Source organism: Balaenoptera musculus, chromosome 19 (genome assembly GCF_009873245.2).
Source record: "Balaenoptera musculus isolate JJ_BM4_2016_0621 chromosome 19, mBalMus1.pri.v3, whole genome shotgun sequence".
NCBI lineage: Eukaryota > Metazoa > Chordata > Mammalia > Artiodactyla > Balaenopteridae > Balaenoptera > Balaenoptera musculus.
Genome location: NC_045803.1, coordinates 11643887 through 11766147, shown reverse-complemented (window position 1 = coordinate 11766147; position 122261 = coordinate 11643887). Strand labels below are relative to the sequence as shown.

General features: G+C 51.3%; 10 protein-coding genes and 1 pseudogene across 26 annotated transcripts; 4 read left to right on the top strand and 7 right to left on the bottom strand.

Moving 5' to 3' along the window:
* Nucleotides 1-651: 651 nt before the first annotated feature.
* Nucleotides 652-17629, bottom strand: LOC118885487 (persulfide dioxygenase ETHE1, mitochondrial-like). 2 transcript variants are annotated; one of them, XM_036834129.1, is made up of 4 exons: nt 17495-17629; nt 10914-11058; nt 10602-10750; nt 652-1075 (listed from the first exon to the last, which is right to left on the bottom strand). In XM_036834129.1, exons 1-4 carry the CDS (start codon nt 17537-17539, stop codon nt 884-886), a joined length of 531 nt encoding a protein of 176 aa, XP_036690024.1. In that variant the 5' UTR covers nt 17540-17629; the 3' UTR covers nt 652-883. The 2 variants fall into 2 exon arrangements, with proteins under 2 accessions (XP_036690024.1, XP_036690023.1); XM_036834128.1 differs by lacking the exon at nt 17495-17629 and adding an exon at nt 12518-12656 and having other exon boundaries at nt 658-1075.
* Nucleotides 11750-12042, bottom strand: LOC118885488 (annotated as a pseudogene).
* A 75-nt stretch (nt 17630-17704) lies between the features above and the next one.
* On the top strand, nt 17705-20760 carry LOC118885486 (zinc finger protein 575). 2 transcript variants are annotated; one of them, XM_036834127.1, is made up of 4 exons: nt 17705-18025; nt 18303-18412; nt 18854-18965; nt 19435-20760. In XM_036834127.1, exons 3-4 carry the CDS (start codon nt 18884-18886, stop codon nt 20091-20093), a joined length of 741 nt encoding a protein of 246 aa, XP_036690022.1. In that variant the 5' UTR covers nt 17705-18025; nt 18303-18412; nt 18854-18883; the 3' UTR covers nt 20094-20760. The 2 variants fall into 2 exon arrangements, with proteins under 2 accessions (XP_036690022.1, XP_036690021.1); XM_036834126.1 differs by having other exon boundaries at nt 18854-18968; nt 19435-20491.
* Nucleotides 20761-25433: 4673 nt separating this feature from the next.
* Nucleotides 25434-47171, bottom strand: XRCC1 (X-ray repair cross complementing 1). Of its 3 annotated transcripts, none has more exons than XM_036834123.1 (17): nt 47036-47169; nt 46087-46179; nt 38932-39042; nt 32237-32395; nt 31248-31322; nt 31046-31151; nt 30738-30847; nt 30551-30656; nt 29887-30145; nt 29471-29587; nt 28480-28573; nt 28189-28321; nt 27702-27753; nt 27473-27609; nt 26152-26242; nt 25675-25750; nt 25434-25569 (listed from the first exon to the last, which is right to left on the bottom strand). In XM_036834123.1, exons 1-17 carry the CDS (start codon nt 47084-47086, stop codon nt 25456-25458), a joined length of 1884 nt encoding a protein of 627 aa, XP_036690018.1. In that variant the 5' UTR covers nt 47087-47169; the 3' UTR covers nt 25434-25455. The 3 variants fall into 3 exon arrangements, with proteins under 3 accessions (XP_036690018.1, XP_036690020.1, XP_036690017.1); XM_036834125.1 differs by having other exon boundaries at nt 47014-47141; XM_036834122.1 differs by having other exon boundaries at nt 30551-30847; nt 47036-47171.
* Nucleotides 47172-48668: 1497 nt separating this feature from the next.
* On the top strand, nt 48669-52516 carry LOC118884514 (phospholipase A2 inhibitor and Ly6/PLAUR domain-containing protein-like). Its single transcript, XM_036832112.1, has 5 exons — nt 48669-48761; nt 49888-50004; nt 51645-51797; nt 52034-52177; nt 52371-52516. The coding sequence occupies exons 1-5, from the start codon at nt 48692-48694 to the stop codon at nt 52514-52516; spliced, it is 630 nt and encodes a 209-aa protein (XP_036688007.1). The 5' UTR covers nt 48669-48691.
* A 6479-nt stretch (nt 52517-58995) lies between these two features.
* IRGQ (immunity related GTPase Q) lies at nt 58996-71475 on the bottom strand. Of its 4 annotated transcripts, none has more exons than XM_036833630.1 (3): nt 69815-71475; nt 61742-62273; nt 58996-60490 (listed from the first exon to the last, which is right to left on the bottom strand). In XM_036833630.1, exons 2-3 carry the CDS (start codon nt 62269-62271, stop codon nt 59167-59169), a joined length of 1854 nt encoding a protein of 617 aa, XP_036689525.1. In that variant the 5' UTR covers nt 62272-62273; nt 69815-71475; the 3' UTR covers nt 58996-59166. The 4 variants fall into 4 exon arrangements, with proteins under 4 accessions (XP_036689525.1, XP_036689521.1, XP_036689523.1 ...); XM_036833626.1 differs by lacking the exon at nt 69815-71475 and adding an exon at nt 62730-63010; XM_036833628.1 differs by lacking the exon at nt 69815-71475 and adding an exon at nt 62553-62723.
* On the top strand, nt 62283-69804 carry ZNF576 (zinc finger protein 576). 7 transcript variants are annotated; one of them, XM_036833637.1, is made up of 3 exons: nt 62283-62300; nt 63738-63838; nt 65494-69804. In XM_036833637.1, exons 2-3 carry the CDS (start codon nt 63754-63756, stop codon nt 65919-65921), a joined length of 513 nt encoding a protein of 170 aa, XP_036689532.1. In that variant the 5' UTR covers nt 62283-62300; nt 63738-63753; the 3' UTR covers nt 65922-69804. The 7 variants fall into 7 exon arrangements, 6 of the variants coding, with proteins under 6 accessions (XP_036689532.1, XP_036689530.1, XP_036689527.1 ...); XR_005017459.1 differs by lacking the exon at nt 62283-62300 and adding an exon at nt 65136-65355 and having other exon boundaries at nt 62978-63838; XM_036833635.1 differs by lacking the exon at nt 62283-62300 and adding an exon at nt 63006-63235.
* An 86-nt stretch (nt 71476-71561) lies between the features above and the next one.
* ZNF428 (zinc finger protein 428) lies at nt 71562-79710 on the bottom strand. The gene is made up of 3 exons (XM_036833631.1): nt 79453-79710; nt 76420-76624; nt 71562-72093 (listed from the first exon to the last, which is right to left on the bottom strand). Exons 2-3 carry the CDS (start codon nt 76493-76495, stop codon nt 71585-71587), a joined length of 585 nt encoding a protein of 194 aa, XP_036689526.1. The 5' UTR covers nt 76496-76624; nt 79453-79710; the 3' UTR covers nt 71562-71584.
* Nucleotides 74578-76384, top strand: SRRM5 (serine/arginine repetitive matrix 5). Its single transcript, XM_036833951.1, is given in 3 exon segments — nt 74578-75633; nt 75635-75770; nt 76377-76384. Coding segments are annotated over 3 exon segments (1200 nt in total).
* Nucleotides 79711-81793: 2083 nt separating the features above from the next.
* On the bottom strand, nt 81794-95483 carry CADM4 (cell adhesion molecule 4). The gene is made up of 9 exons (XM_036832180.1): nt 95369-95483; nt 86506-86652; nt 86048-86200; nt 85644-85778; nt 85064-85228; nt 84847-84937; nt 84281-84453; nt 83336-83464; nt 81794-82841 (listed from the first exon to the last, which is right to left on the bottom strand). Exons 1-9 carry the CDS (start codon nt 95430-95432, stop codon nt 82732-82734), a joined length of 1167 nt encoding a protein of 388 aa, XP_036688075.1. The 5' UTR covers nt 95433-95483; the 3' UTR covers nt 81794-82731.
* Nucleotides 95484-103534: 8051 nt separating this feature from the next.
* Nucleotides 103535-117446, bottom strand: PLAUR (plasminogen activator, urokinase receptor). Of its 4 annotated transcripts, none has more exons than XM_036834876.1 (7): nt 117256-117440; nt 115549-115659; nt 114136-114279; nt 107822-107974; nt 107113-107247; nt 104980-105126; nt 103535-104099 (listed from the first exon to the last, which is right to left on the bottom strand). In XM_036834876.1, the coding sequence occupies exons 1-7, from the start codon at nt 117305-117307 to the stop codon at nt 103846-103848; spliced, it is 996 nt and encodes a 331-aa protein (XP_036690771.1). In that variant the 5' UTR covers nt 117308-117440; the 3' UTR covers nt 103535-103845. The 4 variants fall into 4 exon arrangements, with proteins under 4 accessions (XP_036690771.1, XP_036690774.1, XP_036690773.1 ...); XM_036834878.1 differs by having other exon boundaries at nt 103564-104099; nt 107822-107914; nt 117256-117445; XM_036834877.1 differs by having other exon boundaries at nt 103565-104099; nt 114136-114276; nt 117256-117444.
* Nucleotides 117447-122261: the final 4815 nt, after the last annotated feature.

Genomic DNA, 122261 nt, shown 5'->3' with positions numbered 1-122261 from the left:
ACTTCCCGCAGCGAAACCCCTTAATCTAATGGCCGCCCCCAGCAGCTAAACCCCAAATGTAACACCACCTCCTAGCAATTAAACCACTGAATCTAGCAACCTTCTAGCAGCTAAATTGCCAAATCTAACTGCCCCCAGCAGCTAACCCCTGAATCAAACTCCACACCCCTCCCCGCACCAGCTAAACCCCTTATGGGAGGTTAAATATATGCCCATGAACACTTTGAAACTCTTCTCTTGAAAATGTGACACATAATTCCCCTTGCCTTGACTTAGTGGTCTGGACTAAGTGACTTGCATCTAATAAATAGGATATGGCAGAAATAACAGAGTTTAACTTCCAAGACAAGCTCATTAAAAAAAAAAAAAAATTAGGCCTTCTGTCTGTCTGTCTCTCTGATTGTTCCCTCTGGGAGAATCTAGCTGCCATGTTGTGAAGACACTCAAGCAGCCCTATGGAGAAGTCTGCATTGTGAGGAACTGAGGCCTCCTGCCAACAACCAGCAAGAGCTCACTGGCCACGTCAGTGAGCCACCTTGGAAGTGGATCCTCCAGCCCCAGTCAAGCCTTCAGTCAGCCCTGGCCAGCAGCTTGGTTGCAACCTCCGCAAGACCCTGAGCAAGAACCATCCAGTTAAGCTTCTCCCAGAGTCCTAACTCTCCAAACCTGTGTGAGATGATGTTAATCATTGTTTTAAGCCACTAAGTTCTGGGGTGATTTGCTTTATGGCAATAAATAACTAACACACAGTCTTGACTCTTAACTGTCCACCAACCACTAACCTCTGAACCCAACTCTCCTCCACTCCAGCACTAAACTCCTTGAATCTAATCCTGACCCCCTAAAAGTCTAACATTCATTCATTCATTATTGCAACTGACACTTAAAACCCTGGCACCCATATAACCATACTAAGATCTCGGGCTGGGGAAAGGGGCCTGTGACCTTGCTGGAAGTCTGTCCGCCCACACCCTCGGATAAGCAGGGTATCTCCAGTGAAGGCCATGCTGTGGTCATCCAAGACGAAGGTGACACAGCCTGCGGTGTGGCCCGGGCTGGCCCGGGTCTCCAAGGCCTGGCAGAGAAGGAGAGTACAAAGAGTCACCAATAAGGCTGTGGCTTTACTCTCATGGTGAAACTGGCCTCAGAAGCCCCCACCCCATCCCATCCCAGGGTCACATCTAGATAACCTCTTTTCGATTAAAAAAATCTGAAGTTAGATCCCGGACTCAACGTCACTCCAGAGTAAACTCCCAAAGAATTAAAAACTTCAAGCAAGAAAATAAAATCATAAAACAGTGACAACAACAAAAATACAAATAAATATATGATCTCTGGTTAGAAAAGAACATCCATCCCAAAAGTCATAAATCATTAAGGGAAAGATCAGTGGTTTGAATATAAATAAATTTGGTGTTTCTGAATGGCAACATCATAAACAAAATTTAAAGGGAATCAACATGGTGGCAAAATATATTTGTAACACAAATACACCCACATAGTAGCATACTTTATGTACAAACAGATCTTATAAATCAGTAAGAAAAAATAAGCACACTAATATAAATGGAATACTAAACAGTCATTTAAAATTGTCATTGAAATAAAATTCAGTGATGCTATACACAAACATTTAATGGCATGAAAAGATATTTACTATCCAGTAAGTGCAAAAAACAGGTTACAAAGCAACTTGTACAATGTCATCTCTTAAAAAAAATTTACTCTTAACTCAAAATATTTTTTCTTTAGCCTTTTCCTATATTCTTTTTTTTTACAGTAAACATGTCATTTTATTTATTTATGTATGTTTAAACCCGTCATTTTATAATCAAACAATAAACACAAAATTCACGATAAATGAAAGATCTAACATAGAAAACCCAAAAATTCTAGAAGGAAATATAGAAGATATATATATTTATAAATACATATATATTTATATATATAAAATCCTTGAGGTAGAAAAGGTTTTTTCTAAGCATGATAGGAAATTCAGAGGCCATAAGGAAAAACAGAACAAGATGTGACCACATAGTTTAACTTCACTTACAGAAAAAGACAAAATAGGAGTGACAAGACAAAAAACTCAGAGACAACATTAGCAGCATGTATAAGAAAGTATTAAAAAGTGTGAATAGTCATAATATATAAAAGCCCCTAAGCATCAAATAAGAACCCCCAAAGAAAAATGGGCAAAAGAAAAAACCAGGCAATTCATGGTTAGAGGGAACAAATAGTCAAAAAACATCTAAGATGTTTGATCTTCCTTAAAAGAAAGGAAGGAAGGAGAGATCTAAAACCCCTATTTTTCACCTAACAGATTGGCAGTTGTCAGAGTTGCTTAGGGTGCTTGAGGCAAACCCTTTCATCTCCTGGGATGTAGTACAACTCAGTATAGCCATTTTAGAGGGCAGCTTAGCAGCGTCTAGCAACATCGCAGATGCACATACTTCTGACCCCTCAAAGTCACTTCTAAGACTCTGTGGTTGGGTTCTTCCCTGGTGATGCAGAGGTTAAGAATTCCGCCTGTCAATGCAGGGGACACGGGTCGAGCCCTGGTCCGGGAAGATCTCACATGCCACGGAGCAACTACGGCCTGTGTGCCACAACTACTGAGCCTGCGCTCTGGACCCGCGAGCCACAACTACTGAAGCCATGCATAGAGCCTGTGCTCCACAATAAGAGAAGCCACCACAGTGAGAAGCCCGTGCTCCACAACGAAGAGCAGCCCCCGCTGGCTGCAACTAGAGAAAGCCCCGGGCGGGCAGCAACAGAGACCCAATGCAGCCATAAATAAATAAATAATAAATAAATTTATTAAAAAAAAAAAGACTCTGCGGTTAAGAACCCCTGACACATGAGCACAAAAACACCATCCAGGGAGCCCTGATTATCTAATTCCCACGCTCAGTTTCAGGAAGCAACTGTCAGAAAATATTTTTATCCCAATGATCTAACAATCACTTAAAAGGTTAGTTCCTCACTCACATATCACTCCTCTTTCTCTTAATAGAGGCCCCTCCCGCCAATTAGCATCCTCATCCAGGTCAGTCATCTGCTAATTGTTGAAGGACACAATGTGCAGACTCTGTTTCCACACCCATATCCATTCTAACCTTCCCCACTCACAGATCTCCAATTTGGTCTGGGGCATCAGTGTGCCCCGCCAAGCACTTTCTCAGCCTCCCTGACAGCTTGGGTGGCCTCTGGCACAGTTTCTCTGGACAATGAGATCTCGATAAGTCTCCTGAGGATTTCTGGGAAAGCTTTTCCCTTCCTGATAAAGGGACTGGCACCTGCCCTTTCCACTTCATCTGGCTCTGGACACAAGGTGTGATGGCTGGAGCTGCAGCAGCCATCTTGCAACCATGAAGGAAAAAAGCCAAGAGAATCCCACAAATGATGGTGCTGCCAAATCGAAGAGATAACTACCTTCTTCCAAATTTCCTGTTATAGAAAAAAATTAAACTATTTATTTAAGCCACTGTATGGGTTTTTCGTTACTTTCTGCCAAACACCTTCCTAGCTCATCTACAATAGAAATATATGGGCAATGCAAAACAAGTGCAAAGCAAAATCACAAATCTTGCAAAATCTTGTGGGAAAAAATCACATCCCCTGGCCCCCAAAATTAACATTACCTTTGGTAGTAGAGGGATGATCTGTCACTTTTTATTTTGTATGTTTCCATACTCTCTGAATTTTTTTTTTTTAAACAAAAGCAATGGGAGTCTTTTGAACTAAAAAGGGGGATGGATATTCAGGAGTAATGTTCAAAATATTTTACCATCGTTTATGGCCATGGGTATTGGCCAATCAGAAGGATGTCAGTTGTAAACAAGCAGTAGCTAGAGTATATACAGTTGACCTTTGAGTAACACGGGTTTGAACTGTGCAAGTCCACATATAGAACGGATTTTTTTCAGTAGTAAATACTACAGTACTACACGATCTGGTTTGGTGAATCTGTGGATGCAGAGGAACTGCAGATAGAAGGACTGCAGATAGAAGGACCAACTGGAAGATATACCCCCAATTTTTGATTGTGGGGAGGGTCAGTGCCCCTAACATTCTTAGGTTGTTCAAGGGTCAATGGTATATGGTATATATAATTGTCTTATGTGTATACACTGACAAAATTTTTAATATCAATTGAACACAATCCAGCTTGCCACATAGATCAAGATCCCCTAGGCCCTTAGTGACTGAGTCTGTGTCTCAAGTGGGCTTTGCTGATGATCAGCCTCCCTGTTTATCTTCCTCTTCTCTGGAATATCTAGAATTTATCCTCTATCAACCCCATAATCCTGCCCATCTCAGGCCTCTCCTGCTTGGGCCAACTGACAGCCTCCTCCCTGGCCTCAACCAGCCTCCAATCCACCTCCTACATGACCCTGAGGGGGGTTTTTCTATCACCCAGATCCAATTTTGTCCCTCTCTGCTCAAAACCTTCCCCAGCTCCCACTGCCCCTAGGGCAGAGTACCAGCTCCTCAGCCCTGCTCTGGTGCCTGCTCACTTTTCCAGCCCCATGTCCTATAACATCCTCCTTTCCCCAGCTACTCTGAACCCGAGTCATTTCCAGAAAATAGCACACTTCTCCACACCTCTTTGCCCCTGCAATTTCCTCTTCTCCCATCAGTCTGATTTACCTACTCTTTAGAAGCCTGGCATTGATTACCCTTTTCCTGTACCAGGCTCTCTTCTAAGCACTTTACATGACTGAACTCATTCAGGCCACAACATCCTTATGAGGTAAGTACCACTCCTGTTCCCATTCTACAGATGAGGAAACTGAGGCACAGGATGAGAATGAACAAACTATAACTATACGCGACAATATGGATGACTCTCACAGACATAACCATTAGCAAAAAAAAAAAGTGGGCTAGACATAAAGAGTGGAGTAGGGAGGAATGGGATAAAGTGGGAAGTCTCAGTGTGCCTTGTACACAGGAAGGGTAAGTGGTATTTCATGAAGCTGAGGTTTCAGTGCTGAATCCAGATGTAAAATATTTCTCTCTTGGTGAGGGCACATGGATTAGTGGTTAGGAGTAGTCTCTGGAGCCAGGTGACACGGATTCTAATTTTGGCTCTGCTATTACTAGTTGTGTGACTTTGGGCAAGTTACTTCACCTCTCTGGGCTTCTCTGCTCATTTGTAAAATGGGCATAATAATTGTCCCCACTTCATAGGGCTATTATAAGATTAAATTATTTCATGTATGTAAAGCATTTTAAAAATGCCCAGGGAATTCCCTGGCGGTCCAGTGGTTAGGCTCCAAGCTCTCACTGCCATAGGCCCAGGTTCAATCCCTGGTCAGGGAACTAAGATCCCATGAGCTGCGTGATGAAGGCAAAAAAAAAAATGCCCACACAATAATTGCTATATTATAAAAATAATAATGTTTAAATTCTAAAAACACTGATCTAGTGGAACCACCAGGCCTCCTGGGTTCAATTCCTCGCTCAGCTACTTTCTCAGTATAACTTTTGGGCAAGTCACTTTCCCTCCCTGCACTCCCTTCTCTGTAAAATGGGAAAATGTTTCTGATCTCACTATGTGGTTAGGAAGGTTTAATGAGATCTATTTGTCAGAAAAGACACAGTGGAGGCTCAAGAACCAGGTTCAGCCATAGCATGTTTTGTTTGGACTGCTCAGTAGTTATTAAAAGTCTGAATTTGTTGTTTACCCTTAACATTTGGAAGATTTTTCAAAAATGTATATTTGCAGCTTCTAATTAAAAAAAAAAAAAAAAAAGCTTTACAGTAGACAGACTACATTCCCAAGCATGAATAATCAACTTGAATTATGTAGTGGGTGTCCTCCATAAATGGGGCACACACCCCAACACTAGCCACGGGTCCCACCTCTCCCTGCTGCCAGGAAGTGATATTTGATTCTGAAAATTTTGTGAGATACATGCTGAGAAAATGCACTTTCTCACAATTCTAAGTGAAAAACAAAACACTCAGTATTTGTTAACTATTATTAAGTTATTTATTATTATTATCATCCAATACAGAAATATCTGCAATCTACTTCAGTTAACAGCAAAGAGAAGTTTTCAAAGAACAAGTTAAATAACACCAGGAGGAACAACCAGATGCATCCAGAAAGTGGGATATTCTGCAAGACAACAGGCTGGGAGCTTCAAAAGTCAATGTCACGGGGCAGAAAGGGTATGAAACTGTTCTAGATTAAAAGAGACTCAATAGACCTAACAGCCAAATGCCATGTGTGAACCTCGATCGGGTCCTGGTTCATAAAAACAGCTGTAAAAATGATTCCTAAGCACTTGGAGAAATTTGAACATGGGCTGGATTTCAGAACTATTTAAGAATTATTGTCTATGTCGTTAGATGTGACAAAGATTTTGTAAAAAGAATGGTTCTCCAAGGGGTGTAGTCGAGGGAACCCTGAGGGTCTGCAAGATCAAAACTATTTTCATAATAGTGTGAAGAGGTCTTTTGCCCTTTCTCACTCTCATTCTCCCCTGAGAGTTCAGTGCAGGTTTCCCAGAAGCTCCATGACGTGTGATGATGTCATCGCTCTGACAGCTGATGGAATGTGTGCTTGTGGATTCTTGTGTTTTAAAAAAAGTCTCAGTTTCAACTTCTGATACAGTAAATATGTTTTGCATATCTAAATACTTATTTTTTATTTCTTTTTTTTTTTAGCCTCACCGTGCAGCTTGTGGGATCTTAGTTCCCTGACCAGGGACTGAACCCAGGCCCTCCACAGTGAAAGCACAGAGTCCTAACCACTGGATCACCAGGGAATTTCCCATTTCTTTTTTAAAATTGAGATATAATTGACATGTAACTAATACAGTAATATTGCTTGATAGAACCCAGGTAAACAAAAGCTTTTCAGGGCCCTCCATAATTTTTAAGAGGGTTAAGGAATCCTGGGGACCTGGGATTAGTATCTTGAGCAGCACCCCCTCTATATCGCTATATTTAACAGGCAACACTAACTTTCAGAATCCGCCAACCCTCATGGGAGCTAGAATGTTCAAATCTCAATCATTGCTTATTAAAACAGAAAATCCATTCTACAGTGAAACCATACAAATTTGGCCCACTGCGAATATAAAATGTACAACCAATTCAAAAAGCTGTTTGGGGCTTCCTTGGTGGCGCAGGTGGTTAAGAATCCGCCTGCCATGCAGGGGACACGGGTTCGAGCCCTGGTCCGGGAAGATCCCACATGCCGCGGAGCAACTAAGCCCGTGCGCCACAACTACTGAGCCGGCGCTCTAGAGCCCGCGAGCCACAACTACTGAGCCCACGTGCCACAACTACTGAAGCCCACGTGCCTAGAGCCCGTGCTCCGCAACAAGAGAAGCCACTGCAATGAGAAGCCCATGCACCGCAATGGAGAGTAGCCCCCGCTCGCTGCAACTAGAGAAAGCCCGTGCGCAGCAACAGACCCAACACAGCCAAAAATAAATAAATAAAATAAATAAATTTATTAAAAAAAAAAAAAAAGCTGTTTGGCAGTTTCTGCTAAAGTTAAATATGTGTCAGTTCTAAGACTCAGCAAGCCCACTCCCCGGAATTGAGAGTAATGTCCAACAAGAGATTTGTACAAGAATCTTCAGAGTAGCATTATTCATAATAGCCCCAAACTAGAATCAACCATCAAAGGAGAATGGATATAAATTGTCATCAATTCACACAGTGAAATGCTCTACGTCAGGGGTTGGCAAACTATGGTCGGTGCACCAAATTTGGCCTGCCATCTGCTTTTATAAGAATGACATTTCATGCCACATGAAAATTATTGAAATTAAATTTTCAGTGGCCATAAATACAGTTTTACTGGAGCCCAGCCGTGCTTATTCATGCATGCACTGTCTGTAGCTGCTTTCACACCAATACGAAAATTAAGTAGTTAAAACAGGGACCATATGGCCTGCAAAACTGAAAATATTTACCATCTAGTCCTTTACAGAAAAAGTTGGCCAACCACTGCTATACAGCAAAAAAGGAAAGAACTACAATGATATACAATAGTAGGTAGAGTGAAAGAAGCAGACATAAGAGTACACACTGGTTCCTGTTTATAAGGTCCAGAACAGGCAGAACTAATCTATGATTAAATAAGTCAGAGGAACGGTCCCTTGGTGGGGCTGTCAATGGCCAGGAAGAGGGACAAGGAAGACTTCTGGGGCGACGGGCATGTTCTGGATCTGGGCGGTGGATACCCAAGTACAGACATATGTTAAAATTTACCAAGCTGTACATGTGCAATATGTGCCCCTTTTACTGTATAATATGCATGTTACAATTCAAATTTTTTAAGTGGGAGGAGGAAAATGAGAGGGAAAAAAAGTGCCCATCTCCAAAGGTTTATAAAGAACTCAGACGAAAACCAAACAAAATGCTGAACAATCATAAAGACAGATAATAACAAGTGCTAACAAGGATGTAGAGGAACTGGAACCCTCACACAACTGGTTATGGGAACATAAAATGGTATAGACGCTTCGGATAACAGTTTTTGATAGCAGTTTGGCAGTTCCTCAAATTGTTAAACAGAGTTATCATATGATCCTGTAATTCCATCCTAAGTATATACCCAAGAGAGATGAAAACATACATCCACACAAAAACTTGCACATGAATATTCATAGTGGCATAATTCATAATAGCCAAAAGTGGAAGCAATTCAAATGTCCATCGACTGATGAATGAAAAAATAAAATGTGATATATCCATACAACGGAATATTATTCAGCAATAAAAAGAAATGAAACACTGATACATGTTACAACATGGATGAACTTTGAAAACATTATGGTCAGTGACAAAAGCCAGTCACAAAGACCACACATAGTATGATACCATATTTCTATGCAATGTACAGAATAGGCAGATCTATAGAGACAGAAAATAGGTTAGTGGTTAGTAGAGTGAAAGAGGGGCACACTGGGGTGAGAGCTAAGGGGTGTGGGGTTTCTTTCTGGAGTGATGAAAATATTCTAAAATGAATTGTGATGATGGATGTACAACTCTGAATATACTAAGTCACTGAATAGTAAGTACACTTTAAATGGGTGAGCTGGATGGTTTGTGAATTATACCAATAAAGCTGTTTAAAAAAACCAAGCAGGGACTTCTCTGGTGGCGCAGTGGTTAAGAATCAGCCTGCCAATGCAGGGGACACGGGTTCAAGCCCTGGTCCAGGAAGATCCCACATGCTGCAGAGCAGCTAAGCCCGTGCGCCACAACTACTGAGCCTGTGCTCTAGAGCCCGCGAGCCACAACTACTGAGCTCACGTGCTGCAGCTACTGAAGCCCACGCACCTAGAGCCTGTGCTCCGCAACAAGAGAAGCCCCCGCTCGACGCAACAAGAGAAAGCCCACACACAGCAACGAAGACCCAACGACCCAATGCAGCCAAAAATAAATAAATAAATTTTTAAAATAAATAAATAAATAAATAACCCAAGCACTAAAGCTAAATCTTCCACAGCTAAGCCCTTCCATGTTGATTCATTGAAAACATCACTCATCCAGTTTAACAAAGGGCTCTTCTTGACACAAAACTCCAACCATTTCTAACACCTCTAAGGCTTCTCAACCCAAGAAATGCTTGTTAGCACCTGCTTATTATGTACAGTGTACCTAAATGTACAATGCATTTTCTTTTTTACCTGCTTCCAGAAAAAGGCTTGAAATAAAGAGGCTGTAACCAGTGGAGCCAAACCCTCTGGATCCCACACACAGCCTTTATTTCCACAAAACAATCTGACTCAGTTTAATTGGTCTCGTTTAGCAAAACCCTCTAACTTGGAGGCCAAGTCCAAGTGACATTCTGGCCCCAAAGCCAGCCAAACTCTCTAAGTCTTTAGCAACTTTGATCAGAAAAAAGTCCTGCCAGCTGTTTCCCCTCCCTCTGAGGGCAACCTAGCACCCTCCTCACCCATCGTATTGCCCTGGGTTGAAATTCTGGCCGGAAACCTGCTGATTCTGCTCGTGGCAAAGAAAGGAGAGGAGGTAGGAACCTTCAGACCATTCCTGTGTGAGGCAATAGCAGGGCTGGGGTTAGGGTGAGGCAAGCAGGCTCCTATAGGGAGCAACGTTTAAGGAGGCGCCCACTCGAAGGTACCAGCCCTGCCTTTGCACCACCTTGAGAATGAGCGCCTCCTTAAATGTTGCGTCCTGGATTCCTCTCTTGCCTCACTCTAGTCCCGGCTCTGGGCAACTGCATGCGCCTTCCTCCAACAGTGGCTCTGGGAAGACAGAGCTGGGTCTCTCCCTCAGCCAGCAGTGACCTTGTAATTCCAGCTCCCAGTCAAATTTTATGAGACTCCAGGACAAAGGAGTTGCCCCAAGGTTATAGGAAACGCCATAAATGTTGTTGACTTAGGGGATGGGCCAGAGACACACCTGCCCAGAGCCTCTTGGCTCAGTTTTTCACCTGGGTTTATGGCGCCCTTCTCCCCTGAGACAGAAACTCAGGAATCAGGAACCCAGGCCTGGGGCCCCTCCTACCCCAGGACTCAGGAGTCCAGGCCCCCAACCCACTCTTCCCTTTAGTCCAAAAACTCCAGGTCACCACCCTCTCAGGGACCCAGCATCCAACTCACGAAGCGCCCGAAGTGGATGGGGTCTCCATCCTCAATGTGAATGTCAGCCTGGGCCCCACTAAGGCGGGAGATGACAGACTGGCAGCCGGGGAGGAGGGACCGGAGCAGCCCGGAGCCGGTAATGTGGTCCGCATGGCAGTGGGTATTCACTGGGAGAGAGAGGAGAGCCAGGTCCAGGAGGGCACTGAGAGGACGCAGGATTCCCAGCCCCCAGCCCCCTCCTCCCTCAGACCCAGGAGTCCCGGTCCTAGCTTCCCACTCCACTCTACGATCCCGCCCCCTCAGGCCCAGGAGCCCGGCCCCCAAACGGACCAGCATACAGCAGCCGTAGCCCCAGCTCCTTGACCAACTGGGCATCCCGATGCGCTGTCTCCAGAACCGGGTCGATCAGAATGGCCTCTCGGGACTCTCTGTCACCCAGGAGGTAAGTGTAGGTGCAGCTCTTGGGCTCAAACATCTGGAAAGGGGGTGGGGACAGGTGAGAGCACAGATTCAGATCCCCCCTTACTGTGGACCCAGGAGTCCAGGCCTCAACTCGATTCTCTTCCTAAGATCCAGAAGCAGAAGTCCCTGCCCCCCCCCTTTTTTTTACTTAATGGGTTTATATTTAATATAGTACTTCTCACCATGGAGATGTTACCCGTTAATATAAATTTTTTTTTGTTTTTGTTAAACATTAAATCTCTTCTCCATTTCAATGTCAATATAAAATATTTTTTTCCATTAAATCTTTTCTCCATTTCAACGTTAGATACAACAAATACATTTTCTAAACTTTTTCCCCCACCAAGAGATAAGTTTTAATTTTTGACCAACTGTATTTAATATCTAGGTACAATATTAACTTGGGAGATAACAAAACAAAAATCCATTAAAAATATGGAGAAAAGACTCCTCAGTGATGCAGAAGGCAGTGATACAGTGGCAATTTCCTAGGATTCTGGGCAAGAGTTTTCTTCTTCCTATTGAGAATTCTTAAACTGTGAAATATTACTTTTGCAAAGTTCAGCCTTCTCACTTCTTTGACCTTCTTTCTAACTAGCAAATGCAAATTACAGACGGCATTTTTCAGTGCATTATTTGTTGTGAAGAAACGTTTTGTTTTCCATTTCATATAGTATATGAATTTGTTCCTATTTATAGGGAAGCCAAGACTATGAAACTACCCTATTTACTGTTTCTTGGGAACTTTCAGACACCAAAACTCAGTTCTGAACCTCAACAGCACAAAGGTTTTCAGGGCAAGGTTTGATTCAGGAGGTCCTTCAAAGTCACACCTGTCCATTTCTCCTTCGTGCATAGACCCCCCCAAACAAGCACAAATGCCTGTAATACTGAGAACGAGAGCGATTGCATCTCCGGCTTCTACTGCTTCAACAACAGGCAGCACCAAAAGCAATGAAAAGAGGACTAGGAACAATTGTATTGAAACTAAGATCATGATGTTGAGATCTTGAGGTGACTGGTCCTTAAAAGCTGAAGGTTTCAAAGAAAGCGGTATTTGTTTAATTCTATCAGTTCAGGATGCTGAGGCTAAGAGGTTCCACGTGACAGCACCTCCAAGTCAGCAGCCATTACAGGAATCCCCCTGCCCGGAGTCAGGAGTCTGGGACCCCAGCACCTTACTCCGTCGGAACCAATGAGTCCCAACTTTCATCCATCCCCAAACCTGGGTCCCCATCATCCTCTTCTGTAATGGAAGCAAGAGTCCAGCCCGAAGCCCAGATCGGGGTCCCAGATCTGGGACCCAGATCACTCCCCTTTAAAGGACGCAAGAGTCTAGCCCTACACCCCTTCCCGCAAAGATCCAGGCATCAGGGCCCGGGTATCTCTCCGGATTTAAAGGACCCAGGAGTTCCGCCCCTGCCGCCACCCAGGATCCAGTAATCTCGCTCCCCGGTCCAGCCACCGCGAACCTGCCGTAGGAGGATGGGGGCTCCAGACTCGCTGTATTGACTGAGCTGCCGCCCAGCGACCCTCAGTGCAGAGCCCGCCATTGCGCCCGAGGCTGGAGACTGAGTGGTGCCAGCGGAAGCCGAACGCACCCAAGGCTGAACCCCGCAGGGGTAGAGAGGGGCGGGGCGGGGGCAGGGGCGGGGCCCGCCTTAAAGGGGCCACAAGTGCCTGGGGCCGAGGGCGGGACGGAGCGGAACAAGGCTGGGGACCGATAGGGAGACTTTAGAGACGGAGAAGACAGGAAGACCCAGAGGAACAAAGAACAATCACCTCACACCAGTCAGAATGGCCATCATCCAAAAGTCTACAAACAAAGCTGGAGAGAGTGTGGAGAAAAGGGAACCCTCCTAGAGGCTGGTGGGAATGTAAACTGGTACAGTCACTATGGAGAACAGCATGGAGGTTCCTTAAAAAACTAAAAATAGAGCTACCATATGATCCAGCAATCCCACTCCTGGGCATATATCCGGACAAAACTATAATTTGAAAAGATACCTGCACCCCAATGTTCATAGCAGCACTGTTTACAATAGCCAAGACATGGAAGCAACCTAAATGTCCATCCACAGATGAATGGATAAAGAAGATGTGGTACATGTATACAATGGAATATTACTCAGCCATAAAAAAGAATGAAATAATGCCATTTGCAGCAACATGGATGGACCTAGAGATTATCATACTAAGTGAAGGAAGTCAGACAGAGAAAGACAAATATCATATGACATCACTTATATGTGGACTGTTAAAAAATGATACAAAAAAAAAAGATACAAATGAACTTATTTACAAAACAGAAACAGACTTACAGACTTCAAAAACAAATTTATGGTTACCAAAGGGGAAAGGTGGGGGTGGGGGTGGGGTGGGATAAATTAGGAGTTTGGGATTAACATACACACACTACTGTATATAAAATAGATAAACAACAAGGTCCTACTGTATAGCACAGGGAATTCTACTCAATATTTTGTAAAAACCTATATGGGAAAAGAATCTGAAAAAGAATGGATGTGTGCATATGTATAACTGAATCCCTTTGCTGTGCACCTGAAACTAATAATACATTGTAAATCAACTATATTCCAATATAAAATAAAAATTAATATTTTTAAAAACCAGAGAAACAAAGAACAGGGGGACACTCAAAGGGCGAGGGAGACACACTGGGAGAAGCACAGACTTCTCTCCCTGGAGAAGTAGAAACCCAACAAGAGACCCCAATACACTCATAGCCCCAGGGCCATTTTATAGGAAAAGCAAATGGTTGGACCTTCATTGTTAGAAAGAAAAAAAGTTTGGTTCAATGTCATTAGTGTTTTGAGGGGCTGTTGGTTGAGTGCCTGGTCCCAGAACAACAGATTATCCCATTAAACTTTATTTTAAAATCACTTAAGGGGCTTCCCTGGTGGCGCAGTGGTTGAGCATCTGCCTGCCAATCAGTGCAGGGGACACGGGTTCGAGCCCTGGTCTGGGAAGATCCCACATGCCGTGGAGCAATTAGGCCCGTGAGCCACAACTACTGAGCCTGTGCGTCTGGAGCCTGTGCTCCGCAACAAGAGAGGCCGCGATAGTGAGAGGCCCGCGCACCGCAATGAAGAGTGGCCCCCGCTCGCCGCAACTAGAGAAAGCCCTCGCACAGAAACGAAGACCCAACACAGCCAAAAATAAATAAATAAATAAATAAATTTAAAAAAATCACTTAAGTATTTTATCAGGAATGTTTATGTCTTCCCAGGAAGAAATCATTAAAAAAAATTTTTTTTTCCACGATGTCTTGTAAAATCAGGTTGGGGATCATTTGACTTCTCTTGGAATGTGAACCTCTAAAAACGGCTTTTGTTCATTTATCCCAAGGACCTAGAGTTGAGACAATGTCTAGTCATGGGCTGTCTGAAACTTGCTCTTTGGAATCATACCAGTAGTGAGAATAGGGCATCCCGCTCTTGTCTGGAGGATCTAAGTCACTTTGTCACAGATACAGAAGGCCAACTGTACCACACCATTTGATATAAGGGACTTGCGCATTTGTCAATTTTGGTGTCCATGGGGGTCCCGGAACTAACCCCCTGTGGATACCAAGGGAAGACTGTAACTCTCCCTGTGTTTGGGGAGACAGCCAGTACTCCCTCTGCAGTCCTCTACCCTTACCTACAGCAAATCAATAAAACCCAACTTTGCCAGACTTCTAGTATATTCCTGGTGGGCTTTATCAGGGGAGAGACTCAGGGAGCCACTCAGAAACAAGGAAGATGCTGAGACTCAGTGATATCAGAGAGAGAGAGAGAGAGAGATCTGGAGAGACTTTCAGAGATACATTGGGAAATACAGAATTGAAATGGGGTGTCTGTCAAAGAAATATGGTCACTTAGATACACTCGAAGATTCTAGAAGATCGTGGAGGTGGGAAGAGAATGTGGGGAGCAGGGAGCATTAGAGAGGGGAGAAATGTACAGGGAGAAGGAGAGAATCTCTCAGAACAGGGAAACACCAAGAGAGGGGAGAAACAGGCAGAAAGAAGAGCTCAGACTCAAGGAGAGAACTTTGTTCAGTTATTCCTCACATTGAGGTCTCCTGAATGTCTGGCTCAAGCTGAGCGAAACTGGAGACCTAGAGTTGAGTCCTCAGTCTGGTTGGTGGGGGAAAGAGGTGCAGACATCAGGGCTAAAACAAGGAGAGGTACAGGGATTGCCAGGAGCTCAGGGGAGAGAGAAGCCAGGAAAACAGAGACTCTGAGGCACACTTTACTGTGAGGGTCCCGCAAACAAGACCTCTCCATCCTGGGGCCCATTCCTAATTGTTTCTGCAGGATTGGTAGATGCTTACCTGTCCCTTGAAGGCGTGCACACCCTCTGGGGATTTTGTAGAGTCAGCTGCGAGATATCCTAAGAGTTAGAAACTGGCATCACCCTTCCCAAATGTGTGACCTCAGGCTCAAAACTAAACCCTTCTGGGCTTCTCTTTTCTCATCTGTAAACTGTGGTTGAAAATAGTTCCTCCCTCACTGTGAAGATCTAAGAAAAGATACATGTGGTGACTTCCCTGGCGGTCCAGTGTACCGCCAGTGTACTTAAGACTCTGAGCTTCCACTGAAGGGGACACGGGTTCAATCCCTGGTCGGGGAACTAAGATCCTACATGCTGCACAGCCAAAAAAGAAAAAAAAAAAAAAAAAAAGATACACACACCCCAATGTTCATAGCAGCATTATTTACAATTGCCAAAATACGGAAGCAACCTAAGTGTCCATCACAAGAATGGGTAAAGAAGAGGTGGTATATATATACAGTGGAATACTACTCAGCCATAAAAAAGAATGAAATTTTGCCACTTGTAGCAACATGGATGGACTTGGAGGGCATTATGCTAAGTGAAATAAGTCAGACAAAGAAAGACAAATACTGTAGGATATCACCTATATGTGGAATCTGAAAAATACAACAAACGAGTGAATATAACAAAAAAGAGGGAGACTCACAGATATAGAGAACAAACTAGTGGGTCCAGTGCGGGGAGGGAGGGCAAGATAGGGGTAAGAGATTAAGAGGTACAAACTATTAGGTATAAAATAAGCTACAAGGATATATTGTACAACAGGGGAACATAGCCAACATTTTATAATAGCTATAAAGGAGTATAACCTTTATAAATTGTGAGTCGCTAGATTGTACACATGTGATTTATATAGTATTGTCAGCAACTATACTTCGATTAAAAAAATAAAGATCCAATGAGTTCACACATGCAAAGAGTTTGGGAGATCACCTGGCACAGAACAATTTCTCAGGTGTTGTGCTCTCAGGGAGGTGGCTATCATTATTTCATCGTCATCCGTGACTCCCTCCTCTTGCTACTTCCTCCCAATTCATTACTAAGCCCTGATGAATTAACCTCTCCAACCAGACCACTTTTCCCTCATCACACCCTCTGCCCCAGTCAAAGAGGCAGCAAAGCATAGATGCAAATTACATGGATTCCAGGGTCAGGCTGCAAGTGTTCAAATCCTGGCCCTGCTATTTCCTGGCTGAGTGACCTTGGATAAGTCTTAGTGCCTCATTTTTATCTCTGTACAATGGAGATAATAGTAGCGCCTCTTCTTGAAAAACTGCTGTCAGCATTAAATGAATGAACATATATAAAACACTCAAGACAGATTCTGACCTATATCAGATGCTGTAATTAATAATATAATTATATAATTATCGATATCATATAATAATATAATTATCATATAATTATAATAGTAATTTTTAATAATTACTAATATAATTAACATATAACAGCCACCTCACTGGCTTCTGTCTTCCACTCTACCTCCCTGTAATCCGTTTTCCACGCAGCAACCAGTGAACCTTTTAAAATGTCAATGAAGACACTGAAGAGTCAAAGCAAACAAATTCAACTTGTGGATCTTGTTTAAGTACTGACTGAAACAAACCAAGTGTAATAAAAAGATTTTTATGGAATATGAGGTCTGGCATAGCTTCAAAATCATCTGGGAGGAGTGAGTGGGGAAATGAGTCCAAATAATCCTTCCGTATAACTCCCACGGCTCCCAGGGTTCGCCAGACCTTGTGGATTATCAGACTGAAGATCCACCCATGCGGGCGGGGGTGGTTTATGGGCACTTCACGGTCATTCCTGTACGGGGCGGGAAGGTGCACCGTCACTTCCCGGGGGAAGGATGCCAAGCAAGCCACCCCGGGCCTGGCACCAGGAGCTCCAGCGGGGAACAAGGGGTCCCGGGCACCTGGAGACCGCCGCCCTCCCGGCCCCAGGGCCGTAGCATTGGGGTGGGAGGGGCGGAGAATCCTGAATCACCCAGCGGCGAAGAGTGCCGGGCGCTGTGCAAATAACGTGACTTTTACTGGGCATCAGCTCGCTCTGAACCCGTCCCGCTCCCTCCCGCTCTCGAGGAAATAGCTAGCCTTTACTTGCCAGTGCCTTGAGGGGTAGAATAGGCAGCGGGCTCTTGAAACTCATTCGGGAGACGGAACTCAAGCCCCGAGCGGAATTCTCGAAAAGAACGGGGACATACAAAAGGGAAGTTGTCTCAGAGATCTCTTGAGTTAGGTTTCCCCGTGTTAATTCCTGCACGTGCTTGACTCCAGTCAGCCACCGTAGGCCCTGCAAGCCTCGGCACACTTTCCTCCGGTCCCTCGGCCTGTAGCTCTGCGCTTGCTCACCAATTGGCTTGCCTTGCGCACCCACCTCCTCATTCCATCCCGTCTCCCCCGCTGCAGCCTCCGCGGGCCGCGACTGCGCATGCGAACTAACGCCCCACCGGCCCGGCGGAGGAGGAGGGAATGGAAATGAGGCTGGGCCCAGCAGCTAACGCGCGCTCCCTCGCCTGCCCTCCCGTCGCAGGGCGCGCGCCGGGCGGTGCAGAGTCCGAAGGCAGCGCCTCAGTGGCCGCGGCCCCCGAGGGAGGGGCCCGGAGCCCCGCCCCCAGGGAGGGGCCGCCCGCAGGTGAGAGGGCAGCGGTCCGGGCACAGACGCCAGGGTCTTCGGGAAGTAGATTGGGGGGGCTGATCGCCAGAACTCCCGGAACGAGGGAGGGTCCTGATGCATAGGTTCCGGAGGGGCGCATGGGCGCCTGAGCCTTGGGAGGGTGCATTGGTGCCCGAATGCCATGATCCCAAGGGGGTGCGTGGAGGCTCAGACGCTTGGGACCTCGAGGGAGAAGTCCATTAGGGTTCTCTGAATCGCAACACACGAGCCACGCTCTTTCTGTGTTTTCCTCCAGGTCTCCCCTCTACCCTCCACGGCTCCAACTCCACGCAGGGGTTGAAATTTAGTGACAAGAAGAAGGCAGTTCACGCGGCGTCAATGGACTGAGACTAAGCCAAGAGCCAGGTAAAGCTACCTCTTCGATGTGAATCCCGCCCACTGAGCTCGTAGGCCCCTCCCCTGGGACAGAGTTGCTGAGCAACCGACTTTGGGTCTTATTAGTATAGCTCCACCCATCCCCGTCTTAGGTTCCTCGGCCGGTTCCGCCCACTTTGGACATAGGCCCCGCCTGCTCCGCGCTCTGGGGCGGCTGGGAGTTAGTTATAGAGGCCCCGCCCACTCCGCTCGAAGGCTCAAACGCTGAGACTAAGTTCCAAATAGACTGCTTCTGGGTCGGGTTTGCATAACCCCGCCCATTGTGCCCTTAGGCTCCGCCCACCCTCGCCTTATAGGACCCCAGACTTAAATAGACCCTGCTCCTAAACATACTGACCCCTGATTATTAGGCTCTCAGCACTTTCCCCAACAGCCTGATAAACACCGGCGTCGCCCCCTCTCCCACCCTAGGCCCTCCCTCTAGGTTTCTGGGCCGGCAAGATGCTGGAGCGAGATGCTGAGTCTGCATCGGCCCGGGGCACCGATCCTAGTCCCACTGGCAAGGAGCCTGTGAGCAAAGGAGAAGGTGAGGGCGGCTCCACCTGTGAGTAGGGGGCATTCTCCAGGAACTGGGGTCAAGAGAATCATATGTTGAGGGAATCTCAGGGTGAAGTTTTGAAGGCCCAGGGTGATAACCATTTCGGATCCCCAAGAACGCCAAGTTCTGGGGAATCCTCCAGGTTGTCTTGGGGGGACCCCTCATTTCTAGGGGAGATGACATGCAGGATTTCAGGGTGATCACTTGGGAAGATACTAGAAACGGACACTTTAGTAGCTTTGGGGAAGCCGTAGCTCTGGGGTTCCAGCGAGGTAACCCTTTGGAGCCCCTTAGGATGATGCATGGCAGGGAGTGAGAAGGAGGAACATGCCATGTGGGGAATCTCAGTATGACCCTTGAGGTGTCCAGATACGCTAGAATATCAAGGTCGAGGGGGAGCCTGGTGTAGACTCAGGGCTGCTTCCTGGAGCCCACCAACCCTCCTGTCCCCCAGCTCCCTACCAGGGCTCGCCGCAGAAGCCCAGCCAGTCGGTTCCAGGGCCCACCACGTCCGCGGGGGCGCCTTCCCGACCCCGCCGGCGGCCCCCGCCCCAGCGCCCGCACCGCTGCCCCGACTGTGACAAGGCCTTCTCGTACCCGTCCAAGCTGGCCACGCACCGGTTGGCACACGGCGGCGCCCGCCCCCACCCGTGCCCCGACTGCCCCAAGGCCTTCTCCTACCCCTCCAAGCTGGCAGCCCACCGCCTCACGCACAGCGGCGCCCGTCCGCACCCGTGCCCGCACTGCCCAAAGGCCTTCGGCCACCGCTCCAAGCTGGCAGCCCACCTCTGGACCCACGCGCCCGCCCGCCCCTACCCGTGCCCCGACTGCCCCAAGTCCTTCTGCTACCCTTCCAAGCTGGCGGCCCACCGCCATACGCACCATGCCACCGACGCCCGCCCCTATCCTTGCCCGCACTGCCCCAAGGCTTTTTCATTCCCCTCCAAACTGGCCGCCCATCGCCTATGTCACGACCCCCCGACGGCGCCGGGCAGCCAGGGCACCGCCCGGCATCGCTGCTCCAGCTGCGGCCAGGCGTTTGGCCAGAGACGCCTCCTACTCCTTCACCAACGCAGCCACCACCAGGCCGAGAGCCCGGGGGAGCGGGAGTGAACCCTCCCCTTGGCTCACTGGCTCCCTATGCTGCCAGCCCCGGTCAATAAAGAGGTGGCATCTCTAAGCCAGGCTGTATGGACTTGCCTCTTCCAGGTAGCCGGAAGGGAGGTTGGCCCCCGCACTGGGCTCAGACTTAGCAGGAGGAACTCGTTTCTGGGAGGGGAAAACATCACCCGCAGAGTTAGCACTGGGCCCCAAACCATGGACCTGGAGGTGTGGTTTGAAAGCCCTGGCTCTGGTTTTTCGCACCTCTTCATATGGCAAAGGTTAAATGTCTGCTAGCATCCTGTGCTGCTGAGGAGTGTGGCGAGACAGGCTCTCCTTATTGTCGTGAGTTTAAATTAGTGCCTCCACTTTGGCCATTGAGTGTATGTATAAAAAATTTTAAATGCACACATGCTCATGTCAACTATTCCACTTCTAGGAATTTATCCTATAGATAAGCACATGAAAAAAAGGTATAAGAGTAAGGTGTTCACTGCAGTGCGATGGCAGCGGCCAAAGATGGGAAACAACCCGAGTGCCCATCAATAGGGGACCAGCTAAGGAATTTACAGTACAGCCAGAGAATGGAAGATGTAGCTGTAGGGGAAAAAAGTCAGCTCTACATGTACTGACATGGAAGTATTCCCAAGATAAGCTAAATCATAAAAGCAAGAACAAGGGGTGTATACCAGTAGCGTAAAAAAAAATTTTAAGGCCAAGCTTTGAAGCCAGCCCTGACCCACTAAAGAGCCGCAGGGCCTTGGACAAACTTGTCACTTCTCTGAACTCAGATGCCTTATCTATAAAATGGGAGGGTTTTTTGTTTGTTTGTGTTTTAATTTGGCCACGCTGCAGGTTTTTAAATTTGGCTGTGGCTTGCGGGATCTTAGTTCCCTGACCAGGGATCGAACCAGGGCCTCGGGAGTGAAAGCACCAAGTCCTAACCACTGGAGCGCCAGGGAATTCCCAAATGGGAGTATTATAAGGCCTTTACAAGCATCTTCTCAGGCAAAGATGGTTCCCCTCTTGGAGCCTGTTCCTCCGGCTATAAAACAAGGATGACTGAGCTAACATTGTACTGCTCTTCGTTCTACAGATATGAATTAAGCAGGTACCGTGTGCCGGGCCCTGCACAGGGTGTTAGGAACACAGCAGTGAACCAGACAGACCTGGTCTAGTGAGGGAGGTGCACACCAACCAAGTAGTGGCAAACACAAAGTAAAGAAGCCAAGTCCACTTTGAACAAGCAGGGGAGCCTCGCCTCCCTTCATACCAAGAATTATTACAAAGCTGTAGTAATAGGCCGGTGGTGCTGGCTTGGCAGTAGGCTAGTGGGAGGGCACTGAGAGCTCAGGAACAGACACGCGCGCTTACGAGGTGCTAATAGGAGGCGGTCCCCACCTGTAGATCAGAGGTTGGCAAGTTTTTCCTGTAAAGGGCCAGACAGTAGATCTGTTTAGGTTTTGCAGGCCATACTGCGTCTGCCACAACCACCCGGCACTGCTGTTGTAGCGCAAAGGCAGACACATGCATTGTGATATGTGGACGAGCATGGCCGTGTTCCGATAAAACTTTATTTACAAAAACAGTAGGTGGGCTGGATTCTGCCTAAGGAGTGTAGTTTGCCGGCCCCTGCTGTAGATGAGTGGGGAAAGGATAGCTAATCTGTGTATGAGCTGAGAGATAGGGAAGAAAATTAAATGAGACCCTGTGGTAGGCAGAATAATGGTCCCCCAAAGATGTCCACATCCTAATCCCCAGAACCTGTGAGTGTGTTGGCTTCCACACAGCAGAAGGGACTTTGCTTATGTGATGAAGGATCAGCTCTTAAGATGGGAGATTATCCTGATTATTCCAGTGGGCCCAGTGTAATCACAAGGGTCCTTACATGGGAAAGAGGGAAGCAGAGGAGTCAGAGGAGATGTTGCCAATGGAAGCAGAGACTGGAGTGATGTGGGACCACGGGTCAAGGAATGCAGGCAGCTTCTAGAGGCTAAAAAAGGCAAGGAAATGGGTTCTCCCCTAGGGCTTCCAGAAGGAACACAGCAAAATAAAAATTTAAATAAGTAGATAAATAAAATAAAAAATAACATTAAAATAATTTTAAAAGACAGAAGGAACACAGCCTGGCCAGCACCATGATTTTAGCCCACTCAGACTGATTTTGGACTACTGACCTCCAGGACTATAAAATAAATTTGTGTTGTTTAAAGCCTATGATTTTGGTAATGTGTTACAGCAACACAGAAACTAATGAGGCTCTCTACCTCACAGCATACACAAAAATTAGTTTCTAGTGATTTTAAGATCTAAGTCTGAAACACAAAACTCTAGAGCATTTAGATGGAAATAAAGGAGAATCCCTTAGTAACCTCAGAGGCAGAGAAAGTATCTTTAAGACACAAAAAGTACAGATCGTAGAGGAAAAGACTGGTAAATTTGATCATAAGCAAACCAAGTTACAACGATGATAGAGAGACAGTATTATGAGGGTAGACCTGGCAAATACGCTTAGATATAGAGGGTGAGGAAAGGCCTTCTTGAGGAGCTATTGTTCAGAGCTCAGATCTGAAAGGTGTGGAGGATGGAATGAGAGGTGGTTTGTGCAATCTCCAGCATGAGGCTGGAACCAAGCAGACAAATGGGAATCAGGGGGCCTCAGGACTGCAGGCTGCTCAGCAAGGCCCTTGGGGGAGGGGGGAGGGGCAGCGGAGGGGCAGGCTCCCTCCCCCAAAGGCAGCAGTACGGCTTGTGTCCATATTTACCGTGGAGCTGCCCCGGAAGATTTCCTCCAAAGCGACCCCACCCCACCGCCATCAACGTTTCAAGGACACAAACTCATCTGGGGGGGTGTCCATCTGGTCCAACCTTACTTTGTCCAGATGGGAAAGCTGGGTGCAGGAGGGATGGGATTTGCCCGCAACCAAGCAAGGGACAGTGCTGGGTCAGGGTGGGTCCTGGGTTTTCCTGATACCCCGACACCCTGCTACTCCTTGCACTTGTCCTGCCTGAAGACCTCTGCACTTGCTTTTCCTCTGCCTGGAATGGTTCCCCCAGAACCTCCCTTACTTCTCCCAAGTCCCTGCAGACAGGTGAGTCCTCTGAGACACGTTCCCTGATGACCCGATCACTCTCATCACTGTATAACAACACTGCCTGGCTTTTTCTGCTCACACAGCATTTATCGCCGCCCCACACTGCAGGACACTTGCCGTCTCTCTCCCCCGGCACAGTGTCAGCCCCGTAAGAGCAGGGGACTCGTGTCTGTTTTTTCACTCTGCAGCCCCACTGTCTCACACGTGGTGGGTGTGGTGGGCAGAATAATGGCCTCCCAAAGATGTCCACATCCTAATCCCTGGAACCTACGGATGTGTTATGTGGCAAAGGTTGAATTAAGGCAGCATAAGGAATGAAGGTTGCTAAGTGGCTGGCTTTAAAACAGGGAGATTACCCCAGGTTATCTGGCTGGGCTCAGTGTAATCACAGGAAGAGTCAGTGTCAGTGACACAGCATAAGTAAGACTCGACTGGCCCTTGCTGGCTTTGAAGATAAAAGGGGCGTGGGTTGTGGGCAGCTGCTAGAAGCTGGAAAAGACAAGAACGCGGGTTCTCTCCCGGAGCCTCCAAAAGGAGCGCAGCCCTGCCTACACCTTTTTTAAAAAAATTTAATTTATTTATTTTTAGCTGCATTGGGTCTTCGTTGCCGCGTGCGGGCTTTCTCTAGTTGTGGAGAGTGAAGGCTACTCTTTGTCGTGGTGTGCGGGCTTCTCACTGCAGTGGCTTCTCTTGTTGCGGAGCACGGGCTCTAGGCACACGGGCTTCAGTAGTTGTGACTCGCAGGCTCTAGAGCGCAGGCTCAGTAGTTGTGGCTCGTGGGCTCTAGAGCGCAGGCTCAGTAGTTGTGGCTCGTGGGCTCTAGAGCGCAGGTTCAGTAATTGTGACGCACAGGCTTAGTTGCTCTGCGGCACGTGGGATCTTCCTGGACCAGGGATCGAACCCGTGTCCCCTGCATTGGCAGGCAGATTCTTAACCACTGTGCCACCAGGGAAGTCCCCCTGCCTACATGATGTTTAGCCCAGCGAGACCCATTTTGGACTTTAGACCTCCAGACCTAGAAGGTTATACCTTTCTTTTGTTTTAAGGCACTAAGTTTGTGGTCATTTGCTACCCAGCTCTGACCCTGCCCTTTGCCCTTCGACCCCTTCCTGACCTCCCCAGGATGAAGTCCGAGCTTCTCAGCCTGCCGTTCACAGTGCTTCTGGACTGCCCTGTCCTGCTTTCTATAGCGAGGGAAAGGCTCTCCATCCGTGCTGTCCAGCCCAGGAGCCAGTGAGCACTTGAACTGCGGCCAGTGTAACTGAGGAAGTGAATTTTTCTTTTTGTTTCACTGTCCTTAAGTTTTATTCATTCATTCATTCATTCATTCATTTATTTATTTATTTATGGCCGCGCTGCGAGGCATGTGGGATCTCAGTTCCCCAACCGGGGATCGAACCCGGGCCCCCTGCAGTGGAAGCGTGGAGTCCTAACCACTGGGCCACCAGGGAAGTCCCTGTCGTTAAGGTTAAGTAGCCACGTGTGTCCAGCGGCTGCTGCACTGGACGGCACAGCTGCCAGGCCTGTGCCCACCTTTCCAGCTCGGTCTGCCCCTGAAGCCTCGTCACCAGAGGGGTGTGCTCCTTCACCTGTCCCCCGGGCACCAGGCTGGCTCCCACTGCCCGGCCTTCGCCCACACCATGGCCCCATCCCACCTTCTACCCTGATTCTCCAACGCCCAGTTCCCACCTTAAATGTGGTGGAGCCTTGAGGGGGGTTCAGGATTTGGTGGGGGGTGATTACAATGCCCCTTCCCCCAATTCTACCTCCCGAATGAGGTGATATCAAACCAGGCTGGTGACGGTTTCACAGCTACTTCTGAGAGCCCTGGAGAAAGGGAGATGTCCCTGGCCCAGAGAGCTGAGACTTAGAGAGAGAGAGGCCCATCCCATGAATATGCCAGCCCCTAGTCCAGGACCCCCAGAGGGACAACCGAGACGCAGGAATGGGCTCCAGGGGGGTCAGACCAGCTGAGGGTGGTGCTGAGTGTCAGATTCCTAATTCCCTGCCACCTGCCACCAAAGGGGGGAGGGGCCCCGAAGAAGCGACAACGAGCTCCTTCCCTACCAGACCCCAGACAGAGAGCCCTTCGTTCTTTCCGGGACCCCAGCACAGGAGTCGTTAGGCAGCCCAAAGACCCGGCCTTCAGAGGGGAAGCAAAACCAAACATACGACAGAGAGCGGGGAACCTGCTGTGGGTTCCGGGAGACGCGGGTGAGAGGGGCAGCCGCTCCAAACCAAGTCACCTTTATTAAGCCTCGTGCGTATGAGCACATACTTCACGCCTGGGGCACCACCCCGTACAGCTGGTGGGGAAGTAGCCTCTGCTTCTCGTTGCAACTGTAGATCCACCGGGGACGGACGAACACCAAGGAGGGGTTGTCCATCAAGGCCTGCAGGGTGGGGTGGGGTGCACGCAGGAACATGTGAGCCAGGAGGGGGTCGGGGGGATGCTAGGGCAGGTTTGGTCTCCCTCTCCCTGCCCCTTCAGGACTCACCTCCTCAAAGCTGGGGTCCCACTCCTGTGCCGTGATCACAAACTGTACCCGGTCGCTCATATAGTCCTCAAGCTCCCTGGCAGGAGAAGAAAAGAGGCAGAGAGTCGGTGTCCCCTCTCTTGACACCCTGCTCCCCAACCACCCTCAGAGGCCATTCTCCATCCCCACCCACGTCCCCTATAGGCCGCCTGCGGGTCGCCCACTCTCCCACGTGCCAGGCTCCCCACAGCCCCGAAACCGACAGCTCCCGCAGGCGCCAATCCTTTCAGAAGGGCAGTGTGGAGCCTCGCTTTAGAGAAGAGGAACCCGAGGGGAAGCTATGCATCCAGGGCTGCCCAGCAGAGTGAGCAGGACCGGCACGGAACTCCACAGCCTGTGCCCAGCCTGGGGCTCCGCCCTTCTCCATCCTCCCGATGGCCCTTCTCCCCACGACCTACCGCACCTCCTCCCCTGCCTCCCCTGTCCCCGGAGACTGACCCGTTGAAGGCTGTGACATAACGGCTGAGCGTCCGCCGCTCGTCCCCCGGAAACTCCCCGTACAGGAAGAAGTGTTTGCCCTGGAAAAAGTCTGCAGGGGAGATGGCGGGAGAGCCAAGCGTGAGGCCCCTGGAGTCCCAGGGCACCAGCCAGGAGCCACAGAACACGCTGAAGCAGAACAGCAAGGCCGGCGCAGCAGCCGGAGGGGGAAAGGGGTGTCCGTGTACAGCCTGGCACGGGAATAATCCATGACAAGCAGTCGTTCCCGGCCAGACCCATCTGAGCCTCTGGGGAGTTTTGCTTCGTTTTGTTGCAAGAATGATAAAAGACGCAATTACTATTATTGCAACATGTTTCTTACACCAGGTCAATCACTTCATTAGCTTGGCCTGGCTTGGAAATTTCACATCCTGCCACTTCCTCGCCATGGCTGTCCCACTACTTTTTAATCAGCGCCTTCTCTGGCTCTGACCCTCAGGGTGGTTCTTCGTTCCAGTTTGACACGATTTTCCATCAATTTGCCAATGCCATGTTTGGGGCTTTGGAGGATCAAAGTACTTTCCTGCCCATCACCCATGAGGAACCAAGCAGAAACGGATTCTTCCAGTGGCCACTGACCCTCACCTCTGCTCAGACCCTCTGACTGCCCGGCTCTCCCTTCATTCTCTCTCTCTTTTTTTTTTGGCCTCACCGCGCAGCATGTGGGATCTTAGTTCCCCGACCAGGGATCGAACCCGCGCCCCCTGCAATGGGAGCACAGACTCCAGAGTCTTAACCACTGGGCCGCCAGGGCAGTTCCCCTCTCCTTTCATTCTTGACCTGGCCCTGCCCCACGCCCCCCCTGATCATGTCTGGGGTGACGAATAACAATGCTGGCATCACGTAGGTCCCAACAGAGATCAGCGCCCACAGCACCTGTGTTCCCCAGGCCCCGCCACACACTGACAAAGCTGAACCCGGTGGGGTGGAGCCTGGGCACCTGAAGATTTTAAAAGCCCCTGGGTGATCCTGAAGCCTAGGGAGTGGGAGGCCCCCCCCGTGAGGGAGTGGAAAGCCAAAGGGGGTCTCGCCTGGGGCTGGGCTGTGATGGCAGTGGTCACAGCAGAAGTCAGGACAGGGACAGAGAGGGAAGTCAGGAGAGGATGCTGAAGGGAAGGGAACAGGCCTAAGAGGACAAGGAGGTGGCAAAGGCCAGGGACTGGGGGTGAGGAGCCTGGAAGACAAGTCACAGGGGGCAGCAGCCATCCCAGGACGGGCTGGGGCAAGTCATGGCAGAGAAGAAACAGGGCCAAATCCCACATCAGGAGGGAGGATTTCCCACCTGGGAGCTCGGGAATCGGCAGACTGGGAGACTCCGGGGGACCTTCATCGTCCGTGTTCTCATCCGTGGACCCTGCGTACGGGTCCTTGCCATTCTCCTCGCCGGAGGGCAGCCTTTGTTCCTTCTGCTCAGCCACCCTGGAGAGGCCAAGAGGGGTCGGGCAGGAGCATGCAGACCAGACGCCCCTCCCCCACGGCCAGGGCCACCCTGACCCCAGCCCAAACCCTACCTCCTCAGCTCATCCTCGGTGTCCCCAGAATCTTCTGCCCCATTGTCCTGTCCTGCGAATGGAAGCTTAGTCAATGCGAGGCCCCTGCCTTCTCTTCTGGGAAGACTGGTAACCTTCCCTCCCAGTCTCACGCCTGAGCACAGACGCAGGCATCCCAACCCCCAGCCTCAGTGGCCCTCCAAATCGGCTTAGATCCATTGCCTGGAATCCAGCCCCTCCCCCCTCAGACCCAGGATCCAGACCCCCAGCCCCTCCCCCCTCAGACCCAGGATCCAGGCCCCCGGCCCCTCCCACCTCAGACCCAGGATCCAGGCCCCCGGCCCCTCCCCCCTCAGAGCCAGGATCCAGGCCCCCGGCCCCTCCTCCCTCAGACCCAGGATCCAGACCCCCGGCCCCTCCCCCCTCAGACCCAGGATCCAGGCCCCCGGCCCCTCCCTCCTCAGACCCAGGATCCAGGCCCCCGGCCCCTCCCCCCTCAGGCTCTGACCTGACTGCTCCCCCTTGGTGTCAGCATCTTCCTGGGGCCCTGGTGAGGGTGGTTTGGTCTCTTCTGGGGTTGGGGGTCTCTGGGGTGAGCTAGGTCCTGCTGCCTGAGAGGGCTTGGCTTTGGTCTGGGGGCGCTGAGGAGGGAGGGTGGGTCAGCAAGGACGGAAGGGGCAGCGTGGGTGTGAGCGTGGGGGGCGCCTGCAGGAGGCGGGAGTGGAGAGTTTGGGTACCATGACACACCCATGTCCCCCCCCCACTCCACCCTCCCCCGCCCAGGCCGGGGGCATCAGACCTTTCGGGGAGGCTTGGGGGCTTCATCCCCACTGCTGCCGCCGTGAGAGCCCCCCTCGTCCTCGCTGCTCGAGTCTGGCCCAGCCATGAGGTACCTGGGGGAGGAATCAGGCCTCAGACAAACAGCAGATGTGTCCTCTGGGGGAGGTGGGGAGGGGGCTTAGGAAGCAACAGGCACTGGCTATTTATTCAGTATTTACTAAATACTCAGGGTGGCAATCGTGGCCCCTCCTCCCAGCTCCAGGGAGGGCCCCAGAGACCCCCAGGCACCCACACCGGAGACCAGAGCACTTCCTGGCTTCCCTTCCCTCTTCGGGAAGAAATGACTCATTTCAGAAAGGGAACGACAAAAAAAACCAGAAATAATTCTCCCCTTTGAGAATCAAAGTCAGTTTCTCATTAGGCGCTAAGTGCCCCTGCAGCTCCTCCGGGCACACACCAGGCTGACCCAACCCTGGCTCCTCCGCCCAGGCATGCTCTCGGCCTCTGTTCAGCCTGGCGAACCCGTTCTTCCGTGAAGACCCCTAGCTCACTACGGTCCTCCCCTTGGGCCTGCCTCCAAACTGTTTTAGAGCTAAGTCCGGCCCCTCGTCGAAGTCAGAGGCCTTCGAGGGCAGGACCCGACGTCCGGGGCCAGCATTGCACAGCCCAGCCTGGCGCCGAGCAGGGGCTTCGGGTGAAGGAATGTGAACGGGTCCCAACACTCCGCTCTCTGCCCTGAGGCTTTGGGAATGCTGTGTCTCCAGCCTGCAGTGTCCTCTTCCTTCGCTAAGCAGACTTCCCAGAGCCCTGCACGGACCGCCCCCCGTGACTCCCCCCCAACCCCCCGGTGTCTCCCCGCCCGGCCCCTCCTCCTGTGGGAAGTCTGCTGACTCTGGGCCAGCAGGGCCCGGCCTGATTTCTCTCCAGATCCCTGACACTGCCCAGCATGGGGACAAGGGGCAGGGTCGGGGTGTGCGTGTGTAAACCACATGCGCGCGGTGAGGCCTCACCTCCGAGAGGGCAGCCGCCGCCGCATGCGGTGACAGTCCAGCACCCACTCTTTCCGCACGATTCGGCCTCCGAGGCCTAGGACCTGGCTGTACTTGGGGGTGTTGGCAAAGGCGCAGCTGGCAGGGAGCGGAATGGAGGGTGTCAGCCTGGTGTGATCTGAGAGGTGAAGAGCAAAGAGAGACAAGGGGCACAGAGAGACAGAGAGAGACAGGGAGAGACACGGGGCAGATGTGGGAGAAGCAGAAAAGACACAGGGAGGCCGAGGGAAAGACTTAAGAATCAGAGGGAAGAAAAGAAAGAGAACAAGAGGCACAGGATACAGAGAGGTGAAGTAACAGAGAGAAGGCAACACGGAGGAGACGAAGGGAGGCAGAGGAGGGGCAGCGGGGAGCGTGGGGAGGGGGCGCAGGCCTACATGAGGTGGGTGCTGTCTGGAGTCCAGTCTGGCCGATACTTGGCCCCCAGCTCCAGGGCCTTGTCCCGGAGCTCCGAGCGGAAGGGGTTCTGGAAGCCACTCAGCACCACCACCACACCCTGGAGGATCTTCCCCAGCTCCTGCGGGCCGGCGCGGGGGGCCCTGGGCTCAGCGCCTTCTCCACGGGGCTTCCCTGGCGCTGCCCCCCGTGCTGCGCCAGGGACAGGGGCAGTGGCTGGGGTATGGGTGGGAGCTGGCACTGGGGAGGCCAAGGAGTGGATTCAGTTAGTAGGTGTAGGGCTACACCCCCAGCCCTTCTCCCCTCAGACCCAGGATCCAGGCCCCCGGCCCCTCCTCCCTCAGACCCAGGAGTCCAGGCCCCTGGCCCCTCCTCCCCCAGACCCAGGATCCAGGCCCCCGGCCCCTCCCCCCTCAGACCCAGGATCCAGGCCCCCGGCCCCTCCTCCCTCAGACCCAGGAGTCCAGGCCCCTGGCCCCTCCTCCCCCAGACCCAGGATCCAGGCCCCCGGCCCCTCCCCCCTCAGACCCAGGATCCAGGCCCCCGGCCCCTCCCCCCCCAGACCCAGGATCCAGGCCCCCGGCCCCTCCTCCCCCAGACCCAGGACCCAGACCCCTGTGGGAACAAGGAATCCAGTTTGCTCACATTTGGGTCTCTTGAGGGCGGGTGGTGAGGGCTGGGCGGACGGTTTGCTGGGGGTCTTCTTTTCTTCGTGGCTCAAATCCAGCTTCCTCTTGCCTCTGGGGGACTCCTGAGGATGAGGGGGTGGGATGGGCTGAGGCCTCCAGCTCACCTCCTCCCTCTCCACCCCACCAGGGTCCGATGATCTCACCTTGGAGGTGCTGCCTACTGTCTTGGAGGCCGGAGAGGCCGAGGAGGCGGCACTGGAGGCCTGCAGTGTAGCAGCTGCATAGCTGGGTCCTGCTGGGTCACTGGCTGCGACTGCAGAGGGAGAAAGTGGAGCCAGGTTGAGAGGGCTGGACCCTCAGACCCTTCGGCTCCTATCCATGGGACACAGAGTGTTGTTCCCAAGACCCGGGAGTGACCCAGGAGTCCAGGCCCCCGGCCCCTCCTCCCTCAGACCCAGGAGTCCAGGCCCCCGGCCTTTACTCATTCAGGACCCAGGTTTCCCGCACTCACCTGGGGGGGTCTTGTTGATCCGGCTGAAGAAGAGAGCCCCGGGTCTCAGGGAGCTGGCGCTCTCATCCTCCTCCTTCACGCGGAACTGGCCGAGCTTGGTCACTTTCTAAGGTCCCACAAGGTCAGCGCAGTGGGAGGGCTGTCAGCAGGTGGGGGTGAAGAGGTGGGGAGAAGGCTCTGGGCGGTAGCAGGTAGAGCTTACCTGGGATGAGACCTCGGCCTCCTCTTTGTCTGGGGGGCTGTGAAACCTTACAAAACTCAGGCCATAGGGGGCATCCTGGGAGAGGAGGGGTGGGAATCAGGGAGTCGGGCCAAGGACTAAGGCTTGGCCCCAATCCCTTTTATTTACAGAAACCCCTTTCTGGCTCTTTCCCTCCTATGGACACACACATCTGGGGAAGTGCCCCCATGATAATGACAAGGATAATAACAGCAAGCTGTCATTGAGCCCTAACTTGGGGTCAGGCTCGGTGCAAAGCCCTTTACATGCACCAGCTCCTTGAGCCTCAGAGCAATTGGCAAAGGCTACTGGGTGTCTAAGCGAATCCACTCTGCGTGCCAAATTCCTGCCTGTGGAATGGGAGGGAGGGCTGGGTATCACTTCTGGAAGTCAGAAATGCTCCAGACTCTTTCCCCCTCTGCTGGGTGGATGCAGACCCATGAGATGGAAGGAGACTGGGTCCGGGATGACTGGCCAAGCACGTCCCGGGACAGATCCAGAGGTATAAGAAGTATACCTTTACTGCGTGCTGTCATTACATACTCGGGTCTCGTCATCACAGCTTAGCATCCCTAACTTACAGCAACCCCATAAGGATCAGGAAACTGAAGCCAGAGGTCACACAGCTAAGGAGTGGAGAAGCCAGGTTTTAAACCAGCGTTCCGACTCCAGAGCTCGTGATATTAACTCTGAGGCCCAATTCTACAAGGCCCCATCTCCAACAAGTCAGCAGCTCCCCCTCCCAATTCCCCTGAGGTCTTGCAGGTCATCCTTCCTAATCTTCCTCCAGGAAGCGAAGATTCCTATACGGGGAGGACCTCAAACCAATTTCAGAGAATGCAGGGACCCAGCCTCCTTGAAGTCCCACGGGGAGACCAACTGTCCGGTCCTCCCAGCCCTCTGGGACTCAACATCGGCCTCTCGCCTCTCTCGTGGCTCAGGACCAAGGACCCCACTCCCACCCTGGGTACCTTGCTGTAGGGCTGGCTGCAGACAATTTTGACGCGGTCCCAGCGCTTCTCTGCTGCTGCCCGGACCAACTTGTCGGGCCCAAAAATGCGAACGCGGTTGGAATTTGAGCCACTGCGACTCTCGGAAGGGGACATGAAAGACGAGGTGACCAGAAGGACCTGGGAAAAGGCACAGAGGATGAGAACCAGGCCTGGCTGGTTTCAGTGACACCTCCTAGGGGCTGGAAGAGGGCAGGGGCCTGAGCAGGGACCAGGGAGTCGCCAGATCCAGCTGTACCTCAACCTGCCTCAAGGCCTCTAGACCCTTCTCATTTCTGGGCCTCCAGTCAGTCCTTCCCTGACACAGGCCCCAGAGGGATCCTTCTATTCCACTTCTCTAAACTCTTCCAGAGTCTTCCACATCTGGCCACATGGCGGGAACCCTCAGGATAGGGAGCTTCAGGAGCCCTCCCAGCACAGGATATTCACAATGACTGGCACAATATTCAAACACCTTATTATATTCTGTTTTTTTTGGCTGCACCACACAGCTTGTGGGATCTTAGTTTCCTGACCGGGGACTGAACCTGTGCCCTTGGCAGTGAAAGCGTGGAGTCCTAACCACTGGACCACCAGGGAATTCCCTCAAACACCTTTTTGAAATGCACAGCTGAGTCAGCAGAAGGGAAATATTTGAGGCCAGAAATTACAGTGCAGAATCCAAAGAGGCAGGGGAGCTGCACCCATTACTAAGTGACTGTCTCTCAGTTCAAACCCGCCCTCAAAAAACAAACAAACAAAATAAATAAATAATAAAATAAAATAGAAAAAATAAAAAAGAAGAAAAACCAAAAAATATTTTTAAAAGAAAAACAAAACAAAACAAAACAAAACACCCCACCCTTGGTGGCTCAGCTCTGGGATGCTGGGGACATTTCTAATCTCCAGCCGCTCTTTGTCAGGCTCTGCCAGCAGGGGGAGCTAGAGAGACAGGCTGCAAGGCTGGAGGAGGGAGGCGGGATCTGAGCCTTCCTGCAGATCCCCCGAGCAGTGCCCAGGTGTGCTTCCCTCCTTCGTCTGCAGCTGTTCTTCCCCCGGGGCGGCAGATGAATCCAGTTTGCAGCTTCCCAACACCTGCAGAACTGGCCTCACTGCACCCTCTCAGGGACATACCAGAACCAGCCAGGGAGCTCCCCTTCCTCAGGGTCTGAGTTTCAGCTCCAAGGGCCCCACCTCCAAGCTTCGAAACGTCTACCCTTCAGTCATGCCAACCTCTTCCTTTTGTTCCTCCAACCCTAAGGGTGGTGACTGCTCCCTGCAGTTGCTTCCGCGTCCTACCTTAGTCTTCTGGCCTCTTCAGTTCAATACCTCGTTACTAATTCTTTACGTTAATTCTCTCTGTTAAACTAACTGGTGTGGTTTCAGTCTCCTGGTGGGACCCTGACTGATACAGTGGGTGGCACCGATGTTGGTGTTTGCCCCGTTGCTGACTCCAGGTGGCAGAGAGCTTGACTTTAAAGGGCTCTAGGTGGTGGGAGCAGGAGGGACCAGGAAAGAAAGCCTGTGCTCCAAGTCAAGAAGAAAGGCATCTTAGGGACCACGCCACCGAGCAGAGAGCTGGGCCTCTCCAACGGGCAGCACCTTCTGTGGGTAAATTAGGGAGAAGTGTGCCTTGTGGGGAGAGTCAGTGGGAGGCTTTAGCTCTGGGGGGACAGCAGAGAAAAGCTGAAAAATTCTCTCTGGAGACTCCTAACCGCAGGTCTGTACTCTCAAGGATTTGGAGTAAAAATCCACACTAGTTATCTGCGTGGAAAAACCCAAGGTGAAAATTTTAAGTGGTCCCACGTATGTAGTATCACCTGATGCCGGGGCAAATCCTCTTTGGAGGAACGTACTTCAAACCAGGCCCTCAAAGAATTCCCACAGATACGTTCCCCAAAAGAAGAATTAACAATCACACACACACACACACACACCCATGAGGCATGAGGAAACAGGCTGCCATGATTTAGGGTCAGGAGAAACCACAAACTGCAGACTCAGACCCACAAAGACTGCACATATTGACATTATCAAACACACAATATAAAAGTAATTGTGTTTAATAGTCTAAAGAAATAAACGGAGCTATTAACAGTATGATGCAGGAACAAAAACTGACCAGGCAGTTTTGAAAAGCAGTGGAAGAGCTGCATGCCCAACACTAAGGGATGAACCATGATTGGTCCAAGTGGTCTGATTTCCTCTGCCAGTGGCTGGTCCAAGGATGGGCAATTCGATGTTAAGAGGAAGGCTGCTGGAGCCTTTTGGGAAAGATTTTCCTTCTTCATTAAAGAGAAACAGAGGATGGAAGAAAACCACTGCTTTTCTGCCATTCCACTCCTCCACTTTCTGCTATGGATGCTACTAGGTGATGGATGGAGCAATGGCAACCATCTTGTAACCATGTGGGCAAGACCAAAAGAATCAAGAGGTGCCCAACCAAGCACCCTGACTTTGTTCAGTTGCCCAATCAACTCTGGGTCTGCCTAATGCTGGACTTCCCTCCTAAGGAAACAATAAATATTCTTAGGCAGTAAGCCATCTTTAGTTGGGTATAATCTGTTACTTAGTCTCTTTTCTAACTGACATGCTGTGAAATTAGAAAACAAAAGCTTTTTTCTGAGAAAAACATAGACTGTAACTAGGTATCTCTGTGCTCAGCTCTTGATTATGAACAGGAAACAGCAAAGATGACAAAAATTATACAGAAGGGAAGCCAGCTCCCTGGCCTTGACTACACTTGTTTATAAAAGGGCTGATTTTGAGCCGATGGGAGAGCTGAATTACCATCTAGTGACTAAATGAAGGGGCAACACAAGCTGTGGCTGGCAGCTGCCACCCACCCTAAGGGGGAGCCTCCCTCTGAATATACTCTCCTCCCATTCATTGTGAAGAGAAAACAACTCCAGTTGCTTTATTATCCAATACTGTCTTTAAGGTTCTAGGATTAAACCTTTATTCTCTAGACTGTGTTAACCTTGCAAGCTTAGATATCCCCTTTGCAGAACGTGGAGGGGTTAAAAAAAAAAATGTTGGGACTTCCCGGGCGATCCAGTGGTTAAGACTCCATGCTCCCAAGGCAGGGGGCCCAGGTTTGATCCCTGGTCAGGGAACTAGATCCCACATGTCGCAACTAAGAAGTCCGCATGCCGCAACCAAGACCCAGCGCGGCCAAATAAACAAATAAATAAATAAATATTTTTTTTAATGTTGATGATTTTGTAGAAAATGTCACTAGTTATTAAAATATGTGCCTTTGGCTTGGTTTGTATGGGTGACATCAACGTGGACCAGCCCTGCTCGGCCCTTTTTCCTTTTCTTTCTTGGCTCTTCCAACCGTATCTAGTCTCTGGGCAGAAGCCAGACCTTATAAGGCCCAGAGTCTTTAATTCAGTCTTGGCTAGGAGTTATAACAAAACTTCCAGCAGAAGTTTAATTAAAAATCTTGAGAGAATGGGAGACTATCGACATAGGGGTTTTCAGACTCTGAAAAGATCAAGCCCTAAGCTAACCATTCCACCTTTCTAGGTAGATAAGATAAGAATAATAAAGATTCACACGCCCGATTAGATAAAGTTTTAGCTAAAAATGCACTTACTCTGTTCCCATAATCATAAAGTAGAATTTTGATCTAAATCTGTTTGCCAAGAAGAACAGAAAACTTTTTTTTTATAGTTCCAAAGACCGTTGATTTTATTTAAAATTTTAAACAGGGAGGCCATTAGACTCAGTGACTCTAGTGCCTTAGGTAGCCTAAGTAAACCAACCAAAATCTAAGCCAGAGTTGGTGAACTCGAATCTAAGAAAATGAAATCAACTAATCGTGAAGAGCCAAGTCAAGTCACTAGATTTTCCCAAGTAAGGGAACCATTTAAGCTCTAGCCAATTAAATAATTGCTTTGCTTTGCTTCCCTGTTTTCTCTCTAAAAATCTCTGTCCTAGCCCATCCACACAGCACCCCTAATCATTTTTCAGTTTTGGCTGTCTGATTTGAATTGTTAGCTCAAATAAACTCTTCAAAACATAATGTGCCTTAGTTTGTCTTCTTACAACTTATAGAACTTTTATTTTATTATTATTATCTTTTTGGCCACACCACGCAGCTTGTGGGATTTTAGTTCCCCGACCAGGGATGGAATCTGGACCCTCGGCAGTGAGAGCGTGGCATCCTAACCACTGGATCGCCAGGGAATTCCCTAGAACCTTTAGAATAAGAATGTGTGTTCAAGGAAAACCTCACTGGTTAAAATGTACCTTGTAAGGTGGAAAAAGCACTTGATAAAATTCAACACGCATGCATTTAAAAGACTGGCAATATCAAGCAGAAGTAAGGATGGGAAGCAAAGAGAACTCGTACACTGCTGAAGGGAATATAAACTGGTGCAACCATTTTGGAAAACTGTCCATTTCTAATAAGGTTAAAACATATATCTACCTGAAGACCCTGCAATTCGACTCTTAGGTATTTACCTAAAAGAGATCCCTATACAGAGGCTTGTACAAGAATGTTCGCAGCAGCTTTTTTCATAATAGTCAAAAAGTGGTGGACTTCCCTGGTGGTGCAGTGGTTAAGAATCCGCCTGCCAATGCAGGGGACACGGGTTCGAGCCCTGGTCTGGGAAGATCCCACATGCCATGGAGCAACTAAGCCTGTGCGCCACAACTACTGAGACTGCGCTCTAGAGCCCAGGAGCCACAACTACGGAGCCTGTGTGCTACAACTACTAAAGCCTGCGCGCCTAGAGCCCGTGCTCCGCAACAAGGGAAGCCACCGCAATGAGAAGCCCGCGCAACGCAACAAACAGTAGCCCCCGCTCGCCGCAACTAGAGAAAGCCCGCACACAGCAACAGAGACCCAATGCAGCCAAAAATAAATAAATAAAATAAATTTATTAAAAAAAAAATGGTGGGGAGTTCCCTGGCGGTCCAGTGATTAGGACTCAGCACTTTCACTGCTGGGGCCTGGGTTCAATCCCTGGTTGGGGAACTAAGATCCTGTAGGCTGCACAGCATGGCCAAAAAAAAAGCGGCAACAGCCCAGATGCCCGTCAACAAGAGAATGGATGAACAAATTGAGATCTACACTTACAGTGAGACTGCTCAACAATAAGGTGGAACAGACCACTGACATATATATGATATGTTAGAACATCAAAAAAACAGTATGTTGAGTAAAGCCAGCCACAAAAAAAGAACACATGCTATAAAATTCCACTTATGTGAAATTCTAGGACAGGCAAGAAAAGAGATCAGTGGTGATCTGAGCTGAGGGTGGCAGGAGTGACTGCAAAGGGACACGAGGGAACTTTCAGGAAGGCCGGCGATGCTCTACGTCTTGATCTGGGGGACGGTTACGCAGGTGTGTACATCTATCAAAACGCTGACCTGTGCGTTTTATTATATGAGAAATATACCTCAATTGAAAACAATTTCTCACTGCAAGAAAAAAAACCGTATCTTGTAGAAAACTGATTTGTTCACTTAAAATTGTAACCTCTCTTTTTCACAGTAGGTTTATTTTTACCCAAAATCAATTCGCTGATTGACCAGCTGGCTCATTATGATCTCACCACTCCGGCTCGAATTCATTCAACCGGTTAAAAAAAGGATTGGGCCAATTTTTTTTTTTTTTTAAACTTTTTTGGGTTTATTTATTTATTTATTTATGGCTGTGTTGGGTCTTCGTTTCTGTGCGAGGGCTTTCTCTAGTTGCGGCAAGCGGGGGCCCCTCTTCATCGCGGTGCGCGGGCCTCTCACTGTCGTGGCCCCTCTTGTTGCGGAGCACGGGCTCCAGACGCGCAGGCTCAGTAGTTGTGGCTCACGGGCCTAGTTGCTCCGCGGCATGTGGGATCTTCCCAGACCAGGGCTCGAACCCGTGTCCCCTGCATTGGCAGGCAGATTCTCAACCACTGCGCCACCAGGGAAGCAGATTGGGCCAATTTTTAAAATTCAGTAAGTCCCCTAGATACAAACTTTCAAGTTGTGAACTTTCAAAGATGCGACTGTGTCCCTGTATGACAGCTGTTGTACTGTACTACTGTACTTTTCAAGGTACTCTACTGTAAGATTAAAAATGTTTTATTTTGTGTGTTTGTTTTTTATGTATTATTTGTGTGAAAAGTATTATAAACCTATTACAGTACAGTACTATACTATTGTGTTAGTTGGGTACCTAGGCTAACTTTGTTGGACTTATGAACAAACTGGACTTACGAACGGGCTCTCGGAACGGAACTCATTCATATGTAAGGGACTTACCGTATTTGTAATAGGGCAAAAGGCTTGTAAACATTTGTCACAAATAAAGTAACTAAGAGAGGCACCCCAAGCAATTCGGAATCTCAATTGGCTGCGACATCTCTGAGAAGTTCTGGGACCAGAAAAAAAGGAGTTTTGCTCTCAAGCAGCAGACTGAATGGTAGAACAAACAGGTGCCTCTGGTTGTTTCTGCAACCATGTTGCAATTTCAGCCCCCTCCCTGCGCCCCCGGTCCCTGCCCCACACAGCTCATCACCTGGGTCTGCTCTTTGTCTCCTGGAACCCTGGGCTCCTCCAGAGGGCCACGGTCACAGTGACTCGCCTCCACCCTGGCCTGGCGCCGGGGAGGCCTGGGGCCTCGCTGGGGGCACCTGGGGCAGGGATCAGCAGGGGGCCCACCCCAAGGCCCTGCTTACCTCGTAGTCCTGCTCCCCGGCCCCTCCGGCTGAGCTGCCCACCAGCACCTCTACGAAGGCCGAGCCGTCGTTCCCGATGTCCACGCTGTGTATCTGCTCCTCCTTCTCTAACTGCAGGGGCGGGAAAGCGCACTGTCAGTGCTGCTCTGCCTCCCCAGCTCCCTGCGGGACCTTGGAAGATGGATGACCCCCATCCGGCCCCCCCCGTCTCCTTGCAAAGTCAACTCGGTGACAGTGAAGACAGGGCTGAGTGGGGCCACTGTGTCCCCTGCGCGCAGCACAGGGTGTAGAGTCAGAGCTCGAAAATATTCACCGACCGACTGCATAAGCTCCCACACCCGCTTCCCTGACTCCGCCACACTCTGCCGGATGGGCCTCTAACCCGCCACCATGGAGCTCTCCTTGGTGGCACTATGCAGACAAATGGCACATCTGTCACCCCCAACCCCAATCACACAGGGCTCCGGGGAAGCTCCCTGAGGGTAGGGGCCTAGTCTGGTTTTGCTCACCACTGATTCCTGGGTTTGAGTCCCAGCTCTGCCACACGCTAGCTATATGGCCTTGTCAGCTCACCTCTTGGAGCCTCAGTTTCCTCACCTGTAAAGTGGGGATGATCACCCTATCTAGGATTACGCACATAAATACTACGGCCTCAGGGCCTGGCATGTAGCAGGCACCCTGCCACTGCCAGTCAGGAGGCAATATTAGTCGCTGCTTGATGACTATTTGTCAAAAGAAGGAAAGAGCTGACTGTAGGGTGACTTCCCCCAAAGTTTCTGCCATTTCTGTCTCACAGTAAAGGCCAGGTGGGGGTGGAAGGCAGTTAGGAACGGCTGAAGCAAGCCTCCTGCTTTCCACTCTGGGGATCTTTCATTTGGCTCCTAGAATGACAAGTTACTACGACCCCCAAAGGTAGCTAGTCTGCCACCCTACACCAGGATCATCTGACGGTCCGATCTGCCCTGTCACCTCCCAGTCGGGAGGCGGCCCGGACACTGCCTGCACGCTGCTGCAGGCAGGAACATCCCTCCAGGGAAGGAAGGAGCCTGGGCTTGTGGGGAGGCCGGCCTGACTTCAAATCCAGCCCTGCCACTTCCAAGCGGTGCAGCCCTGGGTGGCGTATAACCTCTCTGAGCTGCAGTTTCCTCACAAGTGAAAGGGGAGGGTCATCATAATAGTCCTCCTTCCGAAGGGAGTCTAGATGACACGTACTAACCACAACCCACAGCCATTGCAGCGGACATCTAAGTGCTCAGACGTGGCAGACCCGTAATACCTGTATCTTCTCTCCGCCCCACAGCTCTGCGAGACAGGAGCTATTATTATCTCTATTTCACACGTAAACAAATGGAGGCAGGAAGCGGTTGTATCACTTCCCTGAGGTCACACAGCTGGCGCCCAGGTAACCTGGCTGGGCTAAAATAAAGGTGTCAGCAGGGCTGCATTCCTTCTAGAACTTCTGGGGGAGAATCGTTTCCTTGTCTTTTTTTTTTTAATTATTAAAACTTTTTTAAAAAATTAATTTATTTTATTTAATTTATTTTTGGCTGCGTTGGGTCTTCATTGAGGTGCGCGGGCTTCTCATTGCAGTGGCTTCTCTTGCTGCGGAGCACGGGCTCTAAGCTCGCAGACTCAGTGGTTGTGGCGCACGGGCTTAGTTGCTCCGTGGCATGTGGGATCTTCCAGGACCAGGGCTCGAACCCGTGTCCCCTGCATTGGCAGGGGGATTCTTAACCACTGCGCCACCAGGGAAGCCCGTTTCCTTGTCTTGTTTCCAGTTTCTAGAGGCCCCTGCACTCCTCGGCTGTGGCCCCTTCCTCCATCTTTGGAGCCAGCAATGGCATTGCTCCAACCTCTGCTTCCGTCTTCACATCTCCTCTGACTCTGGTTCTCCTGCCTCCCTCCTTCCCTTACAAGGACCCTTGTGATTACGCTGCACACACACACACCTCCGCCCCAATCATCCAGGCCAATCTCACCATCTCAAGATCCTCAGTTCATCACATCCACAAAGTCCCTTTTGCCATGTAAAGGACATATTCACAGGTTCTGGGATTAGGATGTGGATATCTACTGGGGGGCATTATTCTGCCTACCACACTTAGCTAAGCTCTTCCTGGGCCAGGCATCACTGAATCCTCACAACCACCTTGGAAGGAAGGGTCTGTAACTCTCCCAGCTTTACAGATGGGGAAACTGAGGCTCAGACAGGTAAATAAATGGCTCACACGTCACACATAGCTAGTGACTGGCAGAGAAATTCAGACCCAACTGCCTGACGACAAGCTAACACTGCTTCCCAATTCCCCACTTTCAATCCTTGACATAAAAACTCAACAGCTTGGGAATTCCCTGGCGGCCCAGTGGTTCAGGCTCTGAGCTTCCACTGCAGGGAGCAAGGGTTCGATCCCTGGTCGGGGAACTAAGATCCCGCATGCCATGGGGCGTGGCTGAAAAAAAAAAAAAATCTCTGCCTCTCCCACATTTAAAGCATGGGGCCCTCCATCTAGTAGGCTGTATATATTTGTATTTTAATGAATGGTTCTTATTTCATATACGACTACTTCTACTTTAAACACACACATATACTCCCCTGTCTTTCTTTTGATAAATAAAAAATCTCTTATAAAAACATGGAAACAACCTAAATGCCCATCAGTTTATGAATGGATACACACTGTATGATATTCCCTACAACGGAACAGTATTCAGCTGTAAAAAGGAATGAAGCACTGATCTAAGCTACAACATGTAGGAACCCAGAAAACCCGATGCTGAGTGAAAGGAGCCAGACACAAAAGGCCATACATTCTAGGGTCTTATTCATATAAATGTCCGGTAGAGACAAGTCCACAGAGACAAAAAGTACCTCAGTGAAACATACACACGCTAGTGCATATAAAGTAGAAAACCAACAAGGACCTACGGTATTGCACGGGGAACTGTACTTCATATTTTGTAGTAACCTGTAACGGAAGAGAATCTGAAAAAAAATCTAAAACGAACACAACATTATAAATCAACTATACTTCAATTTAAAAAAATTGGAGGGACTTCCCTGGTGGCGCAGTGGTTCATACTCCATGCTCCCAATGTGGGGGGCCCGGGTTTGATCCCTGGTCAGAGAACTAGATCACATGTGCATGCCGCAACTAAGGGTTCGCGTGCCACAACTAAGGAGCCCGCCTCCGCAACTAAGGAGCTCTCGAGCCACAGCTAAGGAGCTCACTGGCCTCAACTAAGGAGCTCTCGAGCCACAGTTAAGGAGCTCACTGGCCTCAACTAAGGAGTCCACGTGCTGCAAATGGGGAGCCGGTGAGCTGCAACTGAGGAGCCCGCCTGCCACAACTAAGACCCAGCACAACCAAATAAAAATAAATTAATGAATATATTTTTTTAAGTTTAAACTAAAATAGTAATATATTTTTTTCTTGAAGATTTAAAAATTAAAAAGAAGGTTAATATCAAGTGTTGATTTAAATGTACACCAGCAGTGTTAAATGCAGATTAATTCAGTAAATTCACTTGAGTGAAAAAAAATAAAATAAACAATTGAATTCCCTATTTAAAAAAAAGTACATCGGTGGTTGCCAGCGGCAACCTGGGGAGAGGGGAATAGGGAGTGATCACTTAATGGTTTTCGGTTTCTTTTTGGGGTGGTGAAAATGTTCTGGATTAGACAGCAGTAATGAATGCATAACATTGTCAATATACTAAAAAACCCTGAACTGTACACTTTAAATGGTTAAAATAATGACCTTTACGTTACGTGAATTTTATCTCAAGAAAAAAGAAGTGAGTGTTCAGTAAGGATCACCTGTTAGGAGAAAGGCTTAAGCACAAGATGAGTCATCTGTGGCCCAGGTTTCTGTGCACCTTTCCCAGGAAGACAGAACTCACGACAGTGGAAGAAATGAGACATGGAAGGTTTGCAAAGTCCCAGAGACATCTTATTAAAAAAACTGTTCCAGGGCTTCCCTGGTGGCGCAGTGGTTGAGAATCTGCCTGCCAATGTAGGGGACATGGGTTCGAGCCGTGGTCTGGGAAGATCCCACATGCCACGGAGCAACAAGGCCCGTGAGCCACAACTACTGAGCCTGCGCGTCTGGAGCCTGTGCTCCGCAACAAGAGAGGCCGCGACAGTGAGAGGCCCATGCACCGCGATGAAGAGTAGCCCCCGCTCCCCGCAACTAGAGAAAGCCCGCACACAGCAACGAAGACCCAACACAGCCATAAATAAATAAATAAATAAATAAATAGAAGATTCTGTGAGAACCTAAGTCACATTCTGTTCCTCCTCTGCTCAGAGGTCTTCCACGGCTCCTATCTCATGCAGAGTAAATGCTTAAATCCTTACAATGGCTTTTAGGCCTTACGTAGATTAGGGGTCCTCTACCCCCACCCCATCAGCTCCTACCCCTCTCCCCTGTCAACTCCACTCCACCCACACACAGGGCTTGCTGTTGTCCCTCCAGCCCACCAGACACCAGCCTACCAGGCGCCAGCCTGCCTTGGACTCTGTTTCTTTCCCAGGTGCCTGCATAACTCACTCTGCTTGAAGGTTAGCTTCTCAGGAAGGCCTTCCCTAACGCCGTATTTAGAAAAAAATCTTTTGCCACTGCCTCATCTCCCACTGGAGGTATTTCTCATTTCTGTGTTTTCTTTTTTTAATATTTATTTATTTATTTATTTGGTTCCACTGGGTCTTAGTTGCGATAGGCAGGCTCCTTACTTGCGGCTCACCAGCTCCTTAGTTGTGGCCCACGGGCTCCTTAGTTGTGGCACGTGAACTCTTAGTCGCGGCACGCACGTGAGATCTAGTGCCCTGACCAGGGATCGAACCCCAGCCCCCTGCATTGGGAGCGCAGAGTCTTAACCACTGTGCCACCAGGGAAGTCCCTCCTCGCTTCTCTTAACCATGTAATTTCCTCCCTAGCACTCATCACCTGACATACGTACATTTTACTTATTATTAACCTGTCAGTCTTTCCTTGCCAACGTAAAGTCTCCACAGGACTGACGTACGTTTGTCTTGTGCTGTCCACTGCACTATGCCCCAGTACCTAAAACAGTGCTGGGCCTACAGAAGGCGCTTCTATGAATGAATGAACAAATGAATCCATCCACTCCCAAGTCTCCAGGGCCTGTCCCTGTGCTGACAACTCCTACAGCCCTATCTGCAGCTCCATGTCCAATCGCTAGCTGTCCCCTGGATGTCCCAAAGTCATAGCAAACCCGGACATCCCAACCAATGTATCACCTTCTCAAGCTGCCCCTTCTCGAGGCTTCCCACTTTGGTGACAGCTGCAATATCCCCTTTGGTCTCCCAGGCCAGAGAACCCTGTGCCTTGTCTGGCTCCTCTGGCACCCTCACTCCCCATATCCTGTCTCTTCTTGCTCCCACTGCAACTGGGGTGCAGACCCAAATGGGATGTTCCTGATCATAAGAGAGCCCAGCAGAATCATCGCCCAGTAATGAACACACGAATCCCTCCCTTTACACAAACACCTGCCTGCTGACACGGCACTTTTGCAAACATTACATCACGGGATTTTCACAACAACCCTGGGCTCAGATCACATTATTCCCAATGGGCAGATGAGAAAACAGGTTCAGAGGAAAGAAACCATTTGCCTGAGGTCACAGGGTGAGTAAGAGGGACATGTGGGGTCTTGAATCCATGTCCCAAGACTAATATAAAAACACTGGCTCTAGGCAAGTTGTATAACCTCTCTGGGCCTAGTTTCTTCCTTGTAAAAGGGGATAATAAAAGACTCGAGGTCATGGGGTTTTTATGAGGATTCAATGAATTAACCCACGTGAAGTGTTTAGAATGGTGACCGGCAGTTGTAATTTTTGTTCTTTTAGTTCCCTGACCAGGGATTGAACCCGGGCCCTTGGAGCATGGAGTCCTAACCACTGGACCACCAGGGAATTCCCAGGCAGCTGTAATGTTGAATAAATGTTGGCTCTCATTATTCTTACTATGTTAGGGACCTAGGAGATATTTAAATTCCTAAAATCATTCAGAAAATCTTGTGGGGCTGTGTATTTTTCCTGGGAAGAGAATTCTCAGTTTCTCCCTAATTCTCAAAAGGTTCTGTGAACCAAAACTTTTCCAGAACCACTGGGCAAGACAGAGACAATCATATGTTTTAACTCAATCAGGTAAGCCTTGCCCCCAACATCCCTCCCCAAACACCCCCTACATTCAGAAGGGAGGAATGTGGCCAAAATCAAGAAAGCCAAGGTATGAACACAAAGCAGCGTGACAAAGTGGCTAAGAACACCCACAATAGGTTCAGGTCTTAGCAACGCCATTTATTAGTGGTGATAACAGTCCCTACATTATCCAACTCCATGAAGAGTCAGGTCACACAGGTAAAACACCGAGGCCGGCGGCACCTGGCAAAGAGCAGATGCTTGGCAACACACCTAGCTCGCTTCTCCCACCAGTTTCTTATGCCGGAGAGGAACAGCCTGTTTGGAATTCTGTAACCATCCTGGGTCAAACTACCCTTTCCTCTTTGCCTCCCTCCAACTTCACAGAGAATGTACCAAAGCGCTCAGCATTCCAGACATGGTAGCTTAGACTGGCCACTTCACTTCGCCCTGCCCTATGCCCCAGTTTCCTCATCTTTAAAATGAAGTTGATTGTGGACTTCCCTGGTGGTCCAGTGGTTAAGACTCCACACTCCCAATGCAGAGAGCCCGGGCTGGATCCCTGGTCAGGGAACTAGATCCCGCCTGCCACAACTAAGACCAGCGCAGCCAAATAAGTAAATAAATATTTTTTAAAATAAAAAAATAAAATGAGGTTGATTGGCTTAGATGATATGAGACACCTTCCAGCCCTGAGCCCAGAGACTTTAGAAGGCAGGATACATGGCAATGATTCGCTCTGTTCCAGCTGAGGAAACTGAGGCCCCGAAAGTAGCAGCAACCTACCTGGGCCACACAGCGATTCATCCCTGGCCTAGTGCTTGGATCACCTTTCTCCCCGGGATCACACTGCTCATTTTCCGGGTGAGGAAGCTGACGCCCAAAGGGAAAGTGCCTCCACTCACTGCCAGTTAACTCCAGAGCAGAGTCAGGACCCTGGGTCTCCAGACTCCTACTAAGAAGATGGGGGTGGGGGGGTGGGGCAGAATCACCTGGAGCACCACAGAGATGGTCTTCTCGCCCGCCTTGGCTGCCCGCCATTTTCGGTAAGTGTCTGCCTTGAGAAGGTTTTCTGCACAGTAGGTCTGGAGAGAAGAGTGGGAAAGGGAAAGTTAGGGTACAGAGATGAGAGCTAGGTCCCCAGCTCTCAGATTATTCCATTGAGATCCCCCGGATTTAAGTTTCCCTATTAATCCCCACACACTCTGCCTTGAGTCCCCTACAGCATTTTCCCCTGGAAATTCACCCCTGGGCCTTCCGAGGAAGCTCCCCTAGCCCTCCTTTTCTCTCTGGAAGTTCCTCTATTCCACATCTCTCTAGAATTCCCTTATGGCCTCTGAGAAATTCTCCCATGACCCTCCTTAGAATTCCACCAAGTCCCTTTTGTGAAAGGAAAATCAAAATGAAGTCGGTAGTGCTAAAAGGGCTCCTCTAAAATGGAGCTGGGAGGCCACTGAGGAATTGTGACCAGGCAGGTCTCAGCCTGGATGGAATGTGACCTTTTGACCACTTATGGCAGTAAACACAGGCATCCAGAACGTCTACCAGAAACTCAGGATACTTATCGGACACTTACCATAAAGTAACTCATGACGGCCTATCTATTTATGGGACCTTTACCGTAAAGTAACTCATGACAGCCTATTTTTTAAAGCCAAATATTTCTTGTATCAGAGGCAATTACAATTCTCTCTAGACAACTTTAACCACCTGGTGACCTTTGTCCTCATAAGCCCCTGACTCTCTCTCCCAACACTCTTCCAGTTTTACGGAAATCTGTGTCTCTCTAATATCGGTTCCTAAGACCCCAAATAAAGTTCTTTTTTCTTCGCAGCCCGGATACTGATTATTGTTCAACCCCTTTTAGACTCCAAAAGTTCTCCTAGAGCCCCCTCAAGAATTCCTTTACTTCTTCCAACCTCCTCCACGCCGCTCCCTCACCGAGTCCTGGCTACTGCAGGACACCACATGGCGGAGGCGGATCTCCGGCATGTCAACGTCGTGGGCTTCGCCTGACCAAGAAGATGCTGGAGGGTCTGAGTTTAGGGTGCAGACAGCTGGGGCGCCCGGCGCGGGCTTAACTGCGCAAGCGCACGACGCTCGGGCCTTTCAAACAGCGGCGCGCCGGAGGTCGCGTCAACACTGCGCAAGCCCAGTGCGCCTCTCCCGAGAGAAGCGAGAGGGGCTGAGTTGCCTAGCAACGGGCTTTTCCCGCCTCCCTCTGGCCAAACCGCGCTCTAGCCCCTCCTCCCGGTGACTTTCACACTAGGTTTTCTGGGCGCCTAGCACTGGCGTGGCCTCCAGGACTGGTCCCCAGAAGAAATTCGCCATCCTCACCACCCCAACTGAAGCCTGGAAAGCAAGAGGCCAGCAAATCTGAGTGGATTTTTGCAGGGAGCCTGGAGCCTACCGCAACAGGATCCCCTCCACCGGTTGCTGGCTACCCTCCCCATGCCCGCCACCAACACACACACACACACACACACACACACACACACACACACACACACACACACACACACACACACAATTTCTGATCTCTCAAGCTTATGCCTGAGGCAGAGAGAGTGGGTAAAGAACCTAAATAAGGGCTTCCCTGGTGGCGCAGTGGGTGAGAATCCGCCTGCCAATGCAGGGGACACGGGTTCGAGCCCTGGTCTGGGAAGATCCCACATGTCGCGGAGCAACTAGGCCCGTGAGCCACAATTACTGAGCCTGCGCATCTGGAGCCTGTGCTCCGCTACAAGAGAGGCCGCCATAGTGAGAGGCCCGCGCACCGCGATGAAGAGGGGCCCCCGCTTGCCGCAACTAGAGAAAGCCCTCGCACAGAAACGAAGACCCAACACAGCCATAAATAAATTAAAAAAAAAAAAAAAAAAAGAACCTAAATAAAACACAGTGCATGTGCCCAAACACACATCCAGCCTTGAGTGCTTCCAACCATGCCTCAGTTTTCCAATGTGACCTATGGGCTTCCGTCTCATACCACGCCCACCCCTGCCCGGTGACAAGCACCCCTCTCTTCAGTCCCCGAGAGACCCAGAAGGGCATCTTGGGGTGGGGTCGGAGCTGGAGACAGCCCAAACACAGAAAAGTGAATATGAGCCAAGCGTGCCCCTACAGAACAAGCCTGGACATGCTGGAAGCTCCCAGGTAGGGCCCCACCCACGCTGGGCACCTCCTTGGGAAGAGAAAGAAGGGTATCTCAGTCCTAGCAGCCGCTCTACCCTGCAGGGAACCAAATGACCCAATTCTGAGATTCTGATCTTGGGCCTCAGGTCAGAAAAAAAAAAAAAGAGGGGGGGGCGGTGGGAATGTGAGAAAATAGGGAAGTGACCTTCTGGGTCCTGATGGAAGAGAGGGCTGGAAGTCCAGACTCCTGGGGTCCCCGTGGAGGAGGGGGCTGGGCACAAGATGCCCATGTCGCATTCGGATTCTGGTTCTGCCTCCCCACTCCAGAGCTAAAGAGACCTGCCCCCAGATCTTACATCACTTCTTTCTCACCCTAGGGGTAGGGTGGGTCCAGACCCACCCCTCCTCAGCTTCCTATAAGAAGAGCTGGGGACCTGGGACTGCAGGTTCACTCACTCATCCATCATGAGGCTTTCCACGAAACCCCAGACCTTCCTGCTGGCCTCCGTGCTGCTCTGCACCCTCCTGGGCCTGGGTAAGTGACTAGGGGCCTGGAATCCTGGGACCTTCGGAAAGAGGACTATGAGAGGGCATTCAGCGAGGTCCTCCAGGGGCGAGGGGGAAAGAGGAGGTGTCCTGGGAATTCAGATTCATGGCAAAGGCAGAGGGTAAAGGAGAGAAAGACTGGGGCCCCAAGGGAAGAATAGCTCAGAAACTTGTGTGTGTGAATCCCTGAGAAAGGAGGGGGTTTGATGGGCTCTGAATCCCCTGTCCCACAGGCAGGGTCTCAAAATAAGCCATCTGGGGACTTCCCTGGGGGTCCAGTTGTTAAGACTCTGCGCTTCCACTGCAGGGGGTGTGGGTTCGACTCCTGGTTGGGGAACTAAGATCCCGCATGCCATGCAGCTCGGCCAAAAAAAAAAAAAAAAAGACGTCTGAATTCTAGAAAATCAGATGAGAGTATGATTAGAAAGGGAAATCTTTTTTTAAAAAAATGATGGGGCAGGGGAGAGATTTTCTTTCTCCCAGAACTCTAGGGAGTTCAGACCCCTGGTGTCCTCCCCTAGATGCAGGAATTCAGGCAAGCCCCACCTTCCCCAGGACGCAGTTGCCCAGTGTCTGGGCCCCCAGTTGCCTCCTCTCTCAGGACCAAGGAGCCCATGCGCTTGCCCTCCTGGTCCTCGCTCTCCCTTCTTGACCTGGGATGAAGATCCCAGCCTCAGGTACCCCTGCCTGGGCTCCTACTGTCTACAAGACCTACGCGTGGTACCTACAAGGAAGAGGATCTCACTTCCGAGAACCAGCTCTACCTGAAGCTTCACAAAAGTCCATGGAAACCTTCACCAGGACCCCTCCCTGTCCCCAAACTTTCTCAGAGGGCCCTAGCGTCCAAAGTCCCCAGCCCTGTAATTAGGTAAACTTGCTCCCTGGTGGAGTCGCTTCCCACCCCTGAAAGCAGCTTTGCTGGAGCACCACCGCGTCTCTGCCTGAGCTTCGGACAGCTCCCTGGACAGCCGCCAATGCCCCGCCCAAGAACAATCAGGGAGATACCCTTCCTTCCTCCCTCAGACCGCCCCCCGCATCCCCCTCTGGACTCCGTCCAAAGTCTTGGTCCGCAGACCACACCACCCTTGACTAGAGCCCTGCTCTCTACACTGCAGGGTACCCACTGAGCTGTGAGGTGTGTACAGGCTCCGGACCCACGTGCAGTGGAAATGTGCAAACTTGTGACCCCGACCAGGACTCCTGCGTGGTCATCGTGGCTCACACCAACAGAAGTAAGAGGGCAGGGCGTGGCGTCAGATCCTGGGCAGGGGGCTGTGCTTTCGGGGTAGCAGATACCAGCACGCGCAGGGACGAACCTTCCAGTGGTGAGCAGGCAGGAAAGAGGGAAAGGCAATCTCAGGGTGGATGGAGGGAAGAGAATCCGATGGAACGACAGAAACCACTGTTGTCAGGGATTTCTGAACATTAGACTCCAAAGAGTTGATGGGGTGGGGGTGGGGCAGATACAGAGACTTTCTTAGGCAGGAGGGGATTAGGAAAGGAAAGGACAAGGGGGAAGAGAGAAATCGCGAGAGGGGAAAAATCTAATATGCAAGAGGTGGAGGGGGGCGTGTAGAGGAGAAGGAAGGGGCTGGGGTGGGTTGGAAGGAATGTGACCAGGTTGACCATTTGGGGCGGGAGGGATCCCCTAGGGATGCGGGTTGGAAGAGACCATTCCTGACAAGAAGAGGAGAGATGATATTGGGGTAGAGGGAGAGATATAAAAGAACAGACAGGAGAGGGAAGATAATCCTGAAGTATGGAGCAAATTATCACAAAGAAGAAGTGGAGCTGCGGCAATGGGGAGACATATGAGTACAATGGCAGAGGAGCGGCAAGACTTAAATGTCAGGAACTGTCCCAGACCTGAGAGGGGATCGGGGAGAAGGGGAGCAAAGGAAGAAACCACGGGGGGTGGGGTGTTCATTCAAAGCTGAAAGAGACCCAGAAACCCTTAGTTAAAGGAAGATGGTGGGGCAGGGCGTGAGACTGGAGAAGGAAGGATGTGACGGGAGGCAAGGCCCACGTTGAGTGTAGGAAGGAACCATTCCAACCGGAGGGGGTGTGTAAAGTGGGATAGAAGATTGCACGCTGCCCTACTCACCTAGCAAGAGTGGGCAGGTGGGGGAAGGACCTGAAAGTCTTGAAGAGACCACCCAGGAGTATATGGGAGGGAGATGGGACCCTGGGACCGCAGGAGGAAGTTGGGGGAAAAAACACCTTTCTGTGGGGTAAAGAGGGGAAACCCTAGGGTTGGAAGAGACCACCGTACTGTGGGGAGGGGGAGGGGGAAGCCCGTGGAGTCTGGACACTTCAGGCAAGACCTGAGAGTAGCCAAGGAGGGCAGCAAGAGACCATCAGTGGGAGGTCTGGGGAGTGACCCTGGGGAAATCTGGAAGAGACCACGTTAAACAGAGAAGGATATGGGTGTTACAGGGTGGGGGGGGCGAGGGTGGCATTGCAGCATTTGGTGGAAGGGATTCCAAGGGTCAGGGGAGGGCGAAAGGCTGGAAGAGACCATTTCACACCGCCATGGGGATAGCCAAAGGCGGCCTGAAAAAGACCACTACAGGTGTGACCCTTAGAGGATGGCAGTGGGGTGGCGTGGGGCGGAAGGGACCACTCAGGCAGGCACCAGGGCTTGCCGATGGGAACTGCAAGAGACCACCAAAGCCTGGAGGGGGTGGGGTGGAGCGGACCTAATAAACAGTCCAGACCCTGCCCCAGGCAGATAAGGGGGTATGACTCTGGGGGGCTGGAAGAGACCTCCGTAGACAGCAGCGGGCTGGGGCAGCTGTAAGGTTGGGAGAGACCTGGAAGCCGGGGTCCAGGCCAGGGCCCCTGAGCCCTCCCCTCCCTCGCCATCCTGCAGAGGGCCACCAGTCGGTGAACACCTATAAGGGTTGCATGAAATCCAGCGCCTGCAGCTCAGGATTCGTCTCCATCACCATGGACCCTGAGAACTACATGGTGTCCAACACACGCTGCTGCCAGAGCGATGTCTGCAACCACGATCCCCTGCCCAGTAAGTGCCAGCTCAGCCCCACATCTGGAGTCCCCTCCTGCCCCGCCTGAGAGCCTGCTGTGAGCACCCGCCACTGACCCGCGCTGTAACCTTTGGCAAGCATCTTCCTTGCTCTGAGCCTCAGTTCCTCGCCTGTGAAATGCAGTGTCCATTAGCAACCGGTGTCCCCAGGGTTGTTGTGAGGTTGGGAAAGGGTTTAACGTACCTTACACCTTACACTCCACCCTCCTCCCCAGCTCCCGAGAACAATCGTACGGAGAATGGCCTCCAGTGCCCTACCTGCATCAGCCCCTTCAAGGAAACATGCTCTTCAACTAAGAAAGTACTCTGTGTTGGCCAGGAAAGCCACTGTATCACCTGCGCTGGCAAAGTGCAGACTGGTGAGGGGCACCTAGATTTCTGGAGGAGGGTACAGGGAGGCTTCCAGAACGGGAGGCTCATACTTCCAGATTCTAGGGGAGAGAGTGGGTCCAGAGAACTGGGTGAGGAGGTGGCAGGGGCATGACCCCAGGGTCATGAGGAGGGAGGGGTTGGAAGTCCTGACTCCCGTCTGAAACCCCTCCCCCCCAACAGGCGTCATATTTGCTACTCGGGGCTGCGCTACAGAGAATGCCTGCCACACCAAGCCTGGGACCCTGGTGCCCTCAGCCTCTCGTATCTACACCATCACCCAGGCCAGCTGTCTTCCAGACCCCCAGCCTTCCGGCAAGGCTAAGTGAAGAACTGAGGCATATGCCACGTTTGGTCTCGATTTGTTCTCAGCTACAGCTTCCCATGTGCCAATATATTAAACAATTTAACAGAACAAGCCTGAGTCCTTGTGATGTGATGCATTTCAGGGAGGTGGGATGCAAAAAGCAGGGGTCTCAACCTTTGGGAACCCCCTCTTTGGAAGGAAGAGAGGGAAGACCCTACCTTTTGTTAAGGGATTACTCCCTGCCGGGTCCCCATGCTAAGTGTTTTCCTGAGGTACTTCATTTCATAATCACAACAACTCTGTGAAGTTGAAAGTATTGTCCCCATTTTACAGAGGAACAAACTGAGGCACAGGTTGCGGTGTCACTTGGCTTGGGTCAAACAGCTAGGGAAGATCAGACTCCAGAGTCCATGATCACCTCTTCTGGTTAACCTCTCCCTATTTTGCCTCAGTTTTCACGTTTGTAAAATGTGGATATTAATAGTCATAACCTCAAAGGGCTGTCTTAAGAGTCAAATGAAAGAAAACTAAAAAAGCACTTAGCGCAGTGCCCAGCACTTTTAGGACGATGTTGGTTCTGGAGACAATGTATCTGGCCAAATAGTTATCATCCTAATAGCTGCCACTTACTGAGTGGCCATTAGTTGGCAGGTGCTAGACCCTGGCATCAGTCAGGACAGAATCGATTATGCTACAGTAACAAACAAGTCCCTAATCTCAGTGGTTTAAAGCAACAAAGTTATATTAGTCAATTCATGCTGTAGTAATGCTTGTGTAACAAACCATCCCCAAACTGAGATTGTAACAACAATCTTTCTTCTTTCTAAGGGTTTGTAGGTGGCTGGGGCAGCTCTGCTTCTGGCTGTGCTTTGATGGGTTTGGGTCCAGTTTGGGAGGGGGATTCAAGTTCTCCTCCATGGCATTTCACAGTCTTCTGAGATCAGCGGCTCCCTGGCTAATGTCTTTCTCGTGGCAGATCACAGGGGCACAAAAACCAAGTGCACCAAAGGCCTCTGCTGAGGTCGGGGGTGCTAACATTCCATGGAGTGAAGTAAATCATATAGTCGAAGCCAACATCAGTGGAGCAGGGAAGTACACTCCCCCTCCAGTGGGAGGGAGAGGAGTGGTATTTGCTGAAGAAGTACCCATTCACAAAAAGTTGATTTAAGGGACTTCCCTGGTGGTCCAGTGGTTAAGACTTTGCCTTCCAATGCAGGGGGTGCAGGTTCGATCCCTGGTCGGGGAACTAAGATCCCACATGCCTTGCAGCCAAAAAACCAAAACATAAAACAGAAGCAATAGTGTAACAAATTCAATAAAGACTTTTTAAAAACGGTCCACATCCAAAAAATCTTTAAAAAAAAAAAAAAGATTGGTTTACCCTTGACCTTCCACGTCTAGCACCGTCCACAGGGCGTTCTGCTCATCATAATTGTGGAGCAGTCACCAACTTAATGCCGATTTCTGTGCACAGGAGAGAGCCCAGGAAGGTTTCACATGGATGATTAAATGCTGCCACCCACAAGGGACTTGACACAATTCACTGGATGGAGCTAGTCACATGACCCTACCAAACCCCACCGGGAGAGGAGGAGGAAGTGCAGTCCGGGCCCCGAATGCCCCACCACAGCCCCCGCCTCGCCAGACACATTTCATAACCAGCACGAATGGCCACCATGACCTCTTGGGGCTGTTTTTCATTTTGTCTTCACAACTACTCCATGTGATAGGCGCTATTATTCTCATCCCTGTTTTCAGAAGAATCTGAGGCTCAGAGAAGGAATGTCACATTGGTGGTCGTAGCAGTTAAAAAGTGGCAGAGCTTAAGATTTTAGTAATTGGGTCACACTGAGCGGAGAGAGACCACATCACAGAGAGAGCGGACAAGCCTGTATCAGTTATCCTTTGCTACGTAACAAGCCCCTCCAAACCTTATTTGCTTAGAATAATCGGTTGGCAATGTGGTCTGGGATCAGCTGGGTGATGGTTCTTCTGGTGTCTGCTGGGTTCAGCTGCTGGTCAGCTAGGCAGCTCTCTTTCAGAGAGTTGACACTGGTTGGGGTGTCAGGGCTGACTGGGCCACATGTCTCTTATCACCAGGTTAGCCTAGACTTCTTTTTTTTTTTTTTTGGCCACACTGTGGGGTTTGCGGGATCTTAGTTCCCCAGCCGGGAATGGAACCCATGCCCCGGAAGTGAAAGCGCCGAGTCCTAACCACTGCACCACCAGGGAATTCCCTAGCCTGGACTTCTTGATGTGGTGGCAGTGACAGGGGTCCCCCGGGTAGCAAGAGAGGAAGTCCCAATGCACGAGCACTTTTCAAGCCTCTGCCCATCATCTTTGCTGTTGTCTCAGTAGCCAAGCAGATCCCATGACCAGGTCTAGAGTCGGCATGAGAAGGGACAATCCAAGGGCAGGGCTGCAGAGAAGCTGAACACACTGGGGGCATTGATGGGCCAAGCTGGTTCCGGAGCTACGACGTTTACCATCACAGCCCCCAAGGTGTAAACAATGAATAGTCCGCTCCAGCCCCTCCAGGGTGGCAAAACTCAAAGTCTCTCAATTCCAGCCCAAGGGATTCTCTCCTGCACAGACCCCCACTGTCTCTCCTCTCCAGGGACCCAGGAGTCTAGGCTTCCAGCTCCAGTCAAAATCCCAAGCATCTTTTTTCCTCTTTAAACCCCAAAAGAACAGACACACAATAGAATTTCTACTTTTTTATTCACTCCTCCAAAAAGCACCACAGGTCAACCCACCCTTGATTCACCCGCCTTCATGGTTTCCTACCTCAGTGGACACACGTCTCTCCACCATTATCCAGACAAGTATGAAACTCAGCTAAGGTCATGAGGCTTTTGTGCCTCTTCTGCTTCTGGCAATGGCAACGCCAAGATTCACCATACTTTTCCTTGAATTTCTGCCTTCAAGGGCCTTCCAGCCTGCAGGTGCCTTGTAGATACACCCTGATGGCAGCCAGCAATCCATCCAAAAGGGAGCCTTAGTCTTTTCTGCTTGGATGCTCCCAGAGACAGATGCCTCACTAGCAACTTGCTGCCTCTACAGAGCCTAAAATTCAATCCCTTTAAAAGTCATAATTTAAAAGGCAACCACTCTAAAAGATAGTCGTGACACCCAAGAGTGCCAATATACAACTACACAAACACAATCAGCACACCCCACAACGGACAGCGACACGTGAAAACAAAACTGGGTCTTGCTTTCTCAGATTTGATCTCAGGCATGATTCCCATTGGCATGAGGGCAGAGGGAATTTGGAACAGAGACACGTAGAGAGCAGAGATGTCAGACGGGACCAAGTCAGAGATGGTGGCAAAGCGGCAGGAAGAGAGGAGGGCACTCCGAGCAAAGGCATGGGGGTGAAACTACCGTTCGGGCTCCCAGTGTGCCAGATTCCAAGAGGGGCTGCAAGTTCGTTGCTGTGCACGAGAGAGAATGCATGTACATACGTGCATACACTGAATTCTCACCATGACCCTGTGAGGTAGATGCCATTTGCTGAGTGACTTGCCCAAGGTCACCCCCATGGTCAGTCAAAGGGCTGTCTGACCCTAGAGCAATGTGCACAGAGTTCCCTGTGATAATGGGAAGTGTTCTAGGGCTGTGCTGTCTAACACAGTGGCTACTCACCACGTGTGCCTGGTGCAACGGGGAAACTGAAGTTTACATTTTAGTTACTTCTGATTAATTAAAAAATTGCTACTCATCTCAGTTATTGGAAAACTATCCAAGATAATTGGGACAACTTGGGTATATGAATCGACTTCTCCAAATATGAGTTTTCTGAAGTCTAAATTGAGGTCAGATATTTCTGATGAAAATTTATCATCTGAATTGAGATGTGCTGTGAGAAATACACAGCAGATTTCAAAGACTTAGCGTAAAAAGAATGTGAAATATCTCATTAGTAGTTTCCTATACTGATTACATGCTGAAATGATAATATTTTGGATATATTGAGGTAAAACATATTAGAATTAGTTTCACCTGTTTCCTTTTCCTTTTTTAACGTGGCTACTAGAACATGTGAAACTACCCGTGTAGCTCACATCCTGTTTCTACTGGACAGCACGGCTCTGCGCGCCTCCTGCCCCTGCACGTGGCAGGCAGGCTTGATGGAGATGCTTGAACGCTGGACTTGAGGAGGAGCCAGCGTCGTACTGGGTATTGCAGATATGGATGAGGGACATTCTCCTAAGGCCGGAAGAGCTTTGAGGACAATGCTTGGAGCCGTTCAGTATAGAGCCAAATGCTCTTCCCCATCTTGGCCATCTCAACTTTGATGGCACAGATTGTGCCGGTGGTGGGAGCTCAAGGTAGATGTGGTGGAAGCACCCCTCAGACTGGTTACCCTTGCGTTCAGCTGTCAGAGGAAACAGGATCTCGGAAGCGTTTACGGTTCTTGTCCAGCCCTTTCATTTCACAGGTGGGAAAATAAGGCACTGGCCCACGTCACCCGGAGTGACAGTGGCAAAGCTGTGTTTGCTTCCCAGGTCCCCTGACCTCAGACAGGAGCTTCCTCTCCCATGAGGTACTTGTTTCTCCCCCCATCTCACACCTTTTCCCTGTCTTGTGGCAAGAGGCTGATGACCTAAATTCCAGCCCTAGTTCTGCCACTGATTAATGAATTAACTATTTACTAAGCACCTTGTGTGTGTCAAGCACTGTTCTAGGTGCTGGGGGTACAGCAGAGAACAGGACAGGTATGGGGATAATAACCAATAAATAGGTAAATAAATAAATAAGGTCATTTTCTACAGTAATAATTGCTACAAGGAAAAATAACCCGCCAAGATGAATAATAGGGGTGGGGGTGTGAGCTACTTCAGTTACAGAGGTCAGGGAAGGCTTCTCTGAGGGGACACTTGAGCTGAGACCTGATTGACAAGAAGGAGCCAGTCGTGGGAAGATCGGGGAGCAGAGCGTTCTAGGCAGAAATAACAGAAAGTGCAAAGGTCCTGAGGCAGGATCCCAGGTGGCCCACTCAAACATCAGAAGGAAGATCAGGTTGATTGGGGGATGGGCGGGGGCAGGAAATAAGAACAGGCAGGGGCCTTGCTGTGTGCTGTTGGGCCTAGAGCCTGCCCTCTCTGGGCTTTGCTTTCCCCATCTAACATAACAGAGATTCTGCCGGATGGCCTCTCAGGTCCTCCCTTTCTGTTTTTGGCATTGAAGAGTTCTGTGACCTGTGGCTTCTCCTCTACTTGGAGCTGGCAGCCTAGAACATTCCAGGCACTGTGGTTTCTGCCTTTGCCTCACTGTGGCACATTCCCACGGTCTGGAACACCTGCCCAGCTGCTCCGTGGGTCCCTTGCTCACTGTGGCATTCTCTGTGTCTCTCGGGGATACCTGAGGTAGCCAACACAGAAGCGTTTGGATCAGTGCAGCAGTACAGTTGCTTTTCCCAAAAGGCAGGTGTATATAATACCAAGGTCAGAAAGGGTTAAGGTTTAATGACAGAAGAAACCAAGACCAAAAAAAGAGAGAAACCCCTAAAGGACAGAGGGACAGAGGAACAGGGTCCCCAGAGAGCCCCATAATCGCTCAGCACCTCTAAAATGGGGGCAGTCATATCCCTCTCCAGTCAAACTCAGAGAAAGGCAGTTAGTTACCAGGATCCAAATCCATTAGGGACTTTTGGGAGATACCTCTGAGGTAGGGGTTTCTGTCCTTCCACACCCAGAAGGCCTCATTCCTGGTCTCCGGCTACCCCCCAGAGCCCACCATGCCCAGAACTCTTACTTCCTCTCATTTTTGTGGTACCATTCTCCCCACAACAACTGGGAAAGAAATCTGGGTCACCAGGCCCCTGGTGGAGCAACTGTTAGAGACCCCTCTATTCCCCAAGAGGAACCAAAGGTCTCCAGCTCTCTCGCACAGCCCCCTATTCCCTCCTCTAGATGGAGACCTTCCACCACCCATGAATTAGGAATCAAGGTCCACAACCCTCTTGGGAGCGAGGAGTTCTGAGACTCCAGAGAGCCTTCCTCCCCCCAGTGAAAATTCAAAGTCCCCTTTGTATGCAGGCCTATCCCCCCACCCCCGAGAAACCCAGACCTTATATCCCTTTGTGGCTCAGAAGCCCAAGGATTCCAGCTCCCCGGGGAACCCAGACCCCCGCCTCCACGCTAGGGTCCCCGGTGTGATGGAGACCCCCTTCATCAGGAAGCAGGGCTTCCACCTCCTCTCCCCCTGGAAGACTAGACACCTAACAGATCCAGTTTCTACTCTTTGGAGACCAAGATACACCCCCTTGGAGGAGTCCCAAACCCTCAACTCCCTTCAGGAGTTCAGGAGTCTAGGAGTCTGAGGGTCACACCCTCTGCTCCCCCAGAGAAATCAGAAGTCATGTCCCCCGAACTCTATTCCCCTTCAGGACCCAGGAATCCTGGTGATGAGGAGTCACATTCCAACCGGTAGTCAGAACCCTCATCGCCTTCAAGCACCCGGGATTCTGAGTGGCGGCCCCCGCTCCCCTCCCCCCTCCCCCCCCACCGCTGTGATCTCACAAGCCCAGACATCCCATACTAGCATGCCAGAGTCTGGATCCCCACGCCCTCTCCCTCTTACGGCGACTTGGAGTCCTCAACCCCTGACCAAGCCGATCAGCCGGGACACGGGGCACCCCGGAAGCCCCGGTCCTCAACACCCCACTCACTGCGCGGGCACCTGCGGTGCCAGCACTGCTTCGGCGTCGGCCAGCATCTCGTCGAGCGCCTGCAGCAGGACGCCGTGCGCCGCGCGGTAGCCCAGGCCCCCTGTGGCCGCCGCGCCGCCCGCCGGCCACAGGAAGGAGAGCGCGCCCAGCGCCGCGCCCCCGGCGGTGCCCTCGCCCGCCCACGAGCCCAGCCTCGCCTCCACTTCGGCGCGCGTCACCGGACCCGGGAAGCGCGTCCGCTCGGCCAGCTCCCCCGGCGCCAGGCCCAGCGCGCGCTCGCGTCGTGCCAGCGCCGCGGGTTCGAGCCCCAGCGCCCGCCGCCACTCGGCCAGCTGACCTCGCAGGAGCGCCACGTCGCAGGCCCAGCCCAGCCCCGGTACCGGGGCCGCCGCCGCCGCCAGGCTAGCCAACAGGGCTGGCCGCCACGCCCCGGCCCGCAGCGCCGCAGCCTTGGTCCGGGCCGCGCGGGGAGACGTGGGTGGCAGAGCCAGCAGCAGCGCTCCCGCCTGTGCCGGGGGTAGCGCACGCCGTAGCCACTCGCACAGCCCCGGGAGGCCGCCAGGCCGCAGCGGGAACACCGGCGGCGGCGCCTCCTCCAGCACCTCCCACGTCTCGTCCTCTGGGCTCAGTGCGGCCGCGCGCTCTGAGTCCCCGCTGCCCGGTTTCTTCACGCCGACGCCAACCGGCTTCAAACTCTCGCTGCCTGCGTCCTCTGAACCTTCCCCACTGCCTGCTTTGTGCGATCCAGGGCCACGTTTCTCCCTTCCCTCACTGCGTGCATTCTCAAACCCCCCTCCGCCTGCGTTCCCTAAGCTCTCGCCGCTCTTTTCCTCTTCGTCCAGGGACTCCGGATCCTCGCCCTCGCCGTCTGTTCGCACGCAGACCAGCGGCGTATCTGGTAGCACCAAGGGCCGGACTTGGGCCCAGTCCTTCTCAGTGGGGGGCCCAGGGGTGACGAGGATGAGAGCGTCGTAGTGGGTTGGGTGGGGGGCGGCAGCAGTGCCCGCGGAGCCGAGAGGCACGGTCCAGAGCACCACGTTGGGGCGCTCTGGGGCCGGGTAGGGCATGGGCTCCGCGGGCGCCGAAGCAGGCACCGCACCTGGGTCGTCAGGATCTAACCCGAGTAGCATGTTCAGCACAAAGCTCACGTCAGCCCTACCGGCCACGGCCAGGTCCAGGCGCGCGCTGCCCAGTCGCTCCAGGCCGGCCCGAACCCATGACAGCGCCGCCTCCAGGCCACCCGTCTCGAAGGCCTCGCGCACAGCCTCCAACTCTGCAGCGCCCAGCACCTCGAAGCCATCCTGAGCCGGTGGCAGGAGCCTGCGGGGAAAGGGAGGGTTGGGGTCAAGGGCAGAAGAGGGGCTAAATGCTGGCGAGCTGGGCTAGGGGGACAGGACTGGGCTATGATGACAAGGCGGAGCTTTCCGAATAATCAGGAAAGGGAGGGGCCAGACTAATGGCACAGAATCAGAGGCTATGAAGAAAAGGGAGGGGCTTAAAGAAGGGGTGGGACGGCTGGACTGAAATCAGAAATCAGGTTGCCAACAGAGCCGAAAACGGGGACCCAGCTTAGTCTTCCCCGGGGTTCAACTCTGCGGGAGCGGGTCTTTCCGAGGGACCTGCAGGATTAAGAAAAAGCCCTGCTGGGCGGGGCAAAACTCATAGCGAGTGGAGTTTAGAGCAAAGAAAGAATGGCGACTGTATTGAGGACTAAACGAAAATCGAGCCCTATTCGACAAGGGCGAGGTCACCAAGAGCGCTCTTTCCTGAGACTAGGAGTTAGGAGGGCTGTAAAGACAGGTGAGGGGAGAACCCTCATCTACTAGTTCTTACCAAGGGCGTGTTGGCTAAGGAAGAAAGACGAGTGGTGGGCCTGGGGGAGAGGCTGCCCCTCGCTGAGCCTCGTTCTGACGTCTATAAAAGGAGGCCGCTTGGGGTTGGGGGAGAAAATTCAGGAGGCAGCCAGCAAGTGGACACAGAAACGAGAGGGGATTAGAGAAAGGAAGTGGGGGAGGGCCCCCGAAACGACCAAGCTCGCTTAGGGTGTGGCTCTCCGGAGACTGGGGTCGCTTGAGAACCAAGCAGATGGTGGGCAGGAGGGTGAAGACTGGAGAGTCGAGTCTTCGGGTAAAAGCTTCGCGGGGATCACCAGCTTGCCTGGAGAGAGTGAGCCCTCGTTCACACTTTGGCCTGGGGGCAGTGTTTGGGCGCTAGGTCCCGGCCCCTCCTAGAATTCTCGCGAGGGAGCGGGGGCTCAAGACCTCAGAGCGCTCGCAGGAGGCGGAACCTGGATGACAGGTCCGGACTTCTAGCTGACCTTTGGCCTAGATGATAGAAAAGGGTCAAGCACACAGCGCTAGTTTGAGGTGGAACCTCGTGGACCTCAAAACCTGCGCTGAGGGTCGGGATTTGGACGAGGGAGCAGGGCTTCCAGCAGATACCCCGTTAAGGTTGGCCCCAAACTCGCTGAGGGCGGGGTCTCGCAGACCTCAAAGAGCACCTTAGGGGTGGGAGGTACAGACTAAATAAAGCACCAGTCCTCTTCAACCCACCCTGAAACGCCCCGCTCACCTCTGCAGTGCCTCCGCCTGGCTCCGCAGCGCCGCCCGCAGGCGCTCTAGCTCCTCGCAGCCGTCGCTGCTGCGGCAGTCGGTTTGTAGCACAAAGAGAGCCGCGGCGCCCAACCCGGCGCTGTCCAGCCGGGCTGCGGTGTGATCCCGGGCCTGGGCTACATGCTGTGACTCCTCGGGACGGAGGTTCCGCACAGCCAGCAGCGGGGTCCCTCGGGCCAGGGCGGCCCGCGCTGCCTCCCCCAGCGCTGGGGCCAAGGGTTCCTCATTCCCCTCGGGGCCGGGCAGCACCAATACCAGCATGTTGGCTTCCGCCGCCCACGGCCCCGGCGCTGCGGGTGGGCAGCTCAGCTCGCCCAGGAAGAGGCCTGGGCCTGCAGCTCTCAGGCTGGGGAGCCCGGAATCCGGCCGTCCGTCGGGGATCTCTACCGTCTCCACATCCTTGTCGCACAGCGCTGCGATCAGAGCAGACTTTCCCGAGCCCGGAGGCCCCAGGAATAAGACGGTCACGTCACCCCGCGGCGGAGGCATGGCTGGAAAGCGGGGAGAGGAAGACCCAGGTCACGGAGCACCCAACCTTTTTCTTTCCTAGCTTCCCCACTCTGGTCTCAGACTTCAGCCTTTTACCCTGTCCACTTCTTTCGTTCTCGGGTATCACTCCCAGGCACCTAGAAATCTGGCGCCCAGGCCCTATTCCCCAGGGACCTGGGAGTCCTGTCCGCCCTCTTTCTGGATGCGTTTCCCTTTACGCTTCAAAAACTCAGAAATCGCCCTCTAGCCCCCTCCTCCCTCAGGGACACAGATGTTTTTACCCCTCACTCCTCCCTTCCAAATCACCGACCGAGCAAACAGCCGGCACACGGGACAGCGCAGTTGGTAGCAGTCGGTCAGCCGCTGAGAAGCCCCGCCTCTGGGGTCCGAGGACGGAGGCCCATGAGGCTAAAGCGCCGGGATTTGGGGATGTCCAGACCCTTTCCCGGGGCTCTAACCTGACGTCATTCCTTTTAGGAGGGGGTGTGTCTTGAAAGCGTAACCTCGGGGACAGGGCCCTTTGCAGCGCCTGCGCAGAGCGGCCGAAGGGCGCTCGCTCCTCCACGGTCGCCGAACCTTGAACAATGAGGGAGCCAAAGCGCGTGCGCGCCAGGAGCGCCTAACACACTTGCGCACTAAGCTTAGGTCTGTACGGCAAGGGAGGCTTGCAACGTCATCATTACGCACCCCAGTGCAGAGAAGGACCACTCCCATTATTTTGAGGACCGGGTTGGCGCGACTGAATCACTGCAGTCGTTTGGCAACCCGAGATCTGGGCTTCGAAAGGCTTATCAGGCGAAAGGCCGTGGAAACCACCGGGACTTTGAGACTCGGTGGGCCCTACCCCGCTTCCCTTCGGGTGACGGCGCTGTGACGAGCAACTGACAGGCGCAACGAAAGGCAGCCCTCTGCTGTCTGGAGAAAAGCAGAGGCCTGAGCTACCGGCCTCGGGAGGGAGCCGAGGGCAGTGCTTGGGGCAGCGGGTCACAGCGGCTGAAAGCGCGCGTGGGAAGCGGGGGCTCTAGGTGCAATAAGAGTTTCGGGATGTCAGAGAAAGATGTCTCCCGGAAGGAGGCAGGCTAAAGCGTGGGTACCACTACCTGCCTCAAGACAGGTGGGAGAGAAGGGGATGAGGCTGGTGTCAAAGATCAAGGGTCCCGCGCTCTGAGTTCAGGGAGTTAGTTTGATGTAGGAGGCATAGGTCAGAGGTCTCACGCAAGTGAGAAGGCTCTAAGGGGAGTCACAAACCCGGGGAGTTGACTCTTCTGGGAGGATTGAATCTTCTCTAGCGAGCTGCTCTATCAGGTTAGAATTCAAGGAGATGTTATCTCGTGGGGGGTCGGCCAAAGGCTGGCAAAGCCAAGCCTGTCAAAGGTCATAGGATTGGCGGGCCCTCTAAGACTCGCTGTAGATAAGCGACTTCACTTGATTTACTGTTCTGTCATGCGTGCTCCTCTCTTGACCAGAGGGGTCTCAGTCACCATGGAGGACCGGCACCCCAAAGAGGCCATGGAGCAGCAGGATTCGTCCAAGGAGAGACGTCCCCAAAGTCCGGGAGGTGACATCTGTGAGTAGTGCTGATCAGAGATGGGTGGGGTGCAGGAGCTGTGATGCTGAAAGGATTTCTATAGAATTTCAGTGTCCAGGGCGTTGCAGGGATTTGCCTGTTGGGAAGGAGCTGTTAATGGTCCCGGAGCTGCCCTCCCAGGACCTGCTACTCCCCACCCCTACCCTTATTACCCTCAGACGTACCCATCCTGCTCTATCCACATAAGCATGAATGGGATGCAGTTCAGAAGCACAGAGTGGCATCCAGAGAGGCTTGGGGTGGGAGAGGTGGCTGGGAAAGGGCAGAGAGCCCCAGTCCCAACTCTGCCCCAGACTCTCAGTGTGACTTGGGCCTCAGTTTCCCAATCTGTCAAAAGGGCTTGCCACTATTCACCTCACGGGGCTGGCTGGTATGGGGATTAGTGGCAGAAAAGGGGAAAGCTTAATGTTAATGAAGGTAGCCAATTTGACCTAGGATAATAGCAGCAGCTTCTACTGAATGCTTATTATGTGCTAGGTGCATTCTAAGAGTTTAACATTTGTTATCTCATTCCGTCCTCCTAACAGACTCTGTGAAATTGGTAATTATCACTTTCACATGAGGGAACCGAGGCAGAGAGAGGTTAAGTGTTTATAACGATGAAAGCCACAGTGTCAATGCTCTCCAGCCGGAGACCACCAGGAACACACCTGGAGTTGACCAAGTTGGGCTTATTGCTCACTGCGCTGAGGAAGCACACACATACCGTGGGGCATCTCAGTAATAAGAAAGGACTTATTACAGGATTTAGGCTTGTGGTAGGTGATCTGGGGAAGGGTTCAAGAAAGGGGTTTTGCTGTGGATGGACGCTGCCAGGAAGCAGGGGCAATTACGTGGCTGGCTGTCTTAATACATCTCACCTAGAAGGAGGGAGGGACAAAGCAAGGCTCCAGGTGTAATTGGTAAAGCAGCAGCAGGCACTCAAATTAGCCACGACTCGGGGGTGTCTGGCCATTTTCGTGGCTTGGACAGTGTTCACGTTTTGTCTGTGTTTGGAAGGCATCATGGCATGGTCTTGTCTTGATTCGTCTCAGTCACAGCATGGCCTTGTCTGACGATGTTCTGTGAAACTGTTTGTGCTGAACAGGAGAACACCAAGGCCTAGCTGTGAGTGCCAGGCCAGCTCCTAGCTGTGGGACTTCTTTTCTTTCTCAACAATAATTATTGCAAACCATTGTGTAGCACTGTTCTAAGCACTTTTTATACGTTAATTCGTTTATTCCTTACAACAGCCCTATAAAGTAGATACTGATGTGGTCATTACCCCATTTTCCAGATGAAAACGCCGTTTCCACTTGCCTCGGAAGTGGTAGAACCAGGAGTCAGTTCCAGGCAGTCTGGCTCCAGAGGCTGTGCTCTTGTCACACGGCTCTGTAGGAAGGGCAGACCCCCTGGTTCCGGTCCTGACTCCGCCGTTTCATTTCCTAGCTTCATGACTGTCGGCAAGTTACCTAACCTTTCTGAGCCTCGGTCTGCTCATCCATAACACAGGTCCAGTAAGTGTGCCGTCCAGGCCTGGCATAGCACCTGGCACATAGTAAGCCCTGCATGCTCACTGTTGGTGCGATTCTGAGGCTGGGAGAGGCCCTCGAGACTCCTGCTGGCCTCCCCCAACCTCTCCTCGTGTCCCTCAGGCCACTTGGGGGCCCTGCAGTGCACCCGCTGCCTCATCACCTTCGCAGACTCCAAGTTCCAGGAGCGTCACATGAAGCGGGAGCACCCAGCGGACTTCGTGGCCCAGAAGCTGCAGGGGGTCCTCTTCATCTGCTTCACGTGCGCCCGCTCCTTCCCCTCCTCCAAGGCCCTGATCACCCACCAGCGCAGCCACGGTCCAGCGGCCAGGCCCTCCCAGCCGGCTGTGCCCACCACCACCCCACCCACCTTCCCCTGTCCTGACTGTGGCAAGACCTTTGGGCAGGCCGCTTCTCTGAGGCGGCATCGCCAGGCGCACGAGGCCCACCCCCTTCCTGGCCCCTTCGCCTGCACTGAGTGCGGGCAGGACTTTGCCCAGGAAGCAGGGCTGCATCAGCACTACATCCGGCATGCCCGGGGGGAGCTCTGAGTGTTGGTCCAGCCCTCCCTAGGGCAGTGGAAGCTCTGTGGCTGGTGGGACCCCCGTCTGATATGGGATGGGAGCCTTGGAGGGATTTACTTTCCTCCCTAGAAAGGCAAAGGACTCCTGATCAATAGGACCCAGAAGATGCTCATTTAGAGCTTCCGTCTTTGGAAGACACAAAAGCCTTCAGGGAAACAGTAAAATCAAACAATAGTGAGATCTTTTGTTTAAAAAAATGAAATTAACAAGAAAGAGGGAAATTTGTTATTTGTATCTTCCTCGTTCCCAATTAAATAGTTTGAAATCACAACTAGCTGCAGATTGTGTTATCACCATTAATTCTTCCCAGATGGATGCGATGGGGCTGCAAGAGCCAAGTGCCTGGATTTGGGCCTGAATGGGGGAGGGAAAGTGAGGTGTCGCCTGCCTGTAATGCCACCGAACGGGTCCCACACGTGGAGCAACTTGAGCCTTTGGGGATGGGACAGCAAAGTCGGAGGCTGTACTGAGTCATGTGAGGGTTGCAATCTGGGCCCTTGTCTCTTCCCACTCCCTGCCAGCCTTTCCCACTCAAGGAGGGGCCATGGCATTGGATGGCTCTGCCCTCCTCCTCCCCAGATAATTTATTGTTCATTTAAATAATTTTATGTACCATTCTGGTCATAGAATATTTTTTGTATGTGTAGGTGAGGTGGCATGAATAAACTAACAGAAATAGTATCTAAAAACAAAAGGTCCACAATAAAATGTCTAAACAAGGAACTCTGGCTTTTGAGCAGGAATTCCCAGAGAACATAAGGGCATGGGGAGTGGGGAGCTCAGGGCAGACCTGGCCTGGCCCTGTGGGCAAACTGGTTTGGAGTCAAACAGAGATACCTTCTGTTTCCTGTTGTATTTGGCCAACACAGGGAGATATTCCATTAAGATCCTATTTTCAGCTCTTGAAAGGCCCAACCCTGGGCTGAGTTCCACTGGACCAGTTTTACTCCCTTGCATTACCTGCCCTGCCCCTAGAGACAATGGTCGATGCCCTGCATACAATAATCACAGCACTGCATACAATAATCACAGACTGCATTTGAATTGAGGGATATTTTGAAAGCCCACAGGTGAGATGGATATGGTAGAGACCGAGCTATCTCCCACTTCTAAGCTAGGCACACGGTGGCTACAAAGACTGCCTTTCCCAGATTTCCTTGCAGCCTGATGTGGCCACGTGACTGAGTTCTGACTAAATTCCTGGGTAGAGTCCTCAAGCTTCAGAAAGGAACCTGCCTTTCCTCCACCTTCTCGCCTGGAATGTGGACATGGTATCCAGCCATCTTGGACCATGAGAGCGACAACAGGATGGCAGAGCAAGAAGACAGCAGGAGGCTGGGTCTGCTATCACTACTGCTCCCCCCACCCTTCCAGTCTCTCTACTACAGACCACCCCCTGTGTACATGTAAGTCAGCTTACATCACTCCTCATTCAAAACCCTCCAACGGCATCCCATAAGTAACATCCAAAGGCCTTACCCAGGCCCACAAAACCCAACAGTGATTAGGTCCCAGCCCATTAAGCAATCTCAACTCCCTCCCGGTTCTGTCTTTTTCACTACACTCTAGCCACACATGCCAGGCTGGCATCTGCCTCAGAGCCTTTGCACTTGCTGTTCCCTCTTACCCAGAACTTTGCAAGGCTGCCTCCTCATTATTCAGGTCTCAATACCTGCCACTTCAGAGAGGTCCTCCTTGGCTAAAATAGCACCTCCAACCCTTAGCCTGATTTAGTTTCTTCCCAGCACTCTTCAACACTTGGAATTATCACACCTGTGTTTCTGTCATCATCCGTGTCCTTCCTCTAGAATCCAAGCTTCTGAGGGCAAGTGGGTTGTCTTCCTCATTGCTTCATCCCCAGAACCTAGGATAGCGCTTACCATGGAGGCTCAAGAAAGAACTCCTTGACTGTGCCCAGCTGTTTACCTATTTCTCAGCCTCAGCCCACCCTTCCACACTGCTCTGTGAGGCTGGGCTTTCTGCAGCTATGCTTCCCAGACTCCCTGGAGAGCTGGCTTCCTTAAGTTCATCCCACAGGAGGTATGGGCAGAAGGAAGGTTGGAAGAGGGGAGAAGGGACTCACCTTGCCTTGGGCGCCTGCTGGAACCCCTCCAGCAGCAGTTCGGGCTCCAATACCTTTCTACACTCTCAGAACAAGGCACTGTGCCCCTCTTGGGGTTTAAGCAGCAGCTGTGTGGTAGCCAGTCCCTGCACCAGCCACACACGTGGCGAGGCCTGCCCTCCAAGCTCCCACTGGGTTCTGGTCATTGCGCTTCTCTTTCTGCATCCCAGTCCTAGAGGTGGGAGCTTCTTGCAGACACTCATTTCTCAGTCACCTCACTTTTCCATGTTTGTGCTCTCAGCGTTTTAGTACCTGTGTAACCAACTCCCGGTACTGAATCCTCTGTAATTCCTAGCTTGGTCTCCATATCCTGCCTGGGCCCTGAAGAACTGAATGACCCCATTGGCAGTAGCCTAGGTCTCTTGATTCCCAGTCTCTCGTGATCCTTAGGAACTTTTGATGATGAATGGATAATTCGCTACTTCTATGCTTAGAAAGCCCTGTCTTAGGGCAGAAGAGGGCTTAGGCATGTTGCTCCAGGAAATAAGATCCATCCATGTTGTTTTAATGAGCTGTGAATTTCTGCTTTGATGATTCTGAGATTCATTGATGCTAAGCTATAGTGGTTATGAAAGTCTCAAAGAGTGCATAAATATAAGATTCTGAGCTTCTAGGATGAAAAGTATGGGTTTTGAAAGATGCTTTGGTCAAGGTCCTGTAACAGGCGTCAGAACGTAAATGCTCTTTGGGGCCAAGCAGGTACCATAAATCAGTGAGGCAAGCAGGGTGTAAGGGGTCCAGATGCCAGACAGTGGGGACTGGGCATGTGGGAGGGAATGCCCCATTAATAGGAGGTGACCCCTACTCAGCTCCAGCAGACTATTGCCCCATGGGATTGTGGGTTCAGCAATCAGTCTCACAAGGAAGCCAGAAACTTCCATTTTTGTGTCAAACCTGCCCATTTTTAAATGTTGGTAACCAACGTGATTAAAAAAACCTCAATAACTCTGGAGACCAAATACACTCCTGCAAGTCAGATGGTGGCTGTGGACAGCCATTTCTGGTGTGTGGCTTAGTGGCTAAGAATGGGTGCCTTACCTCCAGTTGTCTGGATTCAAACCTGGCCTCTGCTTCTTCCCAGCTGTGTGACCTCTAGAAGATTACTCAACCTCTCTGTGCCCTGGTTGTAGCAGTTGTAAAATGGTCATGATAGTAGCCCCTACGCCTCTAAGAATTATGATGATGATGACAGACTCGGAGAGAAAGTCAGAGTCGGTATTAATGGCCTGTGTGACCCGGTCCTCTTCCCCTCTGCTTTTCTCTGCCCCTCTCAGCTCTTGTGTTCCCACCAGTCTTCCCCCTGCCTTCCTCAGCAACAGCCTTGTGGCCCCAAGTGCGCTTCCACCAACATCCCAAGCAGGTTCCACCTCAGGGCCTTTGCACTTGCTGTTCCCACAGCCACATGACCTGTTCCTCCTCCTCTAGGTCTCTGCTCTGATGTCACCTTCTTAGTGAAGCCTTTCCTGACTACCCCATTTGAAACTGCTTCACACACACACACAAGCCTCCCCATCCCCCTTCTCTTTTCCTCCACAGCACTTATAACCTTCTAACATTTTAAATGTTTACTTAAATATTCAAGTATCTGTTTTCCCCTTTAAAGTATAACCTCACCAAGGCAGGAATTTTTGTTCATTGTGTTCACCACTCTACTCCCAGCTCCCCAAATAGTGCCTGCATCTCCTAGGTGCTCAATAAATCATTGTTGAATGAATGAGTAATAAGTAACAGTCCCTACCTCATAAGGATCCGATGTGATCGTCCATATAAAGCGCTTAGCCCAGGGCCTGGTCCGCTGTGAGCCATTATGGTAATTCAGGTTCTATTCTTGAAGGTTCTTAGTTGCCAAGCTTCTATGAGTTAACACATGTAAAGCGCCTTAGAACAGAGCTTGGCACACAGTAAATGCTCAGTAAATGCTAGCTATTATTATAATTAGGCTTCTATTTTCAAAGGAGCTTCAGTGCCAAGCTTCTGTGAATTAGTACTTCCCATCTCAGAGCAAGAGCCTGTGTTTCCACAAGGCTGTAATAAGCTGACCCTCTGTTCCCCTCTGACCTCATCCCTCGAGCTACTCTCGCCTAATTAACACGTGGGGCAGGCTCCTGCCCCACCGCCCCCTCGCCTAGATCGCTCTCCCCACCCGTGTGCCAGGCTCCCTCCCTCCCTTTCTCAGGTCTCTGCTTAGGTCTCAGGTCTCTATGTCACCTCCTCAGGGAGGACTACACTATTTAAACTGCACCCTCTTCCAGAACTGTTCTCCCTTCTCTTCTCTATTTTTCTCCACAGCACTTACCACCATCCAGCATATGTTACATCTTTCTTGTTTATTTCTTGTTTACTATCTGTCCCCACCGGTGGCCCCTTCCCACCTCCATGTAAGCTCCACGAGGACAAGGATTTTATTTTATTCACTGGTGTGTTCCCAATGCTTAGCGCACAGCAAGTATTCAAAAGATACTTATTAAATGAATTAATGCGTCACAGCCCCTGCCTCACAGAGTTATTCTAAGGACCCGATGATCTCATGTAAATAAAATGCAGCGCTCTGTAAGTGCTGGGGAAATGGTAGCTGTAATTATAATTAAAGTTCTATTTTTGTAAGTTCCTAGATGCACAACTTCTCTAAGTCAATATACATAAAGCTCTTGGACTGGCACTTGGCACCCAAGAAGCGCTCAGGAAGCAGAGCTATGATTATAATTAAAGTCCTCTTTGTGAAAGTTCTTGGAGGAAGTGGCAGAGAGCACTAGCTGTCTTCCACAAACCGTTTTCTGGGCACTTGGCTAGACCGCCTTTCCCAGACTCCCTTGCAGCAGCCTGTGGCCATGTGACTGATGTCTCTGTAAAGGAACGTAAGTGGAAGCGCTATGTGCCACCTCCAGGCTGGGGCTTCTAAGAGAACATGTGTACCTCTCCAGGCTCTCTTTCCTCTTCCTCTGGCAGAACCCAGGCCATGGACACCCAGCCGTGACCACGTGAATGACAAAAGGCTTACAGGATGGCCTGGGTCCCCAAATCACCATATGGAGGTTACCTGCCAACCTGAAACACCCATCCTGGACTATGACGTAAGCAAGAAAATTCTGTTGTGTTTGAGCCTGTACATCACGGGGTCTATGATGAAATACATGGGAACCACATTGAACATAGGCACTTAGTAAACGTTAATTATCTTGGCAACAACGATCCTTAGCTTTCCCCAAGGAACCCAGGGATGGTGAGGTAAATGCCCAGGCGCATGCCTTACACACTCGAGCTTACACACACATACACACACACACACACACACACACACACACACACACACACACAGACCTCAAATGCACATTCGGCCGACACACAGAATTTGGCTTTTATTCTGGCTTTCACACAACTACTGCTAAGACGACACAGATCGGTGGGACCCCATCCCCATGACCACCGCGACCACCCCGATGTCCTCAGCCCCCTCCTCCCACCCCACCCGCCCCACCCCTCTGCCAAGCTCCCTAGGTCGGGGCGCTGCCTACACCTCACCCCGCGCATGCAGCATGAAGTGCCCATGCAGCTCCCCGAGGTTGTCAAAGGAATCCTCGCACTCGGTACAGTGGTAGGTGCCCTCCTCCTCCTCCTCTTCCTCCTCCTCCTCCTCCTCCCTCCCAGCTGGTCGGCCCTCCCCAGCCCGAGGCGGCTCCTCCTCTTCCTCCCCGAGGGCCCTGCTTTCAGGAGCTGGCGCTTCCTGGGGGGCTGTAGCGGGGCAGCAGAGCCGGCAAGGCGGGGTGCCCGGTGGGGCCTCCCCAAGGGCTGAGCGGCCACAGAGCTGGCAGGGCTGGGCTGGGGGGCCCGGGAGCTGGGCTGCACGGGGGGCCCGGCGGGATGGGCCCCCCCGGCCCCCCCCCAGGCGCTGCTTCACCTTGTAGCCGGGGTCATATTCGGGATCGTCAGTGGTCTCCTCTTCCTCCTCCTCCTCATCTTCTTCCTCTTCGGAGTCCGGCTCTGAGAGAGTATATTCGGAGTCAGAGGAATGCTCAGGGCCTAGAGGGGGTGGAAGAGGAAAGACGGCGGCATCAGGGGACAGAAGGCTGTGCCCGGCTGTCCCCTCCCTGAGCCCCGTAGACTCGCCACAGTATGGAGAGGGCAGCCCGGGCCCGGGCCTGCTCTCCCCACAGATGGATCCCCATCGTGCAGAACAGGCCGTATCTGTGTGTCAAGCAAATGAACGTCTTGCAAGAACTGCATCTTAGGGGTTTAAAAAGAACAAAGTAGGAGACATAGGAGTAATAAAAACAACAATGACAGCGTCCACTGCTATTTTAAGAACCTTGTTTTTTATATATTAACTCAACTAATCCTTACAACAACCCTGAGGGAGGTACTATTATCCCTAAGTGACAAGTGGGGAAACTGAGGCACAGAGAGGTTAGGCGACTCACTGGCCTCCAGTCACACAGCTAAACGGGGAAAAAGCTAAAGGTGGGTGATGGCCTACACTGGATCATTTTAGGGAGACAAACACTTGAACAGGTACTTCAGCAAATTAGAACACATATACATACTCTGATATATGTGGTTTTTTATATATATATATATATATATATATATATAAATACAAAAATATCTAGTTAAGTGAGTTAAAATATTTATTTATAAGTATAGATAGATTACTGTGATTTCATGGGTATGAAGGACATGCCTAGGACAAGTTTAGGTTTAAAAAAAAAAGAAAAAAATGGAAAGTCAATGTACAGGAAGGGTGACACCAACAACTGTTATGGGGGGTGTGGAGAGGGGAGCCCCCATTACAGCGGCAGCAAAATACCGGCTTCTACAGACGTGGTGGCAGGAGCCTGCCCAAAGCATCTCCTAGGACTGTGACAGTCTAGCCCTGCATCCACTGGCCCCCCTTCCTCAGTTTCCTCTGGCAGCGTACGGGGACCCCGTTACAACTGGGCCCGCCCCACCGCCTCCTCACGTCCCTCAACTCCCCAGGTCGGCACCCACCTCAGGGCCTTTGCCACCCTTTCTGCAGACGGACTAAGGCTTGATCCCTCCCCTCTGTCACATCTCTGCTCAAGTGTCACTTCAGTGAAACCCTGGTCAGTCTGTCTAACCAGCAATCCCTCCCTAGCACTCTCTACGCCCCTAACTCTGCTTTATTTTTCTCCTCAAGGTATTGTATGTAACACCTGCTTATACGTTTACTGCCTGTCCCTGAAAGCAGGGACTTCATCTGGCTCATGACTGCGTCCCTAGCATCTAGAACACTTTCTTTGTGCCTGGCATTCAATTTGACAGAGCTTTTCTGCGGCTTTCACACATGCCATTCCCTCTGCTGGAAATGTCTCCCGTTATCCTTTAAGGACCCAGAAGGAGGCCTTCCTCCCTGGTGGGGGCATCCCAGATCTCCTAATCCCAGGCAGCCGGTCACTTGCTTTTGCCCCCTGTCTGTCCTAGCCCTGAACCCTCAGCTCTGTGCCCGTCCAAAGTCCTTTCCCCACCAGACCAGCGGGCAGGCCTGGTCTGACTCATCGCTCGGTCCCCAGCATTACCCAGCTCAGAAGAACAGGTTATGTTTGCTGAGCGTCTGTCCTTCCCTGCAGCTCTCTCTGTCTCTTACTTGTTCCTGCCTCTGTCCTGCTGTCTGTCTGCCATTTAACGAGTGTTTCCGGAGGCCTTGGCATGGGCTGGTCCCTCTGCCTGGAACGCTGTTCCCCACTCTATCTGCCTGGCGATCTCCTACTCATCCTTCAGGACCCAGCACAGGCTCTGTCCTCCATGAAGTCACCACCCCCGATGACTTCAGGCAGAGGGTCTCTCCCCTGTTCCCTCCACCCTGGCTCCATCTCCTCTGTCACTGTCCTAAAGGCTGTAGCCATCTGGGCCCCAGAATGTCTCCTCCTTCAGGCTAGGAACCCCTCAGGGGCAGCTCTGACTCATCTGGGGTCCCCAACAGGAGGTGTGGGTTGAATGAACAAGGGTGGCCCTGCTCTCCCTCCTCCAGGCCTTCGCCTCTGCTCTTCTCCCACCTGGGGCGACCCTCTCCTTCTCGACTAGCAAACTCCTGCTCCTCTTTAAGGCGCCAGCTTCACGTCACCTCCTCTATGAGGTCCTCCCTGACTGCCCAGGCGGTCAGTGCCTCTCTCGTCTGGGCTCCCCCTGCCCCGTAACACACCGTGACAGCCTGGACAGTGACGGTCTAGAGACTGGAGACCCCTGGAAGGCAGGACCTGGGTCTGACCCATCTCTGTGTCCCTAGCAATGCTGAGCATAAGGCAGCCTGGGGAGGCATTTGCTGAACGGCTGCAAACCACAGACGAAACACCTCCAGCTTTGAGCTGGGGCCCCACCCCTCTTTCTCCTCCCGCCTCTGACTTCACACCATCTCCCCTCCAGAGTCTTCACTGCCCACTGTGACTTCACGAAGTTGGCCCGGGAAAGGCAATCAGGTGGTCCCCCACGGCTACCAGGCCTTTTGTGTCCACGGTGACTTCCTGGACCACAAGCCCTTGCGCGGCCACCATGCCTTCTCCACCTGCGAGAGCCCGGAAGCCCAGCATGTCTCCCGCGTCCACGGGACCCTCGGTGCCCGCAGCGTCTCCCAGTCCTCCTGCCTCCTTGAAGGGCACCAAGTCGGCAATGCCCAACAGCTCCTCGGTGTCCACCTAACCTCTGACCGCCCCTAACCTGGTCACGAGCCCAAGCAGCTCCAAATCTCCCAAATGGGCAAGTACAAAGGCAGCCCCTTCTAACCAGCCCAGCAACGAGTCCCGAGTCCACGGCACGGCCCGAACGCCTAGCAAAGCCAGCACTGACACCAGGGCCAGCAAAGCCAGCAAGGCCAGCAGGGTAAGACGCCCCCGGCGCAGAGGCACCCACAGCCGGGGCAGAACTCCCGGCAGAAGGGGAAGCCGCAGCTCCAAGAGGTCAGCCAACGGGGCCAGCGCTCCCAGCAGGATAGGAACTAATGGTGCCAGACCAGGTATGCCCAGCAGGGTGAGAACTCCTACTTCCCTGCAAAAACGGAGTGGGGGGAAGAGTGGCAGCCAGCCGAGAACCAACAACCGGGAAGGGAGTGCCGGCCGGCCTAGAAATGCGAGCAGAAAGAGGAGCTACAGCCCCCCAGGAGCCTTGGTTATGGGGAGGAGTTCCAGCCTGGCTGGAACCCCCAGCAGGGCAAAGAGCTATAGCCCCACGAGAACTCCCTTCGAGGAGAAAGGTTACTGCCCGTCTCCGTCACCATCGAGGACGGCGAAGGGTTATAGTCAGATGATCACCCCCAGCAGGGGATGGAGTTACAGCCCTACTGAAGTGTTCAGCAGGGTCGAGAGTTACAACCAAGGTAGTGCACCCAGCAGGCCCCAAAGTCACAGCCAGTCTAGCACCCCCAGCCAGCCCCGAAGTCGCAGCCGGTCTAGAATGCCCAGAAGGGCAAGAAGTCGCAGGAGGGAGAGAAATCATAGCAGGGCAAGAAGTCGTACCCAGAAGGGAACTCCCAGTCAGATAGGAAGACATAGCCACTCTAGAATCTGCAGCAAGGGGAAAAGTTATAACCAATTTAGAACCCCCCAAAAGGGAAAGATGTTACAGCCAGTCTAGAAGCCCCAGCACGGAGAGAGGTCACAGACGATCTAGAACCCACAGCAAGGAGAGAGGTCGCAGATGGTCTAGAAGCCCCAGCAAGGAGAGAGACCACAGCCGATCTAGAACACCCAGTAAGGAGAGAGGTTGCACCCTGTCTAGAACCCCCAGTAAGGAGAGCGGTCGCAGCCGCTCCAGAACCCCCAGCACGGAGAGAGATTACGGCCAAACTAGAACCTCCAGCAAGGAAAGAAATCATAGCCAATCTAGAACCCTTAGAAAAGAGAAAGATCACAGCCAATCTAGAAACCCCAGAAAAGAGAAAGATCAGAGACAATCTAGAACCTCCAGTGAGGAGAGAGATCACAGCCAAACTAGAACCTCCAGCAGGGAAAGATATTACAGTCGATCCAGAACCCCCAGAAAAGAGAGTGCTCTCAGACAATCTCGAACCTCCAGCAAGGGGAGAGATCTCAGCCAAACTAGAACTTCTAGCAAGGAGAGCGATTACAGCCGATCTAGAACTCCCAGAAAGAAGAGACCACAGCCGATCCAGAACTTCCAGCAAAGAAAGCGATCACAACAAGGAGAGCAATCCCAGCCAATCTATAACCCCCAGAAGTCTCAGCAGGAAGGGATCCCCTAGCAGGGCACAGAGTCCTAATCAGAACAGAAAACCTAGCGAGATAAGGAGCCACTCCCTGTCAAGATTTCTCAGCGGAGCCCCAATCCCAAACCAGGAAGATAGTCAAGCCAACACCACCACCTCGAAGGCCATCTCACCTGGAGAGAGGTCCTCATCGTCTTCCTCCAGGCTGGCGTAGCCCCCAGTCTCAGCTGGCTCACGGGTTTCTGTCATGGCCAGGGGAGGGGACAGGAGACAGGAGCAGAGCAGCAGCTGGGCAGTGTCCCTCCCTGGCCAGCTTTCCACAGCCACACGTCGGCCACAAGTCCTCTGATGCAGGATGTCAGCAGGTAGACAGGGATGCTGGACAGGGGAAGGAAAGGCCTGTGATGACTCAATAAACTTTTACATAGCATCTGCCTCCCCAGGACTCGGTGCGCTCAGTGTTGTGGGCAAGGCAAAGACGATCCCAACCCTGTCCTTGACTGCCTAAAGGGCCTTGACTGCCTACAGAGCCTTCACTGCAGGTTCTACCCCTCTGTAGGCCTTTATTTCCCCATCTGGTTCTCATTCAATGGGGTGGGAAGGGTAATACTCCAAGTATTTAACAGCGAGTACCAACATGGGCACCAATCAGAACAGAGAGGGGAACATGGGCCTATGCCAGGCATTAACCCTTTACTTGCTAGGCTGTGGGAAAGTCTGGGGCGGGGGGAAGAGTCCAAAGTGGCAGCCGGGGGTAGGGATTACTTGGAATAGTGGTGATATACCAACCAGTCTAGAAGTAGTTCTATATTTAAAAAACTAGTATGGCTGCACTGATTTGTGAATGTCAGCCCTAACTCTTGTTTTCTTTTTAATTTAGTTTTTATTTATTTTTGGCTGCACTGGGTCTTCGTTGCTGCACACGGGCTTTCTCTAGCTGTGGCGAGCAGGGGCTACTCTTCATTGTGGTGCGCGGGCTTCTCATTGCGGTGGCTTCTCCTGTTGTGGAGCACGGGCTCTAGGTGCGCGGGCTCCGTAGTTGTGGCGCAGGGGCTTAGTCGCTCCACAGCATGTGGGATCTTCCTGGACCAGGGCTCGAACCCGTGTCCCCTGCATTGGCAGGCGAATTCTTAACCACTGCGCCACCAGGGAAGTCCCTGCCCTAATTCTTTATCAATTTACACCTTGGCAAGATGATGCCTAGGTTTGAATCCTAAATCTGCCACATTCTAGCTGCGTAGCTTCAAACAAAGGACGTATCTTCTCTAGCCTGTTTCCTTCTAGGTACAAAAAGAGCTTCTAGGGCTTAACTTACGTACTTGTAACCACGTTGAGACATTATTATCTCCTTTGCACAGATGAGGAAATGGAGGCACAAAGAGAATTATCATACCAACTAGTAGGTGGGTGAACTAGGATTTGAAGCCATGTCATCCTACCTCTCATAAAATGATCCTTCAGCGGAAAAGATTTTTTGAAGATTCAGTAGGCTCGTTGATATAAATTGGTGGTATGTGGCAGGTACTCCATTAGCAGTGGCTATTACTACCCGCAACCCCAACCCTCTATAAACCCCCGCCATTCCAGACTTCTCACCTCTCCCTGTGCACAACAGGACTTTTCACATCTGTGGGTTTTAGTAAATCCTACAACTGCTGTCTAGAATGTGCTCCTTCCCCCATGTCTGCCTGGAGAATTCTTACTCTCTCTCCAAAGCCCACCTCAAACACAAGAACCTCTATACTTCTCCTCAGCCAAACACCACCTCTGCCTCTTCCAAGAAGACTTTCAAGACTCCTCTCCTTTTTCTCCCTCTTCATCAATACTCCCGACACACACACACACACACACACACAGCACTTCTTTTTCTCCCACTGTGCTCCCTGAGAGTAGAGAGCCAGGAAGAGCAAGTTATGAAGGGGCTGGCAGCCTCAGCTGCACCTCTTATATACCAAGGCCTGTGCTGGGCACTGGCTAATATGGTGGAAAACGCATGATTCCCTTCAAACTCTAGGGTTCGAGTTTAATGCTGGGGACTAAAGAGAAAAAGATTAGGATTGAAGCCTGGAGGAGGCTGGGGCACGGGAAAGCTGGCATCAATGGCAGGTGAGTTTTCTAAAGACACTTGGATTGGGCTTTAAGGACAGAGAGGATTCATAACTGGCAGAGAAGAGTTCTCATAATACCCTATTGCCTATAGGGCTCCATTTAATTTGGGAACTCTACTTTATGCCAGGATAGGTTGCCAGATTTAGTAAATAAAAGTATACAATACCCAGTTAAATTTGATTCCAGATGAGTCTTCTAGAAATGTACACCTCAAATACTGCATGGAACATGGATATATTAAATAGTTCTTTGTTGTTAATCTGAAATTCAAATTTAACTGGAGGTTCTATATTTTAACCGGCAACCATACACCAGGGACAATCAGAACTTCCTATGGGATTCGCAGGAGACATTGCTCACCAGTGCAGCCTACCCTTCCCCAAGCCCACATCACACAAAGCTCCTTCCAGAGTATTCCAGATGTCAGGTGGAGGCAGTCCTTGGTGCCAAAGTCCCATTCCTACAGTGAACATGGCGGCCAGACTGGCTTCTACGATCATAGAGGGGCATAAATGAGGTTCTCTCCCTACCATAATGCAAACAGTGCCGGAGACCCCGCAGTGTCATGAACCTACAGCAACCAACTCCCAAGATGCCATGCGCGAACATAATAGGCACCCATTCCCACAACGCTAGGGAGAGGAGGCAAGAACAAAACCTTAGACAGGACCATAAGGACCGGTCCCCCCTGCTGCTGCAATTTTCCCCAGGATGCCTCGGGCCTATAATGACCACCTTCCAAGGCGCTCTTCGTCGAAGCACTCCAAGCTTCCAGGATGCTCAGCGGAAGGTGTATGACAAAAGGGACGGTTCCCCACAAGAAGCTAGGATAATCCCAGAATGCACCAGGCCCATAACGACTAGGGGACAGACTCCCACAATGCTTTAGAGCACGGCGTCCCATTTTCCCAGGATGCCCCAGGACGGCACGGAGATGCGTTGGGGGAGAAAAGGGAGCCTGGATCTCGCCCTCAAGCCATCACGGCCCAAGACTGCTGCCGGCTCCTCCGTGACGGGAGCCGTCACTCCCATCATGCAGCGGTGCCGTAGTGCCCGCTTCCCAGCATGCCCCGCGCACCTCCATCCCGGACACTCACCGGCGCTGGCGACCCCAGCTCCGGCTCGGCGGCAGCGGCTGCACGCCCAGGCTTTGCGCCTGCGCTGCAAGTGGGGTAGGAGGGAGTGCGAGGGGCGTGAAGAGCCTAGGGCGCTTGCGCGGCGAGATAGACCATTCCTGTAGCATAGTGGGAAGAGGGGTCTAGTCGGGCCATCGACAAGGCTCGCGCAGGGGGTTCCGGGCCTTGCCCCTCGCTGTCCGGGTTTACTTGGTACAGTCCGCAGCCGGACGGAACGAGAAACTGCAAGGCTTGCGCGTGCGTGAGCGATCATGAACGCGTCTTACAAAGAATGGGACGCGCTGGGGGTGGGGTGGGGTGGGGGTACCAGTTCTGCCTGGATCCTGGACCTGAGGCCTGCTCATTTGCATAATCTTAGCGCGGGACAATGGGAGGCCTCGGGCGATGGAAGAGCTAATTTGCATATTCCCCGGAGGGGCCATACTCTGGAGCGCATTGATTAGCATATGAGGGGCTTGGTGGTGGGGGGATGGAAAACGCCGGGCAATAGCGCATGCGCACAGGGACTGCGGACTAGCGCGAAGCGGGCAGCCTCCGTTCAGTCGGAATAAGTTTGCATCCGGAGAGGGGGCACAAGGGACAAGACCCTTACCAACCCTCACAACCCTCCCCCCATAACCAGGATAAATATTTATTGCTCTCTTGTGTGTCAGGCCCTGTGCTAGAGGGAACTATGGTTTCCGCAGTGAACATACCCAGCCTCTATCCTGCTGGCCCCCCAGTCAAAGGAAGGAGATTCACACATAATCAGAACCACAACCCGGAGTGGTCAGACTTGGGATGAGTAAAGCAGAGGAAGCTGTGGGAGCCACAGGAGGCGCCTGCCCCAGGGAGTCTTTCTGGCAGAGAGAACAGCAAGGGCAAAGGCCTAAAGGCAAAAAAAAAAATTGCTTGGTTGGAGGAAGTGAAAGCAGTTTGGTGCACCTGGAACAGAGTCAGAGAGGGGAAAGTCTCCTACAGGCGACGTTAGGAGCTCAGACTTTACGATGAAGGTATAGGAAGCTATTGCAGAATTCCAGGCTTCCTGGATGTGACTCACATTCCAGTTTAAAACTCTCCAATGAGACCCCGTTACATTTAGAAAAAAATCCAAACCCTTTATCATGGCCCAGGAGCTATACACATGGTCTAACCCTGCTCATCTCTGACTTCAACCCCCATCCCCATCCAATCCTGTCTACTTCCACTTCCCCTCTAACACCCCAATCTCTTTACCATCTCAGGTCTTTGCCCTTGCTGTTCCCTTTGCCTGAAAATGCTTTTCCCTCTGATCTTCGAGTAGCTGCTCTTGTGCTCATCATTCATATCTTGGCACAGATGTCAATGTGACAGGCTTCCTCTGATCTTTTTAAGATAGCACCTCCAGATTGGCTTTAGAGAAGTGAGCGGGTTATGGATAAAGCAGGATTGGCTATGAGGTGATGGTTGTTGAAGCTGGGGTGACAGATACATGGGGCTTCATTGTCCTGTTCTGTCTACTTCTGTATGTTTGATGTTTTCCATAATAACAAGTTAAAAGAAAACAGTACCCACATCCCCTTACTCTGTATTTTATATTAATAGTACTTATGGCAATCTGAAGTTAAGTTTTTGTTTTGTTTTGTTTTTTTCCGTCCTTGCTGTAGTCTGGTTTCCTCATGAAAGCTTTGTGAAGCTAAGACTGGAGTCAATCTTTTTCACTTTGGGTCCTCAGTGCCTAGAACAGGATCAAGTTTGCGCTTAGTGCTAAGCTGTCTGGAACACCTAACGTTTGCCTGTTTTATTCACCATGGCATCTCCAGGCCTTTGAGCAGCGACTGGCACAAAGTAAGGTCAATATGTTTTTGACTCAAAAATTAGAATCACTTGTCTAAAATTTAGATGAATGAATGAGGGGCCTGGAATGCCAGGCTAAGGGGCTTTGACTTGATCTAGAGATGAAAGGGAGCTAGGGAAAAATTTTTGAGCAGGGCAGGGACAGGTTTTGACAGGGCAAGATGTGAGTAATTGAAAGCTCCTCTGGAGATTGATGTTAGGGGTCCCCTGGTAAGCCAGGGGAAGGGTCCAGGCTATTGGGTGGGGATGGGGTAGCTCAGTGGCTATTGAAGAGACAAAACTTGGTGATTTTTGGCTGAAAAGACTGACCAGAAAAAAAACAGGTTTCTTGGAAGGGTGGAGGTGCCCTTGGAGAAGTAAGGACCCTCTCCTGGCCTATACCGTCCACCAGCAACCATCACCCTCCCTCCCCCCTCCCTCAGTTCAGCACCCCTCCCGAAGTGGTACAGCTCTGGGCAGAGGAACAGACACACAGCCACCCCAAACACTTGTTCTCTCCTCAGTTTAATGGTGGTTAGTGGGATTGCCAAACCCCCTCCCCGTTCCCCTCCCTGCCCCGTACAAAATGTGTGTGTGTGTGTGTGTGTGTGTTTAAACAAGAAAAAGGGGGCAAAAGCCAGGAATGGGGGGAGGGGGGCGCAATCTGATATTTTCATAGATTTTTGATTTTTTTTAATATATTATATATAAAACCATAGAGAGCAACGCACCCTCCCCCCAAACTCCTTTCCCCCTCCCCGGGGGGCCTGGAGGAGAGATGGGGAAGGCCCCCCAAGGAGTGGGTGGACAGAGAGACAAATATGGAAGGGACAGATGTGGGGGAAAGGAGGTGGAGGGAAGGAGAGCCCAGGAGCCTGGGGAAGGGGGGATTGGAGAAAAGTTGGGGCTGTCTCCCTTATTGCCCCCATCAAAGTTATGACACAAAGACACAGAATCCCTGTTTCCACGCCCTCCCCCCACCCTTACCCCCACCGTGCAAACATGGCTTTGCAAAGAGGTGCCCAGAGCTCTGTGGAACTCCTCCAATGGCTGGCATGGGGTCTGGGACCCCCAAAGATATCTCTGTTCCCCTTCCCTGCCCACCCCACCCTTCCCAGAATCTGACCCCTCCCCACAAGACCTGGTTCTGCAGCCTAGGGGCCTTGGCCTTCCCCCAGTTATCTTCCCCCAACCCAATCCCTACCGCCCTCCCTGGACTTGGGGGTCTGGACCTTTGGCCCTTGCCCCCCTGGGGGACCCAGACCTCTGGGCCCTTGCTTCTGGCCGTTGCAGAGACCCAGGCATCCGACACCCCCATCCCTGCCCAAGCATCTGAGGTGTTAGTGGTGGGGGGAGAAGCCCACCATCCCAGACTCTGGTAAATGTCTTTGCAGCTGGCAGTGGGGTGGACCCCAGCCCAGGCCCATGCCTGGCGTGGAGGTGGGGTCAGATAAAGAATTCTTCTTTCCTCTTGTGTCCATCGCTGCCATTGAGAAAGGCTTCTCTTGCTTCTCCCTGCTCATCCAGGCCACTGGCCTCATGGGTCAGATAGGAGCCTGAGGGGTGACAGACCCCCGGGCAGAGGCAACAGATATGTGTGGACCCAAGAGGCCGACAAGACATACCAGACGAAGGAAGAGAGAGAGACGGAACACACAGGGAGAGGGAATCAAGTCCAGGGAATAGCAAAACAGGGGCAGAGGAAGAGGTAAAAGCAGAATTAGAAAGACTCCAAAAGTTCACGGAAAGATCAACCCTTATCCGTTCTCTTGATAGTATCCCCTTGCTCCGCTCCCAACGAACTCAGCAATTAGGAATTCAAACGCATGGTCTTAATTCAGCTTCAACCCTTCACCTCTTTTAGGGTCCTGGACCAAAAGACCCGCCCCTTTTTGGGATCTGGGCCTCAGGTTTCAAATCCTGGATCTAGGCTCCTCCCCCTCCCGGCTCTACGCCCGCCCTCTTTCGAATCGGTTTTAGGCCCCACCCCTTTCCGAACGCCACAACCAACCACACCCCTCTATGAATTTGAGACCCCGCCCCCACTCACCCTTCTGCCGTACTGAGCACCAGACCATGCCCACCAGCACACAGATGATCAGAAACACCAGTAGCGCCAGGATGCCGCCCACAATGGCGTACGGCACCGACGTCTGAGCCTCTACCACCGCACCAGGGTCTGCCAAAGGGACAGGGGGCAGGCCCAGGTCAGCAGAGGACGGTCCCAGCCCGGGCCAATCGCTGCCCTATCTCTTAAACCATTCTGCACGCCACGTCCAACCGCGCCCCCTTATGTGCCACGCCCCTCAAATCACTGCCACATGGTGGCCCCTTCCCCTGGTGCCATCCTTAATGCTCCGCTTCCTCAAGGAATGCGTGTAGGTTTGTACAATGCCCGACCCGGCCCCCGAGTCATTTCGCTAATGTCTACCTGCCTCCTCCCCCCCGCCCCACCCCACCCCACCCCCCAGAGAACAGAAAGAACACATCCCTTTTCTTTTGACTTCAGGTCCAAGTCCCTCCCCATCTTGTCTGAAACGCTCCAGGTATTTAAAATGCTGAGCTAGGGCCCAACCACTCCAAAATTCCTGCCCCACCGTCATAGGAGCTAAACACATAACACTGAGTTTGTGCTAGGGGCCTCCAACCGCTTTATATATTTAGCTCATATAGTCTTCACAACAACCCTATGAGGTAGGTGCTGTTGTTTATTTCCACTTTACCGATGAGGAAACTAAGGCACGAAGTTACCCGCAACAGGACGCTGCAGAACTGAATCTGAACCCAGACGATCAGTCTGGCCCCAGAACTATAAGAACTCTGTGGGCTTTTGACCCCCTGGAATCATTCTTTGTACAGGCCAGGGCCTCAAACACCATCCAATCCAGCCCGCTCGTTCCCAAGGCCCAGTCCCACACAGGACAGTGCGGAGATCCCGGGAGGCCCCGCCCCTACCCTGAGCCCTGCCCCCAGGCCTGCCGCCGCGCGTCCTCACCGTAGACCACGAGCACATAGAGCGCCCTCGCGTGGCCGTGCTTGTTCGACGCCTCGCAGGTGTAGGTGCCATTATCCGCGGATACCAGGCCGGGCAGCGTAAGCGTCTCCCCGACTGCCTCGGCCCGCTCTGGCAAAGACTCGTTACCGCGGTTCCAGCGGATCTGGTTTGGCCTGGGCGGGGGTATATAATGAGAGTTAGGGACGCAGGTGCCAGCACCCGATTCTGACGTCTCAGGAATCTAGACATGCCGCATCTCCAGATAAGAGGGTCCTTATTAGCCCTTTCCTTCCTAGAAAACCAACAGTCCTGGACCCAGCTTCCACCCATCACCAGGGTCTCAGGAATCCCAGCCTTTCCCCCAGCCCCTTCCACCCTGAGAATCCAGGAGTCCGGGACCCCACGGCCTCCTTCCTCACGATCTAGCTCCAGGACTTTCTCAGGACTCAGAAGTCTGGGCCGCAGCCCCCTCTGTTAGCCCAGTCCCCTCTTTCCTGAGACACAGGTGTCCAGGTCCCCAGCCCTATTCTCCTCAGGGCCCTGGAGTCTCGGGCCCCAGAGCTCACCTGGGGTTCCCCGTCACAGCACATGTCAGCACCAGCGTGTCTCCCTCCCTCACCACAGCTTGGGAGGCATGGATCCGGGCCGTGGGGGAGTCTGTGGGCAGAAGTGAGATGGGAGAGTGGTTGTCAGGGTCATCATGCAGACTAGGAACTCCCCCGGGGACAGGCGGCGGGGGTTGGTACACTCCCTCCCCCGGGTGCTGGCCCGCCAGGCACTTACACTGCACATCCAGCACGTACTGCGTCTGTTTGCTGTGTCCAGAGGGCAGCGCCTGGTTCTGCGCCTCGCAGATGACGATACCTCCGTCGTCCTTGCGGTCCACACGAAACCGCACTGTGCTCGCCACGCTCCAGACCTTGCCATTTTCCTGGCTGCTGCTCACTCCTGCCAAGACCCGCCCGAACACTGTCTGGTCGGGGTTATGGCTCCGCCCACCGAAGGAGCACCCCACCCCCAAGCCAATCCCGAAGCAGGCTATTTGCCAAGCTCCGCCCCTTATCCACAGCCCTCGCCTCTACTTCTCCAAACCACGCCCTTCCTCGAAAGAGGCCCACCACCCCACGTGGCTCTTCCCAAAGCTCACCCCTCTTTCACCCCACGCCCTCTCACCTATCAGTTCATTCAATAGCTATATATTGAGTGACTAGTGTCTGCCAAACCTGTGCACTCTTCTTCAGGCCCCGCCCACATATAAACCAACCCTTCCCAAGCCGTGCCTCCTGGAACCCCGCCTCCTCTTAAGTCCCGCCCTTCGCTGGCACCTCCCCCGCCCACCCCCATCCCTGACCCCAGGTAGTACCTTTCAGCTCCTTTCGGTCCCGGTACCAGCGCAGGACGGCGGCCGGGCGGGACCGTGGAACGAGGCAGCTGAGCTCCACCTCGCCGCCCTCCACCGCCTGTTCCCGGACCTCCACTACAGGATTCTCCGGGGCCACTGCCGCAGGGAGAAGGGGGCAAGGAGGAGGTCAAGGGAGGCACCAAGGTGGGCTCAAAGTAACCAGGCTGCGGGATTCCAGGGACCAAAGGGAACAAGGGTCCCAGGTGGCAGGGGTCAAACACAGAGGCCAGAGGTCACGAAGGCCGGCCTTATTTACTGGGACCAGATGTCCAGGAGGTTAAAAACAGCCAGGGTCAGGTCTCAGGATAAGGGATAAGCAGAGGAGAAAAGAGAAGGGATGGGTCTGAGGAGGGGGAGGCCGTTACCCAGTACAGTGAGCGTGGCAATCTGGTGGTGGGTATCCTCCGTGTAGAGCTGGCAGAAGTAGCCCCCCTCGTCCTCCAGGCGCGCATCTGAGAGCCGGATCCGTACCCGGCGTGGGGAGAACTCCTCCAGCTGGAAACGCTCATCCTTCAGGGCTAGAGAGTGAACGACAAGAGTGAACTTGGGGAATCCTGACCTCAGAAGTCCCACCCTTTCTCCAGGAGCTTAGAGTTCAGCCCTCTGCCTCTTTTCTCCAACCATACGCATGCGTCTAAGGTGCCCACCTAGTTACTCCCTTGGGTACCCAGAACCTTTCATGCCCTCCCACCCACAGGACCAGGAGTCCAGGCCCCCAGCCCCCTCCTCCCTCAGACCCTGGAGTCCAGTCTCAGCTCTGTCCTCCGTCAGGCCCCAGCCCTCTCCTCCTTCAAGACTCAGGATTCCAGACCCCAGCACTCACCACGGGTACCATTGAAGAAGAGGGTCTGCCGGGCGGGGTTCTGAATGACAACTATAGATCCATCATACTGGTGCAGACGGCAGGTTATCTCAGCCACCCCACCCTCAGCCACTGTCACATTCTCTGTCTGTACTTCCTGTCCTGCCCCTGGACCAGCAGACAGAGAGACAGGATAGGAGACTCACTGAGGGGTGCAATTCAGTCTTTGCTCTCTCCCTCTGTTCCTCGCCCATCCAAACCTCCAATCCCTCTCCTTTCCCTTTCATTCAGTTCATTACACCCAACACTTCCTGCAGGCTGGAGTCCGGGAGATAGAGAAAACCTGCCCCCTGCTCTAGAGGAGGTGCAGTCAAGATCCAGTGGAATATGCTCTAATGGGGGTAGCACAGGGCACGCTGGGAGCCCAGAGGAAGTGGAGACTAAGACCACCCCAGGGAGAGGGGTGATCAGGGAAGGCTCTACAAGAAAGCTCCATTGGATCCACATTTTAAAGAGTGCACAGGAGTTCACCAGGTACGGGAAACTGCTATGTGTTCACCAAACCCCGTCTTTCACACCTGAGCACATGTTGTAACTTGTCTGTAGAGATGGCCACGATATTCTTCCCATCCCTGTATGTGCCCTTTGTGAGCTGACTCTGCTGCTCTTCCCATTAATGAAGCACTCTGACCCTGCGAATCTGGGGAGGCCCTGTGACTTGCTTTGAAGTCAATATCACTTTGCTAGAAGTGATATTGTATGAGTTCTGGAGCCTAGATCTCAAGAGACCTTGCAGCTTCCGTGCATGCCCTCTTGCTGCCCTGACACTGTCAGGTGAACATGCCCGAACCAGCTTCCTTGAGGATGAGAGACCACACAGCGAGAGAAGCCCAGCCAGAAGCCCGCACCAACTGCCAGCTATGTGAGTGAGGCCATCCCAGACCACCCAGCCCCAGTGGCACCACCAGGTGACTGTAGCCACATGAGTGACTCCAGGTGAGACCAAGAGAAGAAATACCCAACTGATACAGTCCAAATTGCTGACCCCCAGAGTCATGAGCAAAAAACATAATTGTTGTTTAAAGACACTATGTTTTGGAGGGTCTCTTAACACCGCTAAATTTAACTGGTACCACACACTATTAGGCTACATTTCCTAGGATCCCTTGTGCTTAGATGGGGCCATGTGACTGATTTCTGGCCAGTGGGCTGTAGGCAGAAGAGAGAAACCCCTCTTCTAGCCTGGCTCATCTCACTTGCAGTCCTTCATACTGGCTGAATGGAGAGGACTCCCAAAAACCCAGAGGAGGACAGGATCACAAGCTGGAAGGAACCCAGGGCCCTGACTTCCTGCCCCCTGTGACCTGCCTGCACAGGACTGTAGCACGAGTGAGAAATACACTTTTTTGTTAAGCCATTGAGATTTCAGGGCTGTTGTTATAGCAGCTAACTTACCCTGATTAATCCAACAGAGGGACAAGGTAAGGGGTTAGTAAGGGGGTGTTTCCGGCCAAGGAAACAGCGTGAAGCTCAAAGCTGAGATTAATTATCAGCATCATCATTGTCACTGTCATCTTCAAAACAACAATAACCATAGTAGCTTCTGTTTATTAGGCACCTCCTGTTCCAGGCTTTGTGCTAGGGGCATTACCTATATAATTTCCATTTAATCATCACAATACCTGAACAAGGGAGGCATTATTATCAGTCCCCAGTTTGTTTTTTTTTCCCAGTTCCCATTTTATAGATGAGAAAATTGGTCCAGAGAGAGAAAATGACTTGGCCAAGGTCACAGCCTGAGAGTGGCAGAGGCAGGGTCTGCCTGCAGATCTTTCTGATTCCGTAACCTGCATCCACATCCGTTCCTGGTTCTCTGGGTGAAGAGTGTCCAGCATTGGTGAGGGGTTGTGGGATGTGCTTATGAAGGGCCTCAGATGCCAGGCTAGGAGATTAGCTTTTATCCTGAAGGCCAGTGGAGAAACTGAAGCAGGAAAGAGCCATGATCAGATCTGGTTATTTACCTTTAAATGTTGGACAACTATCGCTTCATGTCTCTTACATACTGTCTCATTCATTCATTTGAGCAGCGGGGAGGTTTTCAGGGGCTGGGTGCCCAGAGATGAGTCACATGAGGTCCCTGTCCTGGAAGGCCTTCAATTATTTATGGGGAGGTAGACACAGATCACTGTAAAATCCCATCAGAAGTGTTATGGTCCCTGTAAGAGGGATAGGTAACCTGATTTTGGGGGTGGAGGGGTGGAAAAGATTAATTCTGGGGAGAGGAGGCAGAGACAGCTAGCTTCCTACCCAGCATCCATTCTTCCCTTTCTCTTTAGAAAAAGGACCCTGGTTGTATTTTACGGTTGCCCTATATCCAGCAGAAAGAGAAATTTCCCAGACTCCTTTGCGGCTAAGTGAGGCCATGTGATAAAATTTTGTCCAGCTGGATATCAGGAAAAGTGTCACGTGATAATTTTGAGAGGACTTTCTAAAGAAAGGGGATAAGTCCTTTTTCCACCAGGTCACCTTTATGGAATTAGGATGTGATGGAATTCTGGAACCAAGAGCTGGAAGGTGCCTGGGTCTCTGGTGATGATGTGGAACTGCCATAAAAGGCCTGGATGCCTACTTCTGGCTTCTTTTGTCTTTGAATATAATGCTTTGTACAAGAATTTAAGCCACTATTAGGGGTTTATCTAGTCCTTCCCGGAATATCAATTTTAACATGTCCAATCCTTGCCCCAAATATTTTCCTTCCCATGTTTTCTCAGTCTCGGTAAATGTCACAACCTGGTTGCTCAGACCAAAATACCCAGAAATCATCCAAGTTTTCACCCTTTCCCTCACCTCTAACATCAGCAAGATCTATCCATTCTATTTCCAAAATATATCCCAAACCTGTTCACCTTTGGCTACCTCACCTACCATCATCTAGTCCAAGGACACCATCTCTTACCTGGTCCTTCAAGAACTATTCATGACTCTCCCCTCTTCCCCACCTGCCTCCCCCCAGGCCAGTCTCAACACAGCCAGAGTGTTTACAACACTCTGAAGGCTGTCCATTACACTTAGAATAAAATCTAGACCCCTTCCCTGCGTCTTCAAGGTGCTTGATGGTGGCCCTTCTCTGAGCACAGTTCCAACCACCCTCCTGCTACTCACTTCACTCTGGGCTCACTGGCCTTGATGTCCCTCAAACATGCTGAGCTTGTTCCCACCTCAGGGCCTTTGCAGTGGCTCTTCCATCTGCCAGGAATGTTCTTCCCCCTTGATCATCCCAGGATTGCCTCCTGTTCTCATTCAGGTCTCTGTGCCTCAGATCAGAGAGGCCTTTGCTCACTCCCTGTGCCTTCCCCTCCAGAACACTTCCTGTTTCGTCACCACTGTTTTATTTCCTCTATGGAAATTTCACTGAAATTATTTTATTAATTTGCATACTTGTTTGTTGTCTGTTTGTCCCTCGTCACTCGAATATACACCCCATGAAGGCAGGGATGTAATCCCTTGGGTTTACTGCTGCACCCTAGTGCCTGGAAGTGTGCCTGGGGAGGCACATGCATGGGGATGTCTCTGGGGAGACTGATGCATGAATCGCACGTGTCAGGCAGGATCTCATTTCATCCTCACAACAACTTTGTGACATCACATTATTCTCATCTTAAACACCTGGGTGGATCCCAGCTGGACCACTTGCCATCTGTGTGACCTGGGACAACTGGCTTAACCTTTCTGAGTCTCAGATGCCCTGTCTGTAAAGTGGGGATGATGCCAGTGCCTGATTCACAAGGATTAGCCCAGGACCTGAGGCTCAGGGAGCCCTCTGTGCAAAGCTGCTGTTATTATAATCTCCGGAAACATGCCCATCCACCTGAAAAGTGGCCTGCTTGCACATTCTGGCACTTTAAAAAAAAACATCTTGAAGCCTATCCGTGGATCCCGGACCTCAGGACTAGCCCAATGCTAGCCCCCCATTTTATAGATGTGGAAAACGAGGCTCAGGGGTCCCAGGCAAGTCAGTGGCAGAAACTCAACATCTCTTGGGAGCCCTCAGGACCTCTGGGTCTGCCCCCCCAAATGTGTCCCCTGCTCTCTGCTTGAGGGTGCACATGGGGTGAGGGTGGGGGGCTTTTGTCTTATTCCCTCCCCCTCCTGAGGAGTCAGTAACCAACAGTGTCTGTGCCTGGAATATTAATGTCCTAGGAGCTTTTGTTTCGGGGTTGGGGGGTGGTGAGGCAGGATTTTCTGGTCAGAGAGGGGCTGAGCTTGGGGACTGGGGCACTGGCCCTTTAAACTGTGTTGACAGCCTGGAGTCGTCATGGGGATGGTGCCTGGAAAAAGGGACTGGGGAGGGTTTGGGGAAGAGTGGCTGAACAGGTGATATGTAGAGACCCAGAATCCAGCACCCTTCTCCTTTAGACCTGGAAATCCAGCCCCCCCAGCTGGCCCCTCTACCAGGATCCAGGAGTCCTGGTTCCTAGTGCCCTCCTCCATCAGGATCAGGAATCGGGGTCCTCGGCATCTTCTTCCCTCAAATCCATAAGTCCCAAGCCCTCAGCCTTCTCCCTCCTCAAATCCAGGATTCTGGGCCTCCAACCCCCTCCTCCTTCAGGACCCAGGAGTCAGGGGTCCAGACTACACAGCTGGGGGATGTTTCCACGGAGACTAAGCCGAGTGGGGGGAGTACTTCCTGGGTCCTGAGTCAGCGAATACCCAAGGGAGTCTCAAGGTCACAGTTCCGGGAAGGTCACAGCCACCGCCTCCATATCCTCTCCCCAGGGGACTCGTGGCATCATGCCTCCTTCCCCCACATCCTCCCCTAGGGAGGTGGTACATCCCTGCGTCCTGACCGACCCCCCCCTCAGCCCCCCATCAATGGCGGAGTCCGAACATCCTCACACAAAGCATCAATTCTTCCCCAACTCAGCCTTGTGAAGGCGCCTGTATTCGCAGGACCTAGGCATCAGGGTCCCAGCCCCTCCTCCCTCAGAAACCTGGACTGGGACCCCCAGCCCCTTCCTCTCTCAGAACTCAAGAGTCTGTACCCACCCCACCCTCCATCAAGAGCTAGGAGTCTGGGACCCCAGCCCCCTTCTCCCTCTGGACCCAGGAGTTCAAGCTCCCTTCCTCCCTCAGATCCAGGAGTCTAAGACCCCAGCCCCTCCTCTCTCAGACTCAGGATCCAGGCCCCGGCCCCTCCCCCCTCAGACCCAGAGTCCAGACCCCCGGCCCCTCCCCCCTCAGACCCAGGATCCAGGCCCCCGGCCCCTCCTCCCTCAGACCCAGAGTCCAGGCCCCCAGCCCCCTCCTGGGAACTTCTGACTCCAGCTCCACAGTCCTCAACCCCCAGAACCACAGCCCAGCTCCGCAGCCCGCTCGTCCTCCTCCTGTCTGCGAAGCAAGCATCAGGTGGGGGCGTAGGGGTGAGTCAGCAGCTCACACACAAAGTTCCCCCTGTGGTCCCCACGTTCCTGGGATACTTAGAGCTCCCTGGATTCCGGGCCTCAAGCCCAGCCAGGGGGTAGGGGAGTCCTCCGGAGGTTCCCCCTGGGTTTGGGGTCAGGGGAAGAATTCCTGGTCCAGGAAGGGGGTGAGCCCGCACTGAGCACCCACTGTCCTCTCCTCCCCCCCCAGCGCCCTCTATTTGCCCCCTTCCAGAAGAGCCCGGGCTCTGCAGCCGCCCTCTTGCCCCACTGGGTGCCGGCTGAGGAGCCTTGGTGCCCGGTTCCCAGAGGACCTATGGGCCCGGGGTCTGCACAGGCAGGAACCAGTGGGTGCTTGTGTCCTGGTGCCACAGGCCAATGGGTGCTGGCGAGTCCAACGGTCTCCCGGCCCCCCTCTCACCCCACCCAGAGAGAGAAAGCTGCCTTTGTGTTCCCCAAGACGGGGACAGGCCAGGCTCACACGACATTAATCCACCCCAGGCCCCAGCCCTGCTGCGTCTAAGGTCTTGGAATCCATCGTGGAACCTGACCCCCGCTCTGGGGACTCAGGCATTCGGCTCATGGGTGGGTGAGGACCAGTGACAGAACTCTGCTTTCAGCGTGGCTGGGCAGAACTTTAGGAGGGAGGGAGGAGTGAGTCACTTGGGAGGGAAACATTATTCGGGATCAACAAACTCTCCCTCCACAAAGCCCCCCAACTCTTCATAGCTTCTTTATCTTTTCTTTGGATCTGGAGATCTGTTTCCTCTGCTCCTTTCTGTTCCATCCAATTCCTGGCCTGTGGGTCTCTGTTTCTGCCTGTGGGCATCTCTGGGCAGGCAACCCATCTCTCTCTCACTTCCTCTCGCCCGCCCACCCTGGACCCCTTCTTTCTCTTGGCATAAATCTCATCAGCCTCTGCTGGTATTCTTGGTAGATGAGGGAGCCAGGAAAAAGAGAATACAGTTTTGAAAGGGTGTAAATGAACCCCATCTTCCATCCCCACTCCTGCTGGCTGGGCAAGGTGAGAGGGGAAGGGGAGTGACTAAGAGGGAAACATGGGGACCATGGACAACTCCTAAAATCTGGTGGCCAAAGCCATTCAGAGATATCCAGAGAAAAGGAAAGCATGAAGGGTCCTCTGAGATCAGGTACTCCAGCTGCCTACTCCATGCTTTACAAAAGGGGAAGTGAGGCTCAGAGCAGGAAAGGGCAGGGGCTGACCCAGAATTACACCAGAGAGGCCTGGTTCCAGAGTGCTTCCCATGACACCTAGCTCTCTCCCAACTTGTAAAGTCCCACACCATTTTATTTAGAGAAAGTTTATAGAAGGGATTAGTGTACCAGGAAGCAGTGACTTTAAAACCAAACAAGGGACAAGCCTGTAGAGCTACCTCCCAGAAGTGCTGGAGAAAGGATTCTCGAACTGGGAAGGTGGTCATCTTAGGCTATATTCTGATTCTGAGAATCCTAATTCCCACGATTCTAAGCCGTCAAGATTCTAGATGTCAGAGGTGTCAAGATTCAGGATCTCCAAGAGGTCAAGGTTTCAGAATTGTGAAGATATCAGGAGGCTAGAATGCTAATGCCAGCAAGGATCTAGAACTTTAAAGGTGTCAAGATTCTAAAGACTTTGGGATTCTGGAAGGCTAAAGATGTCAACGGTTCTAAAATACCCTCAGGTTCTTTGTTTACTGGATTCGTTGGTTCTAGGAATCTATGAGCCTGGTTTTTAGTGCCTAACAAAGAAAGAAAGACAAAATTGGATGGAGATGTAGCTAAGGTACCAAAGTGCTCATCTGGGAAATTGTGGCATGTCCGCCACAAAGAAAGGAGGTAATGGTGAAAGTTTTGAAGCGATGGCAGAAGACTATAAAAGAAAGCAAGGTGGAGGGTGACAGGTCCACTCTGCCCCTCACCTTGCCCCGAGGAGAGGAGAGGGAGGCTCTGCCTCAGACTCGAGTGGGGAAGGTGTCACTGCACCCAACTTGCCAGAAACCCCTTCAGGGGTCCAAGCTGCAGTTCCTTTCCTTTCAGGTCACCGAGTTCAACATCCCCACTTTACAGAAAGGGAAACTGAGGACCCGAGAGAGGAGGGTGCTTGCCATTGGCTACCCTGGCAAATGGCAAGAGCCAGGATTTAAACCCAGGCAGGCCCCCGGCCCTGTGCCATCTGGTCACAGCTCCCAGATTTCTGCAGGACATAACGGCCCTCCCACTTTTGCTCAACCACCTCCCAGTCAGCCATTCCCCCCAGGAGTGGCTTCCCCCACCGGGGACGGGGTGACCTGTGGCAGGTACCAGGCACACACAGTGTGAGAGTGTGAGTGTGGGGCTGACATTTCCTGACCTTGTCCCGGATCTCAGGGTCACCCTATCTTGGAGGTCTCCAGCTTTTCACTGTGCGTGATAAGGGTATGTGGAGGGCTCCCTGGAGGTCCTGGAGGGGGCTTCTCTGTAGGTCGTGGCCTGGGTGTGTGAACGGGTGGAGAGGGGCAGCGTTTGGGAGGCATTTGCTGAATCCACGTGTGTGTCCACATGCCAAGGTTCCCCATACACATTTTCCCTCCAGGGCCCTTCAGGATGCCCTCCCTGAGTCAATTCCTCTTCAGGGGCACAGAGGGATAGAGATATGGAGAAACGAAGGATGGCAATGGGGGAGCCCAGGATGGAGGATGTAAGGGTAGAAAGCAGAGGCGGAGAGACAGGGAACAGGGAGACAGTGGGACAGAGAGAGGGGAGAGAGTGGAGAATGAGGGAGATCGGTGATAGAGGGGACTAGAGAAACAGGAATGACAGAAAGATAGGGGACAGAGAGACAAGGGAATGGGACAGATGGGGGACAGAGAACCAGAGGTGACAGTGAGACAGGGACAGAGAAGGAGAATGGGGGCAGAGAGGGAGGGCAAAAATACAGGGGGACAGAGAAGGGAGTCAAGAAGAGGATGGGGGGCGGGCAGAGTGACCCAGTAAAAAGGGACAGAGACCAAGGGACAGATGTAGGGGACAAAGACAGGCTAGAGAGCTGGGGGACAGGGAGGCAAGGAGAAAGGGGGACAGAGAGGGACAGTCTTGGAGACTGAGGGACAGAGGACAAGGGTAGGGGGACAAGGAGAGAGACTGAGGGACTCAGAGACAGGCGGACAGAGGGACCCAGAGACCGGACAGAAGGACAGCGGGGCCGGCCCGGAGAAGGCTGGCTTGGGGTTGGACTGGGGGTCTCGGGCCCTTTGTCCCGCCGGGATCGGGGCCTGTGCGGGGTCGGGGGGGTGCTGCGGCACGGCGGCCGGGGCCCGCGCCCCCTCCCCCGCTCGCGGCTCCCGGCTCGCGGCTCCCGGCCCGCGCTGCGCTTTGTCCCGGGGAGGGGGCCCGGCCCGGCCCCGCGCGCATTGTTCCGCCTCTGCGGCCCCGCGGCCGCCTGGCTGTCACTGCGGCGCGCCCCCCGCCCCGGCCCCCGACCCTACCTGGCCCCGCCGCGGCCGCCCACAGCAGCAGCAGCGGCCACTGGAAGCGCCGGGCCCGGCCCATGGTGCCGCCGCCGCCGCCGCCGCCGCCGCTCGCTCCCGGCCGGCACCTGCACCTCCCGCGCCGCCCGCCCCGCCCCCCGCGCCCCTCGCCCCGCCCCCTGCCCGCCCGGGGGGCGGGGCGCCGAGGCCGGGGCGGGGTCGGCGCGGGGATGGGGCAGGGAGACGCGGGGAGGCCCCAGACAATGGGGGAGAGGGCGCCGCGAGAGGGTTGGGGGAGCCGGACTGAGGGGAGGCGCCCGAGAGCTGGGGGTCCGCGGGCGGAGGCGTGCAGGCGGCGTGTGCGAGCGCGACTCGCGGCCGGAGAGTGCGGGGGCTGGGTGACGGCAGAGGGGGTGGGTGATGGAGAAGAGGGGAGCGCGTGCAGGGGGTGTGTGAGGGGGAGTGTGTCACGTGAAAGGTGAGGGTGCTGTTGGAAGGGTGCGCCACGGTGCGGGTGTGTGTGGAGGGGAGAGTGTTGAGTGAAGATGTGTGTGAGGCTGAGTGTCCAGGGAGGGGGAGTTTGGTGGGAAAGGTGAGTGTGAGAGGTGTTCAGTGGGCAGGTGGAGGTGCTCCGTGGACAGATGGGTGGAGGTGAAGGCGGGACGTGCACATATTCCAGAGGCGGAGCGTAGGTGAAGGTGTGAGCGTGGAGGGAACGGGAGTGGGCTATGGGAGAGGTGACTGTGAGAGATATTCTGTGGACAGGTGAGTGTGAGGGTGAAAGTGTCATGTGCCAGGCTGTGAGCTTAGCCACTTTGAGAGGAAGGCAGCAGCTTGTTGTCTGGGCAGGTCCAGGATCTCCCAGGGCAGGGCTAGGCTGGGGTCAGATCTCACCCTCCCTCCTGTCCTCACCCGGAAACTCCGTGTTTCTGCATTATTCCCCGGAGGGAGAGGCTCCGGTGGACCCCTCCCAGGCCCTAGCGTCTAGCTTCCCCACCCTGCTTCCCTGCTCTTCCAGCCCCAGTCTCTCTTTGTGTCCCTGTCTCTCTATGTGCTCTCCCCGCTTCTCTTCCATTGTTGGTGCTGACTCACCTCTCCAGACTTGAGTCCCTTCTCCCTCCTGGGAAGTGAGTCTCCCTGAGCCCACTTCTGTGGGACCTTGTAGACCTGGTGCAGGATTATCACCCTTAGAACCCAGGAAGAGTGAGAAACCATGGAAGGTAGGAGACCTCAACCTCTCCCACCACCATTTGACAATCAGGGAAACTGGGATATGCCAACTATGAAAATCCTTGCTCTTTATCTCCATCACTACCAAAAAATCCTACATCCAGGTCCTGCAATAGACTTCAGCTCCCGACACCTCTTCTGTCCTCAGTGCCGAGTTCTCAGGACCCAAGCTCCCATCAACCTCTTTATCCCCAGGACCATGGCTCCCATCATCCTTTCTGTCCTTGGGACCCAAGCTCCCATCAACCTCTATGTCCCCAGGACCACAGCTCCAAGTGATTCCTTTCCTTTTCAATTCTCAGTTTACCTTTCTGTAAACTGGGGAAAGAGGTGTCGTGCTGGATAGTCTCTAATCTTCCCATGGCTCACGTTCTCTGTGTTAAGATAAGTGGGAAAGAGGTGTCCAACCTGGATTTGGGATACTGGGTTAGGGGGTAGCTAAGGGTTATCTTTCCTCCCAAGAACCTATAGGTCCCCTGCTCGTGGCTCTAACCAATGTCTCCTGCTCCAGCTGCAGGGCACCCTGTGGGATGTTGGTTTGGTTCTCATCTGTCTTTTTTGGGTCCCACTTTTTCTTCCACCTGAGGTGGTCCTGTCCTTATCCTACTCCAGGGTACTTTATCCATTAGGGTTTTCATGCCAGTGACAGAAAATCCAACCAAACTGGGTTAAGAAAAAGAGGATTGTTTCACATATAAAAAAGTCTTGGGGGGCTTCCCTGGTGGTTCAGTGGTTGGGAATCTGCCTGCCAATGCAGGGGACACGGGTTCGAGCCCTGATCGGGGAAGATCCCACATGCCACGGAGCAGCTAAGCCCGTGCACCACAACTACTGAGCCTGCGCTCTAGAGCCCATGAGCCATAACTACTGAGTCCACGTGCCACAACTACTGAAGCCCACGTGCCTAGAGCCCGTGCTCCGCAACAAGAGAAGCCACCGCAATGAGAAGCCTGTGCACCGTAACGAAGAGTAGCCCCCACTCGCCGCAACCAGAGAAAAGCCCGCGCACAGCAACGAAGACTGAACGCAACCAAAAAAATTAAATGAATAAAATAAAAATAATAAAATAAATAAATTTATTAAAAAAAAAAGTCTTGGGTATGACTAGCTTCAAAATGGTCTGTCCTAGGGGTAAATAGTCGCTTCATGTTACAGGATGGCTGGCAAATACCTCTGGGGCCACACTTTTCCCTCACATTTGGAGAGGGGTAGAGAGAGAAAAAGACAGACAGACTGAGAGAGTCAGACTGTGGGAGACTGAGCAGAGGAGAGACTTGAAGAAGCTCCCTCAGCAGAGTGAGGAAATATTTTTCCTTAGAAGCCCCCCAGAAACCTTCCATTGTGTCTCATTGGTCCAGATGATGCCACCTGCCTATCACTGAACCAATGTCAATGGCCAGGGGATGAGATTAAGCTGGTTAAATCAGATATGAGCCACAGACTCCCCCTACCACCAGGTCAGAGGTGAAATTAGATTTCTCAAACAGAAATAGACATTGGGGAGACAACTGCCATGCCTGCTATTCTGGGGGGGATGGGCTGCACGCCGTGGGTTGACTATTCTTGAGTTTTTGAAGTCTAGGGATGGTTCAGAGTTTGTTAGTTGTTTTCTCAGCATTACTCTGCGAGATAATAGAAATATATATTGGTCTCTGCCCCTGGTTCCTGGCACGGAGCTCCTGAAACCCTTGTAGTTACCTAAGTGATAAGAACACCAGGAGAATCTTTTGTTCTAATATTTAGTCTTTGACCCCAGTTCCCCACACAGGGATCCTGAAATCCTTGTAATTTCTTGGGTGATAAGAGTGTCTCTTTTTCTAATAGGTGACATTTGGTGGACTCCTGGATGAGGGCTGGTCACCGAAAAGACCAAACTATGATTACAAGCATGGAATTTTCAGCCCTGATCCCCATTCTCTTGAAAATGGAGTTAATGATCCATGATGCCTACGTGATAAAACCTCCATAAAAATCCCAATAGTTTGGGGTTCAGGGAGCTTCTAGTTTGGTGAACACATGCAGGTGCTGGGAGAGTGACATGCCCAGAGAGGGCATGGAAGCTGTGTGCCCCCTTGCCCTATTCATCTCTTCCATCTGGATGTTCTTCTGTATCCTTTATCGTATCCTTTTATAATAAACTGGTAAAGGTAAGTAATTGTTTTCCTGAGTCCTGTGAGCCCCTCTAGCAGGTTAATCAAACCTGAAGAGGGGGTCAAGGGAACTTCTGATTTGTAGCCGATTGGTCAGGAGCACAGTCTGGACTTTCAATTGTCATCTGAAGTGGGGACTGTGGGACTGAGCCCTTAATCTGTGGGATCTGATGCTATTTCCAGGTAGGTATTGTCAGAATTGACCAGAAGGTGTCACAGAGAATTGCTTGGTGGGGGGGAATCCCCCCCCCCCACATTTGGTGACCAGAAGTGTTGTGAGTGTGGTAGTAGTGTGAGAATAAAGGAGACACACAGGAGAAAGACACGGTAGGGAAGAACTGAGTTGTTCCCTCTACAGGAGGAAGACTGGGTGGGTGTTTTTTCCTAATACACATTCCCTCCTCCTTTGTTCCTTCCTAAGAGAATCCTGATTTTGTTCAGGCATCAACCTTTCTTTAATAGCCAGATGATGTGCAGGAAGCCCTAGGAGTAGGGTCTGAATATACTTTGCCAAATATTGTGGTTCCATGCCCCTTTCTGTGAATGCTATAGGCATGGGGGTATGAAACAAATCAGGTGAATAAAATGTGGAGAGGGCAAGTCAGCCTGGAAGTTTTGGGATAAGCTTTCTTTGCTTTAAAAAAGACACCCAAGAAGAGACGGCCCTTTGTTATTGCTTCTGAATGTGGGTGTGATGTCTGGAACTGCAGTGGCCATCTTAAGGCCATGAGGTAGATAAGCTTGAATGGATCCTTCAGGACATAATGGAAACATTGAATAAGTCAACCCAGGAACTGCCCTAACTCCTGAGCTCTTGTTCTGTGAGATAATCAATTTCCTCTTTGTTTCAACCATTTTGAGTTGGGTGTCCTCTTAAATACAGCCCTGGCTACCATATTGCCTGCGATTCACATAGAATACATGGAGGCAGCCTTGCTTGCAGATTAAAACACTGTAAGTGGTAGTTTTCTTTTTCAATTGCTCCCCCATCCTTGTGATAGGATCTCTCTCACAGAGGTTGTTTTCTCAGCTCTGGCCAAGTGGGTTGCTTACCATGAGAATTGCCTGACCAGTGGATGCCTGTTTACAACCTGAACAACTGTATGTGGTGGCTTTGATGTAAACTTCCCTGGCCATAGCAGAGGAGGTCGTAGGCAGAGCCCTCACCCAAACCGGACCCCACCAGAGAAGAGTCTGTCCGTTAAAAATTTAGAACCAGACAAAAGTAGTTCTTGACATTTCAAGGGCATATTTGGCTACTATGCTTGAAGCAGAAGGTAGTCTGTGAAGAGACAAAAATAAAGTGAAAGCCCAGCCCATGAGGGAAACCACACACTCAGTGTAGGAGAGAGAGAGTGACACAGAGGGACAGAGAGATTTTGCAAAACAGAGACAACATTGATTTCACACAGCTTTTCAATTCTGTTTCTTGTCCCTGGTGCAGCCCAGAGACCTAGCTCTTGCTTGGATCTAAACTTCCAATAAAGCTGTCGTTTTTGCTTGAGTCAGCTTAAACAGATTTTTTTTCTTGCAACAGAGATCCCTGAACAAAAACTTGGGAACCATTAACTATGAGGTCCTGATCACAAGGTCTGGTGTAGAACATTCTGAGAAATTTATCTAGCCTCAATATCTGCACCATGGGACATGTATTTCCATCCTTTGATCCCCACAGTAGGGCATCATGGGAGATGCAATCCTAGCCTCCAATCTCTGCCATAGGGTCTCCTGGGAAATGCAGCCCTAGCTTCAATTTCTGCTGTAAGGCATCACGGGAAATGTATTCCTTAGCCTCCAATCTCTGCTGTGGGGTATCATGATGGATGCAATCCTAGCCTCCACTTGTCACCCAGGGGAGCAATCTGAGGGTCCCTAACCCACACTTAAACTCTCTCTACAAAACATGTACACCTATCTTAGGCAAGGAGGTAAGGAAGCCACCCCCACCCCCTCCCATTTCTAATAAAAACCTCACTCTGGGCAAACTTGCAAAAAACCTGACTGTATCTGTATTTTCTAGCTGTGTTTACAAGACAGGAACAAGAGAGCGTTAACCATAAGACATCGGTATAAGCTGACTGAACTTCAAAACTGGGACAAAGGTTGCTCTACAGCTCATTACCATCTCATTGTAATAATAAGATCTCTGCCCACCGGGCCATATTGGTTCAACCCAATTCGCACCCAGACACTCAAGGGCCGTACAAGGGCAGAAAAAGGCATGAACTGCATTCTGGGAAATCACCACCCATTTCCATGAATCAGGATGACAAAAGACCCCCATCCCCAATAACCTTTTTCTATAAAAAGCTTGCCCCGGTTGTAATCAGAGCTTCCCTTCTCCATTCTTGGGCCATTGAATAAAAATCTGTCTTGCTTGCACCAAACTCAATTTCGTTATTGGCAGAACCTGAGCGGGAAAGAACTTCCTGAAGGACGGGGTTGAGGTTGGGTGGGAGGCGGGGCTTTGGTTCCGTCAGGGCCCCAAGATGGGGGGCCTCCCATCTAATTCAGTAACACAATCTCTGCTGTAGGGCATCACGGGAAAGGTGAAACTAGCCTCAATTTTAATTATGAAGCATCTCAGAAAATGTCATCTTAGCCTCATCTCTGCCTTAGGGCATCATGGGAGATATAGCTCTAGCCCAGGTTTTGTTGTAAGATACCACAGAAGATGTAGTCTTTCCTTCCTTCCCTCCCTCCTTTCTTCATCACCTGCCATGTCCTGGGCGCTAATCTAGGTACTGAGAATACAGTAGTGAGCAAATAGAAGGGTTTGCCTTTTATGGAGATTCTAGTGGGGAGAGTTAGCAAAAAAAACAGACAAACAAACAAGTGACTGTTTCAGCCAACCATTGCAGCATAACAAAATACTCCAAAACTCATCTATGTAAAACCACAACCTCTTTATGTTTCTGTGGGTTGGGAATTTGAGCAAGGCATAGTGAGATCAGTGAGTATCTGCTCCACGATGGACTGGGGCCAAAATGGGCTGGCTTGAACAGCTAGAGATGGATGGGCTGATTCATATCTGAAACCTTGGTGCTGGCTGTGGGCTGGCGGTGTGGGTTGAATTGTGTCCCCCCAAAATATGCTGAAATCCTAACCCCCAGGTTCCATGAATGTGACCTTGTAAGGAAATAGGGTCTTTGTAGATGTGATAAGTTAAGATGAGGTCAAACTGCGTTAGGGTGGGCCCCTAAATCCAATGACCGGTATCCTTATAAGGACAGAGAGATTTGGAGACACACAGCCATATTCACAGGAAAGAAGTTCACGTGACAACAGAGGCAAGGGCTGGAGTGATGCAGACACTAGCCAAGGACTGCCGAGGATCGTCGGCAACCCTCAGAAGCTAGGAAGAGGCCCGGAAGGATTCTTCCCCAGAGACTTTAGAAGAAGCATGGCTCTGCCAACACCTTGATTTTTTGTTTCTAGTATCCAGAAGTCGAGAGAATAATAAATTTCTGTTGTTTGAAGCCACTGCATTTGTAACTTTGTAGTAATGTATCACGGCAGCCCTAGGAAATGAAAACAGCTGGGTTTCTCGGGTCTCCTGCACATTCCATCTGCTGGGGTTGCCATGTCCAGGGTAGCTCCTTCACCCACTTGGCTGGTGCGTGGGCTGAGATGGCTGGAACATCTGGGGCTCTCTCTTCATGTGGCATCCACGCACGAGTAGCGTGGGTGTCCCCAGAGCATGGCAGGCTCAGTGCAGGAAGACTCTGACCCAGAAACCAGCTTCCCCAGGGTTGGACGGTTTCTGAAACCCCCGGCCCAGAGCACGGCATGGCGTCACTTCCACCACATTCTCTTGGCCAAAGCGGTCACAGAGCCAGTCATGCTCAAGGGGTGGTGATATTGACCCCATCCCTTTAGGCGACCACAGAGACAGTTGTTGATATGTGATTTGAGGAGATCCTAAAAAAGAAATCCTGTCCCTCGGGGGGGAGGGAAAATTGGGAGTTTGGGATTGACATACACACACTACTATATTTAAAAAAGATAACCAACAAGGACCCACTGTATAGCACAGGGAACTCTGTGCAATATTCTGTAGTAACCTAAATGGAAAAAGAACTTGAAAAAGAATAGATACATGGATATGTATAACTCAATCCCTTTGCTGTACACCTGAAACTAACACAACGTTGTTAATCAGCTATACTCCAATATAAAATAAAAATTAAAAAAAAAAAGAAAAGAAACCCTGTCCTTCACCTGCCCCCAAATACCACGGAACATGTCCTTTTCCTTCATCAGCCGTAGGGCCCCAGGGGAATGTAATTTTGTGTCTGTGGGCTTGCCTCAGCGAACCATGGAAAACATGAATTCTGCCATGGTACTCAAAGAGTCCCACTGAAATGGTAGTTCTGTCTTTTTCTCAGTTTGTCTGAGGGTATCCTAGGAAATATAGCCCAGCCTTTATCTCCTGCCCCCAGAGCAGCAGAGGAATGAGGTCCAGTCTTTACTCCTCACTGCAGGGCATCCAGGGGTCATCTCCTAGTCATCTCCTATCTCAGAGCCCCCTAGGAAATGCAGACATGTCTCCTTAGAACAACAAAGTAGTCTGGACCTTTGGATGTGGGAGAAGAGACTGGAAGGTTAGTGCTTGGGTGAGTGAGTTGGAAGGTTGCATTTGGAGCCCAGAAATAGATGTGGAGGTGGCTTAGGGTGGAAGGCTGCATGGGACAGCTCCCAAGGCTGGGACCTCGAGTGCTTGGGTCCTACAATATGACCCCTAATTCCAGGAGCCTGAGGAAAGGTGTCCCCCAATCGTCCTCTCTGGAGAAGGGCAGATCTGGCTTTGTTCACTGATACAAAAATCTTTATTTAAGTACAAAATATTAAATAAAACAAATATTAATTAATAATAATAGCGGCAACAATATTAATATCACAAGAGCTCTCGCCTGCTGGTCCGTAGCTTTCCTCTAGTTTTTCTCCTCTGAGTCTCACAGTTCTCTGAGATAGGTGTTTTGGCAGCTGGGAAAACTAAGGCCCAGAGAGGGGAGCACACTGGTCTGAGGTCACACAGCAAGTCAGTAGGGCTGGGAGCTAAGGGAAGGGCAAAGGGATTCCCTGGATCCAGCCAGGGCAGTGGGAGTGTGGGGTTCAGGTGCAGAGTAAAGTACCTCCCCACAGTCTGGCAGTCATAAGCAGGGTGACGAAGAGGCTGAGGTGGGCAGGGCCAGGCAGGGGGGCACCCCCCGTGTGGGGCTGGGTAACCAGGGTTGCACGGTTACAGCCGTTTCCAGTACAGCAAGAGACGTTGAGATGGGTGAGGCTGAAAGCTTCAGCCACATGGAGGCCTTGGCACCAGGAGGGGGTTGCACAGCCTCTTATGGTGTAGCTTGGGTTCCCCAGTCCTGAGGAGAGAGAAGACCATGTGAGACTCCCAGCTCTCGGGCCTGGGACTGGAATTCTCACTGGGTGACATACTACCTCGTGGTGGGTACCCCCGGAGAAAGCAGCAGTTCTAAGTGTGGTCCCGGAACCCCTGGGGTTCCCTCAGACCCTTCCAGGGGATCTGTGAAGTCAAACTTATTCTTGTAATAATGCTAAAACCTCATTTGCCTTTTCTTGCTCTCACAAATGTTTTTTGCTCTCACAGGGGGTTTCCTAGAAACCCTAGGACATGTGATCTTGCAACAGACTGAATGCAGAAGCAGATATGAGGGTCCAGCTGTCTTCTATTAAGCCAGATATTAAAAAGATTGCAAAATGGTAGAACAATGCCAGTCTTCTCGTTCAATTTTTTCATTTTGGAAAATGTCTCCTTTTTTTCTTTCATAAAAATATGTCCACATGTCGTGAGTTTTCAATTGTTCTTTTAAAATGAACAAATACATTTTTTAAAGACTCTTGGTTTTCATTTCTAATGCAGTAAATATCTATAGATATGACTGACATAAGCAATAATTTTTAAGAGCGTGAAGGAATTTTGAGACCCCAAAGTTTGAGAACCTCTGGAATAAAGGAACCTGCCCAGAACTTCACAGGATAGGATCCTGGGAGGTCCACCGGAAGTCCCACCCCCAAAGAAATCCACATTTCTGTGGCCCAAGTATACATTTCCTAATGAACAAGTCCTAATTTCTTACTACACTTTGCACCCTCCTGAAGGAAGTCCCACCTTCTCCAACAGAATGATCCACCTCAGTTAAGTCCAGCTTCATGGGAAGTTACCTCTTGCAGAACCCCCCATCACCCCCATAAGTATCCTCTCCCAGCCTCCTAATGGCTCACCATTAGTGCCAGTGGCTTCCAGACATTGATTCATGGGGCCTCGGCAGTCAGTGAGGGAAGTCACTTTGGAGGAACATCCATGGGTGCTGTTCCCCTCACAGCTGTAACACTGGAAGCCGTTCAGTGGCAGGTTTTGAAGCTCCAGGACTTGGAAGAAGACCAAGTGACACAGAAACCAAAGAAATTAGCATGAGCGGTTCACAGCATTACGTCCCCAGGACTCCCAACTCTCAGCCCTAGATGTCGTGGAGCCCTCTTGTGGTCAGGCATTGGAACAGCACCCTCTTTTGGGGGGTTCTCTACGGCCTGCGAGAGATATTCCAACTCCCAGCTCCCCACGAGCCCCCACCTGCCTAGACACAGGGTAAGACGAAACAGTCCTTGCCCTCAGAGAACTTACGATTTAGAGCTACACTGTCCCATATGGTAGCCACTAGCCACATGTGGTTGTTTACATTGACATTGAAATTAATATTAAATAATAAAGAATTATTGCTTATGTCAGTCATATCTATAGATATTTACTGCATTAGAAATGAAAACCAAGAGACTTTAAAAAATGTATTTGTTCATTTTAAAAGAACAATTGAAAACTCACGACATGTGGACATATTTTTATGAAAGAAAAAAGAAAAAGGAGACATTTTCCAAATATCAAGTGCTCAAAAGCCATATATAGTAGAGGCTACCATATCTGACAGTACAGATACAGAACATTTCCATCACCATGGAAAGTCCTGTTGGACAGTAGTGATTTACAGAGACAGAATAACACAAAGGATCTAGATTATATTGAAGGGCAGAGTTAGGGAAATTTTCCCTGAGGACAGTGCTTTGACCTAATGAATCAGAAGTAGCCAGCCAGGTGAACTCCTGGGGGAGAGGTGTTCCTGGTGGAGGGTACTGCCTGTGCAAAGGCCATGAGACAGACACATGCTGGATTAGAGAGGGCATAGTAGAGTCTTTGGATTTCATTCTAAAAGCAAGGGGAAGGCGCTGAAGTGACTGAGGAAGAGTGACATGATTTGATCTACATTAAGCTGTTGGTGGGAATGTAAACTGATACAGCCACTATGGAAAACAGTATGTAGGTTCCTTAAACTAAAAATAGAACTATCATATGACCCAGCAATCCCACTACTGGGCATATACCCTGAGAAAACCATAATTCAAAAAGGGACATGCACTCCAGTGTTCACTGCAGCACTACTTACAATAGCCAGGACATGGAACCAACCTAAATGTCCATCGACAGATGAATGGATAAAGAAGATGAGGCACACATATACAATGGAATATTACTCAGCCATAAAAAGAAACGAAATTGAGTTATTCGTAGTGAGGTAGATGGACCTGGAGTCTGTCATACAGAGTGAAGTAAGTCAGAAAGAGAAAAACAAATACCGTATGCTAATGCATATACATGGAATTAAAAAAAAATGGTACTGATGAACCTAGTTGCAGGGCAGGAATAAAGAGGTAGACATAGAGAGTGGACTTGAGGACATGGGGTGGAAGGGTGAAGCTGGGGCGAAGTGAGAGTAGCATCGACGTATATACACTACCGAATGTAAAATAGTTGGCTGGTGGGAAGCAGCAGCATAGCAGAGGGAGATTGGCTCGGTGCTTTGCGATGACCTAGAGGGGTGGGATAGGGAGGATGGGAGGGAGGCTCAAGAGGGAGGGGACATGGGGACACGTATATGCATATGGCTGATTCGCCCTGTTGTGCAACAGAAACTAACACGGTATTGTGAAGCAATTATACTCCAATGAAGATCTATTTAAAAAAAAAATCACTCTTGCTGCTGTGTTGAACATTGGCTGTAGGGTAGCAGGAGGACCAGCAAGGTCATTGCAACAATCTAGGTGAGAGGCCATGGTGGCTTGCACCAGACTGGTGAGCAGTGGAAGGATTCAAGAGGACATAGAAGCATAAAGCACAGGTCTTGGTGAAGCTTTGATAGTTTCATTGAATTCCCACAAAATCCTTCTTTGAGAAAGGGCTTGATAGGTCCATTTTTCAGAGAAGGAAACAGAGAGGAGGGGTCTCCCTTCAAGCAAGCAGCAGTCAGCCTGTGTGCACCTCCCCACCCCAATCCCAGGCCTCACGCCGGGTCCCCTGCCCCTTACCTGGGCCCCCATTGCATTTGGTGGTGTTGCAGCACCGCAGGAAGTGGAAGGTGTGGTTGTTGTGGAAGCCAGTGGGGCCTGGGCAGCCAGGAAGGTTGCCACAGCCTCGGGAGTGGCGCTCATCCCCTGGACTCTCTGTGGGGGCAGAGGAGGAGGTCAGATTGTTGATGAGGGGCTGAGATTGGATTTGCCCATGGTAGCAGTCCTCTGTCCATCCTCTGCTTCATCCTTCATTATAGGACCCTCATTTTATTGGGAGCAGCCATATATCTAGCCAAAAGACACAATTTCCAGTCTCCATAGGTATAGTCATGTGGCTAAGTTCTGGTCAACGTGATCTAAGTAGAAAGATTTTATGGGACTTCTAGAAAGGAGAACCTTTACAGAAGGAGGGGTGCCCCCCTTTTGCCCCTTCTTTTCCCCCCTCCTTCTTCCTGGAATTTGGACATGAGATCTGGAGCTCAGGCAGCCATCTTGGACTATGAGGTGATCTTGGGAATGGAAGCAATATGTAAGAAATGAGAAGACATTTGGGTTCCTGGTGACTGTGGAACTGTCCTAGTGGCCCTGACTTCCCATCACTGGACTTTCTGTGTGAGTACTAACTTTCTACCTTGCTTAAATCCCTGTTATTTGGGGGTTGTTGTTAAGTGCAGCCTTGGGGAGGAGCAAAGCAGGGAGGGGGAGTTGCTGGCAGGTTGGGGCTCACCTTCCAGGCTCTGGTGGGTTACCACCTCCAGGCACTGTTCTCCAGGGTTGCGGCATTGCAGGGTCTTGTCCCAGCCCCTCTCACAGCTCAGATCTGACGAGGCACAGGAAGAACATTCGAGGTAACGGCTTCGGGGAAAGGTAGAAACCTGGCCTGTTTGGGGAGGATTAGGAGGGTGAGACTCCATGGGGAGAGTCCTAGAGACCCAGCTTCCTTGAGGACTCACTTCAGTATCAATTCTTCCTTATCCCACCCTTCAGCCAATCATCAAGTGCTGCCCATCCCACCGCCTGAATCTTTCTAGAATCCATCCCCTCGTTTCCAGCTCCATGACCAGGTCAGACCTCCTTCAATACCAGCTTCCTCCCTGGCCTCCTGGTTTCCATTCTTGCCCTTCCCACCCCAGTGCATCCCACATAGCCCTAGAAGAATGTTTCTAATACTCAAATCTGACCCTGCCTCTCCTCTGCTCAACACTCTTCCATGGGTCCCCAGTGCCTACAGAATAAAATCCAAGAAACTCAGCGTGGCTTTCAAGTTCCATCAAAGACTGGGTCCTGGTCACCTTTCCTGCCTCATCTCCCTCCACCAGCCCCTCAGACTCTACACCGGTTTTCCTCAGTCCCCGAGTATACATGCTGACTCCTGCCCAGCCTTTGCATCTGCTGTGGTCTTTGCCTAGAACGCTTTCCCTGCTCCCTATTTTCCCTATCTACTACTCATTCTTCAGAGGTCATCTTCTCCAATTTTGCCTCCTCCAAGAAGCCCTCCTTGACCTCCCAGGCTGGAGTAGGTGCCTCTCGGGGCTCCCCAATCCCAGTCCTGCCCACTCTGGGTCATCCCCGTCTGGTGACAAGTCTGTTTCCCTCACTGTTTGTTTGTTTGTTTTTGGCCATGCCAAAACGTGGCTTCTGAGATCTTAGTTCCCCCACCAGGGATGGAACCCCTGCCCCCTGCAGGGAAGCACGGAGTCCTAACCACTGGACTGCCAGGGAATTCCCTGGCTTGGTTTTGTTTTTTTCACTCTTTTTGTTTGTTTGCTTGTTTGTTTCCTTCTGTGGATTCAGTCCCAGGAGGGTAGGGCCAGGGCTGTCTTGGTCATTACTATGTCCCAACACAACCCAGCACAAGGCTGGGGCCAGAGAAGATATTCAGTAAATATTTGTTAAATGAATGAATGAATGAACAATTACTTAAAACCCTTCTATTGTTCCCTGTGGTAGCCAGCTTCCAAGATGGCCCCCAGTGATCCCTGCTTCCTGGTATTTGTCCCTTGTGTAGTCCCTTCCCATAAGGAATAGAGCTGACCTGTGGAACCAATAGGATACTGTGGAAATGATGGTGTGTGACTTCTGTGTTAGATCACGCAAGACATTGAGATTTCTTCCTGGCTCTCTCTTGGATCACTTGTTCTGGGGGGAAGCCAGCTGCCATGTTGTAAGGACACTCAAGCAGCCCCACCATGAGGTCTACATGGTGAGGAGCTGAGACTTTTGCCAAAGCCATGGGAGATGATCATCCATGTGAATAAAGCTACCTTGGGCACCTTCAGATGACTGCAGCCCACTGTCATCTTGACTACAACCTAATGAAAGATCCAGAACCACCTAGCTAACCCACTCCCAGAATCTTGACCTTCAAAAACTTTGTGAAATAATACATGCTTACTTTTGTTTTAAGCTTTGGGGCAATCTGTAATGCAGCAATAGATAATTAATACACTACCCAATCATGTCAGAGGTCAAAGCCTCACTTAATTGATCTGTGATAAACTTGCCTCTCACACGGACCTTTCAGTCCAGGCCAAGTGGATGAGTTACTTTTCCCTGGAAACACCAGAGCCATCCCTCTGCCCAGGCTTTGGCTCACACCATTCCCAAGCCCGGCATGCCCTTCCCTTCATGACCCCAGATATCCGAGTTTGAGTTTGGGCCAAGTCTTAGAGAAATTAGAGAGAGGGCTGTCTCAGCCAAGGCTCTCAACTGGCAGGCCAGCAGCTGAAATTAGGTGAATCACTTACTTCCAAAGCCAGATCTTCCCCACCCTCTCCCAAAAGAAAAATAACTAAAAGGCTGACAACCCACATCTTCTAATATGAACCACCATGAAAATGAAAACACAAATTGCCATCACTGCCAAAATAGCTGTCTCATACCACCCATGGGTCTCCTTTGTGAGCTCTTCTTCTTACGTCACTCTTCTAAATGTGGGTGATCCTCGGGCTCTGTCTTAGGCCCTTTTTTCATTTCTCGTGGTACACACTCTCTCCCATGGGATGTTATCCATTGACACAGCTTCGTCTCCACCTACCTGCTGGGAACTCAGAAATCTCTCTCCAGGTAAGACTTCTCTCCGAGCTCCACACCTGTATACCCAAGGGCTTCCTGGAGGTCCCCTGGCTATCCATCAGACACCTGAATCTCTACCTGCCCCCAACAAGACTCTCCATCTTCTCCAAACTGCTCCTTCTCCTGAACTCCACGTCTCTGAGATGGCCCCATCTGGTCCCCCAGGGTAGAATCCTGGCAGACTCCTTGATCCTCCATATCTAGGCACCCATCTGGATACTTCTACTGCCCTGTCTTCTGGTTCTGTAATCCTTTTGCTCTACTGTTTCTGATCTCCAGTCAGTACATCTATTGAGTTCTTAATTTTAGTTCCTGTTCTTTTTTTTTTTTTAGTTCCTGTTCTTTATTTCCTGTTGGAATCATTTTAAAAATGGTTTCCAGATTTCTGCTAAAAAGTAACCTTTCCTCTATTTTCTTGAATATATTGATCATAGCTCTTTTAAAGTTCCCCTGTCTAATAACTCCAATATCTGATTCATGACAAGTCTGTTTCTATTGTGGGATTTTTCTCTTGGTTTCCGGTCAATTGGTCCTTTCTGTTTTCTTCAGGATACCTTGTATGTTTTGACTAGATGCCAGACACAGACGACTATTTGTAAAGTCTCTAAATGATGTTATCTTCTGCCAGAGAGGATTAGGTTTTCTTTCTGTCGAAGATCCGACGTAGGCATTTTTAGGGCTGGTCTATTTCAGTTTTGCCCTTACTCCTAGGATGTGGTCTCAGGGGAAAGCCTGAGACCTCTCTTTCCAACGTGGCAACTTCGGTCCCCCAGCATCATATGCCTGCTGGAACTCCTGCTCAGTTCTGTAGCTTCCCAGATACTATTTTCTGTAGAGTTCCTTGGAGTCTCACCCTACGCATGTACGGCTTGCCAATGACTTGAAGGAAATTTGCAGATTTGGGGACTCCCTTTTCTGTGGTTCCATGCATTCCAGGATTTTACTTCTCATTTTCCAGACACTCTGGCAACCCCAGACTCCAACCTCTGCCTTGTCAGTCTAGCGACGATCTCTTTCTATTTGCGTTCTACTTCCCTTCCAGAGCAGTGAATTGGCAAGTGCACTCAAGGAAAAAGCCAGCTTGTCTGTGGAATTCGACTTCTGCGCTTCCCTTATTTCGAAGATCGGAGCATCTCAACTTCCTCTCTTCATTTGCTTGCTCTTGAGTGACTTTAATAATTGTTTATAATTTGTCCAGCTTTTATAACTGTCATTGGCAGGGAGGTTGGTCTGATACAGGTGTCTCCACATGACCAGAACTGCATAATCACCCCTACATCTAATCCATCATTACACTCTGCTCATCTACCTGCTAAATAGCTCTTAAATCCATCCACTTCTCTCCATTTGCACAGCAGACAGACACTGTCTTCTTCTTCTTCTTTTTTTTTTTGGCTGCACCACGCGGCATGAGGGATCTTAGTTCCCCCACCAGGGAATGAACCCGCGTCCCCTGCAGTGGAAGCACGGAGACTAACCACTGGACCGCCAGGGAAATCCCTACACTCTCTTCTTTATCTGGACAACCTCACGCACCTCCAAGTTGGTCTCCCCTCATCTACCTTCCCTCCATCCTTCCTTCCCTCCAATCTCTCTTCCACTCTGAGGTCAGAATAACGTGTCAAAAAATACAAATCTGATAGTGACGCTCTGTACTTGAAACCCTTTCATGACCTCCCAGTGTTCCCCAGATGAAGTCTATATGCCCCACCATAGCCTAGAAGGCCCTGTATAATGTGACCTTGCCAATTTCAGCAGTTCCTCTTGCCCCATCTCGTCCTTCTTCCAGCCATGCTACTTTCACCCTCCTCTGGGCCTTTCTATCTGTTGCTCCCTCTGTCTGGAAAACCCTTTCTACTGTCTTTTTAACAGTCTGACTCCTATTCATCCCTCAAGATCCAGCTTAGCTGTTGCTTCCTGTATAGGAAACCTTCCCTGACCTGAGTCAAGTATCTCTTCTAGGGTCCTACAGCCCCTACTCTTAGTTACCCCAGCCCTGATCACTCTGGCCTCTGTTTCCCCTATCTCAGCCCTGACAATTCTGGACTGTGCTTTCCTATGACAGCTCTGACCTCTCTGGTCTCTGTTTCCCCTATCATGGTCCTGACTCCTTTGCAGGTGCTTCCGCATCCCAGCTGTGACCAATCAGGGCAGTCACTGTCACGTGATGGGTCTGTCTGCCCCCCCCCCCCGCCCCGCCCACATACACATACACACTAGACTATGAGCCCCACAGGGGCAGGGCCCAAGGCTATCTTGGTCACTCCTGTGTCCCCAGTATCACAGAAGAACAGGATGTGGTTTAACCAACTATTCTAGTCATCACAAGCAGGGTAAAATGGCGTTAGACATGGGGCTGATAGGGACTTCCCTGGCGGTCCAGTGGTTAAGACTGTGCACTTCCAATGCAGGTGGCATGGGTTCAATCCCTGGTCAGGGAGCTAAGATCCTACATGCTGCGTGGCATGGCCAAAAAGATAAAAGGGGGGAAGCTGATATAGATATATTAGTTATTAAATTACTGAATTGACAGCTGCTGCCCAAGTGGACCCCTGACCACTCCCAACCCTCTCTGCATTTTACTTTTTTTGGCCACGCTGCACAGCTTGTGGGATCTCAGTTCCCCGACCAGGGATTGAACCTGGGCCACGGCAGTAAAAGCCCGGAATCCTAACCACTAGGCCACCAGGGAACTCCCCGCAAACCTGTCTTTAGAACTCTCATGTCCTCAAGATCCACTAACGGGGTAACACCAGGCCCAGCAAGAGGCCTCCAGTTCTGACTGGTCAATATTATTCTGCGGCACTGACCAATATTGTTAAATATTTTGACTATTATCTCTGATTACAAGTATTATTTAGACTCAATTACAAGTGCTTTCCTTCAGCACATCTAACAGAGAGAGGAAGCCGGCATCCTCTCTTGTCATTTCCTTGAAAATAAACATCTGATTCAGTCCCCACCAACAGATGAAAGTTCGAGGTCAGGATAAATGAAAATCTAGTGGAATCAGGATGGATGAAGGACAAGGAAAAAAACCCAGTGCAGAGGCAGGTGCTCTGCTTCCTGACGTCATTGTGACTAGACTGGTCTTAACCCATTTCCTTCCTCAGCAGGGCCAGAAAGAGGAATCTCTGCCTGACCGCGCACCATGGGTCCATTCTCTCCCCACCCTTCCTCTGCTGTGAGAACTTGGGGAATTTGAGCCTTTCTAAGTCTTTTTCTTACGCTGACCAGAGCCTAAAGGCATGAAACTCAACAAAAAGCCTTATGGAAGTTTCTTCACATTCTTATTTGTTGCCCAACTTACGAATCATCGATTCTAGGGAACTTTCCAAGCCCCTGGCAGCCTGTCTGATTCCCTCCTATTTTGACTTCCTTTAAGAACTCTGAGTCTTTGGTATCTCTGGTCTTTGTATCCCTTGCTGAGCATCTATTGCTTGAATCATCTCCTGTCCTATGAAAAAAATTACATGGCAAAACATCAGTGAGATACCTCACCTACCTCTCAAGTGGGGGTGTGTGTGTGTGCAGCTTCTTAAAGGCAGGCGTTGCACCTTATAAGTAACAACCACACACACACACATACACACACACCCACAAACACATATGAGATGGGATGGGGTTAGGGATGGGATGCGTTTGTAGTTGGGAGTGGGATTGGGGACAGTTTGAGATGAGATGGGGTTGATTAGGGGATAGGATTAGAGATGTGCTTGGAAGGAGGATGGGTTAGAGTTGGAGAGTGTTGAGGATAAAATGAAGTTGGGGACGGGATTGGAGGTGAGGTTGAGCTGGAGTTGGAGCCAGGCTGGAGATGTGTTTAGGATAAGGAAAGGTTTGAGCCAGGGTAAGGCATGGAGCTGGGGTTGGGGTGGCCTAGGATTAGGGATAGGACCAGGATGATGATGGAGGCTGAGTTCGGCATGGTTTGGGGTTGGGGATGGTGAGGGCTGCCCTACTCACCAGGACTGGGCTGGTTGCACAAGTCTGACCCACACACGGCCTCTGTCAGGGTGATGATCTGCATGCCAGTCCGATAGCTCATGGTCCTGTTGGTCTTCTCTGGGTGGGTACAGCCTCTCTCCACCACCTCCAGCTCATCACCTTCTATAAGGAATGTCTCATGGTCACCCCAGAGGCTCCCCTGGGCCCAACCAGCCTCTGACACTCCTGGTTATAAGGTCACCCGCTCCCAGGGCTGATCCCTGCCAGGCCTCTCCTCTTGCTTGAGTCCAACTCTCTCTTTTCTAGAGTTATCCACTCTCCCCACAACCCCCTACACTGGAAGCCTACTTTCTTTTAGTGATAACACTATCCCTGGGACCTTCTGGATCCATCTACCGCCTCCCTCCCAGCTTGGTGATCTTAGCAGGAAGATGTCTCTGATAGGAATCTTTAAAGGAAAATGCTTCGAGCTTACCAAAAAGTATAAGACAATGATATAATAAATACTGTGCCTTCATCACCGAACTTTATAAGATATTAGCATTTTGCCATATTTGTTTCAGATATTTGTAAAAAAAGAAACCAAGTTTAAAGGATAGTTAAAGCCTCCTGGTTACCTCCCTCCCTCAAATCCCATCTCCCTTATGCTCCGTCCAGAGGCAACCACAGGTGTAGGTAATTCTAACACCTCTGTATGCAGAATAAATATCATTGTTTATTTGTATATTGTTTATTTATTTTGATTGTTAGAAACTATTTCTATTAAAAGGTGTCAAACTCTGCAACATGCTTTTTTTTCTTTCTTTCAACCTTACATTTTTGAGCCGTATCCAGGTTAATAACCTGCAGCCCTAGTTCCTTCATTTAAGCTGCTGTGGGGTATAATGTGTGATTATACTGTAACGTTTTTCCTCTGCTGACAACTGACTTCAGTCTTTCCAGTTTTCCATATCACAAACATTAGGGCTAAGAACATTCTTTGACATGTGTCTCTGGGCAAGTGTGGCCAAGGTTCTCTGGGGTCTCTACATTCCTATAAGTCCAACTGCTTGTTGTAGGGTATGTTCATCTTTAACCAGATATTGCCTATTGCCACGTCGCTCTGTTTGGTGCATGCACCGATTTACCCCCCTAACAGCAAAGCCCGCAGCTCCACATCCTCATCGACCTCAGTATTGTCAGATTTTTCTTTTTTGCCGCGCCAAGTGGTATGCCGGATCTTAGTTCCCCAACCAGGGATCGAACCCGTGCCCCCTGCATTGGGAGCACAGAGTCTTAACTACTGGACTTCCAGGGAAGTCCCTGTCAGATTTTTAAACGCTTGTCCATCTGGGGGCGTGTAACCGGTCTCCGTGTCTTTTTCATGCGTATTTCCCCGATTGCTCGTGAAACAAGGTTTCTTTGTCACTCGCGTTCCCTGCTGCAGCTCACCTTCCCATATGTGCAGGACCGTGGTCCTGCAGAGGTCCTGGCCGGGGGCACACTCTTCCACCCTGCAATTCCCGGTAGTCTTACACAGCATGCACCGCAGGCCCCAGGAGGCTGGGGGCAGAGGGGGGAGAGGAGAGGTGTTATCGCTCCGCGCCAGGATCCCGCTCTCGCCCCCTTAAGCCCCAATACCTGGACCAAGTCTCCAGGCCATGTGCACTCAGGTTCGGGCTCCACTTTTGCCCGCCCCTGGGTTCCAAGGCTGGTTTCCAGTCCGCTATACCATCTTTAGGCCAACGTTCAATCTCCACCCTCTACCCTAAAGTTCTTTCTCCGTCCACAGGTCCTTCCTAAGTCCAGCCCTCGCTCGCTTTCCCTTTAATTCTGTCTGAGCGCCGGGCCCGTCCTGAAACTCCGACCCCCATCCTCTCCGCGGGTGTGGACGTTCTAGCCCGGCTCCCAATTAGGTCCTTTCCTCCAGCCCGCCCGCCTCGGCCTACTCCGCCTCGCGAGCTCTCCTAGGGGTGTTCTAGCCTCACCAACTCCAGCCAGTCTTTACGTTCTACCCCCGTTCCCGGTGCCCTCCACTAATGCCCACTGGTTCTCCTCCTCCCCGTAGCCTCTCCCCAGCGTTCTCTCTCCCCACCCAACAGTCCACACCGAACTTCTAACTCCGCGCATCAGCCGTGCGGAGATTCTAACCCCACTACTACTGTGGCCTCCCCAGAAGTTCTCCCCCCTCCCACTAGCTGCTCCCGAACTGTTAGCCCCTCCCACTGCCCCTCCCCGAAGTTCTGGCCCCGCCCACTAGCTCCGCCCCAAGGCCTATCCCTGCCCATCACGTCTCCCTTGCGGTCCCTTCCCCGCTCCAAATTCGGAGTCCCCTCCCGAGTCGTTACTCATTCTAGGCCTCCCGCGGTCCGGAAAGCTTTCCCGGTTATTCATTACCGAACTACCTCCCAACCCCTACCCCCCCACCCCGGCCCTGCCGCGCCCTGACAGCAGTTCCTTCTCAACTTCCTTTCATTTTCCAGCCCTTTTTAGATTTTCCAGAGAAAGGAGGTGAGAAGCCTCGTCGGCTAGAGGATAGTGAAAGGGAAGGCGCCTCGAAGGACAAGCCTTGGGTCCCCTGCCCCTGGCCCTGCGACGCTGAGCCTGACTTTCTTTAGACCTTTTGTTAAATGAGACGCTGTCCTCCCTGTCTTGCAAATGTGTCTGTGTGTGCGTGTGTGTGCAGGGGGGGGAGGGGGGGAATCTGACAGAGTGCAGAGGGCTGTAGGAGCCCCCGCGGGTCAGAATCCCACTTACAAGGACTTGCTGTGTGACCTCGGACCAGTTAGTTAACCTCTCTGTGCCTCAGTTTCTCTGTAAAACGAGGTTAAAATAGTTCCGCCCGCCCAGTTGGAAATTGCAAGGAAGGAGCTTAGAAGAGTGCCTGGACTAAAGAGCGTACTCGCTACATGGCGGCTGCTGTTAAGCGCCTTCGCTCAACGAATATTTCCTAAGCGTCTACTGTGTGCCCGGTACCGCGCCGTGTGAGGCTGCAGACAGCAGGAGAATTATTATTTGAGTGTGGGTGGAGGGGCTGGGGACTGAGCCCTCCTCCAAGTCATCAGACTCTGAGCTCTCTTCCCCTCCCCTCCCCCCTCCCTTCCATCCCCCCCGTCTGACCCGGTCCCCAGCGCAGAGATTCGGGCACCCAGCCCCTACCTGGAATGCAGGTCTGAGCCAACAGTAGCAGCAGCAGCAGCGGGCGGCCCATGTCCGGCGGCGGCTCCTCTCCGCGGTCTCCCTGCACCTCTCAGTCTGGCGCCCGGGAGGAGACAGTTTTGTGGCCCTGGGGGCTCCTCCCAGACGTTTGCGAAAGAGCGAGTCAGCTCCAGATGCGTGGGTCATCCACCCCCACCCACCTTCCTCGCAAACTTCCTTTACCAGGACGCAGCCAGCGAGGGGTAGGGGGGCTGGCTCTGCTCTGACTCAACGCTGGCCGTAGTCACAGCTGTCTCCAGGCTGCCTGGGTGCAAATTCCACTTCTCTCTCTTCCTGCCATGGGACCATGGGCAAGGGCCCTCACCCCTCGGATTAAAACTTGTCACGACGGGAAATTTGTGGCTGATTATTAGATAATATAGGTCTTTCCTTAGTTTTGTTAGGAAGGATAACGGTAGTGTGGTTATATGGGAAAATGTCTTTATCATTTAGAGCTGCACGCTGAAATATTTGGGGATGAAATAATACAATGTCTCCATTTACCTTAAAACACTTCAGCCAAAAAGTAGATATTGCTGTTATGACCATGGTTTTGTGGTTATGTGGAAAACTTTTTCTTATATTTTACAGATGCTCAATGAACTATTTAGAGGTTGAATGTCATCGATGTCTGCATTTACCTTGAAATATTTTAGGAAAAAAGAAAGACAAAATAGCTGTATCAATTGTATCGAGGTAACTTATATGTCATTCTGTCTCCTCTGTGTTTGTAAAGGTTCATAATAAGTTTTTTAAAAGGAAAATAAAGTGCCAAAGGTAAAATAGTCTCTCCCTCCCAGTCAGAGCAATTTAATGCAGTTGAATTAAATGCCTGAAACAGTCACTGGCCCACACGGAGGACTCAACAATCTCTGTCAACATTTACTGAGGAACTACTTTGTGCCAGGCACTGGTCCAGAAGCTGGGGACACAGCAGGAAAGTCCCTGCCCTTGTGACAATAGGGAGTAAATATATGTTATCTAATCTATTGCTGTCAGGCTGTGATAAGTAAAGTGCAGAAAAACAAACCAGGTTGAAGAGGTGCAAGGGTACAAGTGAGGCAAGGTTGGTTTTAGGCCAGGTAATCCAGGAGGGCTTTCCTGAGGAGGTGATATTTGAAGAGAGGCTGAAGGTAGTGAGGGAAGAAGTCCAGGCAGATGGTCCAGGAAGAATTCCAGGGAGAGGAAACTGTGAGTACAAAGACCCTGAGGTGGGAGCAGATCTGATGAGATCTAGGAACAGCAGAGGGGCCAGTGTGACAGGAACAGTAGTAGGCTATGAGTAAGCAGTAGCTACCTCTACCACAGCAATAATGATTATACTATTGTTATTCTTACTAATGCATCAAAACCTTAAGGTAATCATTTTAAGATAAGGTAAGAAAAATCCCAAAGAAACTCTCTTTTCTAAGAGGTTAAGAGTGTGGGGGCTGACACCAGACTGTGAGGGTTCAAATTTCAGCTATTCAATAGCTGTGCTGCCTTGGGCAGGTTACTTACCTTCTCTGTGCCTCAAGTCCTCTATCTGGAAAGTAAAGCTAAGCGCCTCCCTCCCAGGGCTTGTGGGCTAGCGACAGAAAAGTGTACACCCAAAGCACTTGCACAGTGCCTGGCACATAGCAAGTGCTCAATAAAAATCATCACTGCCATTGTTATTGCTGTTGGGCCTGACTCTAGACTCTGGCCCTGTGTTTCCTCTCTGGGGGATAAGGATGGAGGTAGAGCTGTCATGAGTCTTAGGATAGCTGTTGTCCTGCTGATGACAGCAGGACAGGACAGCTCCCTAGCTAGGTCACCCTGGGTCAACTGATACCCTCCTTGCCAAGTTTCAGTTTCCTCATGTGGAAAATGGGGTCCCTCTTGGGACTGGCGTGAAGACTGAATGAGATATTAATGCATATGACGTGGGGAGATAGAAAGTCGGGGTGTTGGTCCAAGTAGGCTTGAGACCCAGCTCACCTACTTGCTCCTGGGGGACCCTGGGCAGATGGCTTCACACCACAAATCTTTGCTTTTCCCAGCTGTGAAGTGGATCTGGGGTGGGTGGAGGCATCTCTCAGTGAAAGGAAGGTTCAAGTTTGGGATCACATGGAGCTGTGTGGTCCGGCACTACCACTTCTTGGCCGGATGACCTCACTGCTCCGGACCACGATTTTCTCTTTTTTTTTTTTTTTAAAATAAATTTATTTATTTATTTATTTATTTTTGGCTGCATTGGGTCTTTGTTGCTGCGCATGGGCTTTCTCTAGTTGCGGCGAGCGGGGGCTACTCTTCGTTGCGGTGCGCAGGCTTCTCATTGTGGTGGCTTCTCTTGTTGTGGAGCACAGGCTCTAGGCACGCGGGCTTCAGTAGTTGTGGCACACGGGCTCAGTAGTTGTGGCTCGTGGGCTCTAGAGTGCAGGCTCAGTAGCTGTGGCGCAGGGGCTTAGTTGCTCCGTGGCATGTGGGATCTTCCCGGACCAGGGCTCGAACCTATGTCTCCTGCATTGCCAGGTGGATTCTTAACCACTGTGCCACCAGGGAAGGCCCACGATTTTCTCTTTTATTTGAAGAATGAGAGAAATAACTCGGAACCCTCCCATCCCAACCTCAGACTGCTCTGGTCTCCCGAAATCTGTCCATCTGTCTCTCCCTTTCTGTTTCTCTGTGTTTTTCTATCTCTCTGTCTTGCTCCTTTTCTTTGCCTCTCTCTGTCTCTCTCCATCCTATCTCTCTGACTCTCTGTCCTCTATCTCTGTGTCTCTGTATCTTTTTTTCTGTCTCTCTGTCTCTGTTGTTTGTCTCTCTCAATGCCTGTCTTTGTTTCTTTCTCTCTGTCTCTTTCTGTCTCTCTGTCTCTGTCTCTGACTTGTTCTCTCTCTCTCTCTCAAGTGACACACACTGTGAGGTCCAGTGACGTATTACAGGAAGGGGCAGGCAGGGGGCTGGGCCGTGCACAATCCCAGAAAAGCGGCAGGAATGTCAGTTCCTTCCTCCCCATGACTCACCTGGGCCTCACCCAGCTCCTACCTGCCTGCTGGGTCCTGGGCGAGGCCCATGGGTTTCGGGGGCTTCCCAGGGCTGAGGAAAGGAGAATCTCGTGCAGAGACAGAGAGGGAGAGAGATCGAGAGAGACAGAGACAGAGAAAGAGACAGACAGGTAAGGAGAGAGAGTGAGAGAGATAGAGCCAGAGGACAAAGACAGACTGAGGGGAAATCAGAGAGGGAGAGAGACAGAGACTTGACATATACACACTAACCAGGGACTTCCCTGGCAGTCCAGTGGCTAAGACTCTGCGCTTCCACTGCAGGGGGCACAGGTTCGATCCCTGGTGGGGGAACTAAGATCCCGCAGGCTGTGCGGCCAAAAGAAAAAAAAAAAAGTAGATAACCAACAAGGACCTACTGTATAGCACAGGGAACTCTGCTCAATATTCTGTAATAACCTAAATGGGAAAAGAATTTGAAAAAGAATAGACATATGTATATGTATAACTGAATCACTTTGCTGTACACCTGAAACTAATACAACATTGTAAATCAACTATAAAATAAAAATTTTTGAAAAAAGATGAAAAGGTTCTGAAGATTGGTTGCACAACAACGTGAATGTACTTAACACTACTGAACTGTACACGTAAAATGATTAAAATAGTAAATTTTATGTTACATGCATTTTATCAAAATTAATTTCTTTCATTAATAAAAATAAGGAAAAAAGAAAACAGCAGTTGAGAGCTAAGCAAGAAACAGAGGGACAGAGAGAGACTGACAGACGGAGTTAGTGAGAACAACCTCCAATTGCCTTCAATGAGAGAAAAGTAGAGACAGACTGACAGATACTGTGTGTGTGTGTGTGTGTGTGTGTGTGTGCGCGCGCGCACGTGCGCGCACATCCAAGACCCCCTCAGCCTCTTGCCACCTGCCTGAGGAAGTGACCCCCTCTGGCCTGGGCTGAGAGTGCGGCTGGGGCTTCAGCTGTTACCTCCCCAACTCCAGGAGGCCTGCCAGGTAACACCCATGGGCTTTCCCAGCCTGGCCTGGCCCCCTACTACCTGGGGGACATCTCCTCCCAGGGCCTTGGCTTTCCCTCTGCAAAAACAAGGGACAGAAGAGGACTCACCTTCAGGAGCGGCAGAGCTGGGAGACCCCTGAGGTCCGCACCCATCATTTTCCAGACAGAGAAACTGAGGCCCAAAGGGGAGACTGTAAGTGAGGCTCTCTCTGTCTCAGTTTGACCGGACGCCAGTGCTATGCAAGACACTGGTCTGAGTGCTTTCTCTATATAACTCGGTGACTCCTCACAGTGGCCTGTTTTACAGTTGAGGAAGCTGGGGTTCACAGGGGTGTGGTAGGCTGAGCCGTGGCCTCCCAAGATATCCAGGTCCTAAGCCCTGCAACCTGTGAATGTTACCTCATGTGAAAAAAAGGGTCTTTGCAGATGTGATTAAGTCAAGGAGCTTAAGATGGGGACATTCATTATCCTGATGGTGTGAGTGAGCTCTACCTGTAACCACAAGTGTCCTTACAGAGGGAGGTAGGTGGACCTGTGACTATAGACAGAGTGGAGGAAAGCAGGGTCAGAGAAAGAAGATGTTTTGCTGCTGGCTTTGGAGATGGAGGGAGGGGCCACGAACCAAGGAATGCAGGATGTGCAGCTCGAGCTACTGAAAAAAGGCAGGGCGATCACTGCACCGCTACGGTCTCCGGTCTCTGGAGGGAGCGCTGCCCTGCTAACCCCTTGGTTTGGACCCCTTAAGACTCATTTCGGGGACTTCCCTGGCAGTCCAGTGGTTAAGACTTCGCCTTCCAGTGTGGAGGGTGCAGGTTTCCTCCCTGGTGAGGGAGCTACAATTCTACATTCCACATGCCTCGTGGCCAAAAACCCAAAACATAAAACAGAAGCAATAGTGTAACAAATTCAATAAAAGACTTAAAAAAAAAAAAAGACTCGGACTTCCCTGGTGGCACAGTGGTTAAGAATCCGC

Bases quoted from the DNA above. Each gene is read 5' to 3' on its own strand.
- LOC118885487 (XM_036834128.1), bottom strand. From the start codon at position 12,598: ATGGCGGGCTCTGCACTGAGGGTCGCTGGGCGGCAGCTCAGTCAATAC. The intron at 11,059-12,517 runs GTTCGCGGTGGC...CCCCCTTTCCAG, and splicing joins CCCCCATCCTCCTACGGCAG to ATGTTTGAGCCCAAGAGCTG. The intron at 10,751-10,913 runs GTCCGTTTGGGG...TCTCTCTCCCAG, and splicing joins GCTACGGCTGCTGTATGCTG to TGAATACCCACTGCCATGCG.
- LOC118885486 (XM_036834126.1), top strand. From the start codon at position 18,884: ATGCTGGAGCGAGATGCTGAGTCTGCATCGGCCCGGGGCACCGATCCT. The intron at 18,969-19,434 runs GTGAGGGCGGCT...CCTGTCCCCCAG, and splicing joins GCCTGTGAGCAAAGGAGAAG to CTCCCTACCAGGGCTCGCCG.
- XRCC1 (XM_036834122.1), bottom strand. From the start codon at position 47,086: ATGCCGGAGATCCGCCTCCGCCATGTGGTGTCCTGCAGTAGCCAGGAC. The intron at 31,323-32,236 runs GTACCCAGGGTG...CTCCTCTCCCAG, and splicing joins GCAGCCAGCCCTACAGCAAG to GATGCCCCCTATGGCCTGAG. The intron at 30,146-30,550 runs GTGAGCAAACTG...TGGCCTCCCCAG, and splicing joins CGCCCTCAAGAGACCCAAAT to TGCCAGCTCCCACCCATACC.
- LOC118884514 (XM_036832112.1), top strand. From the start codon at position 48,692: ATGAGGCTTTCCACGAAACCCCAGACCTTCCTGCTGGCCTCCGTGCTG. The intron at 50,005-51,644 runs GTAAGAGGGCAG...GCCATCCTGCAG, and splicing joins CGTGGCTCACACCAACAGAA to AGGGCCACCAGTCGGTGAAC. The intron at 51,798-52,033 runs GTAAGTGCCAGC...CCTCCTCCCCAG, and splicing joins CAACCACGATCCCCTGCCCA to CTCCCGAGAACAATCGTACG.
- IRGQ (XM_036833626.1), bottom strand. From the start codon at position 62,985: ATGGGAGTGGTCCTTCTCTGCACTGGGGTGCGTAATGATGACGTTGCA. The intron at 62,274-62,729 runs GTTAGAGCCCCG...CCCGCTTTCCAG, and splicing joins CCTAAAAGGAATGACGTCAG to CCATGCCTCCGCCGCGGGGT. The intron at 60,491-61,741 runs GTGAGCGGGGCG...CTTTCCCCGCAG, and splicing joins CAGGCGGAGGCACTGCAGAG to GCTCCTGCCACCGGCTCAGG.
- ZNF576 (XM_036833632.1), top strand. From the start codon at position 63,329: ATGTCTCCCGGAAGGAGGCAGGCTAAAGC. The intron at 63,358-63,737 runs GTGGGTACCACT...TCTCTTGACCAG, and splicing joins GGAAGGAGGCAGGCTAAAGC to AGGGGTCTCAGTCACCATGG. The intron at 63,839-65,493 runs GTGAGTAGTGCT...CGTGTCCCTCAG, and splicing joins AAGTCCGGGAGGTGACATCT to GCCACTTGGGGGCCCTGCAG.
- ZNF428 (XM_036833631.1), bottom strand. From the start codon at position 76,495: ATGACAGAAACCCGTGAGCCAGCTGAGACTGGGGGCTACGCCAGCCTG. The intron at 72,094-76,419 runs GTGAGATGGCCT...CACCCCCTCTAG, and splicing joins CGATGAGGACCTCTCTCCAG to GCCCTGAGCATTCCTCTGAC.
- CADM4 (XM_036832180.1), bottom strand. From the start codon at position 95,432: ATGGGCCGGGCCCGGCGCTTCCAGTGGCCGCTGCTGCTGCTGTGGGCG. The intron at 86,201-86,505 runs GTGAGTGCTGGG...TTCACTCTCTAG, and splicing joins CTTCTTCAATGGTACCCGTG to CCCTGAAGGATGAGCGTTTC. The intron at 84,938-85,063 runs GTAAGTGCCTGG...TTCTGCCCACAG, and splicing joins GTACGTGCTGGATGTGCAGT to ACTCCCCCACGGCCCGGATC.
- PLAUR (XM_036834876.1), bottom strand. From the start codon at position 117,307: ATGGGCCGCCCGCTGCTGCTGCTGCTACTGTTGGCTCAGACCTGCATT. The intron at 107,975-114,135 runs GTGAGTAGGGCA...CTCCCCAAACAG, and splicing joins GTGCAACCAGCCCAGTCCTG to GCCAGGTTTCTACCTTTCCC. The intron at 107,248-107,821 runs GTGAGCCCCAAC...CTGCCCCCACAG, and splicing joins AACCCACCAGAGCCTGGAAG to AGAGTCCAGGGGATGAGCGC.